The 121,896-nt window shown below is 37.9% G+C and overlaps 4 protein-coding genes and 1 pseudogene across 8 annotated transcripts in view; 3 read left to right on the top strand and 2 right to left on the bottom strand.

The window, feature by feature from the left end:
* Positions 1 to 428: 428 nt before the first annotated feature.
* LOC104610810 (phospholipase A1-Igamma1, chloroplastic pseudogene) lies at positions 429 to 3,750 on the bottom strand (annotated as a pseudogene). The gene has a single exon (XR_016085318.1). The product of XR_016085318.1 is annotated as a phospholipase A1-Igamma1, chloroplastic pseudogene (transcript).
* Positions 3,751 to 6,930: 3,180 nt separating this feature from the next.
* On the top strand, positions 6,931 to 59,169 carry LOC104610809 (imidazoleglycerol-phosphate dehydratase 1, chloroplastic-like). Of its 3 annotated transcripts, none has more exons than XM_010277601.3 (9): positions 6,932 to 7,240; positions 7,339 to 7,460; positions 7,597 to 7,701; positions 7,815 to 7,907; positions 27,508 to 27,582; positions 30,172 to 30,234; positions 35,787 to 35,896; positions 58,330 to 58,400; positions 58,821 to 59,169. In XM_010277601.3, exons 1-8 carry the CDS (start codon positions 7,012 to 7,014, stop codon positions 58,355 to 58,357), a joined length of 825 nt encoding a protein of 274 aa, XP_010275903.1. In that variant the 5' UTR covers positions 6,932 to 7,011; the 3' UTR covers positions 58,358 to 58,400; positions 58,821 to 59,169. The 3 variants fall into 3 exon arrangements, with proteins under 3 accessions (XP_010275904.1, XP_010275903.1, XP_010275902.1); XM_010277600.3 differs by having other exon boundaries at positions 7,330 to 7,460; XM_010277602.3 differs by lacking the exon at positions 30,172 to 30,234 and having other exon boundaries at positions 6,931 to 7,240; positions 7,330 to 7,460.
* Positions 59,170 to 62,317: 3,148 nt separating this feature from the next.
* Positions 62,318 to 66,952, bottom strand: LOC104610808 (uncharacterized). The gene is made up of 6 exons (XM_010277599.3): positions 66,782 to 66,952; positions 66,057 to 66,231; positions 65,094 to 65,816; positions 63,799 to 64,243; positions 63,578 to 63,659; positions 62,318 to 62,728 (listed from the first exon to the last, which is right to left on the bottom strand). Exons 1-6 carry the CDS (start codon positions 66,896 to 66,898, stop codon positions 62,525 to 62,527), a joined length of 1,746 nt encoding a protein of 581 aa, XP_010275901.1. The 5' UTR covers positions 66,899 to 66,952; the 3' UTR covers positions 62,318 to 62,524.
* A 32,904-nt stretch (positions 66,953 to 99,856) lies between these two features.
* LOC104610806 (uncharacterized) lies at positions 99,857 to 106,270 on the top strand. Its single transcript, XM_010277598.3, has 7 exons — positions 99,857 to 100,577; positions 103,773 to 104,323; positions 104,411 to 104,478; positions 104,880 to 104,939; positions 105,281 to 105,370; positions 105,462 to 105,638; positions 105,839 to 106,270. Exons 1-7 carry the CDS (start codon positions 100,036 to 100,038, stop codon positions 105,881 to 105,883), a joined length of 1,533 nt encoding a protein of 510 aa, XP_010275900.1. The 5' UTR covers positions 99,857 to 100,035; the 3' UTR covers positions 105,884 to 106,270.
* An 11,085-nt stretch (positions 106,271 to 117,355) lies between these two features.
* Positions 117,356 to 121,896, top strand: part of LOC104610805 (translation initiation factor IF-2, chloroplastic-like) — an 8,943-nt gene continuing 4,402 nt past the window's right edge. Inside the window, exons 1-9 of one of the 2 annotated variants that reach the window (XM_088904381.1) lie at positions 117,356 to 117,625; positions 117,746 to 119,503; positions 119,620 to 119,652; positions 120,063 to 120,176; positions 120,395 to 120,544; positions 120,639 to 120,737; positions 120,833 to 120,895; positions 121,305 to 121,460; positions 121,612 to 121,677. In XM_088904381.1, the coding sequence (XP_088760507.1) occupies positions 117,983 to 119,503; positions 119,620 to 119,652; positions 120,063 to 120,176; positions 120,395 to 120,544; positions 120,639 to 120,737; positions 120,833 to 120,895; positions 121,305 to 121,460; positions 121,612 to 121,677 (2,202 nt within the window). In that variant the 5' untranslated portion in view covers positions 117,356 to 117,625; positions 117,746 to 117,982. The remainder of the gene's footprint in view (positions 117,626 to 117,745; positions 119,504 to 119,619; positions 119,653 to 120,062; positions 120,177 to 120,394; positions 120,545 to 120,638; positions 120,738 to 120,832; positions 120,896 to 121,304; positions 121,461 to 121,611; positions 121,678 to 121,896) is intronic. The other variant, XM_010277597.3, reaches the window with a different exon arrangement.

Below are 121,896 nucleotides of genomic sequence, written 5' to 3'. Positions count from 1 at the left end.
TGTAAAGCTCTCTCTTAATGCTAGAAAGGTTAATTACTGGAATGGCCACAATGAACAATCCAATCTGCAGTTTGATTTGCTTCTCTCCTCCACACAGTCAATGACGAGCTTCGAGTCTCCCTCCACTATAATCTTCTTGAAGCTGAATTTAGTTGCAAGGATATGGACTTCTCTTGCTACCTAAGCTTCAGTAACACAAATACTAATAGCCCAGCCTAGCCAAGGGAATACATGTTGGATAAGACCAGACAAGTAGTTGCAATTCAATAAATTTATTGATCTGAAAGTATTTGCAAGAATCAAGATTCAAGTGGGTCCTTAATGAACTAAGCAATACTATGTCCATCTTTCTCGAGCATCTCTTTGCTCCATAGCCCCCCTAATCTTGCAATCAAAATCATTAATTCACGCAACATATCTTTATGGAATCTTTGTGAAATCATGTATATATCATGTATAATATTGATTATGAATAAGGTTTACAACAGGTTTTTTTTTTTTTTTTTTTTTTTGGGGGGGGGGGTTCTATATACTTTAGAGGTTTACCACAGTATTATATACATCATGCATGTTCAATGTACAAAATCCTTGAAAAGTTGATAGATGCCTTCACTTCGTTCCTCATTAATTGTTTCTGCCTTTCTGGGCATCTCACCAGAAGCTTGAGTACTTGATTCTCTTGAAGGTGAGGGTATGTCTTCAGGATCTCTTTTGGGCTTAACCCATCTCCCATAGGAGTTGAGAACTAGCCCCTTGTAGGCCAACTGGTACCACAACTGTGGAATCCTTTGCTCATCTACCAAGAACCCAGAAGCCTTGTTCACCAGTGCAATATCTCTTTTAGCATCAGCCCGGAATCTGGAGGTGGCACTGAGGTAGCCATCGACCAGATGGAGGTATGTCTCAAGGTTGTGGAACCCCAGCAAATCGAATCCACGCTTCAGGTAAGGTGATGCAGTTACATCAAGCTTCAGCTCAGTCCCTACATGTGTGTAGACCCATTCTAATGGCCCAGTAAGTTCATCAAACTTCTCAAGACCCTCATTGAGCATAAGACCAGGCATCTTAGGAACCACATCTTGCTTCAACTACAACACGCAATGTCTTCACTCCCATCTCATGAAGCTTTTCTCTGAAAGCAATGTTGCCAACTCGTGGTGCCCCAAAGGAGATGACACTGATATGGAGGTCAGGGAGAGAGGAGGCAGTTTCATAAGCATTAAGGAGAGCCAAAGCACCGCCCAGGCTGTGGCCGGTAACGGTCAGGCTCACCTCTTCACCTCTGTCTCTGTAAAGGCTAACCAGTCTTCTTACTTCTTTCTTCACTTGTTCTGAAGCGCTTGACTTGTTATATCTAGTAGAGTCACTCTTAGAGGTGTAGATGCTGAGGAAACCATGCTCAACTCTCACGTCCCCATCTCCAATTGGCTCTAGCTTCCTCTGAAAATCCTCGTCCACTCTGAAGGTGCCACAGTCCCACGCCAAGCCACCACGATGTCTCTTCTGCCAATCCTACGCGACTCCTCGTCATCACTAACTGCAACGAATCCCATCCAGTTGGAATCCTTGCTCTATGTTTCATCCACCAAATGGGACCTCTGCAACCAACGAGGCATTTCTATGTGGGACATGGCGAAGATGTACTTGCTGACCATGTACCCACTCTTACTAAGTCCTAACTTGTCAAAAAGCTTCTTGGGGTTGTACCTGCAACTCCCACAATACTCGGAGAATGAGTCAAAGTCGAAAGCATCATATGCGGCCTGAGCAAATTCCCCATATTTGATGATCTCCCGCCGGAGCCAAGGGTGGAGTGGATCCAAGAGGTTGCTCCAATCCCATGATCCATGAATTTCAAGCCATTTTGCAGATATGTCTTCCTTGGGGGATGATGTTGGGGTCGTCCCACTGCCATGGTCGAGAGAAATCTGATCTACATGGTGAAGCTCCTTACGCTCTATGTGTAGATGGAGGAAATTTGAGAGTGATTCAGCAAGACGGCCGGTGGTGACACGGTTGCTTTTCTCATGCTGATGGGGTGGCTCGATGGCAATGCTTTGATGGGCATGGATCAGGCACCGGCGGTTTGAGGTGGCGACGTTGCCAGAGACAGGAAGATGTTGATAAATGATTGATGATGATATGACCTGCATGAGTGTTCAAACTAATTCCTAAGAAGATAAATGATCTGTTAGCTATAGCCTATAGGAAGAGTTGGGCTTTTGGATTTTGGAGCTTTGAGAGGTTGAAGACTGAAGTAGAGGATGGAGAGACGGGAGAGGGGATATATATACATAGGAGGAGGGGATGGTGGGAGTCTTGAGATGAAGATTCAAGGATTGCACAGTTTTGACTTTGAACGTTCAAAGCTTGAACAGATGCTGAAAAGTGAGAACCCACGAAGGTTGAAATTCAATCTTAGGTAAATTACAAAGACCCCCCTGTATTGGGGTCTGTGACAAAAAATCTCTTGTATTATGACCGTGAGACAAAGATTACATTCCGTTAGCTTTCTGTGCAAAAAACCATTGTAATATTTTTTAATCCACTATTCGAACAAGAAAAATATTGTTCATCTTCCCGAACCTCACTACTCTCCCTCTTTCTCCCAATCTCTCTTCTTCCCCTTTCCATTAACAACGTCGAGATTGAACCCATTTTTACGAGTTTGGTGCAATTTTGCTAAACGAGTGAGAGGTGATACAAAGCTAGCGCCGAGTCGTGTCGAACCCGCTCGCTTTCGAACCCAAGCAGGTGCAGAAGCGGCGGCAACGGCCCTATCGCCGTTTTGTTTCTGTAACTCTGTTCCCTTTACGGGTTTTATTCCTCAGTACCAACAGCAGGACTCGTAACCAACCTCCCACATTTCTCTCGTTTCTCCCCCCTGTTTTTCTCTCAAGTCGTTAACAGCAGCGGGAAACTACTTCAAACAACCGAACCAGAGGGCGGAAGACGTGAGAGAGCTCGCTCAACTGAACACCAACCCATCGAGAGTGGGGCAGCAACTGGTTCGGCGGAAGTTCAGAGGGGGCAACAACTGGTTCGGCGGTGACAGAGGTTGCGACAACTGTGGGAAGGAGCTGAAATAGAAAGAGAAAACGAATCCGCTGTCGTGGAAATCGATGACGGGTTTGAAGGCGGAGGCGGCGGTGAAAGTGGAGGAGGACATCTTCAAAAGAGGGACGCCGCTGCAACCCTTCGCCGGTGGAAGCGGAGGCGTCGATGACGGGTTCGAATCCGCCGCCGCTGCAATCCTCTGATCTCTGATCCCCCCATCTACCGTTGCTTGGACCTAAGCTGCATACTGCAAGTTCCAGAGGACATCTTCAAAAGAGGGACGGCTGGATGATTTTTCAGAACAAGTGGTGAGGACAACTGAAATAGAGGTCGCGGCAGCGATGGAAGTCGGCGACGGGTTTGAAGGCAGAGGCAGCGGTGGAAGTGGAGGAGGACATCTTCAAAAGAATTCGCCGCTGCAATCCTCCGCCGATGGAAGTGGAGGCGTCGGTGACGGGTTTGAATCCGCCATTCCTCATAATGCCCACTCCACCCTGCATGCTACTACCAATCTCGATTTGGGCAGGATAGACCGAGAACTGTGGGCAGCTCTCATCGCTCGTGACATCAGAGCAGGATGTGGCAAAGCCACTCCTCTGTCCTTCCGTTTCGGAGAGTTGGGAGAAAAGGGAAAATAATATGTTAAATAGGTTTTAAGAGAAAAAGGGAAAAAAATAGAAATAAAAAAAGTTTAGTGAGGTATTTTAATAATTTAGCATATTTCGTTATCTGACTTAACGATTAAGGGATCTTTGTCTCACGGTAGGTCTTTATCACAAAACAAAGTATAAGGGGTCTTTATCACAGACCCCAGGGATTTTTATAATTTACCCTTCAATGTTTAATATATCTGACCATCGGTGATTGTGATTCCCAAATTACCCCTGATGTGGAGAAAATTGCCACCAATTTGTCTAAGCATTTTAGCAATATTTGTTTGATACAGAAGATGGATATTGTGGTAATTTAATCGCTCCGACTTACTCGGTCCTGGGAAGGGTTGGCTTCCAGCTGGCAAGAAGATCGACTTGTCTTGACGTTTGACTTCAAAGACGCGCTGTGAACTTGGAGCTAGCGCTTATTTGGTCTATGAATCCGTGATGTCTTGCTCTTTTATCCTTTCATACCTACTCAATAACTAGAAAATAATACAAGTAAAAATAGAATATTTTTTTAAATAATTCTGGGTCGGGTCCAAAGTGCCCGAACACATTACTTGGGTCGGGTCGGAGTAGGATCCAAACTTTTATGCTTGCCTAAGAGTTGATATTAATCTGTCCAGGTCCAACAAAGATTAGGTGGGTCGGTGAGGATTAAACAGCCGCTGGAAACCATTAAAATATAAAATTAACTATTTATATTAAATTATAATAAATTTTAATTAGTATAATACAATTAGGGTCCGTTTGGTTTGCATTCGGAATTTTCTTTCTCCAACACCTCAATCGGTCAGAGGCACAAAGCTAGACTAAAACTGTACACATTCTGCAGTATTTTGATAAAGCAGATTTCTATGAACAAACCAAGCTATACGTTCAAATTAAACATACCAAATAATGAGGAACATCTGAAAATGTAAAGAAAATTTGTCTAAAACTCACCATGAGTTTTCAACATTTCTCTTAAACTCACCACAACTTTTTAAAATGTTTAAAATTCACCATGTCAGTAAGTTTTTATTTTCCAAAACTCACCTTCCGTTAGTGCACCATTAATGCTTCTTAACAGAGGTGTCTATGTCAGCATAAATAACAATTTTCATGACCAAATTACCCTTGAATGGTGAGTTAGAGGAAAAATGGTCCATTTCAGTTTTCAATTTTCTTTTTTTTTTTTGCATTTTTAGTGTTTTGTTATAATTTCTATTTTTTTACATTTTTTCTATTTTCTACAATCTATAAATTTTCCTGTATTTTTTGTTATTTATTTGCAATTTTTTGTGTTTTTCTATAATTTTTGGTGTTTTTTCTACAATTTTTATTTTCTGATTTTGTTTTTCAATTTCTATAGTTTCTATAATTTGAAAATAATTTTTTATTTTGTTTGCATTTTTATAATTTTTTATATTTTTTGTAATTTCTATGTTTTTATGTATTTTATATTTGAAAATATTTTTTTGAACTTTTTCCTTTTTTCATGTCTAAATATTAAATGGTAATATATTAACACCTGTTAATTTATTTTGTATATATTTTATATTTTTGTATGAAGGTTAAAATGGTAATATATTAACACTGTCAGTCTTTCTAAGGTCAAGTTAGTGACATGGTGAGTTTAAGAGAAGTACTGAAAACTCATGGTGAGTTTTAGACAATTTTCCAAATGTAAATAAATAATTATGCATAGAGAGAAACAAGCATGTAAGTAGGTTGAAGCCAATATCAAAAGGTAAAATACACAAGGTTAATCTATAAGCAGTACAAAATCAAACCAGACCTCATGTTCCAACTTCAATTCACTTCGATAGTGTCTACTAGCACATATAATTTCTATCCATGTCTAATAGCATCACACTTGGATTCAAATATACATATCTAAAGGGTAAAAACTACAATGGTTCTACAAAAGAACTCACACCAATGGTCTTGCAGATTTTTCTAGGATCATTAGGATCCTCAAATGGATATGCTCCAACCAACATTACATAAATTGTCACACCACACGACCAAACATCTGCAATCTGCAAATGAAGAAATGCCAAAAATAAAAATAAAAAACCATGAATGTTATAGGTAAAAAACCTAGATCAATGATATAAACATTACATGCATCTCTTTAATTACTAAAACCATCTTTGAGTTTTGTTTTGTAATGGAAAACTCATTCCTGAGGTTGTAATGAAAGACATATTTAGGTAAGTGAACAACACAGGCTTCCAGGCCATTTAAAATATTAAAATCCAAACTACAATCTGAAAAGTTTTTTTTTTTTTTTTTTTATCACACCTTTGTTGAAAAAAATCAAGTTATGAATTTTCTGGTGATGTGAATATTGAACACATGGTCATACAATAAGAAAAGTAGGATTATCCACATTTCCTTCAAGCTGAGGTCCACCTTACTACCCTATGACTAGTATAGTAGTATGAGCTGTATTTCTTCCCCCCACTAGTCCACCACCCAAAAGAAAAAAAAAAAAGGAAAAGAAAAAGCCTCTCCTAAACTGGTTTGCAAAAATATCAGTGAAATGATAATGGATGAGATGGTTTTGATGAAATGTACGTAATTGCATGTTTGGACCATCACCCAAGTATTGTTCATATTTTTTTTTTAGATTCATATGATATCGGATTGAATCGGATATCGAACTTTTTATCGAACCAAATTCAGATATCCATCCGTTTGCGTTCCAATATTCAGAGAGGGTAGGGGTGCTAATGGTTCGCTTATAGGGTTTTTTTTTGAAACTAAACCAGTCCCATCAGTTTTTTCATATCCCCAAACTGATACCACTGGTTAATCGGTTGATCAATTTTGGTTTTTGATATAACATATACTATATATATAATATTATATATAATGAATGACATATAATATATTAAAAATACTATAAATATATACTATATGTAATATATTTATAATATATTATATATTTTAAATAGATAAATATAAACAAATAATTATAAATATAATATATGTATATATTTATATATAATATATAGATAATATGTGAGATATATTAAAAATATATATAATATACATATAAATACATATATCCATCGGTTCAGTTAATTGCTGATTTTTTCTAAATTAACCGAAAATTAAACCGGTCTTCCAGTTTTTAAAAAATATCGAACCGAAACCGAACCGATCGATTCGATTAACCGTATTTTTCCGTTCGGTTCGATTTTTTCGGTTTCTTATGAGCACCAGGGGACGGAGGAAACTACCAACTCGCAAACGGAGGGGTGAATGGTCGCTTATGAACTGCTAAACTGTAGTGGTTTCAGTGGTAATGGAGCGTCTCTCCCTCTCCGGCTTTCTCACTTGCCCCTTATCTCAGACGCTGAAATCCAGGGTTAGGGTTTTGTCACAAACAATTCCCTCCACTCACCTGCAATCGTCTTTCCCCTTCTTCTCCACATACCAGACCAAGCAAAAACAGATGGAAACTCAGAGAATGATCTCTTGTGCCTCTCAGGGTGGAGAAAACGGCTTCACAACAACAACAGCTCCCAACGCAGGCAACTCTTGGTTTCTAAGAAATTATGGGTTTTGTTGGTCTTGTTTTCTTCTTCTAATCGGCTTGAACTATAACCATTGTCCTTTTTAGTCTCCGTAGGTCGAATTGCAGAGGTCAAGAGAGTTACTAAAGAAACAAATGTATTTGTGAAACTAAACTTGGATGGTTCCGGAATCGCCGATAGCAGTACTGGAATTCCTTTTCTTGATCACATGCTGGATGTGAGTGATTCCTGACTCTTTATTTGGTAGATTTAATTCTGCATTTCAATATGTTTTGAGGTCTTTCAAACACCCTGTAACAGCTTGGAAAACTAATATTCCGGTAATTTGTTCTATTTCTTGTGTTTTGACTCAGCAACTTGCGTCGCATGGGCTGTTTGATGTGCATGTAAGGGCTACCGGTGACATTCATATTGATGACCATCATACAAATGAAGATGTTGCCCTTGCTATTGGAACGGTAATTACCTATCTGCATTATACGCATAATTGCATATTGGAAATTTCTCCAAAATTGTTTGCTCGCCATTTGATTTCTCAGGAGTCATTGGTTTGCATTGCTTGGTGTTGCAGACATTGCTTCAGGCACTTGGAGATAGGAAAGGAATTAACCGGTTTGGAGACTTTTCAGCTCCACTCGATGAAGCTCTCATACATGTTTCACTGGTATAATACTAGGTTTGGATTTGCCATAATTTGATTGTTAGTGATTTCTATTTATAATATATGATATTTCTTTGAAGCAATAAATAATTTTTAATTGTTATGGAGCATTAGAAGTGAAGGTCGGGTCCTATGCTTTTATTTATTCTTTTTTTTGAGAAAATGATAACTGTGTTAAGGAAACAAAAGACGTACTTGAGGGGATGTACCAAATAAACAGTAACTACAAAAAAAAAAGCGAAGGTATAAAGCTTTCACTGTACAAAATGTCATGCCCACCCGAAATATAGCTAAACTCCCAGCTATAGAATTTGCACAACTTGGTATCCACCACACTTGCACTCTTATCCAGCTGCAATTTCCCTTGATTTCATTTAGGTAGTGAAAAGATTCTAAAGCCTGCTTCCTTTAGTCCGGGAGGGTGACTGTGCAAATTTCCTTCAATGGTGAGGTAGGAAACATGCACATGCTTAGTTGGGTGGATGCCCGAGAAGAGCTCTCACTTTTGCCTTTGAAGAGTTTGGCTCCCCAGTGTAGCTGCTGAATGCCCAAAGAACAGATCCATCTCCTTTGTAAAAGATACCTTCAATGCCTGCATGCCTATTGAACATTAAGCTACCATCAAGCTTAAGAAGGTTCTCCATCTGGTGGATGGAGGGTGACTGTATGTCTACCTAGCTTGTTAGAGAAGACTATACTATAGAGGACTGCCAATAAGTGCCTTCTCATGTCATTCGTTGAAGATCCTTTGAAGTTGTCCATGGCTAGTATCTAAGATATAATGAGGTGAAAGACCTGTCTACACAAACTCACAAAGGATTACTCTTTTGAATCAAAGAATCTTTTTTTCTTTCTTTCCACACAGACTACATAACCACATGGATGATACTTTCTAGTACGTCTTTCCTCTAGTTCAAAGCTTAACATCCTTCCATTGATGGGGCATGTTAGTAACATTCCTTAGGGCCATCCAATGAAAACCAGTCTGATTTGTGAATAAATACTATAGCCATCTAGTCTCAAAGCAGAAGAGGTGAGTGGTCAACTCCCCTTTTTTTTATCTTTTAGATAGTAAAGTTTTATTTATTTATTTTTGATAGGCAACAGTATGTATTTAATAGCTATAAAGCTTCAAGTAAACTCCACTTGCTCTAAACTGGAGTGCTAGACAGATTTCTAGTGTCAGTTAAGTAAAGGAACAATTGGTGGAGGAATCAAATGGTGGAAGACAAAGGGTTACCTCAAGCACGAGGAGATTTAACATCTTCATTGAGGATCATGGGTTAAGGGACATCCTGTTAGGTCAATCTTGCTTTACTTGGTCTAATCTTCAAGCTAACCCTATATGTTCTAGACTGGACAGATTCTTGATGTTTCTTGACTGGGAAGAACACTGTCTGAATTTGATGGGAAAAACATTGCCTCAAGTTACTTCAGATCACTGGCCAATTTGCTTATTTCAAAGATCCAATGCTGGAGGTCCAATTCCCTTTAGATTTGAGAATATGTGGGTTACTCATCCAGAATTCAAAGAAAAGGTCAAGGAGTGGTGGGTTACCCACATACCATAGCCTATGTGGGAAAGTCAGAAATTTCTAAAGAAGTTGCAGATCTTGAAGGGAGAAATTAAAGAATGGAACATACTTGAGTTTGGGAGATTGGAAGAGAAAAAAGCCAGAATTATTTCGCAAATTGAGGAGATTGATAGGAAGGAGATGCAAGGTGGTTTAGACAGTCATGATAGGGAGAGAAGATTGTCTCTAAAAAAGGAGCTTGAGATTACCTTATTGAGAGAGGAGACCAGTTGGAAGCAAAAACCAAGGGAGAGATGGATTAAGAAAGGGGATGGAAACACAAAATATTTCCATGCTTTAGCTAATGGTAGAAAAAGAAAGAGTTCAATATCATCTTTAGTTGGGGGGGGGGGGTTCAATTAACAGATCAAGGTGAAATTGTCAAGGCCTTTGCAGATCAGTTCAGATCAATTTATCGTAGGTCAATCAATGAGAGATGGTCTTTGGATGGGCTTGAATGGGATTTGTTTGTAAGAAAATCAAGTGGAAATGCTGGAAAAAAGGTTTGAGGAGGTTGAAATTATGGAAGCAGTGTTCTCCATGGATAGATTTAAGGCTCTTGGGCCTGATGGATTCACAATGGCTTTTTATCAAGATTGTTGGGAGGTAATTAAAGATGATCTGATTGAAGTTTTTAGGGAGTTCCACAGTAGGGGAGTAATCAGCCCAGGAATGAATTTAACCTTTTTAGCCTTGATTCCAAAGAAGAAAGATGCAACTCATCTAGGGGATTTCAGACCTATAAGCCTTGTTACTAGTATCTATAAGATAATTGCCAAGGTGCTTTCTTTGAGGCTTAAGAAGGTCCTCCCCCCCTCTCATTTCCCAGTTCCAAGGGGCTTTTATCCAGGACAGTCAGATTGTTGATCAGATTCTAATTGCAAATGAATGTTTGGAGGCTCAAAAAAGGTTAAAGAAGAAAGGAATAGCAATCAAATTGGATTTGGAGAAAGCTTATGATTTGGTGGATTGGGGTTTCTTCTTGATCAACATTACGAGGAGATGTGACTTTGGGGATTTATGGTGTAAATGGATCAGAGGTTGCTTAGAAACAATCCACTTTTCTGTTATAGTATGGGTCGGCAATTGATTTCATTGAGGGGCTTAGAGGCCTTAGACAAGGTGATCCACTCTCTCCCTTTCTGTTCACTCTGATAATTGAAGTCTTAAGTAAGCTAATCTCTAAGGCTAACTTATGGAGCTGGTTAAGAGTTGGGTAATTGGAAGAAATAGAGTTCTGGTCTCCCACTTACAATTTGCAGATGATATCTTTATTTTTTGTGATGGGGAAGGCAGAGAAGGGATGTAAAACTTGAAGCTAGTAGTGAAGCTCTTTGAAAGGATCTCTAACTTGAAAATCAATTGGTCTAAAGGTGTATTAGCCGGAATCAACTTGAGGGATGAAGCTTTGAGAGAACAGATTCTTTGGTTTGTATGAAAGGAGATTGGCCTTTGTGTTACTTAGGATTATCCCTTGGTGGCAACCCTAGATTTGTTAGTTTTGGGACCTCAGTAGTGGAGAGATTTGAGAAGAGGCTAGCAAGCTGGAAAAGGAATTATATTTCATTGAGAGGGAGAATAACATTGATCAAATCCACTTTAACAAATCTCCAAGTGTACTTCATGTCAATTTTTGAATGCCCCAAGCAGTAGTAGAAAATATTGAAAAGATTATGAGAGATTTCCTTTGGGAGCTCAGGGAGGGGAAGAAAGACCACTTGATTAGCTGGGATAAGGTGGTAAAGTTGAAGGAGGAAGGGGGATTGGGTGTTAGAAATGTTAGGTTGAAAAAGTTGGCTTTATTGAGTATATGGCTTTGGGGGTTCCCTAAAGAAAATGAGAGGTTATGGAGTAAAGTTATCTTAAGTATCCATGGATTGTCAAACAATGGGTGGGATGCAGGCTGCTTGCATAGAGCTACTTTGGCTGCTCCTTGGAAGGCTATCCATGACATTCTTCCAGTGTTCCTCACTCATATAAGGTATGATTTGGCTTTGGGTAAGAGAATAAGGTTTTGGGAGGATATCTAGACAGGGGAATCCCCCTTGTCTGAGATTTTTCCATCTCTTTTTGAGCTTTCTAGTTTTAAAGGAAAGCCAGTGTGTCATTTTATCAGCTCGTCCTCTTCCCAATTAGGCTTGAATTGGAACCTGGGCTTTACTAGAAATCTTAGGGAGTCGGAAATTCTCAATGTTTCTGCTTTGCTTAGCATGTTGAATTCAATGATCTTAGTGGATGGTGGTTCAGATTCCAAAGTGTGGGCACTTAATCACTCTGGTGTATATTCTTGCAAATCCTTTTTAAACTCTCTTGTTGCTACCTCCCATTCTCAGTCTTTCCCTGTTAAGGAAGTATGGTCTCTGCCTATTCCTCTAAAGGTCAATGCTCTCTGTTGGGAAGTGTTCCATGGTTCTATTAATACCTGTGATATGCTCTAGGGAAAGAGACCAAACTGGTGCTTGTCCCCTAACTGGTGCTCCTTATGTAAGTTGCATTGTGAGACTGCTTTTCATCTTCTAATTTCTTGTCCTTTTGCTATCTCTATTTGGGAGTTTTTTTTGTCTCTTTTTGGTTGCAGGTGGCTCTCTCCTGATAACTTGGAAGGATTATTTAACTCTAATCTATTTAGTTGCTCTAAAAGAAGAGGCAGGATTTTGGGGAGATGCACTAGAGCAGCAGTGATATGGACAATTTGGGAAGAAAGGAGTTTAATAATCTTTGAAGACAAAGAAAGGAGCAAGGAAGCTGTGTTAGACATTATAATCTTAAGGGTGGCACATTGGGTGAAAACCTTAAAGCTTTTTGCAGTCTTTAAAGTTGAAGATTTTTTTAGCTCATGGTGATCAATTGTTCACTCATCATCTTGAAGACAAAAAATAATTGAGGTTTGTTCACCTCCATGTTCTGGATGGAAGAAATTAAATTTTGATGGCAGCTGCATGTGCAATCCTGGACCTTCGGTTATTGGTGGGGTAGTCAGGGAGGAAAATGAAAATATTCTAGTCATGTTTTCAGGACCTATTCAGCATGGAGATGTGGTGAGATCTGAACTGTTGGCAGCTGTGTATGGGGTGGAGAAAGCTAAAGAATTGGGGATTGGCAGATTAATTATTGAAGGTGATTCCAAAATTGTTGTGGACCGGTTGAAAAAGGGGGAAGGAGTAATATGGCAGTTAAAGAATGAATTCAGATGTTTCAAGCAGGTTTCTAAAGATATGATAATCCAAATAAAAGTGGATTAGAAGATCTGCAAAACAGTGTGGCAGATGGGTTGGCTAAACGTGGAATTCAGAGACAGTCCATGTTTTGGTTGGGCTGTTTTGTAAATATTGATAGTGGTTTTGGGCTTTATCTTTGCCCACAACTCCTTATTGTACTCCTTTTTATAATTAATAAATCCTTTTTTGTGTTGCTGATAAAAAAAGAAAAAAACAAGAAAAGGCCTCACTTATGCCTTTTGAAGGTGGAGTTTGCTAACAGAAGTATCTCTTCTGTTTGATTCCTCAGCCTTTGCCTGGCCTACCAAAAGAGGGAAGTTGATGTGGAAGTGTATCAGAGCAGCTTCAATGTGGACTCTTTAGGAGGAATGGAACAACAGAGTCTTTCAAGAGAAGGAAAGAAATCTCTCAGAAGTCAAGGACTGCATACTGACAAGGATGATACATTGGTTGAAAACTTCAACTTTGTTTCTTCCGTTCTCCTTTGCTGACTTTTGGGAAATTGGGCTGCAGTAGCTTTGAGTTCTTCCTGCAAGGAAGGGGTACCTTGCAGATTGGGTCTGCCCTCCTGAAGGCTTTGTCAAATTGAACTTTGATGGAAACAGCCAAGGTAGCCCTGGTCCTTCTGGTATAGGAGGGGTGCTGAGAGATATGGACAGCAATCTCTTAGCTTTGTTCTCAGGACCAGTGGGTTTAGGAAATTCCACTAGGGCAGAATTACTAGCTGCACTGCAAGGAATTCAACTCGCAAATCAACTTGGAATAAAGAGACTACAAATCGAAGGTGATTCTCAGATAGTTGTGGGGTGGCTAGCGGACCCAAAATCAGCAGTTTGGTGTTTCAGGGACATCCTCAAGAGAGTGTTTTGGCTCATAAGGAATATGACTGTCAAAGTCCAATGGGTACGAAGGTTGGAAAATACTTTGGCTGACTCTCTTGCCAAGCAAGGAGTCAATAGAGAACATCTGTTCTGGGCTGCTTTGTAATATACTATTTTGCCCCTTCCTTGACTCCATTAGCATGCATGTTGGGTTACTTCACTTGTACTGCTATGCCTTTGATTGTTGATCATTGAGGTTGTAATTTTCTGTTTTTGAGGCTGCACCTCATGCCTCTTTATGTTGGGCTATGTGTACTGTTACATCCTTTGATTAATGAATTAACTTTCCATTTATAAAAAAAGCTGTTTATAGCTGTAGAGAACACTGATGTGGGCCCCACAGCTATGGTCCCACTGTGTTCGTAGGGTAGAATGTGTTCTAGTCATCCTAGGGTTAGCTGGTGGTCAGTTGGTTATTTCAGTTGTTATTTATTTCAGTTTTATTTTGTTCTATTTGTTATGTAAATACTAAGGGCAGATCTGTCCTTTCCATGTAATGAGCATAACCTATAAATACTAAATAGAAGTGGCGGCGGCAGAACATTAAGATTCTGTCCCTCCTTTCAACTCTCTATGTTCTACAGTTCTCTCTTCTCTTTCTCTTCTCTTCTCTACATTTTCCTTCTATTTTCGAACCTGAAATCTATTAGGGTTCAAGGCTGATAGCAGTCTTGAACTTCTACTTGGTATCAGAGCCAGGTTAGGGTTTCTCATGTGAGTTTAGTCCAACCGACCACATGAGAACCATCTAGGGCTGGAAGCTGAGAAAGTAGAGTTCGTTGACTGATTCTTGGAGATCGCCAGAGGGTTTAGTAGCTGTTGAAGACTTGCCACGGTTGCAAAGTGTTGGTGATCAGGAAGAATCAGAGAAGGCTAGGGTTCGGGTAACCTTGGAAGGCAGCGAACAACATTCTCTTGTAAGTTATTTTATTTTCTAAGAGAAGTACTATCAGAGAAGATAGGTTGGACCTATCTAGAAAGGGCGGCCGAACCATTCTAGGGTTGCTGTTGAAGACTTGCCACGGTTGCAAAGTGTTGGTGATCAGGAAGAATCAGAGAAGGCTAGGGTTCGGGTAACCTTGGAAGGCAGCGAACAACATTCTCTTGTAAGTTATTTTATTTTCTAAGAGAAGTACTATCAGAGAAGATAGGTTGGACCTATCTAGAAAGGGCGGCTGAACGATTCTAGGGTTTTCTTCTTTCTATTCTCTAGGGCTTGATATTGATCTTGCGGCAAACCCTACTAATCTTGCTGCAAACCCTACCGCTGGGCCAAGCCTTGTGATCTACCTATGAAACCCTACTGCTGCAAACCCTGCGGCTGAGAATTTTTTTTAAGGACTGATTAAAACCCTAATTCTGGTTCAGCATATCAGATCATTCTGGTTCAGCATATCAGATCTTTTAAGGGGTGAAAACTGTACAGACTGTTGCTGTTGTGTTTGCTAATTGGTTTCAAATCAGACTTATACTGGTTTCATGCACACATACCGTGAATACAGATTAGTTCTATACTGATTTTTGATTGTGATTGATAGTCCAAGTGCTGTTCTTCGACTATAGTAACCCTAATTTTTTAGACTACTGGTTCTTGAGCGAAATGGAGTTTAAAAATCAGGCAGAAGGCAGTTTTGGGAACAACAGTTCTGGTAGTGTTTCTGAGACAAGTTTTCAGATTACAACCGTAAGATTTGATGGATCAAACTATTTGGAATGGGCCCAATCAGCCATGATGGCTATTGGGGGAAGGGGTAAATTAGGGTATCTCTTGGGAGATGTGAAAGAACCTTCCAAGGGAGACCCTATGTATACCAAGTGGGTCCAAGAAAACTACTTGGTTATGACATGGCTGTGTAATTCTATGCAGCCTCATATCAGCCGAAATTACCTGTGGGCAAAGACAGCCAAGGAGATATGGGATGTTATGAAGAAACTTATTCCCAACCCCTTAATGTTGCCAGAGCTTATGAATTGAATTGTGAAGTGAACACTCTTAAACAAGGAGAGAAATCGGTTTCGGTCTACTTCTCTACCTTGAAGTCCCTATGGCATGAGATTGATCACTTAGAGACTCTTGAGTGGGAGAGTCCCAAAGATGCACAGACCCATAGAAAGCAAGTCGAGACAAACAGGGTGTTTTGAGTTTCTAGCAGGTCTGAATTCAGAGTATGATATTGTGCGGCAACAGATATTGACCAGAGATAGTGTGACTCTCTCCCAGGCATACTCCTTAGTGCATAGTGAAGAGATCAGGAGGAAAGACATGATGCAACCTCAACCTCTTACACCAGCCCTTGTAGCTGTTAAACCCAAATCAGGAGGTGATTCGGAAAGGGACAGGAAGAAGGAAGATAAAAGAGATGTGGTATGTGAGCATTGTAAGAAACCCAAACACACAAAAAGAAACATGTTGGAAACTTTATCCTCATTTGGTCCCGACAAAGTTGAGAAGCAAGAAGGGTAATGCTCACGTGGCCGTGAACACTGATTCAGCATCATCGTCTGGCACAAGAGGCACACCTTTAGAGACCTTAGCTGCAGTTCGGGTTGCTTTAATACAATTGGAAAAGGAAGTTGGGAACTCAGCTACCATGCCACCGCAGTCACCATCAGCCCCTGCCACACCCAAATCAGGAGGTGATTCAGAAAGGGATAGGAAGAAGGAAGATAAAAGAGATGTGGTATGTGAGCATTGTAAGAAACCCAAACACACAAAAAGAAACATGTTGGAAACTCTATCCTCATTTGGTCCCGACAAAGTTGAGAAGCAAGAAGGGTAATGCTCATGTGGCCGTGAACACTGATTCAGCATCCTCGTCTGGCACAAGAGGCACACCTTTAGAGACCTTAGCTGCAGTTCGGGCTGCTTTAATACAGTTGGAAAAGGAAGTTGGGAACTCAGCTACCATGCCACCGCAATCACCATCAGCCCCTACCACATCTACTTTAGCACATTCAGGTACTCGAGCCTCAGCCTACCATGCCTCAACTCCAGGTACTACTGCACCCTGTTGGGTAATAGATTCAGGTGCATCCGACCATATGACTAGCTTGCCTTCATTGTTTACCACTTATCATTTGTTTTCTGGTAGGATAAAGTATCTATTGCTGATGGTTCTCTTGTCCCCATTTCTGGCAAGGGTGACATCAAGCTATCGGATACTATCTCTTTGTCCTCTGTCTTGCATGTTCCTAAGCTTGATACTAACCTTCTTTCAGTTAGTAGTATTACCAAACATATGAACTGCTTAGTAACTTTCTTCCCTGACCGATGTGTTTTTCAGGACTTGGAGACGAAGAAGGTAATTGGGACTGGTCGTGAGACGAATGGGATCTATCTGCTCGGGGAGAGTTCTTGTCGGGAAGAGTCAATGGATAAGAAGTCACTTGTTTCTTAGATTGTGAGTTCGGTTATGCTTTGGCATAACCGATTGGGTCATTTGTTTTTCCGGTCCTTAAAGAGTCTATTTCCTACTTTGTTTGAGTCTATTGAGTTGTCCCAGTTGAAATGTGAAAGTTGTGAGTTTGCTAAGCATTGTAGAAAATCTTATTCATTGAGTAATAAAAGGAGTAATAGTTCTTTTGATATTGTGCATACTGATGTTTGGGGGCCATATCACATCCCTTCTATGGGTGGGTACAGATATTTTTTGTTATTTGTTGATGACCATACTCGGTTTTCTTGGGTTTATCTTATGCGTTCACGAGATGAGGTTCCCGCCCTGACCCAAAACTTCCACCAAATGATCCTAACCCAGTTTGATGCCAAGATCAAAGTTCTTAGATCTGATAATGCAAAGGAATACTTTGCTAAGCCATTGGCATCTTACCTTCTTAATCATGGGGTTATCCACCAGAGCACTTGTCCTCGTACACCTCAGCAGAATGGGGTTGCAGAAAGGAAGAATAGGCACATCTTGGAGGTGGCTAGAAGTATTATGTTTACCTCCAATGTCCCTATTCGCTTCTGGGGTGATGCTATCCTCATGACGGTATATCTTATTAATAGGGTTCCTTCCCAGGTTCTTAATATGAAATCTCCTTTTTCTCTTCTATACCCAAATGAGGAGTTGTTTACTGTTCCCCTTAAAACATTTGGTTGTACTTGCTTTGTTCAGCTTCTCGGACCCCATCACTCCAAGTTCGAACCAAAGGCCTCCAAATGCATCTTTCTTGGTTATGCACAAACTCAAAAGGGTTATTGCTGCTATGATCCTGTCTCAGGGAAAAAGTTTGTCTCCATGGATGTCACTTTCTTTGAGGAGACACCCTATTATTCTTGGGTTTCTCCTCAGGGGGAGAGCAGTGAGAGTGGGGATTTGGGTCATTTTCTTCAGGGGGAGCGCAGTGAGGGTAGGGTTAATACTTTTGGGGCTGTCCCCTTACCTATTCCATTGGGTGATGAGGGCTGCAATAGTGAGGGTGGTCAGAGGGATCAGGAGTTGAGAGTCTATCACAGGCGATGCAAGCAGGTTGATCCCGGTCATCAGCAGTCCAGGCCAGCTCCAACCTCTTATGCAGCTCAAAGTCCAGGTATTACAGTCACAGGGCCGACATAGACTTCTTCCACTGTTGCCACTTCACCTCCTGCAGACGACCTTGACCTTCCCATTGCCGTCCGTAAAGGGAAACGACATTGCACCACATCTACAGCCCACTGCATTTCCCAGTTTTTATCCTATGATCGCCTATCTCCCTCCTACAGGTCCTATCTTACTTCCGTTGCCAATGTCCCTATTCCAAGAACAGTGCAAGAAGCCCTATCAGTCCCGGAGTGGAAAGGTGCAATGCAAGTTGAAATGGATGCCCTGTTGAAAAATAATACCTGGGAGCTAGTTGATCTGCCCAAAGGAAAGAAACTAGTTGGATGCAGATGGGTATTTACTGTGAAGCACAATGCGGATGGCTCCATTGAGAGGTACAAAGCTCGGCTAGTTGCAAAAGGGTTCACCTAGACTTATGGTATAGATTACTTGGAGACCTTTGCCCCGGTAGCCAAGATGACCACCATTCGAGTTCTATTATCTCTTGCAGCAAGCCACACTTGGCCTTTGTACCAAATGGACGTTAAAAATGCTTTTCTGAATGGAGACCTGCAGGAAGAGGTTTACATGCGGTTGCCTCCTGGATTCTATGATACAGAGACAGGTAAGAAGGTCTACCGGCTCAATAAGGCATTGTATGGTTTGAAGCAGTCACCTAGAGCTTGGTTTGATAGATTCAGACTAGCCCTTGGGAAGTTCGGTTATGTACAGGCCCAGTCAGATCATACACTGTCATCAAGAGGGTGGAGTCCTCTCTGACACTACTTGCAGTATATGTTGATGATATTGTGGTGATAGGAAATGATAGCCATGAGATTGAGTCCCTCAAACAGCTCCTTCATCAAGAGTTTGAGGTGAAAGATCTTGGTGCACTATGGTATTTTTTGGGTATTGAGGTTGCTAGATCTAAACAGGGGATCTTTGTCTCTCAGAGGAAATATGTTCTAGATCTGTTGGCGGAAACTGGAAAGTTAGGTGTCAAGCCTGCGGATACACCCATTGAACAAAACCACAGGATTAGTGCAGAGAGTGGGGAGTCTCTTGAAGACAAAGTTATGTTCCAACGATTAGTGGGAAAGCTCCTATATATCTGCCTCACTTGGCTAGATATCAGTTATGCAGTTAGTGTTGTCAGCCAGTACATGCATTCTCCTAGAACCACACACCTTCTTGCAATAGAAAGAATATTAGCATACTTGAAGAGATGCCCGGGTAGAGGTATACTGGTCAAGAACAATGACCGCATGAAGGTGGAGGTCTATACGGATGCCGATTGGGCTGGGAGTGTTGATGACAGAAGGTCTACCTCTGGATATTGTGCCCTTGTGGGAGGTAACCTTGTCTCTTGGAGGAGTAAAAAACAGAGTGTTGTCTCCCGATCTAGTGCTGAAACTGAATACAGGTCAATGGCTAACGGAGTGGCTGAAATTCTATGGCTGAGATCACTACTTGAGGAGTTGGGTATTGAGTATGAGAAGCCCCTGATGCTGTATTGTGATAATCAAGCGGCTATTAATATAGCACACAATCCGGTGCTACATGACAGAACTAAACATATTGAAGTTGATTGACATTTTTTATGAGAGAGGGTCTCATCACAAGAAGTGTGTCTCCCGTACATCACATCCAACATGTAGCTAGCAGATATCCTCACCAAAGCTGTACCAAGGAAGAAGCTAGAGGCGGATCTATCCAAGTTGGGAATGATAAACATTTATTCCCAACTTGAGGGGGAGTGTAGAGAACACTGATGTGGGCCCCGCAGCTATGGTCCCACTGTGTTCGTAGGGTAGAATGTGTTCTAGTCATCCTAGGGTTAGCTGGTGGTCAGTTGGTTATTTCAGTTTTATTTTGTTCTATTTGTTATGTAAATACTAAGGGCAGATCTGTCTTTTCCATGTAATGAGCATAACCTATAAATACTAAATAGAAGTGGCAGCAGCAGAACATTCAGATTCTGTCCCTCCTTTCAATCCTCTGTGTTCTACAGTTCTCTCTTCTCTTTCTCTTCTCTTCTCTACATTTTCCTTCTATTTTCGAACCTGAAATCTATTAGGGTTCAAGGCTGATAGCAGTCTTGAACTTCTACTATAGCTATTGGGGGTATTTTTTGCCATTATATACCATATAGCCATTATATAACGACTAGAAAATGGCTGATTTTGGCTGGGTCGGGTCGTGCCGGCACGAGTCCACATGGCCAGGCCTGCGGGCAGTTTTATCTGTTTCACTTCTCTAAACCTCACAACTTCTAGGCTATTCTTCAAGGCACTTGGGCAGGTGCAGTCAATCTCCAAAAGTAATGAAAACCAGGCCACACAAACTCTAAACTCTGTGGCCCTTCAATTATCTTTTGCAGTTGGCTGGACTAGCACTGCATGAGAAGATAAGTCTTGATTGAAACTTGGCTTTGATACCAAATTGTCAATCCGAGAGATTATAGATCTGATTTCTTATGTGTATGTGTTTAGTTACAGCAAGAGATTGGAAGAAATAAGCAAAGAAAAGTGAAAAGTAGAGGAGAAAAATAGTTAACGAGAGAATAGGTTTGTGGGGTTCAAGAGAATACCCACTCCTTTTATGTGCAATAATAATGAAATTACAAGTCTGCGCCTTATATGGTGGCAATAAGAGACCAAGAGCAAAATAAATAAAACACAAGAATACTCAGGCCCTGCCCATTAGCATAGGCTCATGACTAAACAATAAAAGAAAACAGACAAGTAATAGGCCCAAGTCCACAAATGAGTGAAATTACATATTTACATGCACTCTTCTCCACACTATTCTGTGAGGATTTGGAGTATTAAGGGCACAAAATCTCAAATTGTTGATAGAGAAGATATCCAATCTCAAGGTTAATTTGTTAGAGAGTTGCATTGTTGGCGTTAATTTGGGGGTGGGGCAGCTAGGTCATTATGCCTCCATATTGGGTTTTGTGGTAGGTCTGTGGCCTATGGAATGTCTAGGCCTCCCTTGAAGTGGCGATCACAGAGCCAGCCAGTTTTGGGATCCCATGGTGATTAAGTTTTCAATTGGGGGCTTGGTGCTGGGATTATGTACATGGTGTCAGCTGGGAAAGCAGAGATCAATAAACTAAACTCTACTATAGAGGAAACCGTAAAAGTTGTTCAGGAATTGAAAACTGAGCTTGAACAAGAGAAAACAGTTAGTCATTTGTTCATATCTTGACTGTGGACCATTTGAAGAGTAGAGGATTTTACATGGCTAGTATGTGTTTCCTGTGCAAATAACAAGAGGAGACGGTCATTTGTTCATATCTTGCACAATTTCTGGTTTCGTATGGAATCTCTTCACAGCATTTTTTGGGGAAAGAAATTTTCAGCCAAGGTTTCCTTCAGAAATTTTCTCATCATGGGAAGTCGAGATGCCATGGAGTCCGAAGGCTTCTCACCGGTCGGTAAGTGGAGAAAAACTCTGAGAGTGGAAAGGAAAGAGACACTATTGGAGGAGATCCTCTACCAAAAGGATTTCACGATAAAGATAAGAGAAGGCAGGAGAGGAACGATTCTGCTAGTGGGTGAAGCTGTGCCTTGGTTTCAAAGTTTTCTGGATGGAGCAGTCCTTGTAAGCTGGTGTGAATCCTGGATTGCTTCATTCAGACAGCCGGGGAGAGAGTATGTTGCAGAGAGAAGGAAAAATGCCAAAGGCTGGTTTGTAACGTTGGAGGAAAAGTTTGAGAAGAAGAAGAAGCAAACCATCATTATTCCTGAAGGCGACAAGACGCAGGGATGGACTGAGATGGCTAACATACTACATATGAGACTAGCCAATAAGGAGTCGATGACGGTGAAGACACAGGCAGAGAAGGTAGATGGTGGACACAGCAAGGAGGAAATGATCGAAAGAAGGAAGAAGCTGGAAAAGTTGGGTTTAGAAGAGCCAGCTGAAAGTCAAGATAACCCAACGGTGGCATTCACGATACCAGAACTAAAAGTTTCAATGATAGGGGAGAAAGGAGCATGGGAGAAGAAAGTAATCCTCTCTACAACGAAGGAGGTCAAAGATTGGAAAGGGTTATTAGAGAAGGTGACGAAGAAACTTAGGCTTCACCGAACTGTTATTCTCTTACCTTTCAGGAGGAAATGGTTGAATTTACCATTTTGGAAACAAAGGAAGGATTTGCGAGAATCGAAAGATGGTGTCCTCTGGCTAATGAGGTGACCTCTGTCGATGGGAGTTTCAAACTGAAACTGCTGGGCCTACCCTTTCATTTATGGCAAAAATCCATCCTGGAGAAGTTAGTTCTGGCGATGGGTGGTGTTCTCTTGTCGTGCAAGACCTTAGACTTGAGAGCAGTCAATCTAAGGGTAGCAGGTTTGAAGCCGGAAGCCATGCCAAGAACACTCAATCTGTGTGCAGAAGGTTACTGGTACAAGATCTGGGTTGTCTCAGAAGTTGAATCGTCACAGTGGTATGGGAGGGAGAAGCTCGAAGAAGATGATGACATGGCAAAGTGGGTAACACTTGGCGAGAAGAAGGAGAAGATGTATGGACACGCCAACATTTCTGGGGAGGAAGCCTCTTCTAGAGAAAAGAGGAATTATTTTTTGGAAGCTGAAAAGTCAAGTATGAAAAGCCGAGCAACAACCTTTATGAAAAAGTTTTCAAATAAATTTAAATTTAAAATAAAAGAAACACTGTTGCTGGTCCGTCCTATGCAGAACTGGTCAAATGGGGAACTCAGTCAGACCAGGGGAGGGGCCGATTCAGAGCTGGTTTTGAACACCATATGACCCGCTCTGACCTGACCGGACTAATACTGGGTCGGTCTGGGTCGAACCGCAAGGAGACCCATGGTGCTAATGTTGGCTCATGCGACTCTTTAAGTGGTTACGTGAGTCGGGTATCAGAGGAGTTGGTAGACCTTAGCAAGGGTCTGTCTTCTTCTCCACAGGCGCTGAAACCAGATGCAAGTGTACAGTTCGAAGGCGGACAGAACTCATCGAGGCAGAACATGCGATGGCTTCCAGTTGCTAAAGCTAGAGAAGGCGACCAAGAGAAGAGGAGAGAAGACAAACCAAATCCAAGATACACCAGGAATAGTAGAGATGAATTTGAAGGAGAAGATGACGGCTGGGTAAGCTGCGATCTATCTGAGAATGACATAGGGGATGGATTGAGAAGCAGGAAGCCAGACTGATGACCGTAAAGAACAGCTGGAAGACACATTTAGCACAGATATTCTTTTCGCTGAGAATGCAAAAGATGCTACTGAAGTGCTGGAACCATCTACAGACAGTGGGATGATTAACGAAGTTGAGTGCTACCTGGATGCAAGGGGGGAAAATCGAACCTTAGGCGAGAAGGATTCAAGCCAGAATATGAACGAGGGGCAAGGAACTAGCGGGAAGAAAGTGGTTAATCACCAGATCTCAAACATGGATGCATCAGGTGGGGATGAACGACAGAGCCTTGGAAGTACTAACAAGGGTGAATTAAGTCTAGGTTGTGGCCTGCAGTCATTCTCTGTTGTTGACTCGTCAAACCCAACTGATTGTTGACTGTCCACTCCTTCCAGACCCAGGTATGGCTGTGTTTTTGGATTTGGTTACTAACGTCCGCTCTGCTCATGATGTTTGTCTCCCAGATTCCAGTCCTGCTTCCTTGCCGAATACCCTTGGATTAGAAGCTGATAGAGGTGGGGTTGGTGGGGAGATACAGGAGGGGGGTGAGAGGGAGCTGAGGGTGTGGAACTTAATAATAAAAGAGCTGGACAATTTGACTAGGGTGGAAATGGAGAAGGAAGAGGTGATAGAGAGGAAGAACAGTGAATCCAAAATAGTTGAAGGAAGGGTGGAGCAGGAGAAGGAAAGCAAGAGGCAAAGAGAGGAGGGAAATAAACAAACTAAAAAGGGAGATGAAGAAGAGGACTCTCTAGCTGAATTTGTTGAAAAGCTAGGGTGCAAGGTGAAAAATCTGAATGAGCTGAAAAGGTATTTGGAGATTAAAAATGAAGCTGGGAAAAGGAGGAAAAGAAGGTCAAGTGAAGTTGAGAGGCTGAAATTGGATGTGGAGGGGGATAAAGAATTTAGTGAGAGGAAGGGTAGGGGAAGAAAAGGAGGTTCTTAGGAAAGAAGGTTTAGGAGAGGGGCAGACTATATTGGAGTAATGAAGATTGTAAGTTGGAATGTGAGAGGCTTGGGGAATGCAAGAAAGAGAGCTTTAATAAAGGAGGTCCTAAGGAAAGAAAACCCAGATATTTTTTTAATCCAGGAATCTAAACTCATGACTTTTAATAAAAGGTGGGCTAGAAGTGTGTGGAGAGCAAATGGACTGAGTTGGGTAATGAGTCCATCTTGGGGTTCATCTGGAGGAATAGTCACATTATGGAAGGATGAAGTGTTGGAGGGAGTGGAAGAATTAATGGGAAGATTCTCAGTCTCTGTTAAATTCAATCAAGTGACAGATGGGTTTGAATGGGTCTTAACTAATGTCTATGGCCCTACTGGCTACAATCAAAGGAATGATTTGTGGGAAGAGTTGGAAGACATTAGAGGTCTGTGGGATGGGCCTTGGTGTTTAGGAGGGGATTTCAAAGTGATCAGGTTCAGTGATGAGTGCAATAAGGTAAGACAAAGTGATCAGGTTCAGTATGAAGAAGTTTAACGAGTTTATCAATGCCTTTGAACTCAAGGAACTGAATCTCTAACATAATACTTTCACCTGGTTTAATCTCCAAGTTGATCCAATTTGCTCCAAACTAGACAGATTCTTATTTACCACAGATTGGGAAGAGCACTAGGGAGATTTGGTGTCAAGGGCCTTGCCGAGAGTTACCTCCGATCATTGGCCAATTATGCTAAGCAAGGCAGATTTTGGAAACAGTGGTCCTTCCCCCTTTAGATTTGAGAATATGTGGCTTCTGCACCCAGATTTTAAAGAGAAAGTGAAGCAGTGGTGGAATGAAATTAACCCGAGGGCAAACTGGGTAGGAATGAAGTTCCACTGGAAACTAAAAGAGCTGAAAGTCAAAATAAAGGAGTGGAATACTTTTCACTTTGGGAGGATAGAAGAAAGGAAGCAATGGTTGATAAGCCAGATTGAGGAATTAGATGCAAAGGAAGAACTGGGATGTTTTGGGGAAAAAGACAAAGAGGTGAGGTGGGAGTTGAGGAAAAATCTGGAGGACACAATTTTTAAAGAAGAAATGAGTTGGAGGCAAAAATACAGACACAAATGGGTAAAAGAGGGAGATAGGAATACAAAATTCTTCCATGCTATATGACAAAAGAAAGAAAAACTCCATTTCTAAGTTGGTGGTTGATGGTACAATTTTAACCCAACAGAATGAGATTGTTGGGGCCTTTGTGGAATACTTCAAATCTATATTCAGAAGGCCTCTAAATGAGAGATTAAGGATCGATGGGTTGGATTGGCCCAGGCTCCCCCGATGATTTGATTGAGTGGTTGGAAAGAGTGTTTGATCGGGAAGAAATAAGGGAGGCCATCTTCTCTATGGATATATCTAAAGCCACGGGCCCTGACGGTTTCACGATTGCTTTTTATCAAGACTGCTGGGAGATAATTAAGGCTGATATCCAAAGTGTTTTCTTGGAATTCTTTGAAAGACGGGTGATAAATCGAGGCCTGAACTCGACCTTTATTGCCTTAATTCCAAAAAAGGAGGGAGCTTGCCACCTTATAGAGTTTAGACCCATCAGTTTGGTAAATAGCCTCTATAAGATCATTGCTAAGGTGCTATCCTGAAGAATTAGAGAGGTGCTTCCCACAATCATATCCCCTAATCAAGGTGCTTTTGTAAAGAATAGGCAAATTGTAGACCAAATCTTAATAGCAAATGAGAGTGTAGAGGATTTTAAAAGAAGAGGGAAGAAAGAGTTGGTATGCAAATTGGATTTGGAAAAGACTTATGATTTGGTTGATTGATCCTTATTGCAAGAAGTACTAGAGTCTATTGGTTTTGGGCAGAGGTGGTGCAAGTGGATAAAAGGGTGTATGAGAACGTGTCACTATTCTATACTGGTGAATGGCAGGGTGACAAATCATTTTCCAGCTACTAGGGGTATTAGGCAAGGGGACCCCCTCTCCCCCTTCCTGTTTACCTTGATTGCTGAAGTGTTAGGGAGGCTTATCGAGAAAGCAGATGCTTGAGGATTGGTAAATGGTTGGAGAGTTGGGAGGGATAGGGTTTCAGTCACTCATTTACAATTTGTAGATGACACAATTCTGTTTTGTGGTGGGGAGGAGATTAGGTGGGTTAGTAATTTAAAGAAGGTGTTTGAAAAAAGTGATTAACCTCAAAGTAAACTTTGATAAGAGTTGTGTGATTGGCATTAATATGAGTGTCAGAGAGGTGGAAGAAAGGGCCCAAGTTTTGGGTTGTGAGATTGCTCAATGGCCATTGAAATATTTGGGGCTTTCACTAGGGGATAACCCTACCAAGAGGAGCTTTTGGAGCCCGGTGATTGATAGATTCACAAAAAGGCTAGCCTCTTGGAAGAAAAACTACCTATCTTTGGGTGGTAGGATAACTCTGATAAAGTCAACCTTGGCAAACCTTCCGGCTTACTTTCTGTCTGTGTTTAGAATTTCTGAGGGAGTATGTAGAATTTTGGAGAAATTAATGAGGGATTTCTTATGGGAACCAGGAGAGGAGAAAAGGGACCATAGAGTTAGGTGGGACTTGGTTACAAAAGCCAAAAGTGATGGTGGTTTGGGTGTGGGTAACTTAAAGAAGAAGAATGAAGCTCTTTTGGGGAAATGGTTATGGAGATTGAATAAAGAAAGGGAGAATTTGTGGGCTAAAATAATCCTAATATTCATGGGCAAGAGGTAGATGACTGGGACACGGGGATCTCATCTAGGGCTACAAGGGCGTCTCCTTGGAAGTCTATTCATGCCATCCTTCCTTATTTTCTTCCTTTCATCAGGTATGACCTTTGTTCTGGTAGTTTCTGGGGACATATTTGGGTGGGAGACATTCCTTTGGAAGAGCAGTTTCCCTCTTTGTTTTCCCTCTCAAGGTTTAAAAATGAGCCTGTAGCTACCTTTCTTACTTTGCCTGATTCTGCAGTCCCATAAAAAAACCCCTGCCTGTTTACAAAAGGATTATCATATTACAAAAAAGGATTCCAAACTTTTCCTTTGGAAGTTTTATGAAACACCATCCATGAGTGAAGTTTTCCTACTATCTTCTGCACCACAGGCTTTGCTGTAATTGCTTTTATACCCTCTAAGATTGTAAATTTTCTTTGCATGTAGAAGTAGGGGTGTGCTCCTTGCCATTTTCTACTATGTTCCTTGGAAGCTCTAGTTTATCATGAACTGTATTGATTGTGTTGATCTGTTTACATCCATCTTCCAACTTGAACCTTTTGCTTATATAAAATCACTCTCTTCAGGATTTATCTGGTCGACCTCATTTGAGTTACGATTTACAAATACCCACTGAAAGAGTTGGAACATATGATACCCAGGTACTTGTCTTCATCTTGTGTTTACCTGCACATGAACACTTTGCTTCTGTTTACTTGACCACTTTCGATGCAGGTGGAGTGTATAAATTGGTATATGATGCTTAGTAAAAGATGAGATTGTTTCTTTAACAGTTTGCAGTCTATCAAGTTTATTGTCCCACCACTGTCTTTATATTACCTTCTAGTGTTCAAATTTTCCTGTCCTGCCATATTTGTTTTGATGTCTTAGCTTTAAAGACATCCACTTGTTTTTCTTTTTTCTATGTTGCCTAATTGTTTTGATATCTAAGAAGGAATGATGTTTGAAAATTTTTCTATTTTTGCCTGTCTACAAATAAAGTAACTATTCTGTTTGGAGTTGGACATGTTGTACATATTGCATCTGTTAAATTATGGCTTCTTTCTTGTTATATTGATCATTATCATTGCTTTCTTGTCTATCTTACATTCTGTGTGAATTATTTTTAGTTTGGGCAACTTTTTGTTTGGGGTTGAGAGTCCCCTTGTACTTTCTTTTAGAAGGTAGTTGATGCAGTGTTTTAAAAGGCATGGGAGGTATACACGCCTCTAGGCAAGGCTGGAGGCGCCCCCAAAACGCCCTGAAGCGTGTGCCAGAGGCATTGACACCTCTGAGGTGTATACTTCATACATTTTTTTTTCATGAGGTGTGCTAGAGGCGTATGCCTCATGTGCCTCAAGCAGACCTCATATAGAAAGACAATAAAAAAAGAAAAAAGAAAGAAAAAAGAAGAAAAAGGAAAGGACAGGAAAGGAAAAGGAAGGGAAGGGAAGAAAAGATAAGGGGAAAGAAAAATGAGATCCTCCTTCCTCTTCTTCCTCCTCATCCCCCTCCTCTTAAGGAGGCTTACGCCTCGTATGTTCTGAACTACGCATCATGCCTCTAGGTACTGGAATGCCTTGCGTCATGCCTCTGTGTTGTAAAATATCGAATTGATGTGTTAAATTATATGGCGAAAGGAGGGTTGCACATGGGGAGACATCCAAAGATGCACAAGATATGAGCAACAGCTCTTCCCTTGCAAAATGGAGGAAAACACTAGCTGTGAAAAGAGCTAAAAGGGCCATTATACAGTGTTGGTCCTGCCTATTCAGGGTCTTGGGAAGTGTAGACTGGCTACAGCCCTAACCTTTGGCAGTTTTTGTGCAAAATTGCCGCTCTCAGACTTAAACCCATGCTCACCTGTTATCCTGAGATTTATCATTGCACCAAGAAATGGCCAAACAAAGAGTTGTTACTTAAAAAAATGGATTTTGTGGTTAGTGTGGTTTGTCTCTTTATGCATAATCCCAGAATGTCTTATATTGCAAGCAATGAGTAGAATTTTTGTGTTACTTCAAGGATTGCTTTGGTAAGGGGATATTATATTTTAATCATGATCATCTTGAGGTGGAAGCTTACACAGATTTCAATGGGGCTGGTTCAATTGATGATAGGAGGTCTACTTCAGGCTATTGTACTTCTTTTGGAGGAAATTTATTCTCCTGGAGAAGTAAAAAACAGTCTATTGTGGTCTGGTCTAGTGCAGAAGCTGAATATAAAGCTATGACTTATAGAATGTTAGAGTTACTATGGTTGAAAAGCTTATTGGCAGAGATTGGAGCACAGTTTGATACACCTCTGAAGTTGTACTTTGACAACTAGGCAACTAAAGATATTGCTTATAATCTAGTTTGGCATGATTGCACAAAACATATTAGGTGGATAAACATTTTATCAGAGGAAAAATTGCTAGTGGAAAGATATGCTTACCATTTATTGAAATCTAGAGACCAGTTGGCTGATTGTCTCACCAAAGGTGTACCTTGACCTAAAATAGAAGACAATGTTGGCAATCTGGGCATGGTTGGCATCTATGCTTGGCTTAAGAGGGAGTGTTGAGCTGATTGTATGTCATTACATTCATCTCATGGTTGGGGCACCTAATGAGGGGTATACTTGTAATTATAACTCTCTTATATAAATACTAATCATTGGGAGTGTGAGAACCAAGACTCATTTTCACCCTATTTTGAAAATTTTCTTCTCTTCTTCCCTCTTCCTTTCTTCTTCGTCTTCTCTTCTCTCTCTCTCTCTCACATCTAGCTAGACAATTATTTTGAGTTACTGTACAACTGATTTCATCCTTAGGGGCTGGTAGGTGGTGGTGAGCCTTGATCATTATGCACACCACATTATCCAATATTGATTTTCACTCAAAAGGGGAAGGATTAGGATTAACTTGGTGGGTTGTGCCTTGGGTAACCATGGATCAATGGTGTAGGCAGGAGGTTTTTGGGATCATGATGGGAAAACTCTTAGGAGCTTCTCCCGGTTGATTGGAGAAGGCAATTCGTTAAGACTAAAATTTTTTACACTATTATAAGGTCTCAAGTTGACTTTTTCAGATTGGAGTGTTTTGATGGTTTGAAGCCTTATGTTCTTATGTTGATCATATGCATACTGCATCATAGAATCTGATGCTCTTATGTTGATCTTTCTTGTTTTTGTTTTGTTTTTTTTTTTTTCGTTTTTACTTAAGCCTTTGGTTTTACTAATCTCTATGGTTTTGAAAATTTTGCTTTATGCAGCTAGTGGAACATTTTTTTCAATCATTGGTGAATACATCTGGTATGACACTTCACATCCGACAGGTAAACTCAATTCTTGTAATAAAGGGAAATATAACTATTGATAAACAAAATAATGAAGGGAAATAATGAAGTACATATTAGATCTTCTTTTATACTTTGGAAAATGAGAACCCATATAATATATCCAAGGTTCAAAGTATCAATATGAATATGATGCACCCCGTATTGGGCGTATTGTATTGTATCTTTAGGTGCCCGATACACCTGTTTACAGGTGTTTTCAGGAACCCTTTTTTTTATTAAATAATATATATAAGCAGTCTTAAAACTGAAATTTGAAAAAAACTAAAAAAATAAAAGGCATGTGGTTCAAAGTGCTGATACATAGAGGTGTATCGATACTTTGACCCATGAATATATCAACGAAAGAATTGTATGCTCTTTTAACTCCATACTAAGTTAATGTGTTAATCTGAAAATGAATCCTGTCTCCTAGTTTCATCTTGGCACGTTGACAACTATGTTTAGCACCCAGCCTTGTCTTTGATCCTTTAGGTTTATGCAAGAGCCTGGTTATGTGTACCTACACCCTAATATCCTTGTTTTTTGGTTTATAAAGCTGTGTTGGTGTTTATTGTTGTCATCCTTTTTGCTTGTTGCATGCATTTATGTCGGGAAGCATGAAAAATAATGTTCGATTTAATGGTTAAGAGTTAAGACGAGTGAATAGAAGAGAAATGAAAAGAAAAAAGTTTGAGTGAATCACAATGGATTTGGTGTTGTCCACTTTTTATTTATATTAGGATATCTAATGATAGATGATTTTACAACTCCACCTACATGAGCTTGTCTTATGCCACCAGTCCCAAGCTTTGACAAAGGAGAAGGGTTGTGTTAGGTTGGCAGCCGGTATTAAAACTTTTTCCAAATTCTTATAGTCATGGATCCTGAATTCTCTTTTCATGCTCATGTTAGGGTGTTCCTTGAAAGCAACACATTACACCTTAAGCCAAGTGGTGAGAAATGGACAAGGGCATGGTAGGGCGTTCCTTGGAAGTGATGAATTACAGCTACACTTGGTTGTGGTGAGAAATGATTATGGTATAGTGGAGAAGTAAATGATAGAAATTGTATTAAAATAATTGGAGATAGAACAATGTTAATTAGACTTATTTTAGGTGAGGAAATCATTAACATAATTAGTGTTTATGTACCTCAAATGGGTTTAGAAGAAAACATTAAAAGACAATTTGGGATAACTTAGAAGGATATAATTAGTCCAAGAAATGAAGTGTAGGATATGATTAATCCAAGACATTCTAATTAAAGAGAAGATTTTTATAGGAGGGGATCTAAATTGGCATGTGGGGAAATGAAGTGTAGGATATGATATGGTGCATATGAGGGATCTAGTTTTGGGTTGAGAGGAATGAAATGAGGGAGATAACTCTAGAATTTGCAATAGGTTATGATGTGGCAATAGTAAACACATTTTGAAAAGAAGGATGGACATTTAATAACATTTAAAAGTTGATCAAGTACAAGTAAAATAGATTTTTATTCTTATTAGGTGAACAAAATGGATGATGCATAAGGATTGCAAAGTTATTCCAAAGAAAAAGTTAACCACAACCTAGATTAGTGGTGGTAGATGTGTGCATTGGAAAACGGAAAATAGGTGTCCAAGAATTAGGTGGGCAAACCTAAAAGGAGAAAAAGCTAGCAGAATTTAGTGACAAATTTAAACATGCAATTAGGGAAGTGGTAAAGATTGCAAAAGAGGTTGAGGCTGAAAAGACTAATGATGTATGGCTTGAAATGGTTAACTGTTTAAGAAAGTAGCGAAGGAACAGAGTTGGGATTGAAAATTTGAAGCTGGTTGTTAACCTTTTTGAGAGGATGCCTAACTTGAGAATTGAGAGTGGGGGTCGGCCTTTAAAATATTTAGGGTTACCTCTAGGCAATAACCCTAGATCAATTAGTTTTTGAACTCCAGTGGTGGAATGAATTGAGAAGAATTAGCGAGGTGGAAAAGGAATTATATCTCTTTGGGTGGGAGACTTACTTTGATTAATTCCACTTTTGCAAACTTCCTAGTCTACTTCATGTAATTTTTTAGGATGCCTCAGGTTGTTGTGAAAAGAATTGAAAAACTGATGAGGAACCTTTTGTGGGAACCAAGAGAAGGGAAGAAAGATCATTTGGTGAGATGGGAGAAGGTGACCAAGAAGAAGGAGAAGGGGGTTTGGGAATTGACATTGTGAGTACGAAAAACTTGGTTCTCTTAAACAAGTGGCTTTGGCACTTTCCTGAGGAAAATGAGAAACTGTGGCATAAAGTTGTAGCTAGTATTCATGGGCTGTTAAGAAATGGATGGGATGCTGGTTGTCTGCACAGAATTACCCCTACTGCACCTTGGAAAAGCTATACATGATATCCTTCTCCTTTTCCTTAATCATGTGAAGTATGATTTGGCATCGACAATGTTTTAAAAGCACAAGGGCCAATTTGCGCCTAAGGCGCAAGGCGAGGCGTGCGCCTTTTTAAGCAAGGCGCAAAATTACAAAAAAAAAGCTAAAAAATAAAAAAAGTCAAAAAATTAAAAAAAATGCAAACAATTCAAAAGAATAATAAACATAATGTTAATAAAAAATATAGACCTAAAATTTAAAATAAATGTTTTAAAATCTAAAATTAAAATACATAAACATAACATGTAAAGCGTATTCAAATGAAAATTTAAAAATAAAAGCAAATATATAAAGCATTTTCAAGCATGTAAAACCCACAATCTCTTTTTTTCCTTAATTGCATTGCTTCAAGTATCTACTGTGATATAAAACATATTGCATTCTTGATTCTATGAGTCGCCTTTGTACCACGCCCCTCGAGGCAAGCCCAAACAAGTCTATGTTAGGGTCTGAAATTCTTATTTCTTACATAAGAAATAATGATTTTATAACTTTCATTGCCTTTTAAGAAGATATTTTATTGCAATGAATGAATGAACAACATTAGCAAATAGGGGGTTCTCGGAGCTTCGGTGAGCGAAAAATTTTAAAAAGGCGCGCACCTAGGTCGAGGTGCAAGGCGCATTAGGCGCACCAGGCGTGCGCCTTTTGAAAAGGGTGCGCCTAGGACCTGGGCGAGGCGCATACCCTAAAATGCGCCTTGCCTATGCGCCTAGGCATGTCTTAGGCACGCCTTTTAAATCACTGGGCATCGAGACATAAGATAAGATTTTGGGAACATTTGGAGTTTAGGCTAGGGTCAGGGAATAAAGAAGGGGAGGGAGGTTGAGTTGGATAGAGTTGTTTTGCTTTGTCTCAACAAGTTAGAAGGAGGAGAGGGATAAAGTGGAGATTAAGAGTTTGGTTGATAGGGAGGTTAAATTTGGCAAGAGCTTAGGTTTATTCTTCTAGGGAGGTGACGAGTTTGCTAGAAGAGCTTTTGAAGTATTTGAAAAGAGCAAAAGGGAAGAGAGAATGAAGAAGTTGGTAAGGGAAGGAGGAAAGGTCTGGGATGAGGATGGTGATAGGTTTGACGAGACATTTGAAGCTGAAGACTAGATGCTTTTGCAGGGGGGATCTTTGTTTTCATTGTGTTTGATTGTATCTTTGTTGTCCTTTTGTAGCTGGTTTTGGTTGTTAACTTAGCAACAGTGATTTGAAAGGCACACCTAAGGCACGCCTAGGCGCACAGGCGAGGCGCCTCACCCAAGTCCTAGGCACAACCCTTTCAAAATGTGCATGCTTGGTGCGCCTAGTGCGCTTTGCGCCTCAGCTCAGGCGTGCTCCTTTTGAAAATTTGATGCATTTTCTTTTTTTTTTTTGAGTCTAGCGGCTAGGCCGGGGGCTCCACCCCCGGACCACCGTGCCACGCCCCTTGAGGCCAGCCCAAACAAGTCCATGTTAGGGTCTTAAATTCTTAGTTTTCACACAAAAAATAATGATTTTATAGCTTTAATTGCTTTTTAAGAAGATATTTTATTAAGACGAATGAATGGACATCATTACCAAATAGGGGGTTCTTGAAGCTCTGGTGAAATCATTATTTTTTGTGTGAAAATTAACAATTTAAGACCCTAACATGGACTTGTTTGGGCTTGCCTCGAGGGGCGTGGCACATAGGCGGCTCGTAGAATTAGGAATCTAACATGTCACATTAGCTACTTGAAGTAATGTAATTGAGAAAAAAGAGATTGTGGGTTTTATATTGTAGAAAATGTTTTAAATGTTTGGTTTCATTTTTAAATTCTCATTTGAATATGCTTTACATATTATGTTTATGTATTTTAATTTTAGATAATAGGTTTTTTAATACATTTAAAATTCAAGTTTATATTTTTATTAATATTATGTTTTATAATTTTTTGCTTTTTTTTTGCATTTTTTTTGCATTTTTTTTGAATTTTTTGACATTTTTTATTTATTTTCAGCTTATTTTTTTTAAAATTTTTGTGCCTTGCTTAAAAAGGCGCACGCCTCACCTTGCACCTTGTGCCTTAGGCGCAAATTGACCCCTGCGCCTTTTTTGTGCCTTGCGCTTTTAAAACATTGCTTAGCAGCCATGTCTGGTTGTAATCACTTTTTCTTTTTCTATCAATAAAAGTTTATTTTTACTCATTTGACCTGGCCACAATAGTCTGCTTCTTACTCTAGGTCACTAGGTTACCTCCAACAAAGGTATAATAATCTATAGTGGATCACCTATCATCCACAAATATGGCCAATTCAACCTCTGTATAAGCCACTTTCACCTGACAAAGAGAATACCTCTCTTAGGATGTTTCTTCAAGTATCTATGTATCTATTCAGCTGCAACAATATATGTAGTTCTGGGACCATGCAATACCTAACATCACGAAGCATCTTCTCACTACTCCAAAGTCTACAAATAGGCCCGATTCAGGTATTGTATGGTTCGATTCTCAATTTTCTTGTGTCTTGGAGAAGATTTAGAATGTACTTTCTTTAGGAAATGAAGATACCTTTGCTAGACTTGGCAACATTAATCCTTAGAAAGTATTTTAGAGGACCTAGATCTTTGATGTCGAATTAAGATCTCAAGAATTCCATCAACACTCATATTTTAGACAATTAGTTTGTGGTAATAACGATGCCATCAACATATACAATCAAATTTTCCACTTGGTCTCAATAACAAAGTATGGTTGACTTGTTGTACAACCTTATTGAACTTATTGAACTAAGTCATGGGTGACTACTTCCGCCCATACACAGATTTTTTTAGGTGGTAACACTTGTTTTACTGCTCCTGTATGAAAACTAGGAAGCTGGGCCATATACACCTCTTTTTTGAGATCTCCATTCAAGAAGGCATTCTTTATGTAAAGCTAGATTAGGTTCCATTCAAGAAGGCATTCCATATACACTTTTGTTTTACTTCACATGGTTTCTGCCTTTCAGATGAGTTACACCCCACAAAATGAGTCTTGCCAGGGTTGGCTTCTAAGCACTACTTATATGCATAGATAATTTCCATCTTTAAGCATTGCATCATTTGGTTCAGTCCTAGTTTTCGTACAAGTGTTAAAAAATTTCCTTTATTCCCAAACAAACTTTGAAAGAATTCACCTTTCCTTGGTGCAGCTTGCTGGAAAAAATTCTCACCATATTATTGAGGCAACATTTAAGGCTTTTGCAAGAGCTCTTCGACAAGCAACAGAGTATGATCCACACCGTCATGGGACTATTCCAAGGTCTGTATGATGGGTCTTTGTTTGAATTTTCATTAATTTCATTTGCATCTTAATCAAAATTTGGCAATTCTTTTGTATATCAGGTTTAGTATTTAAAGGCTTACAAGGATATGCACTTCTATTTTTACCTTCTTTATTTTTAATTTTTTATATCAGCAATTATAATGGATGTTACTCCTAAATTCAATCATGTTGTTATTCCACGATGGTGAATGGGAGTGAAAAGGATTTATTTCCAGTGTGAAGAGGCACTAGGCAGGGGGATCCATTATCCCCATTTTTATTCACCATCATGGTAGTTGTCTTCAGCAGATTAGTAATGAGGGCAGATAGCTTAGATCTTATAGAAGGGTGAAGGGTTGGTTGGTAGGGATTAAATAGTCTACCCTCACTTGCTATTTTCTGATGACATAATCTTTTTCTGCCTAGATAAGGGTGAAGGTGGTCTGGTATACCTTCATCTGTTGGTGAAATGTCATAATGAGATATATTGGGAGAACTGCCTAATAGGGTAAATCTCTAGGGCAATATCATAATGAGATATATTGGGTTGCTTGATGGAGCAATGGTCAATTAGATATTTAAGTCTGCTGTTGGAAAGGAATCATAAGTCCTCTAATTTTTGGAACCCTATCTTGGATAGATAGGGTCGCAATTGTTTGATGTAGGCCTAAAAAGAGAATCTTTTCCATCCCCTTGGAAATCTATTGTTTCTATACTGCCTGCTTGAAGGTTTAGGTTTGCCTGCTTGAAGGTTTAGGTTTGCCTGCTCGAAGCTCACGAGTCATGCTAAAGTATGGTGGACCTTTAGCAATGATTAGAAAACAGAGGCAGGGGTGAGCATTCGGTTTATTCGGTTAAAAAACCAAACCGAATAAACTGAAATTTTAAAAACCGAACTGAAACCGAAATTTTCGGTTCGGTTTTCGGTTATTTCAGTTAAAACCGAATTTTAAAAATATATATCTATTATATATATTATATATTATAAAATATATTGTGAAATCAAATTTCAGTATATTATATATTAATATGTAAATATATAATATATTATATATTATAAATTACATATAATAATAAAAAGTTCGGTTAGCCGAAATTCTAATTCTAAAAACCGAAACCGAAAACCGAATTAGCCAAAACCAAATTAACTGAACCGATTTAACCAAAAACCGAAAAAATCAAAACCGAAATTTTTGGTTCGGTTTTTCAGTTTTAACCGAATAGTGCTCACCCCTAAACAGAGGTGAATATCCTATTACTAATGGGCAGAGATGAAGAGGTGTTTGCTAGAAAAGTACGTTCCATAATACTTTTAGGATGATCTATATATGGAATTGACTAATCTCAAGCAAGGTATGCTATCTATAGTCAATATATGCATAAGTGTGATGAATTATATATTAGATGTGACATTACAAAAAGTGTGAGGGACAAATTAGCTTGTTTCATGAATTGGATAGGGGATGATATCAAGAAAGAATTATCTGCAGTTCAAATTTATGACTTAGACCATGCTTTTGAATTGGCTCTCAAGATAGAGAAGAATCAGCAGGTTACAACAAAGAATTTGAAGCCAATGAGAAGGTACGAAGTTGAAGATAGAGAAGGTGATTCCTTGCATGTTGATGCCTATCCTAGAGCTGAAGTTGTAAATGAAGCTAAAGAATAGAATTTCAACCTATCAAAGTTGTAGTATTGAAGATCAAGAGGATGTAGGCTAAGAAAGGATGGGAATTGTTGATGGAGCTTCCAACACCCTCGACCCATGATCAGCTTGAGGTTAATGCTCAGGAAGAGATAGAGTGGAGCAAGTTGAAGAAATTTAGGTGCAATATAGAAATGTCAAATGTGTTGGTTGTTGTAGATCTTAGTAAGGATGTAAGTCATGACTTTACCTTACAAGTTCAATTGGAACCAATTCAAAAATTACAAGCTGACATTGCAGCAGTTCCACCAACATCAATAATGGAAGAAGTCCAAGAGTTTGCTGAAGAATCAAGGGTATTAGATGCATAGAGGTGTGGTGGTTCCTAAACTAGAGATTGAAGGAAAAGTTTCGAATGCTGCAGTTGAGATTTTGGATATTAAAGTTCATAGTGATAAGGGAAGATTCACCACAGTTTAAACAAAAAGTTCATGCAAGGCAGTGTTTCACTGTTTCAGATATACATTGCTTTCAAATCAAGATCCATTGAGGGACTCTACAATCCTAGTGTGTTGAAGTAGCTATTGGGAACTCTTACTCCTTTTGTCATTGAGGTAGATCAACTTTATTTTTCGATCAATAACAAAAGAATTTATAAAAGATTAAAAATATAGATGCAAGAGGATATACACACAGACATTGAGAGACAAACAAGCTTGTCTCTCCCTCTCCACCCCTTGCTTGGCTAAACCATCTTTCATAGAGTTAGCGGACTACTTAACCCATTGGACCTTTACTTCCATATCTTTTGTTGACCATTTGAATTTCTTTTTTAGAGAGTTGAATATCCACATCCTCTGATCATTGCACCCCAACCAGCTCACCACGAAAGCTAAACTACTGTAGTTGAAGTAGCAGAAATGAGAAGAAGAAGAGATGCTGGAATGTCGAACTAGCCTTACCCAGTCGACAGTACTATTATTTATATTAAGGTACAATACAATGTTACATGAAATGACTGGGATGCCCCTGATTAGTGATGGGACACCCAGACAACTTAAAAACACTAAACAGACTTAGGCCCATTAACACAGGCCCAATACATAACAACTTAAACTCAAATACAGGCTAATAAGAACTCTTATCAGCCGAACCATCCATACATACAAAACCTTCAACCTAACACTCCCCCTCAAGCTAAGCATGGATGTCAATCATGTTTAGCTTGCCAAGAAGGTCCATGAACTTTGCTGCAGCCAACCCTTTAGTCAATACATCTGCAATTTGCATCTCAGATGGAGTATAAGGCACACAGAGTTCACCCAAGACAATTCTTTCTCTAACAAAGTGCCGATCAATCTCAATATGTTTTGTCCTGTCATGCTGCACGGGATTGTTGGCAATGTTGATGGCAGCTTTATTGTCACAATATAGCCTGAGAGGACCTTTAGCCTTAATGCCAAGTTCATTAAGAGTTCTGAGCCATAAGAGTTCAGCAACCCCGTGGGCCATAGCTCGATATTCTGCTTCTACACTTGATCTAGCCACTACATTCTGCTTCTTACTACGCCATATGACCAGGTTTCCTCCCACAAATGTACCTCGAGGTTGACTTCCTGTCTCCAACAGACCCAGCCCAATTTGCATCAGTGTAGGCTTCAATTTCAATTCTATTGTTTTTCCTGAAGAGAATTCCCTTCCCTGGGCAAGTCTTCAAGTACCTGAGAATCCTTTCAACTGCTTTCATATGAGGGATCTTTGGAGAGTGCATAAATTGACTGACAACATGCACAACATAAGCAATATCTGGCTGAGTGAGGGATAAGTATATCAGCTTCCCTACCAATTTTTGGTATCTCTCTCTATCACAGTAGTCCTCCCCTACTGATTCCTGCAGACCATGATTCTGTTCTATTGGAGTATCTGCTGGCCTACACCCCATCATGCCTGTTTCCTCTAGGAGGTCAAGAACATACTTCCGTTGACATATGCAGATTCCCTCTCTTGACCTGACAACTTCAATCCCAAGAAAATATCTCAAATGACCCAAGTCTTTGATCTCAAATTCTGAAGCTAGAAACTCCTTCAGTCTTCTTATCTCTTCAAAGTCATTCCCGGTAATTACCATATCATCCACATAAACAATGAGTGCAGTAAGTTTACTATCCTGTCTCCTTATGAAGAAGGTATGGTCTGCACCACTCTGAGTGTACCCCACTTTCTTCATGGCCCCACAAAGCCTCTCAAACCATGCACGGGGAGATTGCTTCAACCCATATAATGCTTTTCTCAGTTTGCACACCTTTCTACCAAAATCATAGTCTGGTGGAGGTTCCATAAATACCTCTTCATGAAGGTCACCATTTAAGAAGGCATTCTTCACATCCAGCTGATGAAGTTCCCATGAAAAATTTGCTGCTAGTGACAAAAGAACCCGAATTGTGTTGAGCTTTGCTACTGGGGCAAAGGTTTCTTTGTAGTCAATCCCTTCTTTTTGAGTAAACCCCTTTGCCACAAGTCTGGCCTTGTACCTTTCAATAGACCCGTCCTCCCTATGCTTTATAGTAAACACCCACTTGCACCCAACAGTGCTCTTCCCCTCTGGCAGATCCACTAATTCCCAAGTTCTTGCTTTCATTAGGGCTTCCATCTCTTCATTCATAGCTTCTTTCCACCTTGGATTAGACACAGCCTCTGAGTACCTAGAAGGAACACACACAGAGGAAAGAGCAAACACAAAGGAGTGATAGGCAGGAGATAAATGTGAGTAAGAAACAAAATCAGCAATGGGGTGCCAGGTGGTGCAAGAGCGAATAGGCTTACGGAGAGCAATAGGAAGATCCAAATCAGAAGTATGTGAGTTGGAGTTACCTTGGATTGTAGAGACAGATTGATCCAAATCCAACTGGTTGCTGTCATGAGATTGAGGGCCCCTTTTTCTTCTGTTGTATGTAAGTATCTCTTTCTGTTGCCTACTGGAGCCTTCAGGAACATCTGCAGCATCAGGAGAGATAACCGGCACAGTGGGAGCCTCACTGGGTTGACCTGGAATGCCATAACAAGGAGTAGGAGGAGAGGATGGAAGATCCGAGGTAGATAGGGGAACAAAAAAGGAGGGAGAATGAGAATCCTCTTCCATCCCACTAGTCTCCCCTTGAAGAGGATTCTGAGAAGATTGAAAATAGGGTTGAGACTCAAAGAAGACCACATCTCTGGTGACATACTTTCTCTTAGAGACAGGGTCATAACACTTGTAACCCTTTTGTGTAGGAGAGTACCCCAGGAATATTCCCTTTGTGGCCTTAGGATCCAGCTTGGTCTTCTTTGGATCCTTCACATGTATGAAACATATATAGCCAAAGACCCGAGGAGGAAGGGAAAAAACTGGAAGAGTGGGACACAAAACAGAGAAAGGGGTTTTCATACCCAACACCTTATATGGCATCCGATTTATCAGATATGATGCAGTAAGAACTGCTTGAGACCAGTATTGCTTGGGGACTTTGTGCTGGAATAGTAAGGCTCGAGCTGTCTCCAATAGATGTCTATTCTTGCGCTCAACAACCCCATTTTGCTGAGGGGTATAAGCACAGGATGATTGATGTAGTATGCCAGCATCTTCCATGAATAAGTTCAAGGATTTTTCAAAGTATTCAGCAGCATTGTCTGACCTGAATTGCTTAATCTTCTTATTAAACTGAGTTTCAACCATCTTGCAAAATGCCATAGTTATCCGTAGTACTTCATCCCGTCCTTTTAACAGGTAAATCCATGTGCATCGAGAGTAGTGGTCAATAAAACTGATAAAGTACCGGAAGCCATCAAAAGAAACAATGGGTGAAGGGCCCCATACATCAGAATGAACTAAATCAAAAGGAGCACAAATATCATTACTGGAAATTGGATACACAGTTCTACATTGTTTTGACACTTGACATACTTCACAGGTTAAACTCTGACTTGAGATGCCCTTAAACAGTTCGGGATACAACATTTCTAATGAGGAGAAAGACAAATGACCTAGTCTAGCATGCCAAAGATGCAACTTAGCTTTTGACTCCACACACTCCGGACTAGTACCAACAGATGCTTGTAAGGCTGAACCGATGTCTGCATCAAGATAGTAGAGTCCTCCATACTCATGACCGCACCCAATCGTTCTCCTTGTCAATCTGTCCTGGAAGACACAATGAGTAGGAAAAAAAGTTATAGTGCAGTTCAAATTTTTGGTAAGTTTTGAAACAGACAAAAGATTTGAGGTGAGACTGGGAACATGCAAAACTGATTTAAGAGAGAGATCCTTGCTTAGGTCAACCATTCCCTTTCCAGAGATAGTGGAGAAAGACCCGTCAGCAACTCTCATCTTATCTTGACTAGACAACAAATGATATGAAGAGAATAGGGAAGACATATGTGTCATGTGGTCAGTTGCACCAGAATCAATAACCCAAGAAGTAGAGTCAATAGATCCAGTGGCACTGAAGGCAGAGGCTGTACCTGATCTGGCAAGAGATGTAGAAGCAAAAGAATTATTCCTTAGACGGGCCAATGCCCTGCTAAGGCCCTCTACCTTGCTAGCAGTGAAGTCCAAAGTACCAGTTCCAGAGGAATCAGCAACCTGTCCCATAGAAGGAGACACTGTTGGTGTATTTTGTGAGTTGTCATCATTGTTGCTGGTGACAAGATTCCCACTTGCCGTAGGCCTGTTATCTCTAGAAGAAACTTCTCTGGGTATTGAAGACATCTTGACTGCAGCCACTGTGCAGGTGACACTGACTAAGACTAGCCGAAGCAGTTCTGAAGGTTCTGAACCAGTTCTGGAGTAGATTCTGATTAGCCGAAATGATCACAGCAGGTTCTGACAGCACTCGACACAGTTTCAGACTTGCCGAGACTGTCACAGTTCTGAAACAGTTCAGTTACAGCAGCAAGCAAGGAATTCTGGGCTGGTAACCGACCTGAAGCTAAGGATTCTCAACTATTGTGCTATGCAGACTCCACTTGAACTTCGAGTACTGCAACTGTAAAGAGAGTGCCCCTCCTTGCGGCCAATACTAGGACTGCTGACATCAGTCCTCAACTAGGGTTCACAGTGCTGAACAATCTGGAGCTGGCAGCTCCCTAGGTAATCTCACAGCAGTGGTGAGGGATTTCGGACTGATAACCAACCTGAACTTGGAGCTGTTTACCACTTTGCTATGCTGGTAGAAGTGTTCACAGTGTTGGTAGAACACTAGATAGACTTCACTTGGGCTGAACCGAAACTGCAACAGTTCGGGTACAGTAGCAAGTGAACAGTTCGAGGCTGCAACAGTAGCAAGTGAATAGTGGGCTCTGTAGAAGAAACTAAGTCTGTGCAAGTCTTGCTGGAGCACCGAAGCTGCAACTGTAGAGGAAGCTCTCCCCCTTCCGGCTAGTGCTAGGATTGCTGAAATCAGTCCTCAACTAGGTCTGTCCTATACAGACCTCTCTTAGTAGCCAAATAGCTACTATTTGCTGGAAATAACCTAGTAGGACATCTACTTCTGGGTCTTACTTCCCTTGAGTTCTACAACCAAGAGAAACCCTAGGTTCGAACTTGCTTTACTCTCTTACACCCCTAGGTCTTTACTGCAGCAACCCAGAAAAGGAAAAGAGAAGATGAAAGGACAGCAAGAGAAGAGAGTGTGCGCCGGCTGAAACTAGGAAGAAGCTAATGCTCTGATACCATGAAAGCTAAACTACTGTAGCCGAGGTAGCAGAAATGAGAAGAAGAAGAGATGCTGGAATGTCGAACTAGCCTTACCCAGTTGACAGTACTATTATTTATATTAAGGTACAGTACAATGTTACATGAAATGACTGGGATGCCCCTGATTAGTGATGGGACACCCAGACAACTTAAAAACACTAAACAGACTTAGGCCCATTAACACAGGCCCAGTACATAACAACTTAAACTCAAATACAGGCTAATAAGAACTCTTATCAGCCGAACCATCCCTACATACAAAACCTTCAACCTAACAACCACCAGTTTGGAATCTCCTTCAATAACTAATTTTCTGATGTTTAACATACTTGCTCTTTGTAAATTATCAAAAAAAAAAAAACATACTTGCTCTTTGTATTCCTTCCATCACAGTCAGCACCTCTGCTCTAAGGGGGTCTCCTTCCCCAACTGGTCTTGAATAAAGTGCCATAACATTACCTTTGTCATCTCTGAACACACCTCCCATGCCTGAAGGCCCTGGATTACCCATACAACTTCCATCAAAGTTGAGTTTCATGAATCCCTTATCCGGTGGGCACCATATTGGATTAATTACTGATATACGAGGTGGTGATTCAGCCACTGCCTTCCAGATCCTAAGAAGATCTTCCATAGGTACATTAAAAAATTTATCCATGGATTTTAACCAATGTGCCGTTCTGAACAAGACAGTTTCAATTATAGCCTCCTTGGAGCTTTCCTTGTCCTGAAACAATCTTGCATTCCTTTCTTCCCATACAGACCAAACAACCGCCGCCCTTACACATTTCCACATGATCCTACCCCTTGTGTTTGGTATTCAAAGAATGATGATGCAAATAGGCTTGAATGTTATTTGGGGCTTTAATGTTATTTGGAGGAGTCCACCTACACCCAAATAAAGAGAGAAACCATTCCCAAATACAAGTAGTAAAAGAACAAGAAATTAGCAAGTGATAACAGTTCTCACCATTGGGCCTAAGACAAAAAACATCTGGGGGGGGGATAAACACCACTGTGGTCTCTTCTTTTGAAGTAAATCACAGGTATTGATCTTTCCATGAATGACTTCCCAACAAAAAGCACTAAACTTGGGTGGAATAGGCTTTACACCAAACCTCCTTAATTGGGAGAGGTTGTGAAGAAGACAAATCGGAATTAGACAAGGCTTGGAAAAATGAAGCACAAGTAAAGGAACCGGAGGGGGAACAAGTCTAAATTCAGCCGTCAGATTTGGAAGGATCCAGGAAAACATCTTCTAATAGTTGTTACAGGTTAGAGACATGAGGAGTTTCTGAATCCCTTAACCCCTACGGAAACCCAGATCCCAACCCAACCAATGCCATTAGCAGAGCTAAAAGGAACAAGGAAATTAGAAACTGACTTGTCTTTGAAGCGTCTAAGAGCAAAAAGAGACAGGAATTGATCTTTTAAAGGGGAGGAACCCAGCCATGCATGTTCCCAGAATTTAATTTGGTCTCCACTACATAGATCATACTTAACCAAAGGAAGGAAGGAAGGTAAGATACCACTGATGGCCTTCAAAGGAGAGGCACAAGTTGCTCAATTTAGTGCTCCACCATCCCATCCATCAGCTGAGAGCCTATGTATACCCTTGTCCAAAGCTTCTCTCTCTTGAGGTAGTCTCCAAAGCCACTTCCCTAACAATGCTTGGTTTCTTCTTTGTAAACACCCTAAGCCTAGCCCACCTTCCGCTTTACTTCTGCTAACCACTTCCCACCTAACTCTATGATCCCTTTTACCTTTCCCCGGTTCCCACAAAAAATCTCTCATCAACTTCTCAATCTTCCTGCATCTTGACAGTATGGCCGGCCAGAAATAAGAGAAAGAGAAGAGAAGAGAAGAGAAGAGAAGAAGAGAAGAGAAGAGAGGAGAGAAGAGAGAAGGGTTTTGCAATGTAACAGTGCTGGCGGCGCCAACCTTTATTTTAATATATATAGGGCGGCAGAAATAACAAGGGAAAAGACCCTTGTGCCCCTAAGTACAATAACAAACATAACAGAAAGAATAAACGAAATAAAAAAACACTTTAACTAGCCAAACAGACCCTAACATCAGCAACTAAATTATTTTAACACTCCCCCTCAAGTTGGAGCATAGATGTCAATCATGCCCAACTTGTCACACAAATCTTTGTGCCGCACATAATGAAGACCTTTGGTGAAGATATCTGCAAGTTGTTCTTCTGAGCTGACATATGGTGTACACACTTCTCCACTTTCAAGTTTCTCTCTAAGAAAATGCTTGTCCACTTCAATGTGTTTCGTCCTATCATGCAGAACTGGAATAGCAACAATATTGATGGTAGCTTTATTGTCACAGTAGAGTGACATAGGATTGCTCACTGCGAAACCCAGTTCACCTAACAGATTTCTTATCCACATGATTTCCACAACCCCATGAGTCATCGCTCTATACTCTGCTTCAGCACTGGATCTAGCCACCACACTTTGTTTTTTGCTTTTCCATGTGACAGGGTTTCCTCCTACAAAGGCACAATACCCACTGGTAGACTTTCAGTATTGACTGCTCCTACCCAATCTGCATCAGTATATACTTCCACTTTTAAGTGACTGTGTTTCTGGAACAACAAACCAGCTCCAGGAAACTTCTTGAGATATCTCAAGATCCTCTCTGCAGCCTCAAAGTGAGTTGTCCTAGGGCTGTGCATGAATTGACTAAGGACACCCACTGCATAGGCAATATCAGGCCTGGTCATAGACAAATACAAAAGTCTCCCCACAAGTCTCTGGAACATCTTTACATCTTTCAAAAACTCTCCCTGACTGTCTCCCAGATGGTGATTAGGTTCAATAGGTGAATCAAATGGTTTTACCCCCAACTTGCCTGTATCTTCTAGTAGATTTAGTACATATTTCCATTGGGAAATAAAGATGCCCTTGTGAGAGCGGGCAACTTCAATTCCAAGGAAGTAACGTAAGGGGCCTAGATCCTTCACCTCAAATTTAGTGGCTAAGAATTTTTTCAGTCTCCGGATTTCAGCCTCCCAATCTCCTGTGATCATTATGTCATCCACATACACAATAAGAGTTGCAATTTTACCTTCACCTCTTTTCACAAATAGAGTATGATCTGACTGGCATTGTTTGAACCCCATTTGTTGAACTGCTAAATGAAACTTACTGAACCAAGCCCGAGGTGATTGTTTCAACCCATATAGAGATTTTTTTAACCTACACACCTTTTGTTCATTGCCTTTGGCATAGAACCCTGGGGGTTGGGTCATGTACACTTCCTCTTCCAAGTCACCATTCAAGAAAACATTTTTGATGTCCAATTGGTGAAGGTCCCAGTCAAGATTTGCTACCAAGGAAAGAAGAATCCTGATAGAGTTCATCTTGGCTACTGGGGCAAAAGTTTCTGCATAGTCCACTCCATATACCTGTGTAAAGCCTCTTGCTACTAGTCTAGCCTTGTACCTTTCAACAGTTCCATCAGCCTTGTGTTTCACTGTGAACACCCACTTGCACTCCACTAGTTCCTTCCCTTCAAGAAGGCTTACCAACTTGCAAGTACCATTTTTGTGTAAAGCATCAATTTCTTCCTGCATTGTATCTGTTCATTCAGGTTTAGACAAAGCTTCTGCCACAGCCTTGGGAACAAGGACACTATCCACAGAAGAGAGAAAGGCACGGTATGAAGGCGAAACATGCTCGTAGGACACAAAATTAGAGATAGGATGATTAGTGGTACAAGACCTAACACCCTTCCTCTTAGCAATAGGAATATTAAGATCATTGGTGACAGGTGAATCAACATTTAGAGGAACAGACATATCAATTGGAGCAAGTGTACCTGGCTGATGAGACGGATCTGCCTCGGGTGAATCCGATGATGTTGGTTACATAGTGTCAGGCTCCACGGCTCTTGAACTTTGTTGGCTCTTATGGCGACGATGAAAAACCCGGAATGAAGGAGGATCGGGTAAAGGAGGTAGTTGAATTTGAGTCGTCGCCTGTTTCTCCTCAACCCTACTCTCCCCTTGAGGAGAAACCGAGAAAAAAGGTTGATTCTCAAAGAATGAGACATCAATGGAAACATAGTACTTGCGAGCAATGGGATCATAGCAGCGATACCCCTTTTGAGATAAAGGGTAACCAAGAAAAACACAAGGAATAGCCCGAGGATCAAGCTTACCACAAGTAGGGGACAGGTTATGGACAAAACAACACCCAAAAACATGCATCGGAATGGTGGACAGCGGGGCTGTAGGGAACAAGAGCTGATGTGGGGCCTTATACTCTAGTAGCCGAGAGGGCATGCGATTGATGATATATGTCACACACAAGACTGCATCCATCCAAAACCGTTTTGGCACATTCATATGAATCAATAAGCCACGAGCGACTTCGAGAAGGTGACGGTTCTTCCGTTCAGCCACACCATTTTGTTGGGGTGTCCTGGCACAAGAGCTTCGCTGAAGTGACCCACTCGAAGCAAAAAACTTCATGAGATCACTATGGAAATATTACTTCGCATTGTCCGACTGGAAGATATGGATTTCCGTTTGGAACTGAGTGAACACCATGCATTGAAAATCTTTCACAATTTCTGGCACTTCATCTCGAGATCGCATAGGGTAAACCCAAGTGTATCTAGAATAATCATCAATCAAGGTAATGAAGTACTTATAGCCAGCCGCAGTAGGTAGAGTAATAGGGCCCCAAACATCAGAATAAACAATATGAAATGGGAATTCAGATCTTTTATTTCGTAAAGGTAAAGAACTTCTACAATGCTTACTCAACTGACAAGTTTGACACCGTAATTGACTCACTGGCAAGGACTCAAACAACTTTGGAAACATAACTTTTAACGACTCAAAAGAAAGATGACCTAAACAACTATGCCATAAATAGGCTTGACTCTCACTTGACGAACTCATGGACTCTGTCGCCACTAGACCAGCATTATTCTCCAACACGTAGAGACCATCCACCATGCTTCCTCTACCAATCGTCTTCCCCGAGGTCAAATCCTGAAACACACATGAAGACGGAAAAAAAGTGACTGAGCAGTTCAAGGAGTGAGTCAGACTACTAATAGACAACAAATTAATAGGTAATGTCGGAACATGCAGTACATTAGGAAGAGTAAGGACAAGTGGGAGAGGTATGGTGGCTCAGCCAGTTATGGTAGAAAAAGAACCATCAACCAGTCTTACCTTATCTCTCCCAGAGAGAAGGTTATATGCCTAAAACAAATTTGACTTACTGGTTATGTGGTTTGAGGCTCTGGAGTCAATGATCCAAGGAGAATCAGTAGTATGAGATGACACATGGAAGGCTGTAGCATTACCTGATGTAGACGCAAACGAGGTAGAGGGAGTAGGACCAGAATCCATCTGGCGGAGAGTCCTACCATACAATTCCAAATGTTCACGGAAGGAGTTGATAATATCTTCCTTAGGGTCAGAACTGGGATGCCTCTCCTGAGTTACCAAAGGACTAGTCTCTGTCAATGCCATATTAGCTGAGTTATACATTTTTTGATTCTGCTGGCCTGGTTTCTTGCCCTGATCAGATGTTGACTTCTTACCCAAATCCTGTGCCCATTTAGGTTTTCCGTGGAGATCCCAACATGTATCTTTTGTGTGTCGTGTCTTCTGGCAGTGAGTGCACCAAAGTTTGCTCTTATCATCTGGTTTTTTCTGAGTGTCACCCTTTTTAAAACCACCTCCGACATTTGTATCTGAATTTCCCCGGACAGATAGGGCAACTGACTCCTCTTCTACACCATTCATCACACTTCTTCTGCTTTCTTCTGATTGCACCAAGGCATACACCTCTTGAATTGATGGCAAGTCTTTACTACCCAAGATCTGCACCCTGATGGACTCATACGAAGGTTTCAGCCCTAGGAGGAAAGCAAACACTCATTGCTGAGATACAAGTGACTTATAGGCCTTTGCATCTTCATCACACTTCCAATTTACATTCTGATAGTGACCAAGTTCTTTCCATATTGATGTCAAATCGGAATAGTACATCGAGAGACTCCTCTCCCCCTACTTGCAAGTAGAGGATTCAGCTTGCAGTCGATATATCTTGGCATAGTGTCTCTGCTTTGAATAGGTGGACTTCGCTTGTTCCCATATCTCACAAGCAGTTTCAGCCCACATAAAAGTCTTCCTTACTTGTGGCAGCATTGAAACCAAGAGCCAAGACATCACCATACTGTTCTCTTGGTTCCACCTATCATGTTCAGCACTTCCATACTTCGGTTCCTTCACTCTCCCATTGATGTATCCTATTTTCCCCCTAGCAGTGATGTAGAGTTTTATTCCCCTAGACCACTCAAGGTAGTTCAGACCATCAAAGGGAATAACAGCCATGGGAAAACTCATATCCATTCCCCCACTCACTCCATTGTGGCTCCCTGAAATCTCTGAAGTAGCAGAATTCTCAGTCGACATGGTCAAACAGATAATCAGTTCCAAACACCGGACTTAGGACCCCTCCTTACTCCACAAAACAATGCTCCACTCAGTCCACACCCACACACTTGGGATTAACAACCAGGTTGAGCACAAACAGTACCAAAATCAGGACAAAACAGAGGTAGTATTCGGCAGATTTCAGACCTGTATAGTTTTAACAGTCCCAACCTACCAGAATTCCAGAATGTCTAACAGCCACTAATCAACAGAAGAGATCCTTATTACTTATAATTGTAGAGAAGATGGGCCGATAGGTTGCTTATTCCTTCTTGTTATTTATGTTTCTTTTCTGTAATGGGCCTTATTCTGGGTCCATCCTGTCAATATTAAGTTCTGTGTAAATTCTTGCCCAACTAAGGGCCTCCTTGTAATTATTCAAATATTTCTAATAAAACAGTGTTAGGGGGCTGAGAGACTGTGAGTTCGAAATCCTCTTCTCAGACCCTCATTACCGAACCCTCAACTCTCTTCTCTTCAGTTTTCTTCATGGTATCAGAGCATACCTGAACTTCAGTGTCCTAGGGCTGGAAGCTTGACTCGTGTTGCCTGATTCTTGGAGGTCATTGGAAGTGCCCAAGACTTGAATCTCTTGGAGAAGTGGTTCGGTGGCCAGGAAGAATCAGAGAAAAGAAAAGGGGAAGAGGAACAGTTTGTTTATGTTTAAGCTCAAAACGGTAAGTTGTACTCAGATTTCTGGGTTCAGTTTCTTCTGGTTCGAAACTGTAAGTTGTACTCAGATTTCTGGTTCGAAACTGTAAGTTGTACTCAGATTTCTGGGTTCAGTTTTCTTCTGGTTCGAAACTGTAAGTTGTACTCAGATTTTTGGGTTCAGTTTTCTTTCGGTTGTTCTGTATTGCTTTCGACTGTGTTTGGACTGTTGAACTGTCCGAAAGCTTTGGTTGTTCTGTACTACCTTCAGCTGCCATTGAATCTGGTTTAACCCAGAAATTTCTGGGCTGTTTTTCACTCCTTATTGGACTGTCAAACAGCCGAAACATCCTTGTAACAAGGCTGTGGATTGTTGCTTATATCTGGCTGTTTTTGGGGAGTTGTACGAACTGTTCTTGAGGCCTTTTTTTTTTTTTTTCTCCTCTTGACAGTGGGGTTGCCTCTATTGCCCACACTGTGTTTGTAAAAAGGGTACTTCGGCTGAGTGCCAACTGGTATTTACTTTGAAGTCCAGATTTGAAAAGGGTACTTCGGCTGAGTATCTAGAAGTTTCTGTTTTACTTCTTGAAGGCTGAACTCAGTGTATTGCCTTCTTGTGGTCGGCTGAACTCTGTTCTTGCTTGTCCTTATTCAGTATACTTGTAGAAGTCTTCTGAAATCATATTTGGAGTGTTTACATGATGTACTCCTCAGAGTTTGAAAACAAAAGTGGTGCTGAATATGGACTGGTTCAGGGGACTCCAAGTGATTCCTTATTGACTGTGACCACAGTTAAACTAGATGGAACTAATTATCTGGCATGGTCACAATCAGTAAAGATTCATGTATGTAGTAAAGGAAAGTGGGGGTTCATTTCCGGGAGTAAGAAGGCTCCCCTAGAAGATGATCCATCCTACGAGAATTGGATGCAAGAAAATTACACTGTCATTGGGTGGCTTGTGAACTCAATGCAGCCACAAATCAGTCAACACTACCTATGGATGAAATCAACAAAGGAAATTTGGGACAGTGTTGCAGAAACCTATTCCCAAAAACTCAATGTGGCCCGGGCATATAAATTGAGAAGTGATATAAAGAATTTAAGGCAAGGAGAGAAACCTCTTGCTGTATATTTCTCAACCCTTAAGTCCCTATGGCAAGAGATTGACCTAATAGAAGCTATAACTTGGGACACCACCAATGATGTAGAGACCTACAGAAAATTGGTTGAAAGGAACAGGGTTTTTGAGTTCTTAACTGGACTAAACCCAGAATATGATATCACAAAACAGAATATTCTTTCCAAGGAGTGTGTCTCTTTGTCACAAGCTTATGCATTGGTGAGTAGTGAAGAGAGCAGAAGGGTTGTTCAGGTTCAAGGGGCTGATATTAATGATCACTTTGCCAATACGGAGATTAAACCTAAAGGTAATGCTGGAACTTCTAGTGGCACAGGAAAGAAAGAAGTTATATGTGAGTACTGCAAGAAGCCGAAGCACACCAAAGACAAGTGCTGGAAGTTACATCCTAATCTTGTTCCCATTCGGTTTCAGAAAAAAACATGATAGTAAAAGATCAGGAAGTGCAAATGTAGCTGCCGGGCCAGATAGTGAAGAGATGTCTGCTTCTGCATAGTTGGCAGCCATGAGAGCAGAATATGAAAAGTTTGGGAAGATGATCAGTCAGCTGAGTGATGTGACCTCTCCTTCCAACCCTTTAGGAAATTCTACTACTTCAGCATTTGCTCATTCAGGTATAAGGGCTTCTGCCAATCATGCTACCTCTTCAGGTAATCTCAAGATCCCTTGGATTATTGACTCAGGTGCTTCTGACCATATGACCAATCTGTCTACCTTGTTTGTTTCATATGACTTACTTCCTGGACGTGATAAAATCACTTTAGCTGATGGTTCACTTGCCCCTATCTCTGGTAAGGGAACCATCAAGGCTACAAATTCCTTGTACCTACCTTCTGCCCTTCATGTACCTAAACTAAATACAAATCTGTTGTCTGTGAGTAGTTTAACCAAGTCACTAAACTGTTGTGTAACTTTTTTTCCTTCCTACTGTGTTTTTCAGGATCTGGAGTCTCAGAAGGTGATTGGGAGTGGCCATGAGGCAAACGGAATATACCTGCTTGATACTCTGGGACAATGCACTGATCATCTTGGGAATGCTGCTCTTGGATTTGTCTCTTCAGAGTCTGTTAGTCGGATTATGTTGTGTCATTATCATTTTGGTCATCTGTCTTTTTCTGCCTTGAGTCATCTATTCCCTGAAATGTTTAAGGGAATTAGTCTGTCTAGTCTACATTGTGAGTCTTGTGAATTGTCAAAGCATTGTAGAAGCAATTATCCTTTGAGCAATAAAAGATCTTCTGTTCCTTTTAATATTGTGCATTCTGATGTGTGGGGACCTTACCACTTACCCTCCATGGGTGGCTACAAATATTTTATCCTATTTATTGATGATTTTTCACGGTTCACTTGGATATTCCTGATGAAATCCCGTGATGAAGTTCCAAGACTTGTAAAACAATTCCATGAATTTGTTCTAACCCAATTTGATACCAGGATTAAGATCTTCAGATCGGACAATGCAAAAGAATACTTTGAGAAAAACCTCTCCTGCTATCTTTCTGACATGGGGGTTATTCATCAAAGCTCATGTGCTAGGACCCCAGAACAGAATGGGGTTGCTGAGAGGAAAAACAGGCATATTGTTGAGGTTGCAAGAAGTATCTTATTTGCCTCACATGTTCCTACCAGGTTTTGGGGTGATGTTGTACTTACTACTACCTACCTTATAAACCGCATGCCATCCAGGGTTTTGGGGTTTAAGTCTCCCTTCACTCTTCCTCATCCGGACAAGGATCTTTTTCCTGTTCCTATTTGTGTCTTTGGCTGCACCTGTTATGTACATGTTCCAAGTGTCCAAAGGCATAAATTTGAACCCAAAGCTCAAAAGTGTATCTTCCTTAGTTATTCCCCCCACACAGAAGGGTTATTGTTGTTTTGATCCAAAGTCTGGCAATCGGTATGTCTCAATGGCTGTCACCTTTGATGAGTTTTCCCCCTTTTATGGTTCATCTCCAGAAGGACATTGTCCACAGGGGGAGAATTTGACACAGGTGTTTGCTCTTCCTCTTCCTGTCCCTGTTGAGTCTCTTGATGTGTCTGCCTCTCCTTCAAATGAATCATGGGTGGATCAGTCCCTCCATTCTCCTTGTCCCAGTACTCTACCTCCTCGTCCTATCCTCAATCCCAAGGTGTATCACAGTCAAAGATCCAGAAATGTGTAGGTTGTTTCTCCTACAACACATGAGCCTCATACACTTCCAGTCACAGAAGAGACAACAGGTACTGTTTCAGCACCTTTGGATTCATCCTTTCCTGACCTTGATATTCCCATTGCTGTTAGAAAAGGAAAACGGAAGTGCACTGCACATTGCATTTCCAAGCACCTTTCTTACAGTTTGCTTTCACCTTCATACTTTGCCTATCTCTCTTCTATTGCTTCTCATCCTATTCCCAGGTCTGTGTCAGAAGCTCTTAAGATTCCAGAATGGAGGGATGCTATGAGATCTGAAATCGATGCCCTACACAAGAATGACACATGGGAAGTGGTGGATTTGCCTGAAGGGAAGGATCCTGTTGGTTGCAAGTGGGTCTTTACTATCAAATACAGAGCTGATGGCACCATTGAAAGGTACAAGGCCAGGCTGGTTTAAAAGGCTATACACAGACATATGGGATTGATTATTTAGAGACTTTTGCACCTGTTGCCAAGATGGGAAGTGGTGGATTTGCCTGAAGGGAAGGATCCTGTTGGTTGCAAGTGGGTCTTTACTATCAAATACAGAGCTGATGGCACCATTGAAAGGTACAAGGCCAGGCTGGTTGTAAAAGGCTATACACAGGCATATGGGATTGATTATTTAGAGACTTTTGCACCTGTTGCCAAGATGACATCTGTGAGGGTTCTTCTATCTTTAGCTGTTCACTTTGACTGGCCCCTTTATCAATTGGATGTGAAGAATGCATTTCTGAATGGTGAGTTACATGAGGAGGTTTACATGTCTCTTCCTCCAGGGATGTATGGAACTGATATGAAAGGGAAGGTATGCAGGCTGAAAAAATCTCTTTATGGACTAAAACAGTCTCCTAGAGCATGGTTTGAGAGATTTAGAACAGCACTTGTTAACTTTGGTTATGTTCAGACACAATCCGATCATACTCTTTTTGTGAAGAGGAGTGGACCTCTGGCAGTATACCTCATTGTGTATGTAGATGATATTGTAGTGACTGGTAATGATGCCTCAGGAATTCATGATCTAAAATCTTTTCTACATACAGAGTTTGAGATTAAAGATTTGGGGGAATTGAGATACTTTCTTGGCATAGAAGTGGCTCGATCCAAGGACGGGATTCTTATCTCCCAAAGGAAGTATGTTCTTGACTTACTCTCTGAAACTGGAAAGATGGGTGCTAGACCAGTTGCTACTCCTATTGATATGAGTCAAACTCTCAGCCTCAGAAGGGACATTGTTAGAAGACAAAGGAATCTTTCAGAGACTTCTTGGGAAACTTTTGTACCTATGCATGACTCGGCCAGATATTGCATATGCAGTCAGTTGCATTAGCCAATTCATGCATGCTCCCCGAGACACTCATATGGCAGCTGCAGAGAGAATCCTATGTTATTTGAAGGGCTCCCCAGGAAAGGGTATTCTGTTTGCCAAGCATGGTCGTATGAAACTTGAAGCCTACACCGATGCTGATTGGGCCGGGAACATTGATGACAGAAGATCTACCTTTGGGTATTGCAGCTTGGTAGCTGGTAATGTTGTTTCTTGGAGAAGCAAGAAACAATCGGTTGTTGCTTGGTCTTCTGCTGAAGCAGAATACAGGGCCATGGCACATGGGGTTTCTGAATTATTATGGCTAAAATCTTTGATGGAAGAACTTGGAGTTGAATATGACAAGCCAATGATGTTGTACCGCGATAATCAGGCTGCCATCAACATTGCTCACAACCCAGTGCAACATGATAAAACCAAGCATATTGAAGTTGATTGACACTTCATTAGGGAAAGGGTCTCTTCGGGTGAAGTGTGTCTTCCTTTCATCACATCTGAAGGACAGTTGGCAGATTTTCTCACCAAAGGCATTCCCAAGGCAAAATTTCAGCATGATACCAGCAAGCTTGGCATGATTGACATCTATGCTCAGCTTGAGGGGGAGTGTAGAGAAGATGGGCCGAATGGCCCATAGGTTGCTTATTCCTTCTCGTTATTTATGTTTCTTTTTCTGTAATGGGCCTTATTCTAGATCCATCCTGTCAATATTAAGTTCTGTGTAAATTCTTGCCCAACTAAGGGCCTCCTTGTAATTATTCAAATATTTCTAATAAAACAGTGTTAGGGGGCTGAGAGAGTGTGAGTTCGAAATCCTCTTCTCAGACCCTCATTGCCAAACCCTCAACTCTCTTCTCTTCAGTTTTCTTCAATAATCAAATCAAATCATTGAGAAGACAGGTCATCCTTGACCTACAGTTGTCTTAACACATGAACAGGACCACACGATCCAAGAAAAACAGGGGTATACAGATTCGACAGCATTCAGCCGCCCAGACTCATAGGGTTTTCACTCGGCACATGACCAAGGAGGGTAAAGAAGAGAAAACAGGGAGAACTGTACCAGTTGTAGAGCTGTTTTTTCAGTCCAGAATCAGATTTCTGTTCCGCCCAGGTTCAGCAAGTCCGTTCGATCTGTTCTCTTAGTAAGGTTGTTTGATCTGCTCTCTTTAATCAGTATTCCCGCTCTGATACCATCTTGACAGTATGGCCGGCCAGAAATAAGAGGAAGAGAAGAGAGGAGAGAAGAGAAAAGGGTTTTGCAATGTAACAGTGCTGGCGGCGCCAACCTTTATTTTAATATATATAGGGCGGTAGAAATAACAAGGGAAAAGACCCTTGTGCCCCTGAGTACAATAACAGACATAACAGAAAGAAAAAACGAAATAAAAAAATACTTTAACTAGCCAAACATACCCTAACATCAGCAACTAAATTATTTTAACACTGCACACACAGGCCGGTGCCTTAAAGACTGAAAAGTAATAGATTGGCAGATTAGCTAGGGTTGACCGGATTGAAGTGATTCCGCCTCCCAGCAATAAATACCCTTTTTTCTAACAGTCGAGCCTTTTAGAATCTTTTCTTTCTCAAGTTCTTCAAAACTTGAGGACGAGTTTTTTTTTTCCCTGAACCAAGGGAGAATGATGCAGGAGCTGAAGAGTCAAATTTGGAATTTTCTGAAATTTTATGTATTTCTATGTTTTTTGGATAGTAAGGGTACTTTCTTCATTTTGTCCGATCCCATGTGGGCTTGGTCCATGGCATCTTGTTCTTCTAGTTTAGTAGGGCTTATCATTCAATTTTTAGTTTATTTTCATTAGTAGGTATACAGTTATTGTGTTTATTGATATACAAGACAAGGAGTGCTATTTTTGTAATTATGGTGAACAGTATTCTGAGCCACACAAGCCACTCTATAGTCTATAAATAGATGCATTCTCTTCCTTCCGAAGCTAATGAATGGAGATTTCTTGAGAGTTCATTTCAAGTTTTCTGTGTGGAGTATTCCTACAAACCCTAGAGTAGTTCTAGGACCCTTGGAGTGCTTCCTTGGGATTTCCTTCTCTTTTCTCTTTTTCTACTCTTTCTCCTCTCTAGACTCTCTCTTTCTAGTTTGTGCCTGTTTATTCTAGCCCTAGCCTTGCTGCATGACCTAAAGAAGGAAGACTAAGAGAATTGAATTAAGGACTCACACCCTGTCGTCTACCCCATGTTCATTCAAAGATATATTTTTTAAATACTCAAGAAATTGATGAACTCTTCAATTTTAGATTCCATCAAAACCCCCTTCTTAGTCCCAAATCTCATAAGATTGGTTCTTCCACTCCATAAGAGGACACTAGTTCGAAAATGCATTTGTTACTTTTGAACATGGAAAGATTGAAAATTCTAGGAAACTTTTGATTCAGTGGACTCTCACCCCACCAAATATCTCCCCAGAACTTCACCTTTGTACTCAATATTGAGTCATATCTAACATATTGAGAGAAGGTAGGCAACAATGGCATGACGTCCTTCTGAGGACTTTTTGAGTTGGCGTTTCTAGGAGACCCAGAATCTTAACCATTAATGTGCAATCCACATGCTCTAATAACATAATCCATAGTGATAGTGTGTCAATTCTTTTGTGAGACATAGCCATCTCCCCAACGGTGCCAGAGTTTTCTCTGGGATCCATAGCCACCTCTTGTGGGATCCATAGTGCCTCAATTTGCTTGTGGGATCCATAGCCATCTCCCCAACAGTGCCAGAGTTTTCTCTTTCAATTTTCCAATCCCTAGTCCACCCTCATGCCATATCAGTTATTAAAAGAAAAAAAAGACTAGATGTCATATCTATATTTTTGGTAATAAAATAAAAGAAGACTTGATTAAGAGAGAGAGAGAGAGAGAGAGAGAGAGCATTCTTGTGTTGATGGCCTTGGATGTAAGAAACTAACAATAGCTTGCAACAGTCTTCTCCTAAATGCTTTGGTATAGCAGCCCATTACATCTTTTACAAAATCCTCTCTCTACTCCACATCTATAGAATCATCTTAAGACCAGTTCTTGACAAACTTAAATTTCAATATTTTCTTTCCTCCCGTACTCTTAATTTAATTATTGTTTTTCGCATTCCTGCTTAAGAAGAAAAAGAAAAGAAGGAAAGCAAGAATGCATTACTTATAAAAAAAGCAAGAATGCATTTAACTATGTATACTTGTTCAATCCATTTTGCATGTAAAGTAAAAAAGACTGAACCTCATGATGGTAGTGGATTCTAATTCTTGTGAATTTGATTTCCACAGCTCAAAAGGGGTCTTGTCACGTTCATGATGTTGTAAGGCAACATGTAAGGTCTACTGTACAATCCTCTGAGGTAATAGCAAACAATGCAAAGATCCTCTTTATTCTCTCAAAAAAATTACATCCGTTTCATTTTGTCATCTTCTATGATTTGCACTCAACTTAAAAAAGCAAACAAAAACTTGTTTTCAGTGTTTGCTAATAATTAATTGATTGTCAATGTTGGGACTTGGATATTTTTTCTGCCTAGGGATTCATAATGCAGCAAAAACTCAGTGCATAGTTTTCACCTTGTAGCACCACTTTGAAAATCCTTTATAAGCTGCACTATAATAATAATTTGAATGCTTAAGTTCAACTTAGATTTTCCTAATCAGACTAACATTTTTGTAGAAATGTACAACTCAGAAGGGGGAAAATTAAATGAAATAGAAAGGAAAGAACTTAATCCCAGCATCATCTGACTTCTCATAATCATCTTGGTGATTTTTAGGTGTGTTATTTGGCTATGGCAGCATGTCAAATATCAGGTGGACACAATTCCCAGTTTGGTCGATAGGCCATTTCTACAAAAACCAAGGTTGTTACTAATAATATTGTTATTAAAGGGTAGGCTTGTGGAGTCTTTTATCAATTTGCAGGATTATGGCAATGATGACACCATATAAGGAAGGCGCAATGTTTTTGTAATCCAAATGATGAGCCTCCACATTGTACCATCTTGTTAAATCAATAATAAATCCTGTGTAAACTGCACTTTGATGATTGGAAGTCGTATATATATGGAAAAATTCAATCAATTTTGAGTATTGAGAGGTATCATTTCTGGTTGTGTGGAATTAAACTGCTGCTGAATCTCTCTCTGCCTCTCATCCATGTACAACTTAAAGGTGGTATGTATCACATTGTGTCGTGTGTATTGTACCGATATTGAAGGTCTACGAAACATGAAAATATTAAGAGTTGGGGAGATAATGACAATTTGAACTGCTATCTTGTTAGTACTCGTGAATTTCAAACTGAAAATTATAATTTAAAAAAGGGAAAATTCCCGATTAGTACCCTGTACTTTGGGCCTACTGCTACTTTAAAATGCGACAATTCAGTACCCAAATTTTTAAAACATGCCAATCCAGTGCCTTCCTTTAACCAGCCATTAAGTGGCATTTGAAAAAAACACAAATGCCCTTTGAGTGTAATCTAATTCTCTTAATCAACCATCAAAACATTGACAAAAAATGAATAGTCCCAAATTTTTGCCTCTTCTATTCAAGGGGTCACCAGAATGCCCACTGAGATGTGACCCTAAATTTCTTGAATAGAAGAGACAAAGATTTGAGACTGTTCATTTTTTGTCAAGGTTTGGATGGTTGATAAAGAGAATTAGATAACATTGGAAGGGCATTTCTATCTTTTTAAATGTCATTTAATGGCTAGCTAGCAGGGAGTTCAGATCTGCGCCCCACAAGGGGGTGCCCCACAACGTCCCATAGCACATTCTCGCTGTGTATTTGGAACATCTCCTGATGATAGACCACAATCGATGATATCATCACCGGGAGATGATCCTAATGCACGACAGGGATGTTCTGTGGGACGTTGTGGGGCGCCCCCTTGTGGGGTGCAGACGTGAACTCGTTAACAGGCTGGGTTAATGGTATACTGGATTGGTATGTTTTGAAAGTTCGGATACTGAATTATCATGTTTTAAAGTTAGGGGACCAAAGTAACACTAGGCTCAGGCCCCAGAGTATAGGGTACGAATGGGGAATTTTTCCCAGCTAAAAGCTAAAGTATCAACTGTTTGACACGCGTCAATTTTTTGAACCTTGTTCTCACGTCACTTTAAAAAATAAAATTTTGAAAATTGCATTACCTGCCATATATGAATTTGGTAAATCTTACGGGAAATGGAACATAATTGATATCATATAAGTACCTGTATTTCACATGCATTCAGTGTTTGCTGATGCTGACGGGATGAAAAGTAAATTGGTCACTCACACCCGCATGTTTTATCAATCAACCAAGCATTTGAATAAACGAATGGGGTGAATGATGGTAGACTTGGCAATACCATTACCGTCAAATTTATCCTGCCGAAGAATGAATAGTATTTGGAACAGAGCAAATAAAAGCATAATGCAATTTCGAGTCCTTTGAAGGTTCGAAGTATAGGTAAGCATGCGATTCGATTCAAATGAACGAAACACTTCGAAATATTTTGAAGTTTCAAAAATTATCATGGCCTTGAGGCTTGCCCAGGCTCAGCTGGGCCCACACCCCAGGCCTGATAATAGATGTCTGGGCCGACCCATACGAATTAATATATTTATATATTAACAACTTAAAAATTTAATCCAACTTTATAATCAAAATTACAATATAAATGTATATATTATGTATAATATATTATAACATACATGGCATATATATATATATAAGAGGACCTGCCACGCAGCCCTCTTCATCATTTTTTACAACATTTGGTCCCCTGTACTTTAATTTCTTGACAAAGAACCCCTTTCAACCGAGGAGTAAATAGAATACACCCATGTGCACAAGCCCGGATCTCCTGTAAGCAAAAATTCTGCTCACATAGAATCCAGTCACATAGGAAATATCTTCCATACATATATGTTAAATTCATGGGAATAGTCCATAAACCCAAATCCATAATCCTCCCAGACCTTGGTGAAGGCAGGATTTGATCTTAACAACGAGACAGTTGGCACCTTGTTCATTAGGCATTTCTAACGCCTTAAAACATCCTTTTCTCACTTTAAATGAGAATTTTACTTTTTACCCATTCGATATTACTGGATCGGGGTGGTCATTTCTAACCTGGCCAGCCCCGACTCAAGCCCAGCCTATATGCTCGGCCCATCCCATGATTACTATTGGATGAGATATTTCTGGTCAATGGTCATGATTCTTAACTAAAGATCTGAACCCTTGAACTCAATACGTTACTATTAGTCAATTAATTTTGAAAACCCAAGTGATGCCAATGGTTTCAGTAATCTAGGCTAAGTGGTATAATAAATGAAGTGCCAAATTATCCTAAAGATCTGGGCCCTACTTAAGATCAATGCATTTAGCTCAACCATCTAAATGATGTACCTAGATTCAACAAATTCAAGCTATAAAAAGGTGTACCAAAATTAAAAAAAAAAAAAAAAACTATCAAAATGGTCTCCTAAGCGAAAAGAATTTGGTCATCCAAGCACCATATCAAGATTTCAACTAGTCTCAGCCATTCATGTAAAGCATCAAAGTTCATAAAAACAAGGTACCAAAGAGCACCTAATGTCTAGAACACCAAAATGGCATCCTCAAATTAGTCAACTAATTCCAACCATACAAATGATGTACCATATTAACCAAAAATTTGGGCCCATCACAATGATCTCCTATGATCAACGCATTAATCTCAATCATACAAATGATTTAACCCAAAAATTCATCCAAATGATGTGACTAGATTTAACAAATCTAGGCCAACCAAACCAAATCAACACAAAACAAGATGGCCATGAAAATGGTCCAATCAGTGCAAAGAATCAATCTCAACCATGCAATTATTTCACCAAAGAATCAACTAATTGCAATCATCCAGTAGTTACAAAATTAATTCTTTCACTCTGACATTGATATGAATGCAGATCAATCTCTACACTCTAACACACTGTTCCATTGCAATATATTAAAAGCTTGCGCATCTTATGTGTATTCACAACTGAGCATTTCTATAGGTTATATGAATTTCCATGCTTATCATAATTATTCCACCATATCCTAGTGTTTTATATCTTATCATTTCCCCTCCTTATTCTGATTCATCGCTTAAAATTGCCTTTCCAGAGCTTTTCCAGAGCTCTTTGCTACATTGATACTTTCAACCTTGATTACAAGCATTCAATGTTCTGTATCAATTGAAGCAGTTCCAATGTCTCTTATCCTTTTATTTGGACACTCAGACCAAAATGATTTGTCATGGAAGACGCAATTTACTACAATGGTCACATCAATTGCTATATATTTACTTTTCGCGTATACAACTTACAAACAGAGATAACTCTCCAAAATTGAGAAACATATTCTCATCATGTAAATAAAATCAAAAGAGAGTAGTTGACTGTTATGACTTGCCACTGGTACGAGAAGAGCAACTTCCATAAACTGTCTGAAATCTTATTACAACCAATTACAACAGGTGAAATGGGATGATGGAATGTGACCAGTTTGGCGAATATACTCTGCTTGTGCTGAAGTTCTTGATGCTTGCCGATTCCTTTTGGCTTCAGCAGCAGCTCTCTTTTGTTCTGATCGTTGCTTTGCAATAGCTATCTTCTTCATAATCTTCTCTTGAGCTTGGGCTCTCATTTTTTCTATCTGGGTCTGGAAGAATGAAGATGTTACAGATTAAGTTGCATCTTAGGGACCTCATGGACTCAAGGTCTATTTGAATGTAATACAATCTTCCTAAACAGAACATCAGATTTAGGCAACATAACATTCACTTAACTAATTAATTGCATGTTAAGCAGGGATATTATTTTAAAACTGGAGAAATAGTTGATAATAGCTCCAATCTTCATCAGCTCTAAATAAGTATAAGCTCTATTCTTTAAATGCAGAACTATTTTTCCATAAGTTTCTAACAATTGGGCATTAGACTCATTTTGTTTGCGGTGCAAATTTCATTTGCTGTTGAAAATTCATGGGAGTGAAAATAGGCTGAGTGTAAAATCTGGTTTACTTTTGTTTCAGATTTGATTTTTTTATTTGTTTATGAGAAGCAAAATACAAGGTAAAATAATGTGGTCCTCACCTTATATGGAAGAGGATGGGGTAGGAGTAGGGATATGTGATTGGGAATGACGTAGGAAACAAGCTGATGTGGTCCCCAGAGATTTGAGGTAAGAGAAGGTGGTGCAAATTTTGCATCAGTTTTGAGATGTAAAATTTGCATTGCCAATGAGTGCAAATGAGACAAAAAGAGCAAATTTTGTATGAGATAGGAGTGCAAATCATAATTACAAACAAATGAATGCAAAACTGAACCAGGTGCAAAATTTGTATCTGGTTCAGATTTGCAGTGCAAACAAATAGAGCCTTATTGAGCTGGTAGCTTTAGTAAATTAGACTATTTCAGAGGTTCTTAAGTTATTTGGATGGATGGAGTTTCAAACACTGCAATAGAATATTTCCAAGTCTAAGAGTTCAGACAAGGTGAATGTAATATACCTCTAGTCTCCTCATTTCTGCTTCTATTTTTGCCTTTTGCTGGCTTTCCCATGCTTGAATTTTGATTTCTTCACGCTTGTATCTGAAATTTTAAGTTACTTGTTTTCAAAAATATGACACTTTGTTTCATAGAAAATCTTCTAAAAAAATAAATGTTAAGTATCAAAATATTTTGCTACTTTTGCTTTACTTTCATAAAAGGAGAGAGCTTGAAGAGACACCTGGCTGTGTGTTTGGATTTTTCAGCTTCTTCCCATGCAGCTGCCCGGTTTTCATATTCAATCTTAATCAGATGCTCTGGATCAACAGGTTCAGTTGGAGGAGTCTTCTTTTCCATCCCATCCTTACTAGCCCATGCTGCAATGTTCATCTTGCCAAGTTGAACACCAAGAGCCACAATTTCTCTACGTGTCTTAAGTTTCATCTCTTCCTCAGATAGGTCCTTGTTATATCCTTTTTGGGATTCTGCTTCATCGTCTGCGGTGGCCCCCACAGGTGTAGATGCTGGTTCACCTCTTCTGGGAGTAGATGGGATTGAAGATATTGGGCTTCGGAGTGGGGTTGTGGCTCCTACAGGAGTTGCAGTCCTTGAAGGCTCTTGACTTGGGATTGGTGTCATTTCTGTTCCCATATCTCTCATTGATACTGCTCTGATGGTAGGAAATACTGCATGGTTTAAAGGTTAGATTCAGTATGAAACAGAGAAACTTCAAGAGAACTCAATAAAGACTAAATTTATATTGGAGAACCAAACCACCTTAAAAAGAGAAAATTGATAGAGCAGTTACCAGATATTACAATATTGACTTTTGTGAAGAAATGAGTGGAAATGAAAGAGGTATTAATATTTAACATAAATATGGAGATCATAAAGATAGTTAGAAAGGTACACATTGGAGAACCAGAGTTATTTTACTGTCCACTATAATTGCATATAATATCGGCATTAAAAGTCTAGAAATAACTCCTACAGGTTGAAGAACAATCATTTCAGAATTCAGATCAATCCATGCATCATATTTGTTATTTTTCTTTCAAAGTCATTTATCGTATCTTTTGCAACTGTTGCAGGAATATGTTACATTGGGTGGTTAATTAGGTAGCATTTCTTGTCCCTATTACTCAGCAAGTGATAAAACAAATACCGCACTGACATATAATATATGTAGGTTCATGGGATCTTCCACTGATTTACTTGTGTACTTCATTAACAATGCATGTCTGATTGGATAATTTGTGATATCGCCTGCTCAAAGAAATCATACAAATAACATCCATACATGATTTGATAACAATGTTTTTTGGCATTACCTACCTAAAGAAGATCATGAATGCAACATCAGATAAGTATCTGCCACCGAATTTTAGCCCATGAAACATAAAACATAATGCATAATGCAGTTAGTGTAAAACTGTGCTCTTTATGTACTTTTCGGAAAAATCAGGCTTCAAATAAGAAGTTGAAATATCTATTCTAAATATATAGTTTGGTCGTGAAAAAGAAAATAAAAGTTACCTGTTATATCTGTTGTGGGTCTCTCTGACCCAGATAATTCCTTATGATCAACATCCTTGTCTTGACTAAAAGGACACGGATCGACTGAAAAATTTGTCACATTTGCTGCACCTGAAATGGGATGAGCCCCAGAGCTAACAAAAGAGAACTTCTCCATCCCTATGCGTGGAGTTGCATAACAGGAATCAATCTGTTTTGTATCTGATACGGGAAGAACCGATACCTTGTGGTCAGAGCTTGTCAATTCCGGAACAACTCTCACTAAATTGGTAGCTGGTTGCCCAACTTTTTGATTTTGCAAAATGGTTTTCTTAGAATGATTTGGATGCGCAGGGTGCCTGCTCATTATCCATTTCTCTGCATCATTCCACTTAGATGGCACAGGACGAGAAAAGGGTCTCATCATTGGATTGTACAAGCACCTCTCTCCTTTATGAAACTCAAAGCTAGATGAACTAGCGTTGCTGTCATAATCTGGATTATCTTCTTCTACAGGTTTAACAGGGTGAACTGTTGAGTTACTGCTACCAGATCTTGAGAATTGCTGAATTTTGACCCGACCCATGTCCCCAGTTTCTTTAGGAATTAGTATGTCCTTTGGCTTGGAAAGAGTATCGCCTTGACCAGAATTTGATACCCCCTTGGAAGATAATTTCACTGAGGATGCTTCTACTCTGGGAGCTGCAATATGAGAGGAAGCACTTGGCAGATCTTTCAGGCCACCTGCAAAATAACCAAGTTCAGATACAGAATATGATTCTGTTTAAGGTTTCAGAACTCACCACTCAGACTCAAGGAAGATCCCAAGCTCTAATGAACTTGACTAAGTTTTTCCAGTACTCAATTAAGATTTCAAATTATACCGATACAGAGAAGTTCTAACTTCTCCACCCCAAATTTGACATTTAGATAAAAAATGCCCAGGTTAAAAGGTTTTATTTGAGAGAATTACTCAATGCTGACCTTCCTCCTCAAAATCTCCATTTTGGGGGGCTAATAGGCTATTCTCCACGAATTCTGCATCTTCTAGTCTACAAGGAGATGTTCTGGAAGAATTGCTATTTGTTCCATCCTTTTTTCTCTGATGGTGAGGTCCCATAAGCTTTAGCCTCAATTTACTCGGAGAAATTATGCCCATCTGCATTGACATTTAACATAAAAGGTCATGCTCAAGAAATTAACCCAATGCCAATGTCCATAATCATTAGATAAAACACTAAACACTCATTTCCTGGTCTTTGTTCAATCAACATCCAAATGGGTAGCAAATATGTAATCTAACTTAGAGAACTGATAATATCTTTCTAAACTCAGAATAAGCGACGGCTTCACCACACAAAGAAGAAGAGGCTACCAAATGCAGCATGCTCCTAAACATAATGTTGATACTAATTAGAGGATTCAGCTTTAAGTTCAGAGAAAAAAAAAAAAACCCCACAGGAAAACCATCACGAAGATCAATCTGTCTACTATCAACCATGAAGTATTTCTGTTCTCATTTCACTTCCACCAGCCCCAATCCACTACCCACATTATAAAAAATTAAAAGCAACACCTATCACAAAACAGAACTCCAGAAGTAGAGATAGCCTGAAACTTCATGGATTCAACCAACTTAATGCTGCAACTAAAAGAGAACCCAAGAGGTTGGGATATCGTTGTCCTCTATATGAGTAAGAAAACCATACCTGAACTTTATCAATCCGCTCATACTCCATGATTCCGTCCCTCTCTCTCTCTCTCTGGAGTTTCGACAAGAGAAAGAGAAATGCAACAAAGCTCTGAAATTGGAGAGGAAATCTCATTGCTCTCGTGCATTTTGTAGCTGACAGGAGTTACAGCTGATGTGGCTGAACTGAATGACTTATTGCATTGTCTTTTAATGATTGTATTAAGTTATTCAGTCCAGTCACCTGGGTCGGCGATCTTTTTGAAAATCCAGCTGGGTATTGGCTTTGGAGCCCCCCTTTGCGTATTCCTCGGCGACTTTCAAAGTGGTTTGTTTTGTTCTATGACCAGTAAAAAGTGCTTCAGTTTCCATTATTGTTTTCTTTCTTTGCTTCTATGACCAACTTTTTGAACAGTCGAGAGCCAGAGGTGAGTTACCCAGTTTAGCAACTGCGAAAGGCGAAGGCGAAAGCCTTGTGTTGTGTTGTGTCTCATTAATAATAATATTAATCAATCTCTTCTCCCTTTGGGCTTTGACGCGTCTCTTCATCCAATGTTTGAACTTTTTTGAGCAACCGTAAATCAATCTGTCAATTCTTTGGACACGTCTAATTAAAGGCTATAGAGGCTATTGGATAAGTCTTCCGATTAGAATAACTCTTCCACTCAAGGCAAAAGATTCCAATCCAGAAATAAACAGATGTAATGTGCTGCCAAAAGAAAACACCATATTCAGAAGCAATTGCCCATAAGGGAAGCAGTCTTTTTAGCAGCTGTGCAACTTTTTGAATTTGATTGGATATTTGAATGGAACAAAGCTCCATAAACATGATGAGTATTTCAATTCCCTGAAGAAACAAAGAAAAGAAAAGTTGCTTTTGCTTTTGCTTTTGCTTTGCATGGGACCCACTGCCTTGTGGGCCATTGTGGGCCTGCCTTACATTCATTCCCTCTTTGGTTATAGTCTTATAGATATGATATGGCCAATTAGAGGCACTTAAGTTTAGGGCTATTGATGGATGGAACTCAGATTTCTTTCAATATCAGGAAAACCCACATTCCTAAGTAGATTTTATCTTCCAGACAGGTGACAGGTCCACGGGTGATGCTTATGCTTTGGCAATGAATAAATGAGACAACCTATTCCTCTATACTATTAGCACAGAATGCCGTACCTGATGTGCAAATGTGAACTTCTCATAAGCTTGGAAGAGGATTAGGACCCTATCTTCTCTAAAAACCAGTTTGAATTTTGTATCTTTCTTTTATTTATTTATTTTTTGAATTTTGGGTTGAGATTGACCCCGTACTAAGTACGGGGCAATATTCTGATATTTTTGTCACTCATGTATTTTGATAAATTTTGTTTGATATCCATTTTTTAGTTTATTACTAGCCAGCGATGCGTAGGTTTCATTAAGCGAAAGTGAAACAATAAAAACACATAACAATAGACTTTTTTTTTACTTAAAATATATTAAATTAGTGAATAAATATTAATCAATAAACTATGACAAAAATGCATAATTACTGAAAATACAATAAAAATAATAAATAATTACCAACAGTACAATAAATAAAATATATATAGTTACTGAAAATAAATTTAAATATCATAAATACAATGAATTAAATTAAATTAGTGTAAATAACAAATTAAATTCCACAAAATAAGTTAAATTAAATTTCAAAAAATATCTTAATTAAAATTAATAATATTAAATTAATTTCCAACAAATACAATGTATTAAATTTCAACATGTTAAATTAAATTAATGAAAATCAATAATTAAATTCCACATAATACATCAAATTAGATTTTAAAAAATAAAACAACGTAAATACATATATACTAAAAATAAAATAATCTCTAATAAATATCAATCAATAAAATGGACATAAAAGTATGCAATGAATTTATAGAGAGGATTCTATATGGTAAGGGATAGGAATGAGATAGACTGAGAGAGGGTGCTGCCTTGGCATAATGGGAGGTGTGGAGACCTATATCTTAGTAGAGGAAAAAGGATAAAAAGGGGACTTACGAATTTGTAGAGAGGAATGGAGAGAGAGGTTGCTGACTTGGCATAATGGAAGGTTGGAAACCTATATATTGTGAGAGGAAAAAGGAAAAAAAAAAGGAGCATAACAAATTCAAATATATATATATAGAGAGAGAGAGAGAGAGAGAGAGAGAGGTTGCTAAGTTTGCATAATGGAAAATAGCATCTAACCAAGAAGAAACAAAAGGAAACATATATCTTAGGAGAATCCAACTAATTCATATGAGAATAAGGAGTTTCGAAACTTTAAAGGGTAGTCCAAGGTTATGTTTGGTACCATTGTTGTTTCCATGTGAAATGTTTGGATGGATCAATACAAATTGTTGTTTTAACCTTTCAATTATAAATGCCAATGATCAGCCCTATGGTCCTACCCATGTAATTTGTAGTTGAAGTGACTCATATATATGTGATGTGACAATACATACTTCTCACCAGTTTGAATTGATCAACATGACATGTAAGTTTAGTACTAATTAATGGAAGTATAAATTGTGATACATTTAGGATTGGAAACCAAGAGATAACTCAATGTGACCATTTCTAATACCTTTGTTCAATAATTCATAATAAGGGAGAGATTGTGGAGGATGTCATCCAAAGAATTAAAGTAGGATGAGCAAAATGGAGGGGTGCATCTGGACTTTCAAGTGATAGGCAAATATCACTTTGACTACTAGGAAAATTCTATAAAACTGTTATAAGGCCAACTATGCTGTATGGAATGGAGTGTTGGGCAGTTAAAAAACATGTCCAGAAAAATGGGTGTGAAAGGAAGGCAAATTCTAAGATGGATGAACAAAAAATAAATAAATAAAACAAACTAGAAAGGATAGGATCAGGAATGAAATCATCTATAGAAACTTAGGAGTATCCCCAATAGGTGATAAAATAAGGGAAAATAGACTAATATGGTTTGGTCACATGAATACAAGACCATCGGCAACATTAGTCAGAAGAAGTGATTTTGTACAAGTTAAAGGGGCTAGAAAGGCTAGGGTAGACCAAGAGGGACATGAGTAGTAGTAAGAAAATATTTAAGCACTAATAATTCAACAATAGATCTAGCTTTAGATAGAACGGATTGGCAAAATAGGATTCATGTAGTTGACCCCATATAGTTGGGATAAGGCATAAACAATGATAATGAACCCAAAATGTTTCAACAATGGTACCAAACACAACCCAATTGGCCTTCTCAAAAATGTAAGACAAATGTTTGGAGATGGAAAGCATACAAAAAAATTCTTGATAATGGGTTCACCATCACAATCATAAAGCCAACTTTAATTGTCAAAGAACCAAAGAAAACAAGACAAGTTTAGCAAAAATGAGGCACTGAAACCTAATGAGCTTCTATTGATAGGTGGTGTACAAATTGGTGTGACTTGGTTAATCCTTTTTGAGCTAAAAATGAATCAGGCCATAGTTAGGGTTTAAGTTAAGTTATGAATATAGCATAGAATAGACTGGTGGTTGACAACTGACCACCTATACTTAGAGGTGAGCAAATGCATAGATTCTACCCGGAACTTGAGCTAGCCTTGAACCAACGGCATTACTAGGTGGGGTTTGCTTCCATGTTCTTGGAATCAACCTCCACCCAAGCTAGTTCCAAGGTCTAGGGGTTTACCTACTTGAAACAACCCCACCCAATCTATTACTAGGTAGGGTTTGCTTCCAAATTCTTGGAACCAACCCCCACCCAAGCTAGTTCCAAGGTCCAAGGGTTTGCCCTACTTGAACCAACCTTAAGAACTGACCTTGGTTGGCTTTGATGAAACCAACTTTATTGACCTTGGTGGAAGTAGCCTTGGAACCAAACTTATCATGAAATAAATCACAAAATACTTTGAGGATGTGAAGATTTGTACCCAAACATTCGTAGTTACAAAGACCATGGTCTCACTTAACCATTGAGTCACTTAAGTGATTTTTCTTCAATTTAATATTTGGATGTGTAATTTAAAAGATACTATTTACAAAACATAAAATTATTAACAGTTAAAATTTGAACTATATACTAATATATTATGATAATTTATAAATTAAACTACAGAATTTAACCAATTTTGTTAGTAAAGTGAATATAAGTTTGAACTATATTATTATTATTATTATTTAATGAAAATCAAATTTTTAAAGAACAAATTCCACTTAGGGGGAAGGGTAAAGAAAGAACAAGCTCCATGGATAGGCCTTGGAGCTGACCCTGGAACCACCAAGACCAAAGCTAACCCTAGAACTTTACAACCTCTTCCTCCCACCGATTCTAGACGTACAAATACTTTTAAAGACCGACCATTGCGACTCCACCTTCTAATAATATGTTCATGAATCCATATTCGGTTTGTCTGGTTTATGATAGCAACAAAAATCCTTCACTCCTTGGAATTAATGAGGCATGCGTCTTTCAATACGAATCACAGCACGTCCATGTTCTACAAACCAGCATTCTATTAAGGCTCGATTTTTTTTTTTTTTTGTTAATTAATTTCAAGTTGGCGTTCAACTTGAATCATGTGGTCAGTGGACTGCTCGGTCCAATTCAAACCAGAGTTAATGGGAGGACTTAAAAGAGACAAAAGTTTCGTAGATGATATGAATGGTTCTAATGGCATTCTTTAGTTGTCACTATAATTTCAAATTAGATTAAATCAGTAATTTTTCTTGAAAGAAAAACCATTTCTCTCTTCTCATCCCCTGAAGATGCACCCTTTAAAAATAACTATTACCTATCTGTGATTTAAAAATAATCATAATTGGCATTTACTCCTAATTATGCCAGAGAGAGAGAGAGCCAAACACAGCCTTAATCTTTTAAACCTTTTATTGGAAGCACTTAGGCTGGATTCAACCAAATAGACCCTCGAGTTTGAGCATCCGGAAGAGCTGAAACTTTTTTCTATAATTGGTTTTGCAAAAAGCCAAGCTGCCCCCCACCCTTCAGATTCAAAGTTCAATCCTGTTTGGCTAAAAAGCATTTAATCTTTTATAAAGTGGGTGGATTCGAATTGCTGTACAAACCCTACTTTTTGGTTAACAGACACATTTTTCTTCAAAAACACCTTCCGCCGATTCGGCCATTTTCTATTCAAAGCAGAAATCCGTATTAATTAATTAATAATTTCGAAAATACAATTCCTCGGCGAGTTTTGTTCCAGACTTGCTAGCAAACTCTGTTTTTCTTTAGGTTTTTATTTCATTTTCGTGTCTTTTAGTTTTCCCAAGCTTATTCCTTAATCAGTCAAACATACTTTCCAACTTGCATCTGCATCTGGTAGTGTGCAGAATTCTATAATCTGACGATACATCACCCACCATTCTCATAGATGCCCCAACTCTTGTTCAATGCCTAAAAAAAAAAAAAAAAACAAAAAACTAATTTACCTAATCCATCAACAGAGATCACAGACAGTGGAGCCCCAAAGCCCTAAATTTAGCTCCCCCAAATTCTAGTGTCCCATTTCCAATACTGCTTGTCCCTTCTCCTTAAACTACATTTGCAACCATTTATCAGCATTAACATGTCTTTATCTTAGCCCACAGCCCTAGAAAAGATGGCCCACCAAAACATTCTTTTTATTACTTAATCAATAGAGGAGTGTTGGAACCTTGCGAATTCCATTATTCTATCATGTCCTGTAAGCTAAAGCAGAGGGTGTCTTTGTTTAGGCTCTTCCACCACCTGGGCCTTTGAGTTTGAGCCATTGAGAAATGACAAGTGTGGTGTGTGGCCGTGTGGGTGGGTGGGTGGTGAAATTTGAACTGCCCTTCACAAGCTGGTTTCACCCACGTGGCAAGGTTGCAAATTAAGTAAAAGGTGTCTTTGTCTTTATTAAAGTTTTTCGTGGTGGATGGTGAAATTTGAACTGTCCTTCACAAGTTGGTCCCATTTTCCAGGTGGCAAGATTTAGAGGATTCAACTTGATGCTTAATGCTCCTTGGTTTTGTTAAACAAGCATCAAAAGAAAAAGCCAAGTTTGTGTGTCAGACGTACGTTGAAGCAATGGGTGGGTCTAGGTGTATGTTCATTCATCTTCGCTTGCAATGTGCAAAGGCTTTCAGATTTCAGCTCCTCCTGTATCACACTTCTTTAATACAGTTAAGGCGGGTCATGGTTGGCGCCTGGTGGTGTGATATCCTCATTACATAATGACATTGACTATCATAAATGCTAGCCTTATAGTTTTTTTGTACACATATGATTTTGTTTTATTCTCATTCGGGATCTGCTATCCATGCAATTGGGATCTGCTCCTCACTTAGGGCGCCTCACAAATACATTCCTGTGTATTGGAAACATCTCCTGTAAATAATAATATATATAAGTATGTCTGTAAAGGAGCCCGGTGTGAGGTGCCATCTGTGAGGAGCAGATCCGATTTCTTCATAAACTGTTCTCACACATAAACCCATAAAATACCACCGTGTGTATTGAGAACATTTTCATGAATAAAAAGAGAGATTCTCAATGTACAACTGTAATTATTTATGAATGAGGATGTAGGAACAACTTACGAATAACATATTCGAACCCTTTTATTCTCTTCACCGAGTGTAGATGGAAAGGTGGTTTTCACATCAAATCAACAAAGTCAGACGAATGGGTGAAGCATGGTTAGGTTACAGAGGAGCAAACCCACTATTCCACCTTGACTTATATTATATAGGTCTGGAAGCCATGTTTATAACTGTCGATTCTTGTTTGTCAAAAACTGGTTAAGTCTAAGGAAGTGTTGATAATGGCTGAAATAAGTGCTCAATGTGGAATAAAAAAGGATTTAGATTGAATGGAAAAAAAAAAGATACATAAATCTTCACTTCATTCCACCTCACAAATTTTTATTTATTTTTCAAAAATTTTATCTATGATATCGTATTATCCCGTGTTATTATGTTGGGTTCTCCTCACCTGTTACTATACCTAGCTACACAAACAGAGAAAAATTTATATGAGGTGAGGGATTGCAAAAGTTTTCAAATGGCTTAAATCAAAATGGTTACCGAAATAGGAGTGTTTGCAAATGAAACTAGGTTGGAGTTGACTGGTTCTGTGGGGATCAATGCAGGCCAGCTGGGTGGGTTGGATAAAGAATATAGGGTTCATTTGGTTCATAATCGGAATTAAAATCTAAATCCTTCAGAATTAGAACCGAAATGGTTTATTTGATTCAGAAAAGAACTAAAATAGGAATTGAAATCAACATAAATGAGATTTCATTCACAAGAAAAGAGTAGAGAATGACCATTCCCTTAAATGGGAAAATGCCATTCCAACAGGAATGAAAATAGGCCTATTCCTACAAACCTAACGGGCCATATATAACCCAAAAAACCTAATATGGATTTGGCTTCTTAAAAATAACCTTTTTAATTAATATAGTTGGAAGTTGTTTGGAGGCCTTCAGTCAAACATGAGGTTTGACTGGATGAGTGAGTATGGAAGGTTCTATATCCATTATTCTTTCTCATGTGGGCCGCTCTTCACAATTCTTCTCATGCAAACCCAGACTGTGTTGAAAGGGATTTGGTATTATTTAGACTTTAGACAGAAAGCAATTGGACTTTATAGAAGTATGTGGTCCCTAAGGAGGCCATGTGACAGACACAGTTAGAGTGAGAGAGTGAGAGATATGATATTTTTTCCTAATGGGTGGAAGTTTTGTCAGAAGCTTGCTCACAAAAAGGATGGATTTCAGTTAGATGAGATAGCATTAGGAGTGGTCCAAATTGCAGGACAAATTAAATAATGTGAATCGTTTGGCTTCATATAGCCATATAGTCTCTGATCAAATAAATAAGCATAATTGACGCAGTTAATTTTGTGGGTTTAATGATGGTAGAAGTAGTTGGCTCAACCACAGGTGGAGCAAGGAATAATTTTCTATTAAATGGGACCCTAAAGTAAATGCAGGTCTGTCCACCTTGGACCGGTGACCTCGTGAGCTTTTTAGTGGGGTTGTTGGGGCTGCAACTTGGGACGGGACGGGTTAACCCGAACCCAACCCCCCAAAAAAAGGTGAATTACTGAATTGGGTTGGATTGACTGTTGTAGTGTTGAGTTGAAGTTGGAGTTAGGATTGGGTTTGAAAAATATGAATCGACTTAGGTTGTGTTTGGTTTGAAGGAAAAAGGTAGGGAAAGGAAAGGAAATGTAGGAAAACTATTACAAACCTTGTATAGGCTTCCGTATGTTTCCCTTCCTTTCCCTACCTTTTCCTTCAAACTAAACATAATTTTAGTGTCATATTTGTATGTATAAATGTCATATTGGATTTTTGGCTATAATAATTTTTTAACTTTGTCAGAAAAATCACTTTAAATTTTAAAGAATTAAAAAGGCCATTTTAAATACAAAACAAATGACATTAGAGATATCCTTGACAAATCCGTTAGACAATGAATAAAATACTAAAGTATATTCATGTCGCATTCCAGTTTAAATGGGCCACTTTAGATGTTAAAAAAAAAATCTATTAGTTAAAATTAAACTTTATTTACCTTGAAGTAAATTATTTCATGGATTTTATCAAATTAGAGTCATTAAATTAGCAACAACTAATTTAATAGTAAATAATCAACAATAATTAAGAGTAAATTATTACTTAAACACTAAATTAACTAAACTTAAACTAAATATCACTTAATTTACTTAATTAACATAGAACCTCAATTTGCTTAATTAGATTTGATGTTGCACGATCTGGTCGCTCCTTATTGAAAGACAGTTTGGACGTCGGACTGTTACGTGGCTGGGTCGAACTACAAGGCAAAAAGATAAGAGCGTTCTAGGGTACTTTACCTGGTGTGGGCATTCTGATACTTAAGTTAGTGAAGGAGGTTTGAGAGAGCTGATAGCTTGTGAGTAATCGAGTGTGAGAGCTAAATCACGCGTACCTTGTGAGGCTGGAGGCGAAGCCTTTATATAGGCGAGCTGTCAAGGGCCTCACGATGTGTGTCCAAGGTCATCAGCCCGTCTAACACGGAGTCAATTCCGCACCCAAAGATGGACTCTAAGTAAGTTGATAAGGCTTATCCAGGTCTGTTCGATTCGGGCAGGATGAATATAAGATCCATTGGCGTGCGACATGATCCCAAGGAGATTAGAGACACTTGGCCCGTTTCTAAAAGGAGGCTACGTGGCACCTCGGCAGGTCAGTGAGTGTGGCGAGCTGCTCGGGCCCCAGTCTTGGCTGTATGACCCGAGGTGCCCTAGGTGACTAGGACAGCTGAGGTGTCTGGGATTGCTGAAGTGTTGCCAAGTCAATGTGCCGCTCCACGTGTCATCGTGTCATTGGATGAGCCAAATTATTCCTCATCAAGATTAATTTACGTAATTTACTTGGGGGCCATTTGGCAAGTCTTTTTTGAAAGATCTTCTAGAAGCTTTGATAGTCAAAAGATTGAAGACCATTTGGTTAAAGCGCATCTTTCTATGTGAAGACGAGTTGGAAAAAAGGCAAAAAACTCCACGTAGAGCTTCCAAAAAATAGCCCAAAATGGGCTTTCTGCATCTTTTTAGGGCTGCATCTTTCGACGATTAGATCTTTTTCCCAACCAAATGGGAAAAGACCAAAATGCGGGTTGCCAAGCTTCTAAAAGCCAACAGTCCGTGTGGAAAGATGCACCAAACGGAACCTCATTTATCTTAATCAGCTTTGATTATTTAATTAATCTACTTAGCTTAATTTATTTAATTAACTTAATCAAATAGATAATTCACTTACTTGAGTTAATTTACTTATTTAGTTTAATTAGATTAATTTCTTTAATTGCTCCGTTTACTTAGCTTAATTTACTTAATCAATTAGTTAATTCGCCTAATTACATGGTTTTAAAATCATTATTCGACCCGGACGGTCAAATTGTTCGACCCAAGAAATGATCAATTTTCTGATTCCATTTTATACTTGGTTCGGAATTTTCTTAAAAAAATGTTGACTTGGTCTACAAATTGTTGAACCGTGCAATTATACTGCTAAATTCCCAATGAATGGTTTTTGGGGTTTTTTAATTAGTTTTTATTTTTATTTTTTAAAATGTCATGGGCTGATGCATTTGGACTAGATGATCAAATTATTGACCCAAAAACTGGTGGCCAAAGTGATTTATTTTCGGATTAGTTTTTAAAGTCTTGCTTAATTGGCTTAATTTACCTATTTAGATCAATTAGCTTTATTTATTATTTTATCTAATTAACTCAGTTTCCTTAATTAATTTAATTTGCATATTTATTTAATTTCTTAATTTGCATAATTGGCTTAATTATCCTAATTAGTGTAATTTATTTAATTAACTGTATCCCATGGTGGACGTTGAAGTGATTTACTTAGTTAACTTTATTAAAGTGGCCTTTTCAAACTATAGGGTCTAAAGCGGCCTTTTCAAATTTGATAGTGCCACATAAGTATATTTTTATTATTTTATTCATTGTTTAATGGATCTGTCAACTATGTTTCTAACATAATCTATTTTTGCCTTAAGGTAGCCTTTCCATCATAGTTTAAAGGAGAAAATGGCCTTTTAATTATTTAGGGTCTAAAGTGGTTTTTGGCAAATTAAAGGATTGTTGGAGGCAAAATTCCTATAAACATATATTTATGTATACAAATATATAATTAGAACTATTCAAACCATTGGGAAAAAATGTGCTTTTATCCTATGGTCCATTTGGAAGAATAGGAATGGAATGAATGAGGATAGATTCCAAAATAAATTGGTAGGCTAATCCATATCATTGGAAGAGCTTGAATTCAACTCAAATTCTTTGAATCATATTCAATCCAAATAAGGAGTCAAATTTGGGTTACTTGGTCTCTACTTAAACACCATTTTAGCAAAATAAATTTTGACGCATCAAGAAAGGACAATGGAAACACTGCGATTGGTTGCATTGCTAGGAATGCCAAGGACAAGATTGTTCATGCAATTGCCCCATACAACAAGAAGAGCATCTATCAATGTAACAAAAGTATTAGCAACTAGAGAAGCCCATGTCATGGCTAAAGAGTGGAGGGATTATAATATCATTATAGAAGGAGATTGCATTGATAGTTGAAGGCTTGCTTAGGAAGTGCAAGATTCCTTAGAGTATTGGTACATTGATAGAAGACTGTTACAAGATTGTAGAAGAAGACAGATGGAGATAAATTATAAGCACATTTATAGAGAGGCAAAACTAGATTACAAAATTAGGGCACTTTTGGTACTTTTGTGGATTTGTCTGAATTTCTTGCATCTAGAGACTTAAAGCATATTGTTTCTTTTGATTTTTGGGGAAGAGCTATCTTATGTCTTGTGTCTTTACAAAAAAAAAAAAAAAAAAAAAAAAAAAAAAAAAAAAAAAAAACAGAAGAATATACAAGCATTTATCCATGTATATGTGTAACAATGCATCCATAAATGTATGCATGCATGTATGTATATATGTATATAGATTAAGTTCCATTGAAAAATGAAAACTTAATATAGTTAATTAAATTTACTTATTTTAAAATTAATTTATATTCCAATTAAAAATGGGGAAATTATAAAACCTCCTTGGGTTTTCTAACAATCCTACGAAACTCTCCTATGTATTGACCTTAACATAAACCTCCCCTATTGTTTTGGAAAAAAGGTTCCAATACCTTCCTTTCATTAGCATTCCAAATAAAAAATGCTGATGTAATGCATTATTTTTTTTTTAAATATCAACTTTACCCTTAACCAACTTCATTCGCATGTGAATTTACTAAAATACCTTGAAAAAAATATTTTATTCCTTTTACTTCACTTCAGCCTTTTTATCTTACTTCGTCCAAGAAGAGTTGGGAGAATTACTCTTTGAAAGTTGTTTGACTAAGTAAATTAGTGAAGGTTAAAGTTGAAACTTTAAATTATGTATGAAATTGTGTATGATAATACCTTAACGATGATAAGGGTATTTTAATGACTTTACTGAAAACTGAAAAGCCAAGGGAAATAAAGTATTTGCACCGTTTTGTTTTCCAAAACTATTGGGGAGACCTTTATTAGAGTCAAAAACACAAAGGTGATTTATAGAATTATTATATGAGGATTTTTTTTTATAATTTTACCTAAAAATAATACAAAAGTAATAACAAACCAATAAAAATTAATAAAAAATTAACATTAAGATATAATAAAAGAATACAAAATTTTGGCCACTCTCACTAAAACACAACTTAAATTGTGATCGAATATACTAAACATAATCCAAAAAATAATACTTGAATTAGACTTATATGAACACTGCTTAATTTAAAATGTCATAGAGCTCTGTTCTCAATTTTCCTTATAAATAAAGCCCATTAAAGAATATGGGCTATTACTGGGCGGGATAAGGAGCTTATCAAGCATCTCTGTTACTATTTTTTTTTTCAATTAGTTTTCTAAACAGGAGAATAACAATGATGCTTATCAAGCATCAAACGGAAGGATTACCATCTGTTTCGCTAAATAATAAATACTCCACTATATATTGCTGCAACAAATACTCCAAATTATGTCAACACATATTGATGTAGTCTTTCATGGCAGATTAGTAGCGTGCCCACACATGGCAGAAGGAGGCGTACAGCGCGGACCCAATAGGAACGCCGTGCCGAGCAAAAGCTGGCGTGCGATGCGGGCCCAATGACATGGCTGCACGTGGCGACTTCGGGTGGCTGTGCTCACAAGGTCAGACTGCATCTTGGCTGTTTGCGCTCACCTACTTCCAGGTGGTCTTAAGTATAAATAGGGGGTGACCCCCTAAGGTGAGGGATCTAGACACTCTGCTACTTGGAGCTCAATTACTTTTATTGTAACCTCGTCTGAGCTACCCTAACTCAGGCCTTGTTCACCTCCCATCACACTCTCACTAACTTGATCGTTGGAGTCTCCGCCTCGAATTAACACCCAGGGCCTCTGACGTGCTCTCTTCCTCTACAGGGATGACCTACAGGCCCTTGGCCACAGTGGACGTCAGACTTATTGCCCTCGGCCCATCCAAGGCAGCAACACCTATGAAGGTGAGAGGATAGAGGTTAATAACCAACTTCACCCCTGGAACGTTAAGTTTTCTCCCCTTACAGAGACCTTCACAGCTCAGCCGATGTCCATTCACCATTTTCCACGTGGACTGCGAATGGCTCAGTTTGCTAGACAACTAAGCCTAATTGGCGGACCATATTGGAGTCAATAAAATTGAAGGACGTAGTACTATTGTTCACTAGAATAACCATGGCGCAGCCGACTGGTCCATAACCATTATTTTTTGGGCTATCACCAGGCCTGTAAGTGCTTGAAGTGAGATTTTTGGTAAGTTTGGGCCCTGGACACTCTTGTAAGGCCCAAAATGCATCACCTGCTCTATTTTCTCCATGTCACCCTCCAACTCATCTATCTGTAGCAGGAAGACTTGTTGAGTCTTGCACCGGTAGCCAGGTGCAAATTTCTTATCGTAGACTCGTAGTTGTAACATAATCCCCTCTTGTTTCGTGAGAACATCTGTTCATCCATTAGAATTTTGGTAAAAATTAAACCCGAACCTGATTTATGAACAAGTCTATTCACGTGGTGATTGTACACGGTTGAGACGTGCCTCGCAGCCCATCTCAACCATGAATTTGGGAACATCTCTCCATACAAGTACGGAAAATACTTACATGCAGAGATGTACATGTGAGGAGACTGTGGACATTCACTGTTGGGCGTCAATCTGAACTCTGATGTCACAACATATGTCTCCGGCAACTTTACGCAGATCCGCCTCAATATTGTCAATTTTGTTTTCCATCGTCACTGATCTAGTCTACTGAAAGGGGAGAGGGAGAGAGATTGGATCTCACTGTCTATCGATTCATTCATAATTTTCCCTTTTATAATGTTTTAAAAACCGTTCTACTCACCGGTTTTTAGGTTGATGGTTCGATCATCCAATTCGAACGAATATTCTGTTCTGATAAAAAATAAAAAAAAATAATTAAAATAAAAAATTGTCAAAATCATTGAATAAGTCGATAGTTTAATCATCCGAATCAATAGATCATTAATCAATTTAATGGTTTTTGAGCAAGAACCAAGTTTGAAATAAAACGAAACCAGTTGTCAGGCTGAATGATCCGATCATCCAGGTCAACGGAGATTCGAAAACCATGCCCTTTTATACCATTCTTAATTAATTAATTACATTTAGGTGGGTAAATACCTGAATAGGGTATACAACAATTCAAACTTGAGCTGGGAGTCGGGGGGTGTATACATGCCGTATGGGTGGCTTCCCAAATCCCATTCGTGGTCACAGTTGGGCTCTGGGCTATCTGATGGGCCTGGACCAGGCTTGGCTTGCTTGTGCAAGTTGGATCTTGGGCTTGGTCTCGTCTTAGGGTTGGTCTTGGACATGGTTACTTACGCTCAAAAATTTAGTATCGGGTGTTTACACACTTGAATACACTAATAATTTGTAGATACATTTGTTAAGATGGATATTAACATTTGAATATATTAAATAGACCTAAATGTAAGCATCCTATGTATCAAAGGCCTAAAAAGTAAAAACTGGCATGTGTTGTTAGGATACACACCAATTATGTTGTGATACTTTGGACCTTGGTCTTGGGTTGGCCCTTAATTAACATGATCCAAATCATATAATTTATACCACTGTTTTATTTAGGAGAGTCAAAAAGAAATTTAAGAGAAAATGAGGGATTTAATGGGGGAGGGAGATGATGCCACACACGTTGACTATTGGTGTGTGTGGGGGGTGGGGAGGATGAATTTTAAGAATAACTTTAATTGATTAGAGAAGATTAAGACCTAAAAGGTTTTTTTATTATGACTTCTTATATTGATAATGGTTTAATTAAAAATAACACACCTTGTTATATACTTCTTGTATACTCTTTTTCTTTCTTGTTTAATATATTACCTTTTTAAAAATAAATAACCACATGTGAGAAATGAGTTATAGAATAGAATGAATGGATAGGTGGACACCAAATTTTGGACATTATTATCCATGCTTATGTAAGTTTTTGAAAAGTAGTAATAAGACAAAGACAATTCGGCAAGGTTTTGAGTAGTGGCCAGTTTAATTGTGCATGTGTGAATGCTTATTACTACCTTCCCCATAATGTATCCCCCACAAATAAATAATCTATTTTATTCCCTATTAATGTTGAGAGTCACAAAAAGTACCCTTTCGGTAAAATTCCCATTTTTCATAATTCTATAACTTTGTAGTGATCACTTGATAGATAGATATCAAAAAGGGGTTATGAGAGGTCACACCATCAACATATGTTTTGATCGATTAATCATGATATTTTAGTACTGGTTTTGTATCTTTGTACTTGTCCATGATCTCACTAATTCCATGAAGGATGATGATGATTGTGAATTCTTCCCTTATTTAGTCTTTAAAAACGCTAAAGGTATTCATGATAATATAGTGTCAGATATCCTCCTCATCAACCCTGCTACAATAATATCCCAAAAAGGCAGAAATAAATATCTACAACATCCTCAAAGAAGAGTTGGTATTTGAAATCTTCAATAGATATTTTCCCCATCTTTTCTAATCAGATTTATTCTCTCTTGTCTTCTATTAAATCAAGGTTCAAAATATCAAAATGTATTGGTCGATATGGTTTTTCAATATGTTCCTCTAGGGGTTATATTGGGTCAGGCCATGATTTAGAAGGTAGCCGGGTTTTAAACCGTTCCCTCTGAACTGGTTTTAAAAAATAAAATTTAAAAAAAAAAACTTCAATAATCAAAACGTAAAACTCTTCCATACCTTTAACTTCCCAAACCAGATGTGCTGGCGACAAAATCATCCGGAGCAGGATGGACAATCTATCACTATTGAAAATACTATACCATAAACATAAAGTGTGGGTCCTATGTGTAACAAATATTGGCGTATTCACTCGTGATAGGTTGCTCAGTCCGCTGTACATGATTTTGTTTCCAGCCTATCTGCCCCCTGTACTTTTCCATGCATCTAGGGCTTCAAACAGATTTTATCGTGTCAGATATGGAGTCTATCCATTCATTTATGTTTGAATTAAATCTAAATTGCAATGTGATATTCAATGGCATTAATAAATTAAATTAAAAATGATCAAAATATTATATTTATAAAATAAACTAAAAGAAGACTTCCATATTGTATATTTTTAACCAAATATACTGAATAAATGTTATGAAACTTGAAGCAATGATCTTCCAGTGGAAACACCACATTCAAGCCAACTTTTCTAAATATATCTGATTTGATAGGGGTGGATTCATATCACCCGATCCAATTATAAATGTATCAAATTCAGATCACCCCTATCCTTGGATAAAATTTGAATTCAAATTCAGATAAAGGGATATTATTTGCAGCCGGAATAAATCAAAGGTATTTTTTGGTGAGCCTGGATCTCCGGCCCACGAGAACCCTGTCCATGTTTATCGCAGCCACACATAGAGAACATTTCATCCTCTGCATAGTATTATATAGGGGGGAGATGTTCCCAATTCATGGGGGTGGTGTATTGTGGGTAGGATATCCGGAGTCTTTTTTTGGTGGCTGTAAATACTAAGAATATGACATGTCTTTTTCTGTTGGTCATGTCTTTGAAGATCCTAAAGAATGCTCAAAAAAATACTTAAGGCTGTGTTTGGTTTGAAGAAAAAATAAGTAGGGAAAGGTTTTGAAACCTATACAAACCTTGCATAGGTTTCCCTACCTTTCCCCTTCCTTTCACTACATTTTCCTTCAAGCCAAACATACCTTAAGTATCAAGGCAGCATCCTAAACATTTTTATCAATTTTTTTAAATATTCTTCTCTCCCCTTCTATTTTTCTATTTTGGAACCCAAGATTATTACATTACAACCATTAAGTCATTTCCTTGTCTAATTATGCTTATTGATCAACTTATTCCAAAAAGTTATGGGATATTGGAAAGTATTCATATACAAAACAAGTAGACTAGTGTAAATAGATTTTCTTGTTTGTGCAAAAGCATTTTTTTTTGGTAATTATAGAATATTTATCATAACAAGTGGTCACTGAGACTCAATTTGAGAAGGGTGCAAATACAAATATGTTCAGTGTAAAACATTTTTTTTTTTTGTGTGTGTTTTTGATAAAATAAGAGGGGCTACACAAAACAGGGGTAGCATATCCCTGGAAATCGCTAGAACAAATATAAGCTAAAATCCAAGGAAGACCCTAGAGGTTGAGATTAAGAAAACCTAACCTACACGTATGAGCTTCATGGGCTAACCAGTCAGCATCTTGATTATTAGCCTCGCGGTTAAGTAATGCCCTTCTCAAAGTGGTTCTTTAGCTCCCAACGGTCTTTAAAGATCAATGTTCTTAACCTCCATGGAGAGGGTCCAATGCTTTTTGCAAACAAGAGATGACAAGCTTTGAATCATCTTCAATGATTATGGAGTGGTCCTTGAAATTTAAGACCAGGTTATGGGCTTTCCAAGCAACCCAAGCTTCAGCCATGTTATTGTTGAATGCCTAGATAAAAAGTTTTAACATCAATAACTTTTCTAAGGTGGTCACTGATAATAGCTGTCAATGAATAGTTCCCATTATTGATGCAAGAAGCATCAAAATTTATTTTGATAGTATCACTGTTAAGACTTTTCCAAGCAACAGGTCTCCTTGGCATTGTCTTCTCTACCATGGAGTTTCTCATAAAAATTTAAAACCTTGTATTTGCACTGTATATATTTGTATTCATACTTTTCTCAATATGGACCTAAGGATCAGTTTAGAAGCAGCACAAATACAAATATATAGAGTACAAAACCTTATAAATTGTATTTCTAAACCTTATATTTACGCTGTACTATATATTTGTATTATTTATATTCTTCCCAAACTGAGCCTAGAGAACATATTAAACTGACATAAAGCATAGTACAAATACTTTAATGGGCCAATGGCTTCTGCATCCCGTATGAACCATAATCAGTCAACAAGGCCATTTCAAAAGTAAATACCCAAAACATCCTTACAAGATAGAGGTACTGTAAAGACGGTCAATCCTACCTTCTATGACATCCCATCAAGTAATCAAAATGTAGAGATTATGTTATTTCCTTGTAATTGTTTAACCATTTAATTTAAATTCATTAAAGATAACACGAAGACTTTGTATGTTTGTCATGTCCTCTTTCTTTCTCTCTGTTCTGTTCTCTTGTCCAACTTTTTGTAACATTATGCCTAAGAGTAAGAGAGGACCTTGATATGCTAATCCCAGAAGGAAAATGATATGAGAACTTTTAAAGAATTCATACAAGGAATGAGGGAAGCCATTGAAAATGTATTCTTTTCTCATGCAAATGAATTGTTCTTTGTTAGAGAATATCAACCTATTCAAAGACCCCAATTAACAGATTAAGCTTTTAGATTGAATGATTATTTGAGATGGTATCAGAGCCATTTTGATCAAATGGTCTAGTATTCGATCTTCATTACCCCATTAAACCTATTCAAGGACCTCACATAACAGCTTAAACTTTTAGGTTGAATAATTCTTTGAGATTATTGACAACTTTGTTACTAGGAATTTTATCAAAGCAAATTATCTTTTAGGAACATATTAGACATGAAACCGAAATCACATTTGGCCAAGATAAATCCAAAAGATTAATAACTGAAACTTCCTGATGGTATACAAATATATGGTTACATTTACAGAAATTCCAACAAATATTCTTCACATTTTGTACTAGCTTTCCTGCATCCAAGGCCTTTTTGTTGCACCCTTCCAGGTAATGAAAATGTGAGAATCACATTGTATACTTTAATATTGGTCCAACAGTCCCCCTCCCCCCAACTATTTGAGATCATTTCCTATTAAGAAATTTAGTGACACCCTAATTAATTACCACTCTTAGTAACCACAGTTTCCAGTCACAAAAGTTAATTGGGGCATTATTTATTTGGACTTTTTTGGGATTGTCTAATAATATTTTGTTTTCACAACCAAATATATAACATGTTTGGTTGACAGAAATTCATGGACTGAAAAGAAAAATCAATAAAAAAAGGCTGGGATTTCATATTCATCTAATTCATCGATACTATTTGAATTTAATGCTAAAACATTCCTGGGCTAACCAAATTCAGATTTAATGCATCAATAAATTAGGGCATATTGGCAAATTATCAGATGAAGTTATAACAAGGGCATTGCTTTACTTTCTCCCAAGCATCTTAATTGGTTAAAAATTGAAGGAGCAATGGTTAGACAAAGTGAGGCTTTTTGGTTGCTTTTTTTTTTGTTCTTTCTCTCCCTTTCTTTGTTTATCCTTTTTAAGATGTCTTGTTCATGGCCGGCCAATCTACTGTAAGGAAGCTACAGTTTCTGAAGAAACTTCAGGAAAAAGGCAGGTGCAATGGGGTGATAAAGTTTGAGTTGGTTTGTAATCAAACATTCTAATTTAACCCACATACCATCCCAAAGTTGTAGTTCTTATCCTTGGGTTTTTCAATATGAGAATGCCAAGAGATAGATCCTCTAAAGTTATGTTTGGTTTGAAAGAAAAGGTAGGGAAAGGAAGGAAAAGATAAGAAAATCAATACAAGAATTGTAAAAGTTTACCTTTTCCTTTCTTTTCCTACATTTTTCCTCAAACCAAACATAACCTAAATGCTTGTGATAATGATGACGGGCTCTTTCTTTTCTCAACTTGGTGTCATGTTTGCACTTGACCATTTAGTAATTTAGGGTAGTTTTTCAGTTTTTGACATAAAGAAGGTTGGCTTTAATGATGTTATATAAAATCACAGCTGACATGCATGCAACTACGCATGGCTTAATATATCAGCAGAGCTTTCATTATGATCACTACTTAAAAGTAAACAATACTGTTGCTTAAAGGAAAAGTGATGACTTCCTTTCTATTGTTTATTCTAATATCCGCATCTTTATTGATTAAGATTGTAAACTGTTGAGAGCTGGAGATTTTAAGACAGGAAGACTAGAGGCCAGTTCATCATAAATGATATTTGTTGGTATTCTGGCAACAACTTATATGTTTTGAGCTCTTATGAACCTTTGCCTTAATTGAACTATAATATCGAACAATGGTGGAGGTGTTCAAACATATAACCAAACTTAGCTTTTTTTTTCTGGGTTTTCATTTGATACCTTTACAGAGCCTGAGGAACCAATTTATCTTTAATAGTTAGAATCATTTCGAGGTTTGGCCAACAACACAAATTATATACAACTGGTGCCAATCAACGTGGATTTGATATTGGTTTTCTCAAAGAATTATTCAACCTAAATACTTAATCTGTTAGATGAGGTCCTGAATACGTTGATATTCTTTAATTATAATGGGTGTAACAAGAATTGAACACTAGACTACTTTGTCAAAATGACTCTGATACCATCTCAAAGAACCTTTCAACCTAAAAGCTTAAACTATTAGGTGAGGTCTTTGAATATTTAACAGTTTTCAAAGAAAGATGACAAAAGTATATAAATGTTAATTTTTGCAAATTGGGTTTAAAGGGAATATCATATTGGGAAGGTTTATGAAAAGATGAGTTATGATTATGAGATGCGTGACATGCAATAATAAAGGACTTAGCTTGCTTTTTGGGTATTTCTTTCATAATGGAGAGATTGCCCATTTATGAATATTCTTCCTTTCTTCTTTTTTATATTTTTTTCATCCAATTTTCCATCCGAAAATGAGGCCAACTAAATTGGAGGACAACCAAGAAGCACCTGATCCATATATCTCCTGGTCAATTTAATTTGGTTTGCTAATCTCTTTCTGATTAATAAACCAAATGCTAGATTTTTCAAAGGATTCTAAGCGGAAACCATTTCTCTATGAATGATGTGATCCTTTGTTTTTGTTTTGTTTTTTTTTTTTTTTCCTTCACCCTTTCTTCCCTTTATGGTTTTTGAACCGTCGTTGATTCGGACGGTCAAATTATTCGGCATGGGAACCGTTTAGGCACTTGGTTTTGTTTTACCCCAAATCCAATCCTTCGATAAAAACTGTTGAATTAGTCAATGATTCATTGACCCAGGCGATTGAACCATTGACCCATTGACCTGTTCAACGATTTTTTACTATTTTTATTTTTAATTTTTGATTTTTTTGTTAGAATGGGCCATCCATTCGAACCGGACAATCAAACTATCGACTCGAAAACCGATGATCAAAACGATTTTATTGCCGGATCATTTTTTAAAACCATGCTTTCCTTGCATGCACCGTACCTAATTTATAACCCAAAACAAGGAAGCAGAAGAAAACAAGATCCATTTGGATCCCGTCTACTAATTTGAAATATTGAGGACCTACTAAATCAAAATCCTCCAAATTTATCTTTCCCACTAAAAAAGATAAAGTAGTACCAAGTAAAGTGGAGGCGAGAGAATAGCTTGAAGTCTGAAAGAAAAAAAAAAGCTTGCATTGTCTTCGTTGAGGAAGCAACTATGTTCTTTTCCACACCTGCACCTTTAACACTTTCTCCAATTTTCTTCACTCCTTGTTCAATATAGTTTTGGTTATTTATACGGTAAATATCTCAACATCCCCTCACAACATAAACCAGCTTTAAGCCAAATCAATATGGATAACATTGTAATTAAACTCGAGCCTGAAACAAAGATGTTGTCACGGGGTCATGTGTTGATACATCGTCGTTTAATTTGATAGGTCATGTTTGGGAGTGGTTAAACATAAGTGCTTATTTGGGCCGGGATCACATTATTAAGCACTTATCGAGGTTTGAGAAATAAGCCTAAAATAAGTGCTTATTTTAAAAATAAGGACTTATATTTTAACCCAAATTTCCAACTTTTTTCTTAGTCAATTTTTTTCTTCCAAAATTATCCTTAGTTGAATTTTAAAATACCACTTACAAAATTATCCCTAGTTGAATTTTGTAAAAGTGCTTTTGCAAAAAATACTTCCATAAAAGTGTTTTTATAAAAGTACTTTTGTAAAAATGTTTTCATAAAATTACTTTCATAAAAGTATTTTCATAAAAGCATTTTTATAAAAGTCCTTTTATAAAAATTTTATAATAAAAATACTTTCATAAAAATATTTTTATTAAAGTACTTTCATAAAAATACTTTTGTAATAATATATTATTTTGGATACGTCCTCTCAACATATTACCGTTCTAGTTACAAACATGGGTCGCTCAACCTCTTCTTATATCTCCACTATTTATGAAAGTTGCAACTACATTGAGAGACGTGATCTTTGGAATTATTTAAATTCTTTTGTTAATTATTGTAACCTCCCTTGGGATTCTAGGAGTAGATTTTAATGTTGTGGCTATGTGGGAAGCAAATGGGTCCGCTACAGCTAGATTGGATCGGTGCCTGGTTAATTTAAGTTGGCAGGTTACGTTCAGATCAACGGAGGTCTTTCACGAGTTGAAATCAGCCCCCCACAAGATAGTTTTCTACAACGTTCCACAGCATAGCTCCTCTGTGTATTGAGAACATCTCCCAGAGTTCCGATGATATCTCATCATTCCTGGTATTATCATCAGAATACACAGCGGAGATGTGCTGTGGGATGTTGTGGGAAACTACTTTGTGAGATGTGCTGTGGGATGTTCTGCCTGGAACGAGCTCATAATAGGGAATTCTCTCTTTATTCTTTCTGAATTACTCTCTGATAGGCTCTCCTCTATTATGCCAACGCTAATATCTCCTGAACAAGGGGCTTTTGTCAAAGGGGAGAAATATTTGTGATAATATTGGGGTGGTTCAAGAAATGACTATTGAGTTTGAATAGAAAAGTCAAGGGGGCAAATGTCATGTTTAAATTAGACATGGCTAAAGTTTATGACAGAATGAATTGGAATTTTGTTTTTGAAGTCCTTAAAAAGTTTGGTTTTAACAGTATATGGATTGATATGATTTGGATTTGCATTTTCAATTGTTGGTTTTCTGTTATCGTCAATGGCTCTCGTTTAAGATACTTTCGGTCATTGAGAGGCTTAAGACAAGGTGACCCTCTATCTCTTAACATCTTCATTATTGCAGAAGTTCTTAGTAGAGGTTTGTCTACGATTTTTCATAATGGGTATATCTCTTACTTTTCTCTCCCTCATGGTTGTACACCCATTTCACAGTCTATTTGCCGATGATACTATGATTTTTTCTAGAGGTGACAGAAGAGGTTTAACACATCTTATGGCTTTTTTATCTATTTATGAACAAGCCTCTGGTTAAAGGATTAACAAGGATAAATCTTGTTTTATTGTACATCACAAAGTGAATGGTTCTACAATTTGTATAATAAAACAGATTACAGGTTTTAACCATAAAGAGCCTCCATTTTATTATTTGGGAGCTCCTATTGACCATGAAATATTGAAAATAAATGATTTTGAGCCTCTAGTGTTGAAAATTCAAAAAAAGGATTGAAGGGTGGAGATCTAAATTTCTCTCTGTAGCATTAAACATGTTCTTTGCTCCATGCCTATCCATATCCTAAGTGTTGTTGCTCCTCCCAAGGCAATCTTCTATAAAATTCATAAATTGTTGGCTAACTTTTTGTGGGGCACTTCAGATTTCGGAAACAGATTATTGGATAGGATGGTCCAAAATTTGCTTGCCTCAAGAGGAGGGCAGCCTTGGTATAAGGTCAGGAGCCTTTAAATTGAAAGCTTGGTTCCATCTTTTGCAAGGAAATAGTATTTGGGCAACGTATATGACTTGTAAATATGTTATTTCAACTCCTTTGGCTCTTCTTTCAAGTCCAAGAAATGGCTCCAAATTTTGGAAGGAAATGATTGATTGATTTAAAACTAATAGCCTCATATCATTGTCAATGGTTGGTTGGTAATTAAAGGTGATATTTGTTTTTGGCATGATAACTAAACAGTTTCAGGGTCTCTTCATTTGGATGATTGGAACATTCAAGCCTTACTTTATAATGGGGATTGGCATTTTGATTCTTCAAATTATATCCCCCCTCACATCATTGACATGGCTAAAAACTCAGATATCTCTTTATGTGAAGAGAATGATAAAATTATTTAGAATGCAAATTATGATGGATTGTTCTCTCATCAACTTGGAATATCATTAGAACTCAGTCTCCTCTGGTTAATTGGTACAAAATGGTGTGAAGATTAAATCAGGTCTTCCTACTAAAATTTCTATTTTCATGTGGAAATTTTTACATAGAGCCATTCCTGTTGATGAGGTAATTAAAAAAGAGGAATCTATCTTGCTTCAAAATGTTGTTGTGCTCATAACAAGGTGGAAAGTTTCAATCATTTGTTTGCTCATGGGGTTATGGCCAAAAGAAAGTTTGGAGTTATTATGAAAGTTTGCTAGATTTACCAAACTTCCCAACTCAGCTTGTTGTTGATAAATTTCTCATGTGGTGGAATCAAGCTTTTGGTGATTCTCAATTTCACCATCTCATTAGGATTCTTCCTCCTCTTATATTGTTTGGATTATTTGGAAGGAAAGGTATTGTTGCAGATTTGAAGGTAAGAAATCTACTTCTTCTCCTAGATAAACAAATGGTTGAGGGAAATTAGTTTTGCAAATGAGAATAAATGATTTAACATTCCTACCTATATATAGAAAAAGGAAGGAAAGAATTAGGTGGGTCACCTGGAAACCGCCGCAAACTTTCTCTTATAAATTAAAGGGTAAAATACAAAAACCTCCCCTAAGTATTTTGACAATCATAAAAACCTCCTCTATGTTTATACTTTAGCAAAAACCTCCCCTGTGCTTTTTAGAAAATATGCAATTATCTCCCTTCCTAGACAAAAAATCCGAAATAATGTGTTTGATTTTTTAAAATGCCTATTTTTCCCTTATGCATATCTATTTAGATGTAGATTTATTAAACTTTCCTCTAAAACACTGTTCATTTTCTTCCCCAATAACGGAAAACCAAAGTCATCATCTCTCTCTCTCTCCGCCTCGGCCTTCTGTCTGGCCTTGGCTACATCTCGGCTTTTGCCTCTTTTGCCTTCATAATCTCGTGCACCATCTCCACTCGATCGAGTCTTTGTCAATTCCTTCTTCACCTGCAATTTCACAAACACCCACCACCACACAAGGAAAATGAGAAACATGGTGGTATCTCGGCCTCACTAGTCGCTACAATGAGGCCAGCTTGAGTGTGTTTCAAGGTATTTAACTAACACAGCTTGCATTTCGACCTCTTTGTCTTGCACCAATAATTCCCAAGTTGAGTATCGGATAAGATTAGACTTGTAGAGACGAATAATTGGTGGAAGACTACATCTACAATAGCTAACAAGTCTGTCTTGAGTGTGTCTCAAGGTATTTAGCTTATACCTGTCAAGCATGTAAAAGTTGAATGTCCATGAAAAGGGGTGATTTTGGAGACAAAATATGAATTGGTGGAAGACGATGGCACACCTTATGTAAGTTGGATTAGTGATGAGAGATGTCTAATCGAGTCCCAATAGCACTTGTGGCACCCATCGATTTTGTTTAATTCCATGAGATGAATCCCCTTTCAACTTTGTATTGGAAATTTCTTTTTTCTTTCTTCTTAAAACTGAATTATTCGAAGTAACCCATCAGTCAAATTAAGCTTCATGCCAAACCCATTACTGAATCATGAAGCGGTTAGAAATTACACTTAGAAGGTATTCATTATTACCCCCTAGAATGTCAAATCAACCCCTAGAATGTCTAGGCCTAATACTTCAAACCCAGCCTAGGCCTGAAGTATTTAATAAGGTTGACCGGCCATTTCAGGTGTAATTTTGTTATTTTAGGGGTAATTTTTATATTTAATAAGGTTGACCAGCCTTAAATACTTAGATGGACAACTTCTATTAATAGTCACTAATGGCGATCTGATGAAATCTTAATAGAAGGTGGGTCTTGGACAACAAAACTCAATTATAAAGGACTCTTTAGAGGTTTTGAAAAGTCATAATGAATTTAAGAGAAATGTAAAAACGTCACGGTAAATTTTAGGTTCGAAAAAGATGCAATTAGAAAGATTCCTAGGTGGTCTAGGGGAAAAACCACAAAACAACCTCACTAGCAAAGTCATTATCCTGTAATTTTTTGACATGAAAAATGCAAAATAGAGGAAGGATGCCCTAGTTTTTGTTTAATAAACTAATGATATTTAAATGATTTTTGCTTCACAAGGAATTAAAAGAGTTTGGTACATGATAGGTTGTGGGGTTTAGAAAGACAAGAGAACTGACAATGAAGTCAATCCAAAGAACATCTTGGGTTGGTTCTATTTATTGCCCACCTAGCGCAAAAACTCCTTGGAATTTATATTTTTATTGTCCATTCACACTACATTTTCACTAAACAGGAAAGAGCGTAGGGGCTACCTCTTTTCTCTTTCGCCATCTGTGCCCTTTTCAAATCTAGGAAGGTAGAGCGTATCACAATTCATTTAAAGAAATGTTTTCAGAAAGATGGACGAATTATCCTCCATACTACATACCTGATTTCTTTATTAATTCTTAGTACCTAAGCTAAGACCTCCTTTTAAGGCAAATGAGCTGTTCTATTTTTCTGGTCAAATGCTGAGGACGATCCATTGAAGTTCAACTACATGCATGTGTCTAGAGCATGGGAGTTCTCTTCCTATCTTGGCTTTCTTTGTATTGTTTTTTATAGGGAGTTGATCCTTCTTTGACCCTCATCCTCTTCCTCATGAAATTGGGAGGACTATTCCATATTACAAAATAGATAAATCCCTCTCTCTCTCTCTTTTGGAAGGAGAATGTTATAGTCATGCAAACCACAAACCTTGCATATCCAGAAAAGCACAAAACTGATGAAAATATATGGACAGATTTCATCACAATGCAAAATCTTGTGTATCAGGGGATGGGCCCTTAGATGGTTTAAATTCAAGAATCAGTAAGCTGCCACATGTGCCATGTTTCAAGGATCATAGGGATTCATTAGAGTATGATGTCTTGTACTAATTGAGCCAAAAATTATATATCTGTGAATCAAATTGTTGAAATTCTTTCTGATCATGCTATTTCTCCACCTTTGTTGATTGCCTACTGGGATTAGGGATGTCAATGGGTCGGGTTTGCCTCAATCCTAATTAACCCGACCTTTCAGCATTCCAATTCGAACCTAATCCGATTCGGCTTAAAAATATATGATTCTCGAACCCAACCCAACCTTATAGGGTTTAACCCGATTCCAACCCGACTTGACCCATATAGTTTTAAATGTATTTTTAACATATTTTGAAGACCTAAAATACATTAATTTAAATAAGGACATTGTTTTATAGATTCTAAGGTGTTACTTTTTCCATTCAAGCCAGATTTACCATTTAACCCAACCCACTGACAACCCTAACTGGATCCCATCAAATGTTGATGCCCACCTTTCTGGCTTTCTAAATCCCATCAGAACTAGGATATATAGTCTCTTTTGATAGTAAGAATGGGTCGAGATTTAAAATTTTAGAAATTCCATCCATTTTGAACCAAAATCTTAAGGCTGAGTTTGGTTGCAGTAAAATTTTATTTGCACTAGTATAAATGTATAAGAATGCAAATATGAAAAAAAAATGCAAATTCGTGTTTAATTTTGTTTGGGGTTTTACTTTATTCTGCTTCATGTATTAATTCACTTCATTTATATTGCAATCAAATAAAATAAGATAAAATTCAAAAAAAAAAGGTCAAAATTTACACTCAAATCATTTTTACTGCCATGTATTTGCATTACAACAAAACACAGCCCAAATGAAATCTCAGTAAAAAATGAAATTTGAGATGTAATATTCCAAAATTTCTGAAGAGTCTCACTTAAAATCATAGAGATTTATGCATAACAAATAAAAATTTCATAAAAAACTCGCCTATATTTAAAACCATGTGGATGCGGGTCAAGGAGTTCCTAACAACAATCAAAACATTCGTGATTGATTTTGCCATTTTGTGACATGGCTATACAGCTTATGGCCCCCACAGATAGAATCACTCTTTATGAAATGAAAGTGCCAGGGATATATAACTCCTCTGATCAGACAACACCTAGCTATCAAGTAATGATATAAAAAATAAATAAACAATAAAAAAAATGCATGAACTGCATTCTATTAATTTATAATATATTATGTTGTGTTTTTTTTATAAATAAATATATTATGTAGGTTGATGAGATTTTTAAAACTCTAAAATTTACTCTCGGTGGAAGGGTAAATTTTGTTGATTTTCAAAGGTTGATGAGATGAAATTTAGAAAAATGATATAAAATTGGAGAGTTGAAGGGGAAATAATGTTAATAATGTGTGAAACAAAGGCATTATAAAAATAAAATATCAAGTGCCAGTAAACAACAAATTCATGCCACTTGCATTCTTTACCCTACATACATGGTGGAACCCATGAGAAGACAAACTTTAGGGAAAAGTTGAACAGGTCATTTCCTCGATCCCATCTTGTCTGTAGGGCGGAGTAACAAAAGAATTGCATAAATTCGTTGTTTATAGCATTTTCTCAAAACAAAAAATGAAATAAAAAACAAGATTATTGGCAACATATGCATGGAAAATATGCAAAATGCAAGCATCTTTTTAGAAGAATAAATAGATGGAACAAAATGTCCCCCTAGAATAATCATATTCTATTGGGAGATGGGCCAAACTTCATTTAGTTGCTTACAAATCCTTATCTATTCTCATGTGGAAGATAAAGCTTTTAACCAAGGGTCCAAAGGCTATTATATAAAGTGTCCTAAATCATTTAGGTTATGTTTGGTTTGATAGTCCAAAGGCTATTATATAAAATGCCCTAAATCATTTAGGCTATGTTTGGTTTGATAACAATAAAAGATAAACAGAAAGTTGAGGGAAATTTTTGGTCTTTTTTCAACTTTCCATTTCTTTCATTTTCTATGAAAAGCAATGTTTTAAAAAATGACTTGGAATCAGAACCATTTTGACTATCGATTTTTGGATCGATGGTTAACTATCCAGTCCGAACAGACGATCTATTCTAATAAAATAAATTAAAAAAAATAAAAAAATAATTAAAATTTAAAAACAGCCAGAAACCATTGAATGAATTGACAGTTTGATCACCCGGATCAACGGTTTGTTGACCGATTTATGGTTTTTGACCAAAGGCCAGGTTTGGGATAAAATGGAACCGATTACCTAGACGATTCTTAGGCCGAACGGTCTGACCATCTGGGTCAATGGTAGTTCAAAAACCATGATGGAAAGTTTTGCAAGGTTACCAACTAAGAAAATTTTCAACCAATTGAGAAAAATAAGAGTGTTATAATATAATTTTCTTTTTTTGAAAGAAAAATTGTTGTAATTCAACCCGAGAATGTAAAAGAATAATGAAATTTTCAATTCAATATTAGAATTAAAGAAATCATAAAGCCTGATTTCCATATCTTATATTCTTATTACCACGTACGCCCTGAAAACTAGACCAACAGCTAGTCCAGTCAAGCTTTGCCACATGGGTCCGAACTGGTTCCATCAAGGTTGCTGTATTGATGTAAGCTGAATGTATTTGTCTAAGAACTAAAAATTGATCAGTGACATGTACGTGGTAACAGGAAAACCAAAAATAAATCAAAAAAGACCATATTAAAGAGTGAAACAACAGGAAATAATTTGAAATAGTAATGATGATCAAAACCAAACAAGAACTTTATGATGAATTGTACTAGAACAAGTTATGTAAAATAGGACTTAGTTGAAAGAAACAAATCCTAACAATTTTAAAACGAGCATGGTGGCTATGATTGACAGAGCAATGACTTCTTTCATATAATATGGACCCAAGATTCCAAATTCCAGGACCTTAATATTTGTAAAATCAGGGTTTTATGACAATTGATTAGACTACTATTTCTGGCTTAACTACTCCAATCATGTTATACAGCTAAAAGATGTTAATTCATGTTTGTAAGAATTGTCCTTATAATCATTGTCACTTTTTTGTTTACTATTATTATAATTATAATGGTTAAAAATATTATTTATTTTTTCTCATACTTCTATTAATTTATTATTAAATTTGAGGACTGATGGAAAAAACTATATGCCTTCCTGATTTTTTGTTATGAAGAGATGGGACTTGTAAGTGCATTTTATATACTCTTTAACATCCCTTGCATAAGAGGGATGTCTATACTAGTTGAGGCACATCTCCAAGGAACAGATAAAAAGACTCATCTTTATTATGATAAAAAGCAATATAGGGATAGTTTTGCATTTTAAATCATCTATGATTTAACTCAAGGCTTTTAAAATCAAACCGAACATCAAACCAGTTAGGGTCTGGTTCTGGGTCGAACATTCTGACCATTTAAATCAAACGAATGACCAATTTTAACAAAAAATTAAAAAATTAAAAAACAGTCAAACCATTGAACAGTTCAACCACCTAGGTCAACGATTTGATGACCAAATCAACAATTTTTAGGAAAATAATAGTTCTGGGGCAAAATAGCTATTTCTCGATTTTTTTCGATCCGATCGTCCAATCCAATCCAATTTTGAAAACCATGATTTAACTAATAATTAGGGTTGTGCCTTCTTTATAAGAAAGGATGTGTACAAGTCTATTATCTCTTCTCAATGAAAATTAAGGTTATGTTTGGTTTGAAGGAAACCTACCTTTTCCTTCAAACCAAATATAACCTCAAGGTATTAAGCTGCAAAGAGGCAAATATTATAATAAAATGTCAAATTTTGAAAATAAAACCTAGTAAATTGGAAAAAGGATGAATAACAGATACGAGTAGTCATATTTATTTACTTGACCCATAAAGTGGCAATTTCAAGCCTACAACCCTTAATTTCCTATTATTTTTTATTCTTTGTATCTATGCACATATAACTGTTTAGTAAACCCATGGATTATTAGAACTACCTCGTCATTTGGTTTGTTTCCAAGGGCCGATGATTCAGAGGCCGAAGTGAACTTTTGCTGGATGAGGACCTAGATGCCGAGCTGACCAGGCCGAACTGGGGGCAGGTTAGGTGCCGAGTTGACTAGTGTTGAGCTACCTATTAGTTGCCGAACTGACCAGAGTGTCGAGTTGCCTGGTGGCGAGCTGGATTGATTGTTGAGCTTTGTAGTTCTTTAGAGACCTGCAAGGAATCAATGTTAGAGGACCCGAGGTGGCTAAACCGGTGACGTCACTCCGATGCTTAAATCAGTACTCTCATAGTAGACTGCGAACTAAAAATCACAAAGTATGAGAACTAGAATATGCTTACTTGCCCCCCCTATGCCATTGGGGTTGGTGCCTTTATATAGGCATTGTTTGGCGTGGGCTTCACGCACCGCATCCGAGATTTTCGAGAAGTCGTCTAAGTGGTCCGAGATTCCCTAAGGCAACTGCCATAGACGTTGACCACCCTTTGGATCGTTCGACACGTGGGCCAACTTCCAAGGATCGTGGGAGTGTTAGGATATGTATGCCGAATTTGTCGGCGAACACGTCTCACAGGTCGCCAGGTCGGCACCTAGGCTAGGCTGCCAGGTCGTGCCAGGGCCAGGCCGTCAGGTCGGCGCCTGGGCCAGGCTGCCAAGTCGTGCCAGGGCCAGGCCGCCAGTTCGGCGCCCGTGCCAGGCCGCCAGTTCGGTGCCTGTGTCAGGCTGCCAGTTTGCGCCTGCCAGTTCGACGCCTGGGCCACGCCGCCAGTTTGGCACCTAGAACACGCTGCCAGGTGGGACACCATCAACTTGGCCAAGGCAAGTTGTTGCCTAAGTAGTTCCGGGTGTCACCTAGTTGTTCTGAGGTGCCATATGTCACAATATCATTGGATTCTGCCCTCATCACTAATTTTCTTCTTGGGATCTTAGGTATATCTATTTTATGTAATTTGTGAGAATGTACTACCCCCATTATTAGGTACATACCAAATAACAGGTATATCTTTTTGCTTAGCAAAAATAAATAAAAGTCCGGTGATGAAAATAAGTTGAAGAGAAATCTTCATTTCATTTTTATAGCTATATCGTTATTGAGGACAGAATCTACTCCTCACAAATGGGCGCCTCCTAAACACATCCATCGTGCATTGGGAATATCTCCCATGAATTATAACTAATAAGTACGGGAGATGTCCCCAATGTATGATAAGATGTGTGTGTGAGGAGCAGATCCGATCTCTTTATTGAGCTCAATTGAGATGAATCACCCAAACCTAAATTGATGATTAGGACACGAGCTAACACGAAAAATGGTTTTATAAATGATACCGAATCTGCTCCTCACATAGGGCATCTTACATGTGCCTAGGCACATCCTACCATGCATTGAAAACATCTCGGGTACTTATAATTTTGAAAGAATGACCAATCAGCTCAGATAAAAATTTTATAGCCCCAAAGTATAGGGGGAATGCAGGATGTGATTTATAGGGGGAGAGGGATAGTAGGGGGGCTGGAATTGAGAATTCTGCATCGTGTGTATATGTACTTCTCCCTATAATTTTTCACGGAAAATGTTCTCAATGCACGGTGATGTGTGCATGTGACGCGGATCCAAAGTGTCACTACCCCCTAATTTACTCTAATAATTATTACAACCGCCATTTGGATAATTCTATGAGCACAATCTAATTGGCATCTCTACGTGTTAATCATTCATTGGCTCAAAACTTTTCAGCCAACCAGCAATAAACACGTGTACACGTTCATGCCTTACTCCGTGAGAGCGCGCTCGTTGAATCATCACTGGTTTACAAAACCGGGGACCAAAGGCGCGATCTATCATCATTCCAGTCATTTTCCCTATATATTTTTTAAAATTTAAAAAATAAATAAATAACCAAAAAATCCAGAAAAAGTCGATGGATTCATCCTGAGAGCGCTCAGCATCCACACAAACATCTTTCCAGGTCAGCAAGGCTGTCAACGGTCTTGATTTGAGTCATTTGACATTACTCCCGTGGATTTTACTCATCATTACATAGGAATTAATAAATCCCCACAAATTAAAAATAATAATTAATAAATATAAATAAAAAGGAAAAAGAAAGAAAAAGAAATTCGCTTTTTCAAAAAAAAAAAGGCAACTTTTCTTCTTCTTCTTCTTCTTCTTCTTCTTCTTCTTCTTCTTCTTTCATGTCTCTAGACTCTCTACCGTTGTATCTATATATTCTCTCGCCACTTCTCCGCCAGATTCCGGCGATCAAACCCTAAGCCTGACCTTCTCCGGCTGCCGGAAAGGATGGACGAATCATGGAGGATGAGAATGGGGTTCAACGTGCCCAGGAGAAGATCCACGGAGGAGACTTCAGCTGATCGATTGAGACGAAGCTACTCTGGTATTGGTAGCTCTCACTCCGACACCCTTGACCCCGAGGACTTCAACGATGTCTTTGGAGGTCCCCCCAGAACTATCTTTTCCCGCCAGTTTTCTGGGAGTTTCTCAAACAGAGTGGATTATTTCTATGAGGAGATCTTCCAGTCGCCAGAGTTTGTAACTCCGGCTAACAGGGGCCGGAACTTGCCGGTCTTCAGGATCCCGACTTCTCGTCGGGGTACTGGTGGAGCTGGAGTTGGAATTTCCCGGCGAACTGACGGTTTCTACGATGATATATTCGGATCCGACGAGGATCGGAGGCCGAGATCGCGGTCCAAGTCGAAACCGACCTCGAAATCGAAGTCGAAATCGAACTCTTCTTCGGTGTTGAGTTCGGAGGATTTGAGTCCTCTCCGTCCTTCCATTGCAGAGGATATCGTCTTCTCTTCCTTCGCGTCGAAGCTCAGGTACTTCACTACTACCGTTACTTCGTGCTCTCATCTTTGCTGCTAATATGACTTTCTCGCCCTTCCATTTCATTTCATTTACAGCACTTGTATTCCTTAAACTAAAGGGTTAAATAGTAATTCCAGTCTCTGCAACCTGAAAAACCGCGGGAGTGGGACGCCATTGGGTGAACCGAATGACCATTTTACCCTTGTGAGTTTCCCAAACGAAAATCCTTATTTTTAGGTACGCCTGGAGGACTTGGAATGGATTCTAAAATCCAAAATCCCAGAGTCCAAACTCTCAGGTTCCTAACCTCTCAAAAATCTAATACCTGATTCAAGCCTCCGATTCTAGCTAGAGATCAAAGAGGAATCTAGATTATCGAATGCCATCCAAAAGGCCCCCATAAAAGATACAGGAGATTTGACTCTGTAACTGTCGAATTGGAAGTGTGTAAGCGGGTCCCCACCATTTATTCCAATCAGACGGTTATTGGGGGCTGTCTTACTCGAGGTCAGCAGCCCAGACCCTGATGGAGATTGGAGCCAAAGAAGAATCACCCTTCTGTGGATCATTAGATAAATTTAAGCAGATTTAATGTTTGGCTCTAATTTTAGATAGACAAGGCTTGCTCTAAGGCTAAAATGAATAGTGCAAATTATTGGTAAATCAAGATCATTCAATAAGTGGGCCCATACAGAACATCCAATCAAACCACAGTGAGATGATTACACGGGAAACTGAGCTACAACAACCAACCAGGTCACTGGCTGTGAATGCTGAAAGCTGACTCCCAAATCCCAATTGTATTTGTTCATGAGATACTACTGCTCAGATGGTTTATGGTTCAAATTCCTCAGAGCTTAGATTACCAAGAAATGAAGAAAAGATGCTTGGTTGATTTGGTCTTAATGAGGAAAAACAAAGAGCATAAAAACAAATGGTTTGCCACATGTATTTAGGCTTATTTGTATCAGCCTCTTGTGTTTTGGCCTTTTGTATTTATCCTGTATATTACCTAAGATTCTTTATTTGAATGCAACTCAATTGAAGAAACACCAAACACCTGTTAGTGTCACTGAACTGAACAAGGGTCAATTGATTTTAAGATACTTATAATTCACTCTGTTCCTGTATCATATCCAGATCCACCCAAAGAACTACTTTGTAAGTATTCTGTAACAGAAATATCTAAATCCCGTTATGTATTCTTTTAAATAATCTCATTTTGGATGTTTCCTTTGATACAGAAGAAGCTATGACAAAACTTGGTGTGTATTGTCCAAATCCTTTTTGCAATGGGTGTGGGTTTGCTAGACGAGTCAGATGTCGACAACCCAAAATTCTTCCATGTGGGATTTTTAATGGAATCCCAAAAAGGCTCCATGTGTCTGTCATTATCACTATCTAATTATGTGGCTAGTTTTAGTCTGAGGCCCTTTGCCATGGGACAAGAGAAAGACCCTTTAGGCTGTGTTTGGTTGCAGTGCAATTTTATTTGCACTAGTACAAATGCATGGGAGTGCAAATTCTCACTTAATTTTGTTTTGGATTTTACTCTATTCTGCTTCATATCTTAATTTACTTTACTTGTACTGCAACCAAACAAAATAAGTTAAAATTTGAAACATAAATAGGCCAGAATTTCCATTTAAATCATTTGCACTGTCATGGTTTTGCATCAGTGCAAATTTATTTGCATTGCAACCAAACACAGCCTTAGTTACAAATTTTGATACTCCCAAACATAGACAATTAATTGGGGAATGGTGTCACATGGATCTGATGTTAATCTCTTTAACTAAATGACCAATCCATAGTCTCTGCTATCACCCTGCAGGCCAGATCTTTGAAATAGAGGAATATGGTTGGCAAAGTGGTCTAGATGATCCATTTAGAGAATGATTTCTACAGTGTCAGTGTCTTTGGACTATCAGGAGGCTCCCATGACTGGCTACATCTAGCATGTATATTTAGAAAGATCAATTCAGCCACTGGATTAATGCAATCTACCAGAATGCCCGTACCAAAAATAGAAGTATCAAGATGACTTTTATACACACAGTAGAAACAAACAGTTTTTTATCATATTTTAAGCTGATTTTTTACCTCATTGATCTCCATGGAAGAACCCATTTAATTATGTGGCTAGATCTTGTTAATTTGGAGGCACCTTGCAAGTTAGAGAGAGACAGCTCTCTCTCTCTTTCTCTCTAACATACACACAGACACACCCAACTCTTGATCAGTCCATGTCCTGTATTGAATCTTTTAATTTATGTTAAATTAAGCCAATAAGAAGTTACACTTTCCCATATAAGAATGTATCATAATAGATACTTTAATTATTTTTATTACTTTAATAATTATTGCATTGTATAAGTATTTTCAACTAAGAGCTCATGTCTTCTATGACTATGGCCATAGCAAATTATGTCACCACCCAACTATCCCCATTTGTTTTAAATTCAAAAAATTGGGTATCTGCTTTTTGATGAAATTGCTAGTATGTCTGTGTTTCATTGGGCAATTTCCAGATTTTTTGGTGATCATGGTCTCTGCTGTTGTGAACTCTCTTATTAATAGATAATTTTCTTTTCTTGACATCAAGAAAAAAGGTGCAAAGATTTATGGCAAATGGAAGGGGGTAAACAGAAACTCCCCAGACATGGAAGGATAAATAGAAATATGCCAAACATAAAGGTGAAACTGCAAGAAAAGTATCCCAAAAAATTTCACAAAATGTTTAATAAAATGCAGACACAAGGATGTCTGTAAAAATGGTTACTACTAGAATATTCAGAAATTCAAATCGCTTTTGATTTTTTTTAGTACATTTAAAAATGCAATTTAAACAACTTAATGGCAAGTCATGTTAATTAGATAGAATACAATGAATACAAAAATATATTTAAAAAAAATCCTATCTGAATAATTATCTTGAGTATTTATATTAACATTTTGAGCCTCCTATAATTATAAATAATAATAATGGAAGTAAATAAGTGATTTACAAACAAGTCAGATCAGTCAAGGCGTCTGATTAATTCTTCAAAGTTACCAATAACAATGTTGAGTCAGGGGAATTGTTTTACAAGGAACTCAGCCAACCGCAAGTGGATTGGGATTCAGAAGGAGAAAGTGATTCAAATAATATGTTCACAAGTAACCAATCATCAAGACCTAATTACTAATTACTCCATCAATGTCAGGCCAATCAATGTCCGTTGTCAACGAAATTCACCTTCAGCCATGATCGAGGAGCAACAAAAAAAACCTGGGACATCAGCTACTCCAAGCACTCACCTTTCATACACGGATTTCCAGTATACAGAACAAGATTTCACTGACACTTTGAAGAGCTCAAACTTTGGATTCTCACGACGGGTTTCATCCCCAGAAACAATTGTTAGTGTTGAACCCAAGTCATATCAGAGCATCAAGGTCTCGGTGGATGATCTAGAGACTGATTCTCCCTCTTCTGTAGTGTCTTCACTTTGTCAAGGTCCAGATGCTGAAGCCAGGATTCAAGGTAAGTTGTTTCAAGATGAAGTGGAGCATGAAGATGAAGAAATCGTGAGCTCATATGTTATTGAAATCACTTCTGACAAAAGGGAAGGGACTGGTGATTCAGTAGCTATAGATGAAGCAATTGCATGGGCGAAAGAGAAGTTTTTCAGTCAAAGAACAGAGGATTCAGAAGGTGGCAATCGGCAAGAGAATTTTGGACACAAAGAGAGAGGGTCATCTGTTGAAAGGGGGGGTAATATCTCTAATATATTCAATTTATAATTCCAAGCAAGAGTTGTAGAGACCTTTCTTACACTCCCTATCCCTCTCCTTTTGACAGGAAGGAGGAATTCACTTGAATGTTTGGATCAGCAAATGGATGGAAATGAAAGAATACAACCACTTGTGGTAAGTTGTCTGATTATTTTGGAAAGGAAATATATATATATATATATATATTTAACTATGAATAATTGGATCAAAGCAGAACAGGTAAAGCTGTGCTAGTGACAGTAATACTTAGAGAGGGCACATCAAACATCCTTAACTCAAAATTGATTTTGTCCTCCCTAGGTTAAACCATTGGAATGGAACTCTTTGTAGCCTGTGCTGTGCGGGAATCACAATATGGTTTCCCATTACCTGTCAAGTGTCAACCAAATACCATTGTTTTGACTAATATGATTTGTAACTATTGATAAAAAAAACATGATTTGTAACTTTCATATTTTTCCTCGTGATACTAATGCCATGACTTTTAAGACAAAAGAAATGGTACACTGTGCTTATTTTGTTCTAGTTGTTTACAGAGTGAGGAAGAACCAACTAAATGGACAGAATCAGGAGAGAATCAGCAATTCCAAAGTGATGTAAGATTCTCCTGAACATTAGATTACATATGTGTTCTTACTTGTGTCTATTTCTATGTGTGTGATTTTAGAAAAACTAATGATCGCAAAGCTCGTTAATAGTGCTTAAAGCCAAACTTTTCATACTATACTAGTATTGTTGTATCAGTTCTAGTAACATCACAATGAAAATGCCCACAAGAACACTTGGAATCAGTCAGAGCAACATTTTTGGTGGAGACGTGTTAAGTCATGTGTAACATAATTGAAATTTATTTTTGATCATGTTAACCTTTTACAAGAAACACCAAATAAATTGATCACTGTTTTGTCTTCATTGCATTTCAAATGAACTTAAACAGACGGAGATGGAGCAGTTGGAGGAAGAAGTAAGGCTATGGGCAGCAGGCAAGGAAGGAAACATTCGTTTACTGCTCTCAACACTGCATCATGTAATACATAATGTTTCTAATAATTCTTTCTGTGAATCTGTTAAGATCTCATGTAGAGTTATATTAACAAGTTGATTGGCTTCAAATTCAGATTCTATGGCCCAATAGTGGATGGCAAGCAATCCCACTAATTGAGCTGAGAGATGCCTCACAAGTAAAGAAGGCATACCAGAAAGTAAGGTTGTGTCTTCACCCAGACAAATTGCAACAAAGAGGTATAACATTCCCACAGAAATATGTTGCAGAGAAGGCATTTGCCATCCTCCAGGTACCTTCTAGCTCTGATTATAGAAAAAGAGCAAAGCATGGGCAAAATTCTTTTCAAGTATCAAGTGAAACTGTAGCTTTTTTTTGTTCTTTTATTTTTTTATTCTTTTTTACGCCAGTGAAACTGTAGTTCATCTTTTGTGTTAACTATATGTAATTTAAGCATGTCTCAGCTGATGATGATATTTGTTGTGATTGTAGGATGCATGGACTTCATTCATCTCCCAGGATGTCTCGTTTGGATAGGCAAGGCTTACAAGTGATCTGAGTCTTCTTTCTTTTGTTTAAAAATGGTCAAGGACTCGAGCATAAAAGCTGACTCCTGGACTACAGGCTCTTTCAGTGGTCATGTTAAAATATGGAGTCCCACTAACCATTTATGTGCTCAAGTGCCTTGCGTTGTGCCTGATGGTTTTGTGGGGAACCTACCTTCTCCTCTACCTGATGAGTATATATTAGGACGTGATGATGAGATTTCAATGAAGAGATTGGTTGCAACAGAAATGCATTGGACACTGCAGCAGTATTCAAATATATGTTCTATCTAGAGACTTTCTTTTTGGGTAGTTTATCTCCTAGTGTTCAGAGATAGTTTGAATATTACCTTTGAAATAGAATGCACCTTTCGAATAATCTTTTTTCCCCCAAAGAGACTACCGATTTTCATTAAGTTCACCATCGAACAGAATCAACAGAACAGAATGGAATATGTAATTGAAAAGTTCCAACTATCCCAGAGTCACACAAACAAGGAATTCTTTCTATCATCTTGGACAAAAAAAGTGATTTAAGCATCCATAACTTAACAATGAATATGGCACCGAACGGAATGGAGTGACAAAACAGGATTCATGTAGCTGACCCCATATGGTTGGGACAAGACTTAGATGTTGATGATGGTGATTTTTAAGTGTTATTGATGTATTTTTTTAGGATTTGAACATGAAAATGTGGCTATGAGCATCTTAGTTTTTTCAGCATATTCATGCATTTCCAAAGCATATCCTGATATGTCGATTAAAAAATGTCTTTTTGATACTCTATAGTCTATATATGACACTATACTTTTAACATTGACCTAAATCAACCAGCTGTCTTCTATTATCAAGTTGGTACAGCTACAGCTGCTTAGCATTACTGAGTCCATAAATCCCCTAAAGAAACTACCCATGTGTAGCCTACAACTCCTATAGGTCACATCTCCTAGAAGGCCACCATAGGCCCAATGACAAGGGACTATACCATTAAACTTTGAGTACTCCAAATGAAGTCCCTGTATTACCAATTTCAAATCAGCCCCTAACAAGACTGCGCCCCACAACGTCCCACAGCACATCCTGGCCCGTGTATTGGGAACATTTTCCCATGATAGTACCAGAAATGATGATGTCATCATTTGAAGATGTTTCCAATACACAGTGGGGATGTGCTGTGGGATGTTGTGAGGCGCAGTCTGGTGGGAGGCTGATTTGATCTCAGGATTACCACACGAGAGTTTCTTGCTTCCATTGAACTACAATGTTATTCTCACCACCAATGGTGGGAGGGGAGCAATGTGCTCAGATTCAGACCAAACATATTCAATTCACTTGAATAAAAATACAAAAGAACTAAAAGGTAAAATGTTTCAAAATATCTTTTAAAACTATTTTACATAAAAAAGCCATTATTATCCAATGTTGGTTTCAGTTATCGGGGGGTACTGGGACAGGTGGACTGAGGGCAGTCCTAATCTAATAATAAATATTAGAGGTTACAAAATCTATTAACATGACAAACATCTACTGTGACCATCCCTTGCCAACCTCCAATGAAATGTGACGAGTCCATGATGATAGTTATAAATTCATAATATCAAATGAAATGTAATTTTGTTTTTTTTTTTTAATTTCCATTGCTCACGTCTTCATATTTCATTGGGGGATTGCAGGAGTGCTGTGGCCACAGTTGCAGCAGATGTAAATTCTATTAACACATGTTTTTTGCATAATTTTGACCAAGTCAAAACGCAACCCAAAAACCATTTTGGTTGCTGATCCTTGGTTCTGACAGAGGTAGGTTGGTTTGTTGCCGGAAAGAGTACTGTTCTTCGGATCAGGTCAAGAGGTAATATTTGCACTCTCTATCTTTAATAGACAATACTACTGGAGCATGTCTATAGCTTACATTTTTAAACAGAACTGGTGCTCTCCTTAATCTTTGCATGTTTTCGAAGGTGTAATTCCGGTTGGCCCGAGCTATTACACTGTTTTAGCTATTTACATATTGTCTTGGAGTACTCCAAATCTTCGGACAATTGATTAATTTTACCCCTATCATTAACGTTCCGTCACACTCCACTCCGTACACATGTGAACATCAAATAACCTATCAAATTTTTTTAAAACCCAATATTATCTTTTTCTTCATGCCTTAAAAAAACCAAGGACGCTGTGAATTAAAACTTTGCAAACTGAACTGAACCCGAGCTTCCGATTAGAGTGAGCTTAGATGAGATTCCAAGATCTTCCAATGGAAATGGTGTTGCCAAAGACCATAAGATAATCTTCCAACAGCTCAGGGACGACGAACATCATGTCCTCGTTCCAGAAAGGGTTTGAAAGGCTTCGGTTCGGTGTAGCGTGAGAAGTTCTGGTACTCAGCACCTGGTTTCCTACTTGAACGAATAATCAAGTTGGAATCTCTGCGCTGAAACAACCTCCTACCTGTGCAAACTCCCTGCCATTTATCAATGTGAATTATGGGCAAGTCGCCGACAACCTTCCCCCACCAGCGGCGACGGAAAAACTGCTCCAATCCACATAGATCGGAAAAGTCAGGCGGTACGGCGTCTATCATCAAAGCCCTGGCCAACCCCGGAATTAGCATCACCATTGACGCAGCGAACGGTGACATACCCCCATTATATCCACTCTAACCTTGCTACACCGCCATCGGATCCGCTCCGTGGGTGCTTGTTCTCCTTCCCTGTGAATTTACTATGCTTCCTTCCTTGGAGAGCTTATCTCACTAAAGAACTTTGAAGGAGTCGATTTGGGGCTTTTCTTCGCTTGTACTGAAATGGGCTTTATCGGAGATAACCGATGGAACAGTTGTAAAACCAATCGCCGTCACATCTCCTTTGCTCAACTCTAAACCTTGACAATGTTGAGAAGTTGTATGACGATACACAAGAAGGGATTGAGAGAGAACGAAGGGGAAGAAGAGAGAGAGAGAGCTTTTCTTTTTTGATTTCGATACACGAGAAGTCTCGTTGTGTTCCTGGTTTTGTTTTCGATATGTCGCTGCTTTCTGATCTTGTCAACATGAACCTCTCCGACTCGACGGAGAAGGTCATTGCAAAATACATACGGTGAGCTTTTCTTTTTTTTTCTCCCCTCTGTTTTGTCATTCTGGGTGTATCAGGAGACCCTCTACATGTTTGATGGGTTCCCAATTCGAATTTGGAAGAGGATCCCAAACTTCAAATCGTCGCTACTACTTCGTCTCCTCCTGCTTCATGTGTTGTAGTTTCTATGGCTTTGCCAATTTAAAATCCATGCTCTGACAACTTGCTTAGATTCTGCTATACTCTGATAGCCTGCTTAATGCTTAGACTTTGCTTTACTCCGACAGCCTGGTATACCCCACATGGTCACACCAAACTTGATCATTCCTTCTTGGCTTCAATCTTCCTCTTATTCAGAAAAAGCAAAACAATACAATCAGATTTACTTTTGTTCTTGCTCTCTGATATACACGGAAAGACTGACGAAGCATTGTGAAACTACTTTGAAGCAAATAATGGGTAAAATAATCGTTTTCATCCTTTCGCAAATGAATTTAATGGCAAGGAGGTTTTAAACAATTGTCAGAAAAGATAAGGATATTCTAAGGCAATATGTAAATAGTAAGAATAGAGTTAGTCAATTAAATAAACCATAAAAATAGTTTAAGAAATTTATTCTTTAAATTTTAACAAAATCTCAATCAAGCCTGCCCAAATTACGCCCCTAATCGTCATTGTTACCAGAAGTTTGGAATGCTCACTTGCCCTAATTGCATGTCTTCACAATAGTGATTTTTACTTAATTTTTATAGATTATATGGTGCATGCCACATATTAATAAGTTATAATTAAGCCTAGGCCCAACCAAAGGCTTGAAAAACCCAACCCAAAACCTAAGATTGAGTTGGGCTAGGTTCAGTTTTTTTTTTTTTTTTCGCATTTCCTAGTATTCACATAAAATGTATGGCCAACATTGATATTTATTGAAGAACCATTCAACCTAAAATCTTAGGCTGTCCGGTGAGATCCTTTAATAGGTTTTTATTCTCTAAGATGTCCTCTCATGTAAAAGCCTACTAGACTTGAGGCATGGACAAGCACAGGACCATGCATACTTTGTGCTGAAATTTAATTAATTATAATAGAGGCGGTAAAGATTGAATAATAGACCACTTGGTCAAACATGCTCTAATACCATGTTAAATAACCGTTCAATTTAATTGAGTTGTTAGGTACGGGCCCTAAATAGGTTTTATTTTCCAACAGTATTCCTAGAAAATGTGTCCCTATAAGTAGATGAATTAAAAAGCTATGTTAAAGGAGTTTTCTAATCTTAAGCCTTTCATTTTGTTTTTTTTCATTTCCTTCTTTGTTGTTTCTTTCGTTTTCCTTCATGGTTCTTTGGTTAGGTTGGTGCTCTTCAAGAGACATTAGCTCTAACATGTTGCTTTACAAGCTTCCTTCTTAATTTGCCCTCTAGTAGTGGATAATTTGGAGTTTTTAGTATTTGATCTCTTTGGAGCTGACGAGTATCAAAGGAAAGAAGAAAAAAATGTGTCTTTTGATGAATATCTCTCAAAATAGGAGAGATTAAATATTGAGTATCTTTAGTGACAATCAAATAGTACTACTATATAATCAAAACGCAGATATAGTGACATTATTGTTGCTCAATATATAGACTATGACTACAATAATTAATCCACATGCATATTTACAATTACCAACACAATCTTATTGTCGATTGACGTGTAAATAAGATCTATATGAATTAATAATAATCACAATATTATTTATTTGCTTCATGTTGAATATATATATATATATATATATGCGATATAACACAAAAACTATATTTAAATTTTTATATTTATATTTTAGTTTAAGTGTATTAAAAAGGTAGTAATAATAATCAAATATCCTTAAATATTGTTTGCATGTTAATTTTGCTTTAATATGCAACAGATTATATGAAAAAGGAATAATATACATTAAGTAAAAATCATATAAATAAATATAGATGTTTATATAGCAATAAAATATTTATATAATCTTTTACCTAAGTAATTTTCAATTGCACAAAATCTTTCAAGGTTTTAATGTGTCTATATGCTTTTATTAGTGATGTTAATAGGTTGAATACAAACTTAATGCACACTTCTACCCATCCTACTCCTAATGGCTCTCCACATACAATTTTAGTAGGATCATCGTTTGATAAAACACCATAAGCCACAATTCTATTAATTTCTACAACTTCAATTTAAATTGTTTTTGATAAAATAAGTGATTTCAAAATAGAAAATTTTCTAAAAGTACCCCTAAGTTTTAGGAAATTGACTAACTCTACCCTTATTGTTTATATATTGTCTTATTACCCCTAAGTTTTCTAATAATTGACTAAATCCTCCCTTGTTGTTAGCATCTATTAATGTTTTGTCACAATCCATGCACATGTGGTCAATTTTTTAAAACCCAATATGTCCCTTTTGTGGTCAATTTTGCCCTCTATTATTATTCAAATTTTCAAAATGAAATTTAGGGTCTATTTGTTTCCTCTTAACTCTTTTTTCTTAAGAGGAAACTTATAACTTTAAGAGGAAAATAGGTGTTCGTTTCTTCTTATCTCTTAAAGAGGAATCTTACAACTTTTTGTTTTCCAATAATGCCCCCAAAACACAAACAAAATTTCTCATGTATGCAAAGTTAAAATTGACATTTAAGAATTTTCAGAATTCAGAATTAAGAATAACATTCTCTACATTCAGAGTTTAGAGAAAAGAAAAGTTCACCAATACCAATATACCTCTTAATGTAATTATTGCACTTTCAGATGTCAAACATCAGAGTAAACGAACAAGCCGTTAACATCCTTGCTCAATGATGGTTGTGACAAGGAAGAGAATAAGTCTAGACTCCTTAGAATTAGCGGTATTAGTGTGTCATTTCCCTTCCCCATGGAGTCCATTGTCATTGATTTGTAGAGACACATAAAATTGCAACAAAGAAAGAATTATAGATCAAGAAAAGAAAGAAAAATTGGACAAGTTGGATTCATCGGATTTCATCTAAAACAAAAATCTGATAACAAATCAAAATTCTCACGAGTAACAATAAGGAAGTCAAAGATATATTAACCCGTGTCAGAAATTAGTGGAGGTTTTAGTTCATGATCTGCAATGAGTGTTCTTGAAAAGCAAGTTTCTTTAGGAGATTAGAGGATTTGTACCTTCCCCAACATTTCCTTTAAACAAAAAACCAAATCATTAAGCTTGGGTCTTCTCTCTCTTTCTCTCTCTATAACTATATCTAGGGCAGCAAGTCGGGCTGGGTTAGGTTGGGTTGAGGCCAACCCTAGCCCAACCCTAAGTTAACCCTAACCCAACTCGACCTACCCAACCCTTACCTTAACCCTAACTAAATTCCTTCAATCCTAACCCATTCCAGCCCAACCCAAAGTCAACTTCGGGTTGGGCCCAACTCAACCTTCTTCCCATCTCTTAAAATCTTGTAGAACTTCTAAATCTTAGATTTTCACTCAACTTTCATTACATATATTAATCCTATGTTTTATTAATATTTGTTTGTTGATGTTTTTATTGGTTCTTTTATGGTCAACAAGCTTTGGGTGGCAAACAATAGAGATGAGATAAAGAATAAAATATTCAGAAAACATAAAATATGTTATCAAGGTTTTAGTATTTCCAATTAAGATTAAGTGAAGTGATTATTTTAAATGAAATAAATGATAGTATGTGGTAGTGGCTATACAACTATCATGCATCTAAACAAATCAATGTATGATCATATATATAACATATATACTATAGAGTCAGGTTGCCCAAGGGGTCAACCCTAACCCAACCTGAGAAAAGTCAGGTTCATAAATTTCAACCCTAACTCTAACCTGAGCATCAACCCGACCCAACCCTTTGGTTGGGTTCGGGCTAACCCCGCCTAAGTTTCAGCCTTAACTATATGAGGAAAATACACACATCCAATTTTATGCCTCTAGCTCTAAAACTTGCTTTTCAAGGATAATTAGTGCCATGAAAGGTACAAATCCTCTAATCTCTTAAAGAAACTTGCTTTTCAAGAACACTCATTGTAGATCATAAACTAAAACCTTCACCGATTTCTAACCAGGGTTAACATATTTTTGAATTCTGCATTGTTACACATGAGAATTTGATTTGTTATCAAATTTCATGACAACGATTGCTTAGAGGATACATGTAAAGGAAGGGCATACTTGATACCAACTCTTTCATTGGGGCATTGAAGTAGTGATGTAGCTTTCAACCCGGAGGCTGAACATTTTTTGCCTATGTGGTGCAGGTCATCAGTTTGACATCTGGGTCAAACTAGTAAGACCGTGCCACGTCAATAATACATACATATATGTGTGTGTGTGTGTGTGTGTGTAGGTATGTATAAACATGCATTTTATCAATAAATAATATATAATTATGTTCTACATGTAATATATATATATTATTTTATACTTAATTTATGTTTTTTAATTTTATTTTAATTTTTTATTTATAAAAATATTAAAAATTGTAAATTGAGACCAAAAAAGGATTTTTTGGTGAAAACAATTGGATAAGGCACTAATGGATGCATAGATCTCGAAAAGTTACCCAAAATAAAAAATCACCTCAATCGAACCTCAAATTGCAAAGTTATGATCTCCCGATGTTTTCATACACATTTAGTGTGCAACCCGTGGCCTGGTCATTGGGCTGAACTAGTCAATGGTCCAACCGTTTGGGTTTGGTGGTTTTTGGTGAAGTCAACAATTTTTTACTGTCCATCGAGTTTTACTAAATCCAAACCCAAAATCTTGATTGGATGACAATTTGAGTAGTTCAACTAGCCAGGTCAATGACAGGTTGAAAATACTAATCTCAACTACTAAACCTATCTATGAATTTCAACAATGTGTCAAATGTTTCATTTTGAAAATTTAAAGAATAATGATGGGTACAATAGTCTTTTTTCATCTTTCTGTTAATAGACGCTAACAACAGGGGGGATTTAGTCAATTGTCAAGAAACTTAGGGATATTTTAAGACAATATGTAAATAGTAGGGGTAGAGTTAGTCAATTTCCTAGAACTTATGGGTACTTTAAGAAAATTTTCCATAACAAGAATTGATTAATAAGTAAAGACAAATAAATGAAGTATAAAAAGAATAATAAAAACATAAATTTAATTTTGATTATCAGATATATCTCTTTTAGTTATATTGTTCCATTCACACAAGATGTAATGGCAAACATAATCGGAGGACTAGTCATATGAACTTAGTTATATTAATCATGACTGCATCTTGTATAAGTTTATTTATAAAAAAATAGTTAGGGATCACTTACAAACAACAAGACTTTCTCATTAAATCACATAAAATAAAACTTGATTTTACAATAACCTTACTCCTTCACATAACCCTATAATTATAATTTAGCCCATCACTTCATTTTCCAAGTTACAATCAAACTGTTTATTAAAAGTGGCCCTCTACAACTATAAATTAGATTTTATGTCTAGTTTGGTTTGGGTTCTATAATTAAACAGTTTAGTCTAGTCTAAACAATTATGGAACCCTAGTTTTCTGATTTGATTTGAGATTTCTCCAAACCAGACTAGACCATGAACATTCCTATTTATCATACTAGTGGAGACCCATGCAATGCATGGGCTTTGTTTAGCGAAAGCTAAACAATAGAAATATATAAGAGTATACAATTGTTTTATATTTTAACTTTTAAATAATTAATAATTATTTATATTATATATACTACTTTTAAGAATTTATTATAAATAACATTAATTAATTTCAGCTAGGGTTGTTCATCAAACTGATGAAACCGATCAACTTGAACCGACTCGACCCAAGTTGGTCGGTTTTATAGTATTTTCTAATCGACTTTGGTTTAGCAATTTCCCAACCCAACCAAGTTAGGTCAGTTTCGTTTTGGCAATTTGTAAATTGACCAAAACCAAACCGACTCGACCATAGATATATACTTATATTTTATATTTTAAATTAATTTTTTAATACGGGAAAGTAGGAAATTCCCATATTTCTTAGTCTAAAATATTTTATATTGTAAATTTAATTTTTTAATAATACCATAGTAATTTTTTAATTTAAATTTAATTTTTAAATTCAAATTATTAATTTAAATCTTTTGAACCAACCCATCAAACCAAAAATCAACCTACATCAATATAACCTGAGTTGGCCAATTTTCACTAATGGTAAGTCGGTTTTGAGTGGCCAACTCCCTAACCTGACTAGGTCGATTTGGTTGGCCAAATAGCCTACAACTAAACTGAACCAATCAGTTAACACTCCTAATTTCAACTAAATTAATAGTCTAATATCTAATAAATAACAATAGTTTAATCTCCAATAATTATTGAAAATTGATAGTGAAAATACACATTTATTAAAAATAAATTTATAATGAAAATACAATAAATAACTAACAAAAATATAATAAATACTAAAAATATATTAAATTATTCAATAAATAGTGTAATCTCTAATAAATATTCATCAATAAATTATAACAAAAATAACATAAATATAATAAGTGCAATAAATTAAATATAAAAAGTTAAATAATAGTAGTTTAATCTCCAATAATTATTGAAAATTTTCTATTAAATAACAAAAAAATATATTTATACATAATTATTGAAAATATATTTATAAAAATGCAATAAATAATTACTAAAAATACAATAAATATTAATTTTAGTATATATAAATATATATTAATATTTTGAAAGTTATTTCTAGAATTATTAATTGATATAAGTGAAATTAGTTATTTAAATAATATCATTATTTAAAATTTAAAATATTAATTATTTATTGAATTTAGTAATCCGTAAAATTATTATTTATGCTATTATTACATAATTTCGTTATGTTAGCTATTTAAAATTTAGTTATGTTGAATGTTTTGATATTTAATATATTTAGTTGTTTAAATATTTAAATAATATATAAAATATTTAATTTTTTTTGTTATTTGAGTTTTATTTATTTAAAAGTTATTATGTAATATTCAATATGTTGTTATATAATTATTTATAATTTTTTATTTAAGATATTTATTTATTGAAATATTTAAATAATATTTTATTTTTTAATGTTAAATTTTATTATTTAAATTGAATTATCCATAAATTTTTATATTGTTAGTACATAATTTAGTGATAAATTTTGTAAAAATATAAAATTATTAGTAATATGAATATTATTCAATCTATTATAATTATATTTTGTATTTTTAATAAATATTTTAATGTTATTATATAATTTCGTTTTAATATTTAAATAATTCTTAAAATTTTTAATTCAAAATTTCTTGAGGCTGTATTTGGTTTGAAGGAAAAAGTAGGGAAAGGAAGGGAACGGTAAAGAAACCTATATTAGCTTTGTAAAGTTTCCCTACTTTCCCTTCTTTTCCCTACCTTTTCCTTTAAACCAAACATAACCTTAGATATATATAGATAAAAGCTAGAGGAGAGGATAAATAGGAATTAGAGATATTTGGAAGAAAGTGGGGGATAGTGGTTCCACTTGGCTGGACATTAAAAAAACAAATCCCTCTATTGGTTGTTAGAGATAATTTAGCCTCTGTTATTTTATTATTGGTTTAATAGGTAATTACATGAAATTAAAAAATACAAATTTCAAAACAAATAAAAAATTAGGAAGGGATTTGGAGCAATGAGACATGATGACAGATACATCCTGTCCTGAATCAGACTCGACCCATTTAACAGGTCTAGCAACAGCTGCTCCAACGAATTCGGATTTTGTCTTCCTTTATAGCGTGCATTGAGAATACCTCTCCAATGCAAGAATACAAGCACAAGGGCTGTGAAGCCTGTGAGGACGATTTTGTGATGAGAATTCTGATGAATTTTCCCCGGGTACCCGCGTTACCCGGATACCCATTAACCGATAAATGAACTCGCCCGGGTAAGCGCGTTAAAGAATTCTGATGAATTTGTGATTCTATCAATATCAATCATGTTTTAACTTTTAAAGGTTGCAAATTTGGATGTACGAGAATTTCGAACAAAAGAATTTGGATATATGAAAATTGAAAATAGCTAAAATAATATAAAGTTTTCTTTTGGACTGGAGAGTCGAGTCGAGACTCATCCAATTTCCAAGTGATAGATTTATTGAAATAAAAAACTTCAACATTTTAGGTTCATTATTCATAAAACAAATCTTTACTCATTCTTCTAATAATGATAGAAGAATATTAACCGAACGAAGCCTTAATTCAATGTTTTATGGTCTGGAACTTGCCAGCTGGTGCAGTGGTGTGGCAAAATTCAAAAACGTGGAGCCATTTACAACCACACCCTCTCACAAGTCCAAACGAAATAGACCTCGCCGCCTACAAGATACAAGCAGAGGTAGAAGACGGTGAAATGAAAGTAAATCAGGAAAAAAAAAAAGAAAAAAAAAAAAAAACCTTATCACCCTTATCACAAAATAATTTGAAGAGAGAAGAAACAGCCACACAAGCAAGCTTTGCCACCACCAGAAGCACAAGCTAAATACTGATGAACTTCTCTTTCTCTCTCTTCCTCTGTCCCTGACTCTGCAATCAGAGGTTCCAGTGATTTCGCGCTGCCCAATCCAATTTGCAGAAAACCCATTTGTGACATCTCCGAGGTAAGATTTCTATCTCGAGAAACAGTTCACTTGCCGCTTCTGTATCTCGTGTATCTGTTGTCGACACTCCATTTCCTTTTTTGTTATTGAAACTAGAACTAGGGCTTCTGTTTGTTATAGGGGAATTGTAACCAGTGGATATCTATCAGGTGGCACTGTGATCAAGGTTGATCTTTGTTTGCCATAAGGTTTAAAATTCATCCAAGTTTGGTTACGGTTAACAGTTCTGATTCTTTCAAGATCGAATTATAGATAAAATGCAATTCGGTAGGATATAGTTAGGAGGCTGCATTGTAGTTTAGTTATTGGGTACTGTTTTCTTGGGTTGATGCCGATTTTGGGCTCTCTGTAACAACCATGTCTGTTCTAGCTTCCCTTGTAAGTCTGGGAGGTGTGAGAGCTAGTTCTTTGACCAGTTACTTTGAAGGTAGTCCTTCATTACCTCGAAGAATTTCGATAGTTAAGGGGAGTAGTTTTGGTAATCCGATTGGTTGGCACAGATGGAGCTGTGTGTATGTATGTAAATGCATGGTCACGACAGATTTGGTGGCGGAGCAAGGGAGCTCGGTTTCTTTAGAATCCACCTTCAGAGGGAGCAAAGATGAGGATGTGGATCTTATCCTCAAGCCTGCACCCAAGCCTGTTCTGAAAGCCAGGCCTAAAGCTGAATCGCTTCAAAGTATTAATGCACAGAATTCAATACCCTGGTCCCCAGCAAAACCCAGTAGGGATTCTGATGATGAGAAATCTGATGATACAGAGGAGAGAAGTAGGGTGATAGAATCACTTGGGGAAGTGTTGGAGAAGGCAGAGAAACTCGAAACCAAGAGTCCTGGAAAACTGGATACTGTGAAAGAGAGTGGGGACCGTAATAAACCAGAACCTAGCAACCCGAGGACCAGTAGGCCAGTAAATTCCACAGGGAGTCGGAAAACTAAGACTTTGAAGAGTGTATGGCGGAAAGGGAATCCAGTGTCCAGTGTGCAGAAGGTTGTTAAGGAGTCTTCTAGGCCTCCCATGATTGAGAAAGTGGATAGGAATCTAGGGGATGCAGAGAAGGTAGAAGCTCAATCTCGTGCTCCATTAAGATCTCCTCAGCCACCCAAGCAAGTTCAACCAAAGTTGCAGGCAAAACCTGCTGTTGCTCCTCCTCCTGTAATCAAGAAGCCAGTTATCTTGAAGGATGTGGGGGCAGCTCCAAGGCCTCCAGTTACCGATGACAGTGCCCCTAGTCAAAAGACCAGAGAACGAAAGCCAATCTTGATTGACAAATTTGCACCAAAGAAACCTGTGGTTGATCCTGTAATTGCTCAAGCAGTTTTAGCCCCTACAAAACCAGCTAAGAGCCCTGCCTCAGGAAAGATTAAAGATGAGTATCGTAAGAAAACTGGTGCAGCTGGAGGGGTACGGAGACGTTTGGTTGATGAAACTGAGATTCCAGATGAGGAGACTTCAGAACTCAATGTCTCCATTCCTGGTGCAACAACTACAAGGAAGGGGAGGAAATGGACCAAAGCAAGTCGTAAAGCAGCTAGGCTTCAGGCAGCAAAGGATGCAGCCCCTGTAAGAGTTGAAATTCTAGAGGTAGGAGAGGAAGGTATGCTGACAGAGGACTTGGCTTACAACTTAGCCATCAGTGAAGGTGAAATACTTGGGTATCTGTACTCAAAAGGGATTAAGCCCGATGGGGTGCAAACTTTGGACAAAGACATGGTGAAGATGATTTGTAAGGAGTATAATGTGGAAGTCATAGATGCTACACCTGTCAGGTTGGAAGAAAAGGCAAAAAAGAGGGAAATTTTGGATGAGGAAGACCTTGACAAACTGGAAGATAGACCTCCTGTTCTCACTATAATGGGTCATGTTGATCATGGAAAGGTATGGACATACATTTATCCATTTTTGGGTTTCTTTTTTTTTTTGGTTTGAATGGAAATGTATTTCATTGATATCAGGATTTCACTAAAATGTTGTTTATGTTATCCACTTGGCAGACAACACTTTTGGATTATATTCGAAAAAGCAAGGTATATTTGAAACTTAACCATAATTCCTTTTCCTATTCCTTTTTTATGGTGGCACATATAATTGAGTATGCTCTCTATTGGCATCTTTCATTCATTGTTCTTGATAAGAAAATTTATACTTGGGCATTATATAATTGCCTCCTAGAAGAGACAAACTGCCAAACTGGGCAAGCTAACCTACTTATATGATCTCACCATCAGGCTACCTGTGTTTCTTTGGACTATTTATCAACTTATTATTGACTATTCCAAAGAATGTAAATGACTGCACAATTGGACTTCTAATAATCTAATCAATTTGAATTAGTACTACATGGTAGTTCAAATCGCTGTGTAATTCTCAAAATGGATATACCAATGATATATTATGTGCTAAACATACTTTAGATGTGACTGGTATACTTTTCCAGGTAGTTACAACTGAAGCAGGTGGAATAACACAAGGAATTGGAGCATATAAGGTGCTTGTTCCTGTTGACGGCAAGTCTCAACCTTGTGTTTTCCTTGATACGCCTGGACATGAGGTAATCTCTTGAAGTCTCTTTTTTCCTTTAGATATTCCTTCTGTTGCAGTGCTGCTTTTGTTTCATTTCTCTGTTCCTTTGGGTTTTTTGTTGTCACTGTCAGATCTTCAAATATTGAAGTAGTTTCTTTTTTCGGAAGCTTTAACATAGATTTTATTTATTTATTTATTTTTATCTTGGCTTCATTTTCTTGTTTGTGTTCTTATTTAATCTTGTAGGCATTTGGTGCAATGAGAGCCCGCGGAGCAAGGGTGACGGACATTGCCATTATTGTGGTTGCTGCCGATGATGGAGTTCGCCCTCAAACAAATGAGGCCATAGCTCATGCTAAAGCAGCTGGGGTGCCAATTGTTATAGCTATAAATAAGGTGTGTCTGTTAAGTAGCAGGTTTTGTTGAATTGGTCTTTCAGAATTTCTGACTGCAATATCTTATTCTTATCTTATCTCTCCCTCTCTTCCAGATAGATAAGGATGGAGCTAATCCAGAAAGAGTCATGCAAGAACTTTCATCAATTGGTTTAATGCCAGAAGATTGGGGTGGTGATACCCCAATGGTTCAGGTCTTTATTTCCCTAAGGATGAAAATTGTACTTGTATCTTTAACTATTCTTTTTAATACTTTATAAGAGAGCTTATAATGAATTTTATCCATCAGATCAGTGCCCTGAAAGGGGAGAATGTGGATGAATTGTTGGAAACGGTCATGCTTGTTGCAGAGGTAATATATTGCTTTTTGTCTTATTTAGTAGGACATGCTAATAAGTTTGGTAATGATATTTTATTGTAATAGAGAATAATCTTTCCCATAGTTGTAGCTGCTTCTATGAAATAGTTGTTAGTCTGAAATGTTATTGAAATATTGAAAGATTTTTGTCTTATTTAGTAGGACCTGCTAATAAGTTTGATATTGATATTTTCTTGCAATATAGAATAATCTTTCCCATAGCCATAGCTGCTTCTATGAAGTAGTTGTTAGTCCAACATGTTATTCAAATATTGAAAGATTTTTCTACTATATATCATTCTTCTATTTTACTAAAAGATTCTTGCTGCTCATTTTGTTGTATTGATATTCCATTTTCTTTGGTTCTTATACATTTTAACAATCCTTGGTTTTGTATTTTAAGTTGCAAGAATTAAAGGCCAACCCTCACAGAAATGCAAAGGGAACTGCAATTGAAGCAGGCCTTCATAAATCAAAAGGACCTCTGGCAACATTCATTGTGCAGAATGGTACACTCAAAAGGGGGAATGTTGTAGTCTGTGGTGAGGCCTTTGGAAAGGTTAGTCACTAGTATTTTTGTAAAAATTATTACTTATTTGAAGTTTTTTTCCCCTTTATCTTCTCTCTTATGATTAGATTGAAATGTTGCAGCTTGTTTTGATTAATTCTATTATTTATTGATGGATTTATCTGAATGGTGCCCTGGTTAGGTGCGGGGTTTATTTGATGACAGTGGAAATGGTGTTGATGAAGCTGGACCATCTACAGCTGTTCAGGTTTTGTAGTATATTTCCTTTTCATATTAACAGTACTTGAATAAGTTAAAAGGCAACTCCATCTATAAGCCTTTGTACATTTCCTTTTTGACCATTTGAACTTGTAACCCCTCTTTCTTTGGAAAAGCAGTTACATTCCCAAAAGTGCTACTCACAAATTTACCATCATTGATAAACAAGTTAAACGGAAAATAGTTTTGCTATTAATATCAAAAATTG

Source organism: Nelumbo nucifera, chromosome 4, assembly GCF_055504915.1.
Source record: "Nelumbo nucifera cultivar China Antique chromosome 4, China Antique-T2T, whole genome shotgun sequence".
NCBI classification, from domain to species: Eukaryota; Viridiplantae; Streptophyta; class Magnoliopsida; order Proteales; family Nelumbonaceae; genus Nelumbo; species Nelumbo nucifera.
This window is presented reverse-complemented; position numbering and strand designations above follow the sequence as displayed.

Bases quoted from the DNA above. Each gene is read 5' to 3' on its own strand.
- LOC104610806 (XM_010277598.3), top strand. From the start codon at position 100,036: ATGGACGAATCATGGAGGATGAGAATGGGGTTCAACGTGCCCAGGAGA. The intron at 104,324-104,410 runs GTAATATCTCTA...TCCTTTTGACAG, and splicing joins GTCATCTGTTGAAAGGGGGG to GAAGGAGGAATTCACTTGAA. The intron at 104,479-104,879 runs GTAAGTTGTCTG...AGTTGTTTACAG, and splicing joins AAAGAATACAACCACTTGTG to AGTGAGGAAGAACCAACTAA.
- LOC104610809 (XM_010277600.3), top strand. From the start codon at position 7,012: ATGGAGCGTCTCTCCCTCTCCGGCTTTCTCACTTGCCCCTTATCTCAG. The intron at 7,241-7,329 runs GCAACTCTTGGT...TGTCCTTTTTAG, and splicing joins AACAACAGCTCCCAACGCAG to TCTCCGTAGGTCGAATTGCA. The intron at 7,702-7,814 runs GTAATTACCTAT...TTGGTGTTGCAG, and splicing joins TTGCCCTTGCTATTGGAACG to ACATTGCTTCAGGCACTTGG.
- LOC104610808 (XM_010277599.3), bottom strand. From the start codon at position 66,898: ATGAGATTTCCTCTCCAATTTCAGAGCTTTGTTGCATTTCTCTTTCTC. The intron at 66,232-66,781 runs GTATGGTTTTCT...ATGTCAATGCAG, and splicing joins AGCGGATTGATAAAGTTCAG to ATGGGCATAATTTCTCCGAG. The intron at 64,244-65,093 runs GTAACTTTTATT...TAAACCATGCAG, and splicing joins ACCCACAACAGATATAACAG to TATTTCCTACCATCAGAGCA.